Genomic DNA, 144,179 nt, shown 5'->3' on the forward strand with positions numbered 1-144,179 from the left:
GCCTAATCTTAGCATTTACGTTAACCCAATTAACCTTCCCCTCAGTCATTATCCTGAGTGTAAAAACAGGAAAGCACAATGTGTGGTAGTCAGAAACACACATATATCTGCTAAACATGTTTTCTTTCTCAGTAAATTTAAAACATTCTAATTTGTACTAAAAAGAATCATCAAAATCACAGTTGCAAGTTGAACATTTTTTTATAAAGTGTTCCACAGAACCACCCCTTTTAATGTGCAATCACAGAAACTAACAGTAAATCAGTGAACCACAGTTAATATATAGTTTTGTCTAATATCAGAATGATTAATGGAGAATGTTTTGTACCCCCAGGAGTATTTGGCCTCACATAATGTGAAGTCCCTCACATGCATTTCACTTGACCACATTGGGCAGGAATCTGGAGTGTTAAAAACCTTGATTTTATACAGTTTTGAAGAATGATCAGATCAGTTGAATTCAGCCAGAGCATATTATGGCAGCATATTACTGCAGTGAAATTATATGCACTTTACAAAATCGGACAGGATGTTGACTACTGATAAACATTAGCTGCTTCTCCTAAAAACGTTGAGCAGAACTAAAAGATGAGAGAGAAATTCAAATTATGATGTGCTAAGATATACACACTTTCTAAATTCATGATGAAGTAATAATTGCAAATCGATGAATCTTTCTAACAACATCTTTATTATTATCATTAATATCAGTACTTTTATTATTACACATACCAAGTAACCTTCTGAATTTGTGTTTTGAATATCAGGCCAATATCTCAGCATTTTCCCAAATTAGTGCAAATGTTTTTAGAATGACTTTTTTCACATGTAATGGATTAATAAAGGATTTAGGTTACCTTAACTGCTAAAAGATGATTTTAAAGATTAACAAAACAACACAGACAAAAACAACTCTTGGCCAAGCCATTTTTTAGATAAATGCAGTGACATAAACTTCCTTTATACATCGTGGTGTTGGTGTTATCTAACATGGTATTATGATTTTTGATATTCAAAGAAAAAAAAAGAGAAAGAGGATCAGAACAAAAGTAGTAGATATCCTGCAGCTTTGGTGCTTGGACTTCTAATGATCGATTACCATATACTGATATTAACAGATATTATATGCAGGTATGATAAAAAAGAGCTGTATTTATCATAATCTTGTTAATTTTCTACTGATACAGTTATAATGTACCAGAGTACGGTAATACATACACTTTCGATTTATGTAAACACATCATTATGATAGATTATTGGTAGTAATTTCGTCAGTAAGGATAGGAAAATAGTGAATAATGAAAGAATCCCTTTTTAAGCATGGGTGCATTTTTTCAGTTAGGATGGTGAACAATTCAATGTCAGGAAAGGAAGATGTGAGGACTGAGGGAGTGGTGCCAAAGAAATGATGACAAGGGAATCAGCAATCATTAAATGTGATGCACTATTTATCTTGAGGACAAAAATGTCAAGTAACTGAACTGAAATTAATAAGATTTAATTGAAAATTTCATAAATCCATAAAATGTTGCTGCATAATTTTGCAGAATCGACAATGTCACTGTTAAAAAGTTTTTGTGTAACTTTCTTTGTTGCAGCAGAGCTAAAGAAGCCTCTGACTGAACACACTTTGTTGTTTGATCACCATGTTATGTAAAGAATGGGCAGTATTAAAATATTATTGTATCATATTCAGTTGTGCAGCTTTTGAAATCTTTGTAAAATCATTTCATAAAGTTAATTATGAAGTAATGAGTGACATTTTGCATGATATCTTTCTACTTGGGCACACAAAAGCAGTCATTTCTTATTGAATAATTAGTGATGGATGAGTTTTAACTGATCATTCAGCCATTCAGTTGCTGGGTCACATAAGCAGGAACTGTTCATGACAAAAGTGATCAAGGTTGATTAAAACATATTCATGAGTCACAATGATTCATTAACATGTGACTTCTTACAACTGTTATCATTATTTACTATATAATATCTAAACATTAACAAATGATTAGCTAATGGGTAAAATTTGGTTAACTGGCTATCATATACCAAAAAAAATTCAAAATTTGTGTTTCTTATTGTAAAGTGTTACCCCTCATGTTAAAATGAATGTGGGACAAATGATAAAATCAGAATTTATTTACTATAACAGTTTAGGACTGTTTTAGTGGTACAGTAAACAAAATAAGTAAAATAACATGATATACATTTTTAAAAGTAAAAACAGTTTTAAAATTATCAAATCTTTACATCCATACAGTGATGACACAAGACAAGGTGAAGCATACTGCATGAAGAAAACATTAATGACGACATTCAGTTTTAGATGTCACATATTGGTTTAATAAAAACGGTTATTCGGCCTCTTCCACAAGTTACTGTTGTTGATGAGGTAGTAATGATCCCACGGAAAATGGATGGGTTACACTCTTAACACCTAAAAGGTTAATGCATATTGATGAAAACACGTTTAATTTCTACATAAAGGTAAAGTATGTATGTATGTAAATATAAAGACAGAAATACATTTAGTTCAAACTGACATGGAAAACCTTTTTCATAAGTCAGCATCACCACTCTTGAGCTCTTCTTCTATGACAGATGTTTATGCTCCTTGCTTGCTCCAGTAAGTAAAGTAGAGCATGTGGAAAGGGTTATTGTAGAAAGAGCAGCTCAACTTTGTTCCGAGTTTTAATCTTTTACTATGAACAAAACACATACAATTAGACATTTGATAGAAATTTAGATCTTTTATATGAATATATGAGTGATTTTGTTTTTTATTCCTTACAAGTCTTATATTACAAATTATACAGAGGGTCTGCCCAGTCCCACATCTGCGTCCCTAGTTTTGATTTACACTGACAGGTTTAAGCTAACGCTTGAATCATCATAATCAGAACTAGCACCAGTTTACATTAGTTGTAGAGATTAAATGGTTTAGATTTTGTTTTATAAAATTAACAAACCTGCATGTAACACAACAAAACACAACAACTTCACACTAAGGTTTCATAATAAAAATAATGTAAAAGCAATAGAATAACACTGTGCACTGTTCATGTTTATGTGAAATGTGTTTACGTTTGAATAAATGCCAATTTCTGATGAGATTTTTCTTTCTCTTTAAGGCTCAATGTTTTAGCTGTTTTAGGCTATCAAGCTAGCATCAATGTTACCCAGGAAGCTACCACCTCATTACTTGGATGCCCCCTCCTTTGTGGTCTTGTAAGAAGGGAGGAAGGGCAGATACTGGGAACATTTAAATCTTTTTAAGAAACCATTGCAGAAGGGGATATCATAACAGGATAGGTCACATGAGCTTTTGCTTTGCTCTTGCACCTTGTCCTGCCAGCTCTTGATGCCCCTCTCTTTGTCAGTACCTGAAAAATAAAAATAAAAAATAAATTATTATTCTTTTATTTGGCTGACAGTAATGATAGCAATGTTTTTTGCTTTTATTTGATTATTAAGTCGTTATTTGATTAACCTTTTTCATACCTGGAATGGTGTTATCCAGGATGAATCCAAAAAATCCACCGATGAACATATGAGTGGTGAAGAGCACAACAATCACTTGGTCCAGCTCTTTTATTCCTTCAACCGGAGAACAAAATAATAAAGTAATTTGTTACACTTAAACAGCTTGTGAAACTACAATAAAACTAGTAAAGAGTGAAAAGAAAAGAAACACAGTCTCACTGACAGGCAGCAGCAACTGGTTAATGACTGACTGTTAATCATATTAAACAAGATAGCAGCCATGCATGCATGACTGATCTCATAAATAGAAGTTGACTCAAAGCTCTGTTTGTCAAAAACTAATAAATACTGTATACTTTGAATTGTAACCATCAGTCTTAATGATTGGTTAGGGCGGACTGTGCACTCAAACGCACAAAAAACGCAACATTCACTGTGCCAACACGAAAGATGCTTGCTATTGAAATGCATTCATTTTAAAGTGGTGCTGAGCAGCACGAAAACCTATTATTAAATCGTAGCAGGGAGCACGAATTTGAAAGTTTAATTTTGTGACAGTTTCACTAACAGCCGTGAGACTGGGTTGGGAAATCAGGCACTCAGGAAACATTAAGAAGAGTGGCCAATATTAAAAGTAAGTGCTTTATTTCTTCCATTCTTAGTAGTGTAAGTAGCGTTTGGGCTTTCATACCTATTGAATGACTTGGCATCGCTAGCATTAGCAAACGTTAATGTAATTGGCAATTTCTTAATGAAAATATTAAAAATATTAAATTTAATTAAATTTAATTAGATTTAATTAAATTGAATTAGATTCAATTAAATTGTAAGCGGACTGCATGAAAAAATTATTTAATCGAGCAATGCCAAATCAAGTTAGCAATTAGGCTAATGCTAACAATAGCTATCATCTTCTTTGCTATTTATGCCCGGTCGGTGCTTTCACATGAGAAGTTTTATTCGAAGCAGAACTGGTATTTTCTGGTTCCACGTTTTACAGCGCATAACACACATAATGCTTTAGTACTAAAATATATTTCAATGGTGTCTCTCAGTTGTCACTGTAAGAAAAATACTGGACTCAACACAAATTAGTTGGTTTCTGCTGAGTGTGACTTGTAGGGGTGCACATGTAAAAATAGTTATTGTAAAATTACTCTTAACACTGTCATCGTCTGTGCACTGAAATAGCTTTGTTCAGCCACATAGGAAAATATAAATGGTTATGTTGTAATTGGACAAAATAATTTAAATGTACTGTGAAATTCACCTTTAGCCAAATATATGTCAACAGTAGCATCACTTTATGATATAAAACACTGTAAACACCTCCCCTTTTCTTCTGGTAGGTCAAGAGTGGTTCCTGTGCTGATTGCTGAAAACGTAAGTAAAAGATGGAAGCATGGGTTGTTTCTAACTCCACTCTGAGAAGGTGCGCACAAAGAGACTTTAAGAGAACACTACAGCAAATTAGTGATGACTACAGCATTAATTTGCTGTCAATGTTGTTTGTATAGGTGCTGTACGCAAATGTCATGTCACAAAGCAAGCAACAGACATGGACATCAATAAACATGTCATCAGATGGTTCAACTTAGCATCTGATCGTGGAAATCGTCGTCGGGACCGGGAGTGCAGGTTACACAACTGCAACTGATATTTTAATCAAAGTATCCTACTATTATCATGGCTGATGTTTGTCACTGCCTTTCTAATGCACAGAATATTGCATGACATAGTTTGAGTTTTCTGGTATTTTAGTTAAATAGCCACAAGTGAATGTTTTTTTTTTGTCTTAATCAATGAATTATTTGTAATGAGAAATATTTTTCATCCCTAGGTCAGCAGCTCAGAAGGAGAGGCTGCTGGATGACCTGTGAAACCCATTATCTCTCTCATATTGGCAGTGTACTCAAGAGTTTGCCCTGTTTGCACGTTAATGTCTATGTATTTGTTCCACAACACAGAATATGCATTCTTGCATATTGTGTATTTTTTATCATGTATTTTTTTAATTATGTATTTTTAAATTCATATTTATTTTTGTTTGGTGTATTTTTTTTATTCATATTCATTTTTTGTCTTTTATTTTTATTTTTGTTAACATTCTTGAAAAAGGTTGCAAACAAGGGTTAATAAATGGTACTTCAATGAAACCTTAACAAAAAGTATTATCATTACTGTTTTTTAATTGATTAAAACTGAATTAATCATTTAGACACATTAAAGTATGGTACATACTTTATTACAGTACAAAAATACAAAGTCCAAAAATTACTCTCAGTTTCAATACTGAAAACAGTTTTGGTAGATATCTGGACCACATCTGTGTCCAGATATGTACCATTAACGATCCATATAATGGAGTGAACGGCGCAAAGACGATGCAGCCTCTAAATAAGGCATTACCCGTCTTTATTTCACCAATACTTTAAGACGAATGAATGAAAGAACACGTACTATTGCTCTGTTAGCTCATAGCTACTGTTATGTGGCTACTTGCAGCAATAGAGGAGCTAACGGAGGGAATTCTACACACACCTCTACTGGGACGACTTCCTTTAAAACTATGTGCTCTTCACTTATTTTGAAGTAAACTGACCTTTATTATGCACATCATTAATTTTCATGACTTTGGTTTCCAGCCCAGCACCAAACTGTCAGTTACAATCAGTTGACTTTTTATGGGCTTTTAATGGCATCTTTGTGACCTCTTCAACATGACAACAAATTCTTGTGTATGACTGTACATGTGCTCACATAGAGATTTGTTTTTATGAAATTGGTATTACATAACACATCTGCAGGAGAAGCCAAAGAGCAAAAAAAAAAATCCCTAATTTACTTACTACTTTAGTTACTTTAAGTAATATAATGTGATCACTTTATTTCACTGTTTGTTGATCTTGTAATGAACTGTGTAGACATGTCTAAGAAATGTCTAAATACTTTTCAAATGAGGATGCATTTTTATAAGAATGTCATACATGTCAATTTGGTGGAGTATACAAATTCAAAGTTCTGGACCTAGCCAAGAGAAATGCAGGAAAAACAGTGTGTCTTTTATTTATTAAAATGTTATAATTGGCTCTATTCAATAAACTTTGCCATTATTACATGTAATTAGATTTAATAATTGCTTCTGGAACTTAAGAACTTGATTTTAATGAACTAGCTATCCAATGGACATAGATGTGTAAAATATCTAAGCAGTTCCACTTTAAGGATTGGATGGGATGCAGTTGACATGAGGCAAACATTAATTGTCGGTCTGGAAAGGGACAAAAGAATTTAAAGCTCTGTGACCTTTAAGGGCTTTTACTTTCTGGCAGCATTGTCAGTAGGGATGTAATTTATGAGGATATTAACCCAGTTGGTGTTTAAAGCAATTATGCCCCTTTTGGAAACTATCTCAATTACATGGAACAACTTGCAAACCTCAGAGGTGGGAGAGGTTTTTATTGGAACAGGAATTTTTAAGGTAATTTTCCAATTCTGGAAGGGCCACAAGCAAATTCATTTAATTTCACTTCCATAGTAATGGCACAGACATTAATCTCGAAGATGCATTTCTCAGGCCTTGCTAAAACAAACTAAATCCAGCTCCATGGATAAATAAAACCAGGAGGAAGTGAGGAAGAAAAGTTCTTTGTAAATTGGATGAACTGAAGTTTGAACCTTTAGTCTTCCTCACGCTACAATATAGTTGTTCACTAAGCATTTTATACAGGAAGTGCATGATCAGAAAGAGATAAGGGTAGCATACAAGAGCCAATTATGCTGGTAGTTTTAATTTAGCTATGTGGAGAGTCACATGACGGAAATGGGAAAGTTAAAATGTTGTGATAGTTGTTCTGTGTGTATCTGTAGGACTTCTGGAGGCATACATTACGTACATGAAGGTTGCTTAGTGGCAGAGCGGCACCATTTGTAATCACCAGACCACTGTGACGCCAATTTCCAAAGTCAGAGTTGGCCTTTCATGTGGCGTGTGTGACCACCAGCACATGGGTGAAGACAGAGAGCCATTGAATATGTGAATGCCTGCATGTCCGATGCCCTGCTTTCATAATGCTCCTCAGGCAATAAACTGCCTAATGAAGTTGTATCGAATTGAATCAAGAACTGCAAACAGCACTGACGTAGTTTTACTCTGAACACACTTTTGTTCAAATGACCCATCCCTACACACACACACACATGCATTTCCTCCCCAAAGAGGCAGCAGTCAAAAGTTCAAGGTACCCACTGAGCTGACAATAAGTCCAACAGCCTGTACATGTAAGAACGTCTGGATGAGCCACAGTTTGTTTACAAAGAGCGTTGATAGGCGTACACTTGTGTGGAGATATCAGCTGAGTGTTGAGGCTGGAGAAAGACTCTGGGGTAGGAGTGCTTTATCTGATCCGGGCAGATTACAGCCACTGACATGGGGGCAAGCCAAGAGGATTGGAGGTAAGCAGCCTAGACCTGAGAAAACCAGACAAGCCCTCATGCCCAGTGTTGAACTCTGGATTAGCACTTTCCTGGGAGACACTAGCATCACATGACTTATAGGATCAAGGTCTTATGTCTACAGAGAAGAGCTGTTTAATCGTGAGGATTGCTCTTTTGATGGTGCCTTCATAGGAGGCGGCCACAAAGAATCTATGCAGCTAATGTGTCATCAAAAGAAGGGAACCATCAGCTCAGGGCCTGTCATCGATCTCCAATTGATCCTACTTGATTTAGATTGTGTAATTTGACTCACTGGATTAATATTTCATGATTGGATTAGTGTAATTGGGTCCTACCTGTTGTGTATGAATGCATAAATGTATTATGCTTATTAAAAGTAACCTGGATTATAATTTTGCCCCTTTTTACTCTATGTGGCGTGCAATTGATGGTTTCACAATACTGCAGATATTCATACTACATAGCAAGCCAGTTTGTGAATACAAAACATACAAAAAGCAAACGAATGATGAGTGAAATGATCTTCTGCTCATACATTTCTTCATACAAAATGAAGAAAAACAAACATAAAAATTATAAGTTGTCTCGTGATTGAAAAAAAAGAAAGAAAAAAAAGAGACACATACTCCTTTGTGTCCCTTTTTTTATACACCTTATTCTCCAAGCATTTGAGAAATTCTCAAGACTGGAAGAGCTCCAACAGTTCCCCCTGCAGGCTGAACTGCTTCCTCCATCAACCCAGATGACTTGGCACAACCAACTGAGCTTCAAATTGAATGCCATTTTCTGTCCTTAAACTACCTTGGAAGAGGAAGGAAAACAAACAAACGAACAAACAAAAAAATCTGACTTGATCAGGTTAGACAATTAAAAAGACTGTTCTTGCCACTTAAAAATCTAGGCTAAAGACTGAAGGTAAAGTGTTTGCCATCTGGGCTTGAGGGATTTGGGAGCACCTTGTTCTTAGGAGCTTAGGCTGGCAAAACCGCTGCCAACTTCTCAGGCATAATCTGCAGGTGGAAGCACTGCAGGACCACACAGCTTCACACCTCTCTGATATAATTTACTAATTCTAGCTTTGATTAATCAAAAGCAAAGATGATGGTTCTTCGGTGCATCATACAGCAGTGATTGTTCCAAATACAAAAGAAAACAGGCACAAAAATGAGACGCAATGTCATGGAAGACATCCCAATAACTGGACCCTATAAATGTCATTCAGGCATGGCAGTCTTAACTGCTGCTAGATAACATCTGGGACCCAGAGAGCCACTTTTACCACTTTTCTACTTGTCAGTTTGCGCTCACTAATGCATGATAAAAAACTGTTCTGTATCCTGACAAGCTTATACTGTACATGTTACCATTGCGTATGTTTATAAACTATAAAAACAAACAGTAGCTCAAGGCACATACCATGTTATGTACGACATAAATTCCAGAAAAATGTGGCTTAAACATGACAGTGCTTTTGCTATCAGAGCATTAACATGTTAGAATTGAAATACTGAAAAAGGTGGATGTGGCATTCAGAAAAAAAGCGGGCTGGAACGGTGGCCAGACTTACCATTTAATGACGATATTACTTAAAAACAGACGTTAATGGGCCCATATGGATACACTATTACATAAGAACTTCCATATTTCCAAATGGGTAAAAGAATGTCAGCAGTAAAGCTTTTTTACTTTAGTCATCCAGGAGTACTATGCAGAAATGGTGGCGTCAAAATGTGATTACACAGCCCACCTATTTTCAATGGGTGATAAAAAGTGCTATTTAAAAAAAAATTGTCTTACTTACCTACATTTAAAAAAGATCCATGATTGGTAAATTTAGCTGTCATTTCAAAGAGACCTGTCACTGCATTACAATTATGTTACCTTCTGTAATGCCACAGAGGGCACTAATCAAATAGCTTAACACATCTCATAATCTTCATACCTAGTAACACAGTGCTGAACAAATTCTGATAAAATGACAACTGAATTGAATAATGTAAGGGGGTTATTTATTTAGAAACATTTGAGTTTGTTCAAATTTGAAACCTGCATAGGAGACAACTTATGGCTTAGAGTGCACTGATCCATACCTTCATATATGTACATATATATATAAAGACCGTAATGGTAAGCGTCTGTGTCAAAATCACCTGTGTCAATGATGCCGGGGTTGGAGTGAAACCACGAAGGTAATACAAGACCACTGAAAGTGGAGAAGCCGAGGATGAGGAGGTTGCGAGAAGAGTTAAGATCAACATACTGGAGAGAGAAAAGAGGACAGAGATGTGATAGAAATTGTTGAAATTGGTTTATTGACTCTCAGATGCAAGACATTAATTTGTTGATCTGTCTCAACTGCTTGCCATCTCTGTTTTGGAACTTATTTAAATGTGATTAGAAATAATCTGGAAATTAAAAAAAAGATCAACATTAATTTGATCATGACAGTTTTACAAAGGCCAGTGTGGGGTCAAGCCAGGTTATTGATGGCCTCTAAGAGGTTGATCGATATGTAAAAAAAGCAAGTTTTCTTCTGCCTCTCTACACAAAATGGCCAAGATTCTATATATAAGATGAGAATAAATACGTGCATATGCAGGTTCACACAAACCTAAAACTTTCCCCACTTTTGACTTTGTATCTGTTCCATTTGCTTTAAGCTCTTGTGTATTTTTCCATTAGATTCTATGAAAAACTGAAACATAATACTGGAATTTTCTGTCCACACACTAAGTTTGAGTACTTTGTCATTCCAACCAATTGCTTTGCACTACGTAGTATCGACTAAACTGTAACTCCCTCAAGATTTTGATCTCTGACTGAGACTCAAGGGAGTCGTGTTTGTTCAGTGCAAACATAATAGTTGTTAGAATACGATGGGAAAAACAGTATAATGTTTCAACTTCTACAAAAACTGATACAAGTTGCTCTTTAAAGGAAAAATACCTTGTAGAGATGGGAGTCCCCAGACCAATGAATCATTGAATTCAGTGTTGTGCAAGAGTTACTTTCTAGCAAATGCTCCCTGCTCTGTGTTTTTGTTACCGCACATAAAAAAAGCAACATGAGCCCTTTGCACAACAGCCAAACGGGTCCATTCCTGGGCAAATAAATCTTGCTAAAAGTTATCAGTAGTTATTATTGGATATTGGAAAACAATATTCTCCAGTTTCAATTAATTTTTTCAGATCTCATCCTAATGTGTTTTTTGTGGGGAAAGAAAGGCTGACTTCCTGGGACTTACTTTGGAAGCCTGCTGTCAAGATCAATAAATCACTTAATTTTTGTTTAGCAAAGCAAAGACAATATCAACAGTGTAACAATATATTCTAATATTGATCATTAATCAAAACATCTTGTGTGTGGATTATGTCTCACTTGATAGCCTGTTGTTTGGCTTGTTTCCCAAACCAAAATCAAAGTAAATTTCAATATTTCATGGAGCTCTGATGGTATTTTAAATCCCATCTATAGAGGGCAAATAACATACTAAATATTTGCTAAATGCTTTGTGCCTTTTGCATTAATCTTAAAATGTATTTGTAGCAACTTCCATAACAGTTAGTGCAGGTCAAAGTACTTTGCTGGTGGCTGACAAGTTGATGAGACAGTTTAAATAAAAATATGAGATACCACTTAAGACTAACCTGGTATGCAACTTTAAATTACATTCCTCTACTGCAGCAGTTATTAATTCACTAAAAACTCAACTGAGTTAATCCCAATTTTACATTTTGATGTGATTGCCAATAAAAAATCTTGCATGAACTTAAAATGGATTTGGGTATGGATGCACCTTTTTCCTTTTTCAGTGACTGAGGATCTATGCATAAGCTAATCTTGCCCCATTTACATCAACATCAGCCATGAAATGAAAGCTAGTGCAAGCTACAAGGAGAAGTTAGCCAGGGGCTAGTGGGGGCTGGTGGCTTCTTGCTTGGTCTCAGAGAATAGTGGCTTGTGCCCACTCACTTAAGCCAGGCCCTGTGCTGCTCACTTGGTTTGGGGATCAGCCGCTAGCCCCAATTAGCTCCCACCTAAATTATCATCATAGCTTGTTCAAGCTTTTTATTCCTTTGTTTTTTCTTCATGTTTTTACCTGAAGGTTAGATATCCCCACCGCTGCAATCATTCCAAACATAACAAGGAACATTCCTCCGATGACGGGGTCTGGAATGGTAATAAAAACTGCTCCAAACTTCCCAAAGATCCCCAGGATAATCATCAGAATTCCAGTCGTCTGAAGGACCAATCTACTGCCAACCTGGCATGAAAAGAGCATAGGAGATTGTTAGAAAGTGTATAAAAAATATTTCTCACCAGACAATAGTTGTTGTTTTTTTTACCAGGACAGTATAGAGTGGTAAGTGGTTGGGAATATGTACACGCTGAATCACATCAGTTCTGATTTTGAGTCAGTAATATTCATCAATCAGCCACAACATAAAAAAAAAAGTGACATACTGGACTATGAAGTACTGGATGAATTAAATTAGTTTTATTTTCCTTCATGAGAACAGCTGAATGTTTGTATTTATCTGTTGAAGAGGCAGTAGCAGGAATCAATCTTGTCACTTTTGTGCTTCCGAACCTGGAAAAACGTCTGTACTACAGCCACTGTATTGTATGTAATATAATAATAGCAGGGCTTTCAAGTCTCATGCAATGAGCGTGAGATACACACATTTCAACAACTTTCTCATGCTGAAAAAAAAATGAATATAAATTTTCGCTATCACTATGGAAACGACAGTAAACAAGCACGTCTCCCATGAGTCTGAGCCGAGCAACACTAATAATAATATAAGTAATGAAAGACCTGCTGGTTCCACCTAGATTTGCAAGTATGCAGTTCGAAGACCTCACTCACAGAACTGGACGCAACCATCAGCACTATTTATGATTTACAAGCACACACTTAATTGCCTGAGATAGTAAATAAATCTGCACATGTATGCCATGAATGGCAGTAATAACCGCTGGAGGTGGTGACCTTCTGCAGGATGATTTGATCTGCAAAAAGTGTTCAGGAGTGGTTTGAGAAATAGTTAAAATTGTTGGACCCACTTTATAGCTAACAAATCTATATATATATATATATACATATATATATTTATTTATATATATACACACATCTTTTTTTTCCAATAACATGCTAATATAGTGGAATCTAAACATCTTAAAATGTAAAGTCCCTCTTTCTTTAGTGCTGTCAGCGCTACCCAAGATGATACACAGAGACATCTTTTTAAATGGATTTTTTGTAGTTTTTCTCAATTGATAGTCCAGATGTTTGGAAAGTCTGTTTTTCAGCCCTGTCAAAATGTGAAGAAAATATGCTTAAAAACAATAAGTAGGTATAGTGGAAGCTTGCAAGTGAAGCAGTTATGTCTCTTCTTTCTGTTACGTCTAATAATAAACAGATAAAGCATATTCTAATGATAGCTGACAGTGAGGGGTGTCTTCCAGCTTTGGTATATTAATCACAGTATGGTGTACTGTGTTTACATTATTTATTTCATGGGGTAATTGAACAAAATGTGGTATTTCCTAATATAAGGTCTGACGGTGCAATACCTCCTATCTCTGTGTCTCTCATAACAGTTTATTTCCATCCACATCCTCAGTCACAAAAACGTAATGTTACATCAGGCCATGTGCCAACAAAAGCCATAAAAAGCTCCAGTGGTATTTGACGATCATCTAAACTCAGCCTAGTCAGTGGCTCAGACAGTTAGAGAACAACAAACAGAAGCTACGATCAATCAATCAATCAATCAATCAATCAGTCAATCAATCATCTGTTACTAGTGGCTTTTCCTGACACTACTGACCCTATGTACTGTCTCTGCCTGGAATGAAAATGCTATACACACACCCCTGTAGAGCATCTTCAGCTCTCTAAACCGTAGAGAGTTGAAGATGATTCAAGCCCTTAAAAACTCAGTAGGTAAATTTGGGTGAACATGTTAAATTCTTGTTGGCTCTCCTGAGAACGTTTCTTTTCTCACACAAGTCTTGGATAACCTATAGCAGCAGAGTTATATCACAGAAAAACCCTACATTCAAAGATCATGAGAAGTTTTGTAATAGTTTTACTTTGAATAATGCACTTTTTACATTTTGTTTCCTGAAATCTAAAGTGTTAATTGTTGTGGGATATGCTGCTGACCAGTTGCTGGATATACAGACCAGTGACAAATTAAAAGAAAAACCCTTGACCCCTGCTTTAAGTGAATCTGGTGGCAGTGTTAAATAGTTGATGGCATTTAGCTTGTCACCTTCGAGGAAAGGGTCACTGCAAATCGATACAAAGTTGCTTTTGGTGATATAACCTTCAATCTATGTTGAAACAATTCTATACTGATTTGAATGGTCTCTTCCAAACTAAAGATGTCCCCTTTCATATGGAGAAATGAGACACTGAAACATTTGATGAGTGTGAAAATGATTTGAGTCACATGAGGTAGTCTTCACTGTCAGGTTTCTCCTTAGATCCACCTTATCTGCTGAGGGCATGACCTGAGTTTACCTCCTTATGTAAACTTAAAAAATGACTATGACTAGAAAATCTCTATCATATGAGACTTGAAATGAAGGCAATGCATATTATTTAAGTTTTCAAGTCAATTCAAGCTGACATTTAATGTAAAAATAGTTAGCAAATAAAAACATTAACTGGCATCGTTTTCGAAGAGCTTAAAATACCTAGCATATACCACACAGAAGAACTATTGTCTGTAGATTTGATACCATCAGACCAGTGCCCTCTAATTGTAACACTCTCAGTTAGATACATTCATTCCCCTTTACCTCTGTATTCCCCACAATAACACAGAACTCTACACTAAGTATGGAAGACATGAGATGTCACATGACTTGGTCCTTGAAGTGTGTGTAAATCAGGAATAACTCAATGTAATTCATGCGGCACAAAATACTAAGGTGAAAACAATATTAGTTACTCGTTAGATCTTCCATAACATTAATGTTGTGGAACCGATGATGGAAGGGCACACTACATTCTCTGCAGGATGTGACCCTTGCATGTTTCTAACCAGGCCTTTAAAGAGCTGTAGTGCACTTGCAAGTTTATTAAATACCAGGACTACTTTAAAGACAGCAGGGTGAATTCCTTCAGGGTGAAGTGACAGGGAGCAGTTAACCTCTCCTCTGCCAGATCTGATTTTTGTCTAGCTTACTCAGGAATGTGGCAAGTGCCCAGAGAAAGCAAACAGAATGTTTGTACTGAAAAGTGGTTAGTTGCAAAACAAGTTTGGACACATCCTCAACAGTAGCAAACGATAGGCAAAGTTGGCAGAAAGTGAATGGTGAAGAAAGTAAAATGAGCCAGGTGGTGATGTTGGAGACGAAAGAAAATGAGTGAAAACTATCAGACCTCCATTAATTATGTGTTCTGAATTAATGGTCTGTGTGTGCTGAATGTGTTGAGAAAAACTCAGTTAACTTGTTAGCCATGATAAGGGGATGGTTTACCAGGGCTGTCAGAACGCTTCGGCCCCCTTGTGGCACTTTGTACCTTGGTAATTCCAAGTGCAGCAATGTTCTGGCTGTAGGAGGTGGTGCCGTTCCCCGTTCCCCAAAGTGCAGCCAGGATGCAGCCGATGCCCTCCACAGCGATACCTCTGTTGATGGCGTGAGTGGGTGGTGGAGGAGCGCCGGACAAACGAGCACAAGCATAGTAGTCACCAATGGATTCCATGGTAGATGCCAGGACACCTGCCATCATACCCAACACTGAGGACAAACTCACTGTGGGTAAACCCCATTGGCCTGTGGAGAGAGCATAGTGTAAGCATAATTTCCTTTTCATAAAACCTCTTTAAGACTTTAGACTTATAATGACTGCTCTTGGTTGGGGAGTAATAGGATGCTCCATATTTAATTTTGGCTGTTGGCTTGGCAAGCTACTACCATGTGATCAAAGAGTTAAAGAGGGCTGATTGGTGAAATATTAGAGATGCATGTATTGCCAAAACCATAGATATCTGTACACAACCTCCGCCATGCTGACTTTATTGAGTCTGTTCTACTGACATCTGAATATAGCACACATAGCAAGCTGCAATTTTATTTTCTAAACATTTCAGACATATTGTAAGACACTCACATCATGAACCCATCCCAGCAGTCACAGCAAAAGAATTTTAACTAAAAAGGTGAATGTGAGACGCTGCTCTTTAATTTAGTTGTAATCAGCAGATACTCTCTATGCTACTTTTGGCATTATCTTTCAGTGACTATGTACAATGGAGCGTCAAGATCTGACTTAGATATGCATAGATTTGCCAGTGTGAAAATGAAGGAGTGCACAGTTTTCATCCACAGTGAATTTATGCTGTTCTGCTTGTAGAAAAGTCTAAGCATCTGGGGGTGGGCGCACACAATGAATGAAAAATAAATCCTCATTTCGACTTTTTTTTTGTTTGTTCATGCAATATGTTCAACATGTGGCTCAATCTCCTGCAGTTCGTCCAGCTTAGTGTGAGTGGGCAAGGAGTCAGTGAGGAATCATGTACTATCATGTCCTAAACAGAAGTCTTTGTCATATGTTTTTTTTAACTACATACCTCACATGGGAAACATTTATCATTGTCATGTTATTTAAATCATAACTCTGGCCCTAATTTCGTCCTTGTATACATATTATTTCATACAATACAAGAGAATGATCATATTTACACTCCAGGGTGAAATAACTTGTTTTTATGCGCATTGCAGCATGGAAATTCTGCCCTTTGGAATGTTTTTCTCTAATCTTAAGTATCTGTGACAACTAAGCTGTTAACACAGAGCCAGCATGAACTTGAAAGTAGGCATAAACAGATGTAAGAATTTTCAACAGTGATAATATTAAACATGACAGCATCTCTTGATGCACATGTGGTATGTTAGCATCTCAGTTCTCTGGTCATTCCAATTCCCTGAGTTTCTGTATCTTGATGACACAAATACCGTATTTTGCGCACTATAAGGCTCATCTGATTATAAAGCGCACCCTCAATTATGGGGTCCATTTCTGTACTTAACCCATACATAAGGCGCACCTGATTATAAGGCATAGGTATTACCTAATGTTCTCTGATTGGTTTATCGCTGCCAGCACACATAGTGTATGTATTACGTCCCTGTGTCAGCGAGAAATGGTCTGACGGTCAAGGACAACATCGTTGGTCGTTTTTACACTTATAAACTTATAAACTGCACATCGGTCTGCATCACCCATTTCAGACTGAAGAACAGGCACTCACTGGGACATGGGCAAAAGCATTGATTGTATCAGTCGCTAAGTACAAGCTCCATACAATCTTCGCCCCATTCAGAGTGAATGGCTGGGATCTGCCTAACCCTGGATTCACACTGAATGCAAAGGAGCGACGGAAGTGGTCAGCTGCCAGTCATTTACAATGTATGAGAGCGAAGAGGCGCGGCAAAAGTGAACGTGGCGGTGAGCAGCGCGAAGGGAGAGCAATGAGTGATGCGGAGGGGGATTAATGCACTGGAGCTGGGCGCTCCCTGCGGTAAATTCAAAATGGCGGTATCCGTGACAGATTTTGGAATCCGGTGCACACAAAAAGCGCACCGGATTATATGGCGCACGGCCGTTTTTTGTGAAAATTTAAGGCTTTTAGGTGCGCCTTATAGTGCGGAAAATATGGTACTTGGGTACGGCATCCATGGCTTGAAATCAGCATATTTCAAAGAAGAAAGGACATGTGATAACATAACAAGTTAAAAAACAACAACAGATAGGTTGTTCCTTTTTCAAAAAATCGTTTGGAAATATCATGGGATGTATTTACCTAGTCTGAAAATGACAAACATGTTCTTCAACTTCGGGGATAGATTAGGAACATCCTTTTATGACTTTTGTAATCTAAGCTCTTGCTACATTATGTGAACTGTGTTGTGCAGTTAAATCTTAGCACATCTTAAATGAGGCTGACCATAAATATCTTATATATTTAACATTTCATCTGCACATTGACAGCGCTTAGAGAGTTAATCTCTTTTTCTTTCTAAAATTTTTTCTCTGCTTAAACCAACAGATCATTGGGGTTTACTCAGTTGTTTTAGTTATAAATGTACTTTATTTAAAACCATTCATGCACAGTAAAACGCATTGCATACAGTAATCAAGTCAGTATGGAGTGTGTTGGGCTTCCTAATATACACTTTATTGGTTTAATTGTCCTGATATTTCCAGTTATAATTTGCGAATGATATTTGGCTCAAATGTGGATTATGGGGTTAAGGTGATATGTGCAAATGATCAAAGAGTCATACTTTAGAGAATAGAAAACTGACATCAAACTGACCCGGCAAGTGAGTTTTCCAAACTCTACAAATCCAAAGATAGCTTTGACAGACATATGTTTTCAATAATTTTATATATATAAGAAAAGAAGCTTTTACTGACACACCATACCCATATCACTATTACATGATAAAAACCCTGACCCTCTAAAATGATGACCATGATTAGTTTTGAAAATGAAACGCTCCCAGAGTTATTGAATTTTCTTAAAACAGCTGTTTTAAGTATTTGTTCTTTGAACAAGTATTTGTTCTTTGAACCTATGGCACTCCTCTCCACATGCAAATACTCCCTGACTTGTTGCCAGCCAAAGTCAATTGTCTGCTCTCAGGTCTCTTGTCCCAATACAATTACAAAATCTGCAGTTTAATAAATCTATCACAGTTAGTGCGTTGTAGGCTGTCTGTCAGCAGCACATATACTTTAAGAAATGCTGGGTCATTTTCTGTACAGCAATATTTTGGCAGATTACCAAAAAGAAGTTGCACAACCCTAAGTTAAGGTACAGAATGGCCTTGGTTTGTACTCTGTTTTAATATTTGTCAAAGACCAAAATAAGGGGGGGACTGGCACACAAGTAAAATAAACTCTAAGACCAAAGTTTTTAACTTCTGTCTGCTTATAAGCCCTGTAGTCAGGTTGCACATGGTAACCACTTATATAAGAAAGTTTAATACTTCAGATAGGCTATCCCATCCATCACTGAATTCCCTCAGCCTCCTGTTCAAGCTGAACCTTTAGAAACAGGATCAAATACACATGCACATAAAGAATGATTGAATATATTAATTTCAATGATCAATGATTTATGTAAAAATATAGACACAATCATGTTAAAGTATTAAGTTCTCTAGTTTCTAGTTGATGTTTATTTGGCAAATTTCTAATGTTGCACCAACATAAAACATATGTTCTTCTGGTTTAAATGTGGCCAGGTTTTACTGCTAAAATACACAGGATAATTAACAAGTGTGAACTCTCTTAAAGCTGGTAAGGTACCATAGTGTATGTAAGAGCAAAAAGGGCTGATTAGAAGTGGTTCAGAGTGAGTGAGCCAACAGGTACCAATGTGGGAAAATTATATTTCACTTTTACAACAACAAAATGTAAGAAACAGAATGATTACATATAATTGGTTAAATAAAAGTGAATATATATGGAAAGATTATTATGACAAGTATCCATTTTAACACCCCCCTCCCTTCCTCCTTAACCTTAAATAAATCCCAGGTTTTGATTTGCAGAAATGCGGTAATCTGAAAAGTTTCAACAACTATTAAAATAATTAAGGTGCAACAGAAATAAAGTGCGCACCATGTGTGTAGCACCATATAATATATTAATTTTACAACTGTCACCCTCGTGGATGCCATTTTACATACAAACAAAACTTGTGTTACATTCTGGTTGGACTTAACCAATGATTTTACTTGGTTATGGTTAGAAATCAAAACTACAAAACATTATGATTAGGACTAAAATACAACTTTTTATTATGTACATTCATGGTGGCCATTTTTCACTGCACATGCAGCTGCTCTCACATCCACAATTACAGTTTATATTGGCCTGCGTGAACAATTTCATGCATGTATTTTGGATGACTCATAAGAACACAGGAATTTAGAGATGAATCTGGGGTAAAACATCAGTTTCTTTATAAAAGGTTGCCATCTACTTTCAATGCTCTGTTCAAGTGGAAGTCAAAATGTTCACTAATGTTGGAGTTTGAAAAAACTCTTTACTTTAAAACTTTTTCCAAGGGTCTGTCATCCAAGGCTTCAGATCTTTGGACCAGAGTGCTTCAGGAGGACACTGATTAGTACTTACTCTTGATGGCATTCCTTGACCTCCAGTGTTACCATGAGGAACCGTGCAGTTATTTTTGACCTAGACATGGCCTTTACCTCAAATATGAAACAAGTTTTGAGCATCCCCCTCTTACATCAATGTAATATTGCCAAAATTAGGATCATCCTTTCTCAGAGTGATAGAGAAAAACAAGTCCATGCATTTCTTTCTTCAAGCTTCGACTACAGTATTTGGCTGTCACAAAAATTCCCTGAGAAGCCTCTAATTTATCCAAAAGCTAAAGCAAAGGTTCTGATGAGACTTAGCAGAGAGATCACATTTCTCCTATTCTAGCTTCCATTAAGTCGCTATATGTAAAATTCAGGATAGAAATAAAAAAATCTTCTCATATATAAAGTTCTTAATAACCAAGCTTCGTGGTATCCCCGAAATACCTTATAGTTATATACAATATAACAATAATGAATTGGGCTGATTCAGATTGAATGGATTATAATGCATGGTATTTAATTACCCTTAATATCAAACTTATTTATTCTCAGTTTAAGGTGTCTGGAGATTACTTATGTCATGAATTGGTGCTGTATAGAGAATCCTGTATACAGAATTTGAAATGATGATTTAAAAGTACAGTTTCTCTGCACTCACCAGGGTAAGGCACATGAAACCATGGGGAGTTCGTCACGGCATCCAAGCTTATGTCAGTCCGAGCTGAGAAACCATACTGATCAGATTTTGAAGGAAACACGTCAAAGATGGTCAGTAAGAAGCAGACCAGCCAGCCACCACACATCCCGAACAAAGCCTAGAACATATCCACAGAAACAGGTACAGGTTAACTCCATTTTAACCACTTCTGAAATTCTTTTGAGAATTCCTTCAGGGTTTGGAGAGGTTACATTCCTTTTAGAGAACAAACATACTTGAAGATACTGAATAACATAAAACCTTCTCACATGCCCAGCCCCTTACTGCCCAGCCCCTTTGGTTTTTGTTGCTATATTAGGCTTTGCCAGTTTTCAGAGTCATTCTACCACAACGTGTGGAGTTGCCATGCATACTTGTTCGTCATTCAAAGTACTGAGACTTGAATTCCAACTAACTCAAAGGCCATTTATTTTGTAGAGGGTTTTCGGCCTCTAGTTTGATATTTTCATCTTTCTATTAAGGTTCTATCTTCTATCTTTTTTTCTAGTCCTAAGGTTAAACCCATGACATAATAGGTACATTTATATGCTTTATATAAAAGAAAGAGCATTTCTGCTTAGTGAGGAAATTCCGCTACTAGATTAATAAATCATTCGTGATGTTTCTAATAAGATACATTTCCATTTGGATGATGAAATAGAGTCTGCTTCAAGTTTTGAAAAAGTCCCAACATTATTATGATGCACTTACATAATGGTCCAGGTTTTTGCTTTTATCCCTTTTTGGAACTGCTATACAGAGCAACATATGTGAGGTCCTTTGTTGCCAATTACTTGCTCAGTGTTTTGATTTTTCTTGTTGTACCTCAAGAAAACTTTTGCTCTGAGTCCAAGCTGCTATATAACTATTTCTACTAAACTGAAATTGTTTAAAGCTGCCTGGACAAAACAATGTTGTCTACTGTGAAATGCTAAAAATCATATATCATTGAACAACCTTTTTTTTCTTGTACAAAGTGTTCAACACATGCCGACAATATGGATCAACCATGTACATTCTATACCTTGACAAATTATAATCAGTGATAAAATGTGCACAGAGTGAGAAGATCACTTATTTTGTAGTAAAGTGCTAAAAATCATATCTGAATATCAGAAATAGTTCACATCACTTAAGAAGATAAAGACTCTAGATATATATTCACAGCACAGCAAAATTATGTAGAAAAAAGCTGATGGCCACTCATGCAGGACTTTATTTGTCAAAGCAGGCCTGATAATTATCAGATAGTCATATAATTTCCCTTTGGAATGAATAAAGTGTTTTTCAATTCATTCCATCCATTTTATAAATTTTTGATCTGAGCCAAAGAGCACATTTTATCTGAACAGGCAATCAGGTTTATGCTTTTACTGTAACAAGAAAAGGCTACATCTAAGTTGTTGGTGAACTGATTATCAACAGGTCTGCTTTCTGCGCTGCTCCCAGCGGTGACTATATAGGGTATTATTGAAATCAGCTTGTTTTGCCTGCGTTTGTAGATCAATGCAGTTTTAGGATGTCACCCACCAAACTGGGCACCCCATTGTTCTGATTTGTAACTACACATAAACTTTTTCGTACCTGTAAATATGATCCATTATCTGTCAAGTGAGTGTGTCCCTTTCGATTCAGAGGAACAGTGGCTACTCTTGGCCTCTACCTAATGACTCAGCTCCTCATCATATCCCTAAGGGTTATCCCACACATTCTTCAGAGGAATCTCATTTCAGCTGCTTATATTCATTATTACCAGTCATGGTCTTCCAGTCATTACCAAGGCCTTGTGACCATAGATGAGGTTTGAAAGTAGAATGACTATAATGTAAGTTGTCAAATACAAATCGACAGCTTAATTAAACCTTCGTCTCACTTCTCCCTTCACCATTACAGACCAGTACAGCAACTGCATAGCTGCAGACATTGCCTAGGTCCCCCTGTCTGCCTCATCAACCAGATTGTGGGTCTACCACCTGTAGGAAGTGCTGTAAAGATCCAGTGCTTTGTGGGTTGTACAGCGATCTCTAGCAGAGTTTCTATCAGACGAATCTGGCTATTGGGATATTTTCAAACCAGAGCTTCTAAAAAGATGATTCTTGTTATTAATGGTTTGCATGCACAACACCTCTTAACCTCAGTGGCTCTACAAAGCATTATATAATGTTTCACATTCACTCACCTCAACATCAGTTAGGGTAACCAATGATACACCCTGATTCGGGTGATGTGTTTGCATTTAAAAACGGTTTGGAAAGAGTATGGTGAGTTTAATTTGCTGATACCTGCTGCATGACCTGTTTCTAATTTTAAAGGTATTGCTTTTAAGACAACATAAAACAACAAGTATTTGAAATTTGATCACAAATGTGTGGTTTTGTTGCAAGACAAGATCATTGATTACAAAGAAGACTTATGAAACCTTGATCCTTTTGGCAACTCACAGAAAATAGCTTGAAGAGTGGATACTGGAAAACCTTCCACTTCTTATCCTTGTAAGTAATCATTGGAACATCAACTTTGCTGAGGTATTGAGAAAAGAGGAGGATCAGGCAGACTGTGCTGTAGAAAAACAAGATAGGACAAAATATATCACACAGGTACTATTCACACCAGATAACAATACAACTAATCCACAGGTTTTAGGTTTCGAAAAGGATTCACTGAGGTTAAACACTACAATACTCATGTGGATTGTATTGAACTGAACTGGAATTAATATGATTGAATTGAAACAACATTAATTGAATAGTATCATAATGGGAATTATGGGAGCTGTTTTGCATTGGATTTGAATACAACTTGTTTTTTTCCCTGTAGAGTCCCCTTAGATGACTAGTGTGTAGATCGCTGGTATATAAATAAACATATTTTTGATTCAGTTCAATAATTAGACTAAATAAAACAGAACTGAATAACTACACAGCATTTTCTGATCACCTTTAACCGGATAAGGTCATATGCAGAGTAAGCAATAACTGTATTAAAATTAAGGTCATTAGTAATAATATTGCTCTGTATGTAAACACAGTCACTGTCCTTACTAGCTATAGTTTTTTATTATAATTTTTATATACATTATTATCATTATCATTGCTGGTATAAAGCATGGCTGGTAGGCATTGCAGAAGATTATCACTCGCACTACTGTAACTCACCATACCTGCCCCAAAAAAGTACCACACAGTTAGTCTGGCACCTACTCACTACTCACTATCACAGTAAGAGGGAAGCCAGAACTACTGAGAAAATGTCAATTTGCACAGAGTGTGTGCCTAGTGTACAATACAGGAAATGGTTGTGGGTTTGAAACGGTAAAAACATGTCAAAAAGTGACATTAGAGAACACAAACATTAGAATACAAAATAATCAGTCCCAGCTGTTGACTGGCATTTCACGCTGTCTATGATGGACTTCATGCTATGCTGGAAAATAATGGACTCTGCTGTTTAACTGCTATTAAATAAATAATAAAGAGCTCATCTTACTTCAAAGAAATCTTTTTTTTTCTCAGCTTCAGTGTTCTCCAAATATGTGCTTAAATCCAATTTAAACATTTACTCTCTAGCTTCAGAATTGATTCCTGTTAAACCCATGACCACAGGAGCAGGAACAATCTATCTAAAGATCTTGTTGGATGTTTGGATTTTTTTAAAGAAGTGCTTCAAAATGAATTATAGACCAATAGTCTAGCTAGAGAGTTTTGTTAAGGTCAAGATAGAAGAGAAATGTGATAAATATGATCTCTTCACAACTTTTACAACTATGAGAATCTTGAACGCTGTGTCTTCTCACACTTTCTCCTGCAGTGTTTTCTTCAGAAAGCCTCTGAGCTATGATGTCAAACATGCACACTGATATGCAGTATAAAATGAGTTTTTTTTTTTTTAAAGGCCTCTGTCATCACCGTTGGAAGGACTTGTTTTCTGTCCAACATGTCACTGACATTGTTAAAGGGTTTATTTTTAAAAGAATTTCATTATCTTCTCTTTTTTCCATTCTAAACCAGATCTGGAAAATTCTAAAATCAAATTTCATGCTTTTCAAAACATTTACATGGTGCTGAAAGGCAGACCACAAAACAGTAGAGTTGCTTTGCTGGTTTTGGGAAGCCGTAGACTTAGTTGATAAATAAACAAATCACAGAACTCACTTTTACCAGGGGCTTGCCTCTGTCGTACAACATGCAGAATAAAGAGCAAATGGGACATGCAGGCTGGAGTGGAGGATGGGAAGGGTTCTGGTCCAAGTTAAGTCCAAGGGACATTCAAACTTAGCCAAGCAATTAAATAACGTGTATAATTTTGTTGCAAGTTAAAAGAAAGAAATGCAAGGAATGAACATTACATAAGTGGATATATACACTTTGGTCTGATTAGTTCATCTTTTAGATTTTTGGTTCCAACTTTTGAGCATTTTTAGACGCAGGAGAGCAGAAAAGAGAGTATCATATCAGCGACCGTAGTCAAATGTATTCTAGGGGCCAGAGCGGGTGGCGTAGAGTCCTATTTGATACTGCTGGCTAAGGATGAACATAAATACACTAAAAAAGTTAATCACATCACCAGTAATGACACCCGGTTTCATCGGTGTGTAATTTTGCCAAAACAATGTCAGACTCCACAGTTTTCTCTGGACCCCAGCCAAATCTTATCAGTGATGACATGGTAGCTGCATGTCACCCTTCAACCGCTGGTTGTCTAGATGGTGTCCAGCAAACAACATGGGCTACATCTTTCTGGGGAAAGCCTGGACTGATTAGAATAGACACATAGACACATGTCACAACTCGGTCCCTCCGTTCGTCCCAGGATTGTCGTCTAGCAGTGCCTACACCACGCCTAAGACAATCCAAACTCTTTTCATGTGTCGTCCCACGATGGTGGAATGACCTACCGAGCGCTACCAGAATAGGGGCGTCCCTGTCTATCTTCAAGAAGCTCTTGAAAATCCAGCTCTTCAGAGAGCATCTCCTATCCTAGCACTTACCTTGCACTTACCTATCCCCTCTATCTCTGCACTTTATCTTTCTGCACTTCTTTCTATACCTACACCCTATCTCTACTCTGTCACCTCTGACATAGTCAGACTAGTGGGTTATTTATATGTAGTTTATTGTTAGCTTTATATAGCTTGTTAAATCTTCATTTGTAAGTCGCTTTGGATAAAAGCGTCTGCTAAATACATAAACAAACAAACAAACAAACATCCATCCCACTTTGGAAGGGGTAGCTTGCATTTCTAGATATATGGAAAATTTACTATTCAGATCAGGGTTATTAATCAATCCTAGACCCAAGATTAGTTTGAGCTCTTTTGAATCTCTGATTTTCAGTTTTTCCCACCAAAAGTGGAAATCACAAGACCTCTCCTCTACTTGTTGTTGTGTATCGTCCACCTGGCCCATATTCTGAGTTTCTGTCTGAATTCAAAGCTTTTTTTATCCCAGTTAGTGCGAAGTACTGATAAAGTCATTATAGTGGGTGAAATGACAGCCTTAAAATTAACTTTAATACTATATTAGATTCTATTGGATGTTCTTAAAGTGTTCACAGACCTACTCACTGTCTTAATCATACCCTTGACCTTATGCTGACTTATGGCATCGGGGGTGAACAGTTAACATTATTCCCTCATAACCCTGTCTTATCTGACCATTATTTGATAACCTTTGAGTTACAAGCTACTCTTGCAAGCTGCAGGATATCTTATACTGAGTCTCCAGCGAGAGTAGAGCGGGTAGGGGTGGAACACTGACATTAAGATGGATATGACTGATTGCTGTCCTAGTTTTACATCAGGAGGTTGGTGTGCTGAACCTTTTAAAAACCAGGATGACTCAAAGTATAGACATAGTTCTGCAATATCAGGGGATAGCTGCAGTAAATGAGGACAGATTTCATGGGGCTGGTCAGTGCAGTAGCTAAGATAAATAACAGATTTTGTGGAACATTGAGTTATAGTGGCAGTAGTTGTGTAAAGAAGTGGACACTACTGCTTTAATATAGAAGAAATTAGGTGGAAAATAGGCAAAATCACGGGGTTGAGTCATGCTTTGGCTGCTGATGGTTAGCTCTTAATTTGGCTTAAATTTCTGCTATTTACTATTTATTATTTACCAATAATTGTGTTCCTGATAAAGTGTTAGCTGTGCGTACACAGACAGGAGAAACATAAATACAAAATAAGTTGAAAGGCTGTGTTTGATTGACTCCTAGGTAGTGTGTTCTGAGTAACAAATTAAGGCCTGTACAGATCCCAGCTCTTCACACATTCTGCCTATAATTGTGTTCCTGATAAAGTGTTAGCTGTGCGTACACAGATAGTAGAAACATAAATACAAAATAAGTTGAAAGACTGTGTTTAATTGACTCCTAGGTAGTGTGTTCTGAGTAACAAACTAAGGCCTGTACAGATCCCAGATCTTAATCTAATTAGACATATGTAAAGGATTTTGGTACACTGCCATGGTAAAAAATCTAATTCGAAATAAATGAAAATAACAGATGAGAGAGTCTTGCAGTTGGGAACTTTTATGTAGTTTGCAGGGTTCTTCAAACTTCTACTGAATGAAGAAACTATTCTGGAGACACTCACAGAGCAGCTATTCCCCAGTGACCTCCACATTTCTTTCCAGCTTCAATGAACAGAGACAGGCCAATGAGGTTGATAGTAGGAGCAATAGCCAGGGGGCCAATGAATTTGAGAACAAGGCCCACCAGCCCAGAGAAGCCCAGGACAATCTGGACAAGAGAGGACACCAGGATGGCTCCCTGGATCTGTGAATCGGACAAAAGGGACTTAATATCAATTCAAATCCGTGGGACCCATCTTTCGGAAGCATAAAGTTAAACATGATGTACTGTTATCTAGTAAAACAAGATAAGCAACAAATCCAGAATTAAACTTTGCAAAGCAAGATAACATTCAAAATAATGAAAAGTAGGAGAACTAAAGCCTGAAATGCTAATGGAAGATCCCATGACAGAGCACGAAAAAGTTATGTTAGCCCATGACACATTACTTTGCTTTCAGATTCTAATTGGCTTCAATTGGACTGTTGTGGCTTCAATTGGATCTTAAGTGCCTCAAGATGACGTTGTCATTTGGTGATGTATAAATAAAACTGAATTGAATTGAAATAAACTTTCTTATTCTTTACTGCCACACAGTTCTTGTCGCGCTGCAGATGACATTTTCTCTCTTGCCACAACAATATGAATTTGATGCTGGAAACAGTGTTGACAGCATTATGCCGAGAGTCAACACTGTTTACTACTACAAAAATAACTTATTAGGGTGGTGTTAAACCCCCAACTTTTAAGTGAGAAACTGCAACTTCAAATTCCTTCCTGCACTATATTTCCCACAGAGCTATCATTTTTCTTATCACTTTCTACCTCTTTCACCCTCAAATTGTTAGGGTTAGGAGTTAAAAGTACATTGTTATAGTTAGAATATATGTCCATGATTAGGCTTAAAAGGTAAAAATACATGGTTAGTGTTAGGAATGTATAGATATTCATTGCCAAAATGGTTTAATACTAATTGGTCATGGTTCCTGTTATGTAGCATAATGCTGCCTTACAAAACAACTGTCATCTCACAATATTAAACTTCAATTTTTGAACTATTGCATTCTATAGAAGTGGACAACCATATGTATTACACATTTTCCAGTTAGACTGGGCTGTAACACCTATATGCTGGGTTTACAGTGGCAGAGCACATTATTTTGAGTTACATTTACAAATACTGCACATTATGATAAAATAAGTCAAATGTAAAAAGAAAGACTTAAACCTACAAAGAACTATGTTAATAATCAAATAATCTGTCCACACATGCATGTGATCCATTAGTCAGTTGGTAATGTTTCAATCTTCCAAACATATTGTTGCCTTTTGATAAGTTAGTCTAGAAAAATGCCACTCACAACTTTGCAAAGTAAGTAAGTAAAGTGAGTAAAAAAGACAGCTGTGGCTAAGAAGCAGGCATTCTGTTAAACAAATGGAAAGAATAAAGCCTAAGAAATTATCTGAACTCTTTTACTCTGCCGGTAGTTTAATAAATTCCCTGTAGCAGATGGATTTATGATTCCAAACCAGCTGTTTGAGTCTCATCTCAGTCCTCACTGTCCTTAAACACTATATAGTTTTTACTATATAGTTGTAATCTTGCCAGTACATAAAAGAGTATCATGCAAAGGTGGTAAATCACAGCCTACACAAAGGACAGCAGAGATCCATCAATATATCAGTCTCTCCCTCTAAAAGGTATGCAAAGATGTGGTAACTATTAAAGTTAATGTTACAGATCTTACTTCTGGAACATCTATAACTCACTGTATGCTGTATCTTGTGAAACATATCTCAGCAAATATATAAGGGTGGAAATGAGTAACTCATGACATACAAGGCTGTCATTTCAAAGACCTGGGTAAATCTAGCAGAAACCAGATATTTGAAAGCAATATTATAATAAAAATTGGCTATATCCTGCATTATCATGATGGAAATGAAAAATTATGATAAACTTAAGAATCTAACAATTGCTAAGTTGTTCATGTTGTAGCCTGTAGCAACTTGATCTCTTAATCACTCAAAATTTAAGGGCTTGCATAACTTTGAACCATCATTTTTTAACAATCTAACAAAAGGTTTTAACAACCCTTTTTGATTCTGTGCGAAAATTTTCCAGGTTTTGCTTTCAGACAAAATGACACAAAATAATTTTTTCATTTAATATTTTTTGCTTAATGCACCATGAGTCATCTTCTTGCTTAAGTGAATATTTTACCTCACGCATTCGTGACATCCAGACTTCATCAGAATTGTCCACTTGCAGGGGGTTGGTGCCATTCTGCAGCTGCACGGACAGCATCACAGGGGCATTTTGGCCAGGGCACTGCCACTTTGGCAAGGCAAGGATGGCCAGAGTCGGAGTGATGAAACTGAATGTCCCACCCTGGAGAATTGGTAACCTGAAAGTCAGCAAGGCCTGGATCAGACCAGATTCAATTCAAAGTAACTCTGATTCTAAATCTTTTAAAGAACATTTTGGTCTAAAAACCTGGAACCTGTTAAAAAAAACTTGTGATTTATCAAATGTATCTTAGCAAAGAGGAGCTGGTGGACATTGCTGGAGACAGCAAGATGTTTCTGGTGACAGCAAGATGTTTCTGGTCCCTCTGATGCTATAGTAACAGCAGTGATTCACACATTTATTTCCTTGTCACTACAGAATACAACCCCATGGTGGGTGACTTTTTTCTGCACCTATTCAACAGTGGAGCATTAACTTGACTCAAATTTATTTTTGGATTGGACAGTGTTGAATGATAACAGAACTGCATTCCTTCTCATAAAGAGCAACTTTGAAACTGAGGTGGTTGCAAATTTTTTGCTTAAGCTCTTTAAACTTACATGGATTCATACTCTCACTGTAGCTTTGCATTAAAAAATGTGAACTGTACATGTACATGTACACAATAATATTTTCTGTGCCTTTGTTGTATTGTAACACACATGCACATCTTCGTGTACTTTTGTCTGAACGTGATTGAGCTATTACTATTACAAACACAAATGACTGTGCCCAACTATTTGAAACTGTGCATTAAAAATAAAGATTAACATACTCATCATTCAATGTCAGCATGTTTTCTTGGATCCTGGTTTTGACCTTGAAAGCTTTTTCCAAAAAAATGTAGGTGGGGACCACAAACAAAAGCTTTCATTATTTGCACAGCCCAGACAGGTGTGCACGTTGTGTACTGTTTGCTGCACAGTTTCCCACAGAGGTATGAAATTAAAAAATAAAGATAAAGATCAATGCATCGATCAATGCCATCACTCCAACAGGAGTCCAACAGGAGTGATGGCACAGATTGAGTTATGTGACCTCTCTATAGCACAGAGCTCAAAAATTATTCTGAAAAGGAAAGTCTTCCCCAAACTGTTGACCTTTAGGCTCATTCAAAGATGACTCCTACAATGCACTGCATATGGGAGGAAAGAGATTTACAACTAAATAATCTTCAGTAAATTTAAATTTAAATGTTTCCTCTTTATGAGCAAACACTCAGTGAAAAGGGTGAAAAGGCTTATATATGCAAGCATAGAGGAGACATTGTGAAGTGGGAAATTCCCTCAGTTTGCATCTGCTGTTCATGTAAAAAAAAAGTGATAACCGTCATACCAGAAACATAAATACACAAAGTGACAAATACCATTCAACAATGAATGACAGAACCTAAGAAGTTAGAAGTGTCAACTACCTGAGAAGTTTAAACACGCACGACAATTATTGCGAGTCTGTCTTTGTGAACGTGTTTGTGGGTAAACTCTGTGTGTACAGGTCACCGGAAAGCCAGATCACTGACGCTGTGAGTCATCAAAGGTGTGTTACCTGGTTCCAACAGCTGTCTGCAGCAGTGTGCATAATCCTGACACAAAGAATATGGTGGAAATAAGCTGACTTTTGGCAACGTTGTTGTCCTTTATGCAGAGAGGCTCGGCAAGGATCAGCGGTATAGCAATGATGCCACCGAATGCAAGGATGTAATGCTGTGGACAGAAGACAAAAACAAGGAATCTGAAGGGGCGAAAAACATTACCTTTAAACTAAAACAACTGCAGTGAGTTTAATCATTCTAAGCCTTATTTTTTTTAATTTTCATATTTATTATCATTGCTTTCCAAAAACACTTTTTGTTTAAACTGGACATCGCAATGTTTCCCTATTCCTTACATAAAGCAGAAATCTTCCTTTGCAGGAAAACATACTGAATAGTAGGAAAAAGAGTTTGATGGAAATCTGGGCTTCTGTCTTTTTTTACTGACTACAGTTTCAATTCAAATTATTGAAGTTAAAATTAAATATGTCTAACACATTAATAGCTCCTGAGACTCCTGAAAGTTGAGAAACTGTAAAATGAAAATGTTGAAAATAGGATGAAATTATTTGCAAATCTCATTAACCGGCATTGTTTTAACAATAGAACATAGAAAGCAAATCAAATGTTAAAAGGGAGACAATTTAATATTTTAGAAAATGTATTAGCTCATCTTGAATTTGACGCAGCAACACATCTCAATAAAGTTGGGATGGGGCAATAAAAAGCTGGAAAAGTAAGTGCTACTAAAAAGAAACAGCTGGAGGAACATATTGCAACTAAACCAGGTTAATCTACAGCAGATCAGTTACATGACTAAAAAAGAGCACCTCAGATAAGGAGAGCCTTCCAAAAGTAAGGATGGACAAAGGTTTAACAATCTACAATAAACTAAAATTAAATTCCTGGTTTTCAGTTAGGGCTGCACGGTGGTGTGGTGGTTAGCACGGTTGCCTCACAGCGAGAGGGTCGCAGCTGGGGCCTTTCTGTGTGGAGTTTGCATGTTCTACCTGTGTATGTGTGGGTTCTCTCCAGGTACTCCCACTGTCCAAAAACATGCATGTTAGGTGAATTGGTGACTCTAACTTGTCCTTAGGAGTGCGTGTGTGTGTGGTTGTTTGTCTTGTTTGTATGGCCCTGTGATGGACTGGTGACCATTCCAGGGTGTACCCCGCCTCTTGCCCAATGACCGCTTGGATAGGCTCCAGCTCCAGCTGTTATTTTTCTAACATCTGTAATCATCTGGGAACTGAGGAGACCATATTTTGGACCTTTAGAGAGGAATCGTCATTTTCTCTGATATAGGATTTTAGCTGCTCAGCAGTCCTGGGTCATCTTTGTGTTTCACGATGCACCAAATGTTTTCAGCTGGTGAAAGATCTGGACTGCAGGCCGGCCAGTCATATTCAGAATTCATGAAGAAGGTTGACCCAAATGCAGACAGCAGGCAGGAGCAAGGTGGAATTTAATAGCATTTTAACAAAAATAAAACAAAGGTGCTTCCGAGGTATGATAAGAATGAAATAAATAAAAAAAATAAAAAATAATAAAGACTGGCTGGCTCACTGACTAATAAAAAAAATGTATATACTGTACATTTCAACATTGATGGTGCCTTTCCAGATTTGCAAGTTGCCAGTTTCATAAGCACTGATACACCCCCAACCTTGAGAGATGGGGGCTTTTTAACTGAGCGCTGAGATTTGAAAAAAGAATATCTAATTTCCATTCGTCTAACCACAGAACTGTTTTTCACTTTGCCTCAGTCCATTTTAAATGCACTTTGGTCCAGAGAAGACGCAAGCGTTCCTGACTCATATTCAAATATGACTTCTTCTTTGCATGATGGCACTTTACCTTGCTTTGGGGAATGTCACACTGAACTGTGTTCACAAGCAATGATTTCTGTAACTGATATCGAGCTAGTGAGGTGATTTCCAGCAAGAATTCTATTTTCAATGCTGTACCCACTGAGGGCCAAAAGATCACAAAGACATCCAATATTGATTTTTGACAGTTTCTACTGCACACAGATATGTGTCCTGATTCTCTAAATCTTTTGATGACGTTAAACACAGTAGATGAAATATAAAATCCTTAAAAAAGACTTTTTAATTTTATGGTGAGGAACAATATTCAGACATTGCTCCACTATTTGGCGATGCAGTTTTTCGCAGATTGCCTAACCTCTGGTCATCCTTTCTTTTGAGAGAAATCACCTGGTTAGTTCTTTGTTTTTAGTACCACTTACTTTAACAGCCTTTTATTGCCTCAGTCACACATTTCTGAGAACTGTCGTTGGTATCAAAGTCAGGAAGAGGCAATACTTTTTATGAAACAGTAAAATGTCTCACTTTAAACATTTGATATGCTTTTACTTCCTTGATTCATTTAGTCCTTGATGTAGTAAAATCCACCAATTGACAATCCTAAACAGTGCTAATGTGAGTTTCCACTTCTGCTGGTTACATCCTAAAACTCCTCGTCTGCTAACACTGGTGCAACCCGCTTATTTGAAAAATGACAAAATTGCAAATCAGCTTCGTGTAGCAAACTGACAGAACTGTTGATAATCAGGAGCCTGTATTTCACCAGAACTCACATAAAATGTGCCTTCTTTCATTAAGAAGGACTCCAAAGCTCTGATTCACTGAAACCTTTGGCTCAAAAGATTGTTTTTTTTTCAAAGATCTCCACCAGATTTGTGTTGCATTATTTCCAATGAGCCAACATTTATGCTTAATCTTTGATGTACTCTCTACTATAAATCTAGTTAGCATGTGAACATTCTGCTTTTGACTGCCACCTCACTTAACACTTGTTGTTCTAGTGTTTGTACACAGGCTTTAATAGTCAAAGGAGTCGGCTGTCATAAAATGCAAAAAACAAAACATGAAAAAATGGTGCAGCAGGTGCTGCATGACTCCTTCCTTTAAGAGATATTTGATCATATTTGACTAATTCCAAATGGCAAGGCCAGGCAGTCCATAGCATGTTCTGATATCATCTTGTTCTGGAATTTCCATTAAATTCATACTAAAGGAAAATCTCTTTCCTCACATGCACTCTCCTACAACTGATGTTGCGCAACAGCTATGATTGAGTGCAGCAACAACAGAGGTACAAAATGTAAAACGCTATTTTTCCAACAGTAATTCAGCACACAAGCACTGTGATTTATTAAAATGCCCTCTCTTCTCCAAGTATTCACTCTGGAAGGGGAACCTATAACTGCATACACAACAGGGCTAGGTGCAAATACCACGTCTACCTCTCTCTTAGCTTCCCTATCTTTATTCAAGTCCAAACATCCAGGCCACACATTTTCAGGTTAATTTTGTTTTGATTAATCTTTTCCCTGGTTAATCAAGTCAGATTTTCTGTCCCGTTCTCGGCTTATGCATTTCACCTTCCGCAGTCCCATTATTTATCTTTACCTTAGTGTATTTTTACATAATCATATTTCCTCAATCATGTTGTTGCTTTTTGGTATTCTTCCTCAAGCAACTGAAACCTGTTTCTTAGTTCCACACAGAACTTTCATAATTTTTAGCTCTCCTTTTCCATCTTTTTGGCATTCACTTCAACTTCAGCTTGATTGTACATTTGACAAACATTTTCACAAAATGGAGGCAAATATATTCTTTATCTGTTGTTGGAATTTTATTCTAAACCTCATCATCTTACAGAAACTTAGGTAAATTATTAGGAAAATTAATTTTAGATAACTATAAGGAATGGACTATTGGTCGCAGTGAAGCATGCTTTTTTGGCATTTTTCCTCAAGCACCTGAATTTCTCTGTTCCACACAGAACTTTCATAATTTTTAGCTCTCCTTTTCCATCTTTTTGGCATTCTCTTCAACTTCAGCTTGATTGTACATTTGACAAACATTTTCACAAAATGGAGGCAAATATATTCTTTATCTGTTGTTGGAATTTTATTCTAAACCTCATCATCTTACAGAAACTTAGGTAAATTATTAGGAAAATTAATTTTAGATAACTATAAGGAATGGACTATTGGTCGCAGTGAAGCATGCTTTTTTGGCATTTTTCCTCAAGCACCTGAATTTCTCTGTTCCACACAGAACTTTCATAATCTTTAGATCTCCTTTTCCATCTTTTTGGCATTCTCTTCAACTTCAGCTTGTTTGTACATTTCACAAACTTTTTTACAAACTAGAGGCAAATATATTATCATCATCATCATTTTACAGAAACTAATTTTAATTAGGTAAATCAATTTTAAATAACTATGAGGAATGGATGGTAACCCTTCCTTTTACAGTCCCCTAATTACCAGGTATTTACCAGGTAAATACCTGGTAATTCACAGTTTCTTCTTGTGTAATTACCACCAGTATAAGAAGGTAAATACATGGAAACTACAGCTGAAGTACTATGACGGAGTATTAGGGCCACATTTAAAAATACAATTTTTTTTTGATTAATTACGAGATTAAAGTCGTTATTGAATATGGCGAGAATTAATTACGAGATTAAATTTACCAGGTATTAACCCGGTAAATGTAGGGTAAAACATAGAATGTTCTTGTCTAATTTACACTAGTAAAAGAAGGTTAATTCAGGTAAACTACAGGTGAAGTGCAAAATATTTACCTGGTAAAATATATTGAAATTACAATGTATTATTAGGTAATTACTACTGGTAACAAGTAGGTAAATAATGAGAAACTACAACTGAAACACTGAGAAAAAAATCTCCACTACATCCCATCTTTTCAACTGAGTACCATGTAGTTGACAGGTTTAGGTTGGTAATTACTCAGATATAACTGTGTAAAATATAGAATTTACCTGGTAAATACCTGGCAATTAGGGGACTTTAAAAGGAAGGGTTATATATGGGTATTAATAATAATTCTTCTAATTATATCTGTTGGAGTTTGATATAAAGGGCTTAAAATTCCTTCCTCCACAGCCCATAGCAATAAAGTCCATATTTTACTGCACCTGCAGTAACAAATCACATCATGTGATGCATAACAGTATAACACTGGGGGACCTTTTTCTGCATTGATCAGCATTGAATACTTTATTTTTCTAAATCACACTGCAAGTACCTTTTCCTTATACTTACCAAACACTTTAAGTTGCGGCCTAATTTCCCAGTGTGGTCATACTTTTTTTTTTTTACTTAACAAAGGACCTTAACATTTGACTATATCCCCATCGCTACTTTTCTCTATTCTGTGGTTCAACCAAGGGCCTCCATTGTGCTGTGCTTTCCTTGTAACCAATCTTACTGCATGATTCAAATGTCATAGTTTCTTACTGTTGAAATTAACTCATGACCCTCTGGCTCTTTGATATCCTTATATAAGGTAGAGCACCACTATTTATCGTGCCATTTTCTGTGTACCATAACCCTTTCCTTCTATACCAGATGTCTCTATGAGATTTGGAAGTGTGAGTACAACTTGACCTGACATCCAACAACATCAGGTTTAATCTCATGCTCACACTAACCCTGAATATCAGATAAACAAGAACTTTGAAGCAAGTTCTGCTCTACATTATGAGATTTGGTACATGTTCAGCTGGACTTCACATCAAACCTTGCTAGATTTGATTTGATAATGAAATAGATGGGAGTTACCATAGAAAATCAAAGTGCTGTGATGTTTTGTGAGCATGAACAATAAATCTTCTGATTTAAAAATTGTAATTGATAGTTTAATGAATGATTAAATAAATAAATAATTAAACATTTTAATAGGAGTGTGTCGAATCAGTTTCATTCTTCCACAGAAGCAGTCTTGCGCTTGCAAGAGGACCACTCCAGTTTGAGGAACAACCTGAATCCAGTTCACGTGACTTAACACACATTAACCGATCTGGTCAGTACACAGACATGCTGGAGCCTTTATTCTCTCATTCTTAGAGCCAGTGGGAAGGCCTTGGAAAAATCTGTTTTCTGATTGCTTTGAGTCCACAAAACAGGAAGTAGTCTCTGGGTGAATCACACTACACCAACATGAATATATTGTATTGCTGTTTAAGAGAAAACTGCAAAGTAGTAGCATTTTTCAGTATTTTTTTAAAAAGCCTTTTCCTTAAAAGGTAATAGAATTTTGGTAAATTACACTGTACACGCATTATATTACCGTTCTAGATTTTTAAAGTAATTTGGACATTTTCTTTAACTTTTATGCACAATTAATCATGTCCTATAATTATCAAGTGACAGACACTTTGTTTTTCAAGTTTATATTTATATTTATGCATTTAGCAGACACTTATCAAAAGCGACTTACAAATGAGGATAAAACATTACAGCTAACATCAGAGCTAACAAAAAGCTACATAGAAGGAAAATCACAAGTCAGGCTCTGTCAGATGTGACAGTCTAGAAATAGAGTGCAGGCATAGAGGGAAGTACAGAATGTGAAAGTGCAGTAGAGGGGGTAGGGAAGTACAGGCTAAGTAGTAGGGTAGGAGATGCTCTCTGAAGAGCTGGGTCTTCAAGAGTTTCTTGAAGATAGATAGGGGCGCCCCTGTTCTTGTAGCGCTCGATAGGTCATTCCACCAGCGTGGAACGACACATGAAAAGAATCTGGATTGTCTTGTGCTTATTGTCTTGTGCTGGATTGTGTTTTATTTATCCCAGCCAAGATTTGTTTCTGTAAGTAATGAATAGGACACCCATGTTTGGATTGTCCCCCCGGACAATTTGTTAACTGCCAACATTGGTTATGTTTGTAATCATTGCTTCTGAATGGGCATGAGCTCCATTTGCTTCAACCACATGAGCGAATGCTGGGGTGCTCACTAAGAATCCCAGCTTCAATGGGAATTGTGTGCATAAGCTAGAAATTGGTGACACAAATTAGGCTTGTGGGGTCTTAACAGACTACAGGCCCTGCTTAAGAGTCACATGTAGGGCCTATACAAGCACCTAGCTGCTTCAAACCCACAAAGGCAATTAGCATTGGGCTAATATAGAATGTGTGGAAAATCTTAGATGGGGTTTATTTGTTACTCCTTTTATCCATATTGGCCCCACATACATAGTGTAGTATTAGTAAAGTTAATGTTTCCATGCTCATGTTATTTAGTTATTTGGTGTTTCAGTCATGTTGGGACAGCAAAACCACAACTATATAGGTAGCTGTTGTTGCTTGCTCCTGGGTATAGTTTGTAAGATGATGACTTGCTGCATATTGTATAAACATAAAAATGTGTTTTGCTATTGCATTAGAGCTCTCAACAGTTAGAAACTGCCCTCCTCAGTAAAGGCGGGTAAATATTGTATTGCTTGTCCAGAGTGATCTTTGATCCTACTCATATACAACCAAATATCTTGTGTTAGCCGAAGCTAACAACATGTAATGTTGACTGGAATGATCTTTAGACATTAGTACCAACATGTTGATTTTTTGGTTAGTTATATTGGTCCATTCAAGGGCTGCAATTGTTAGGTAAAAGTAAACTAAAGGAGAATATTTTGGGGTATTCTGGTCTAGATAAATACTGCCTGTTTTAAGAAGTCACCAAACAAGTCACAAGATTAATTTACCTGGAAGCCAAGAAGAATACAGAGGTACCACGGTGGCCTGTCATTAAGTGAGTAGACCAAATCTACACCTTTGTCCCCGGTCTCCTCCAGAGCCTCCTCATTGTGTTCCTCCACAATGTCAACTCTTAAGTGTGGCTGTTCATCACTGCCCTTTGAGAGAAGCAGAAAAGAGGTGAATAAATCAACAATCCGGAAGATCCATTTTTCGAAAACAAACAAGATCAATATTTGCTAAAAGATGCTTTTTGCTTTCCAAAACTGTTTGGACACTAACTCAAAGATCATAACTGTCTAAGAAGCAGAAACTTATGTTAAACTTGTCTCCAAGTGTAGGGAGTGTGTTTAATTTAAAAATGTGGATAGGAAAGATATCTGTCATCGTAGTGATCTTGAGTTGTACTTTGTATGTATAACATCTATGTATTTGATGGAAACTGATGGCATCTGAGGGAAAGATGCCAAATGTGCGTGTGTCTCCTCCTGTGTGTCTGGTACCCCTGTAGGTAATTATTCGGGTCTCTGATTTAGGTTTGCTTCAAATCCCACCACATTGGAACTTTCTGTTGCTATTTCTTCGGCACTCAAACTGATGTAATCATGATAAATCATGATAAATCATGATAAAGTCATGGACAAATGTTGGGATTTTCAGAAGAGTGGCCAAGATTTCAGGTTAACTGAAAAGTTAATATGCAGCACACCAACCAAAAAACCTAAGAATTTAAGACTTGCTTCAAAAAGCAGGTAGGCAAAACAGATGGAATCACCAGGAGCTGATTGGATCATATTGCAATGTTAATTACAAGAAAGAGAGACTTGTCTGCATAATATCTGTAACTTCTAGAACAGTCAAACAAGTTGGGAGTTACAATCAGTCTGGACTTTCAGAAACCTCTCTGAAAGGGGTGAGGGGAGGGGTCTTCCCACATCCCTGTTGCCTGGTTGCTGCCTGGGGCAGCAGGGGCTGGTAGGAGGAGTTGTTTTACTGGTTCAGGGTCTGTGGGGGGTTGCTGGCCCCCGGATGTGTCCGCTGCGTCACACCCAAGTGGAGTTTAGGGAAGGGAAACATAAGCGAATGCATATGTTGTGCGAGTGTGTGTATTTTTTTTTTATTATTATTATTATTATTTTTTTTTTTTTCCTTATCTGATTTATGTGGTGACTGGGCCTGGGTCTGGGACTTGCTGTCTTCTGGCCTGCTTGTGCTGTTGTTGATGGGGGGGGGGCTGGTTGCCCCTGGCTCCCGGGGGGCCTCTGCCCTATCCTTATCGGGGCTCTGTCCAGGGGCTTCCTCTGCTGGGTGAATGTGTGGTCTTACGCTAACTGCTGCCTCCGCTTGCGGTGCCCGGTGCTGCCGGGCCCCTCGATGTTTGGCTCTCAGCATACTGTTTGGGATGCTTCCTCTTCAAGTGATTGAACAGGTTCGTCGTGTTGCCACCCTACGTGCGAACTGTTTCAGTGCAAACTTTGAAAATTACATTTGCTTGCGCTTGATCAGTTGCGGAAAATCCAAACCAATTCCATATAATGGAGGTGGAATTTTTTTTAGCGACCGACTCCTCCGTTTGGCTTTCAGCCATGGCTCTCCATGCGGCTACTGCTACACACACAAACAAGGAGTAAGAACAACAACAACAAGGGATAAGAAAGCGCGTCACTGCCCGTAATTCGCTGTGATTGGTCGGTCAGGTTGACGACGTAATACGTCTGGTGAGTCGGCGCATCAGCATAGAACTGCAATGTATAGAATGTGCCCTAGACGATCCCACAATCTCTGCAGTTTGACAGATTGTTACGGATTGTCTTCACGTTACAGTCGTTCACAATTTAATATCGTCATATCGACCATCCCTAGCACAAACCTCTCATAGAAACAGGCTGATGATTTGGCCTTGTTTTGCAGCCACAGGATCTGGCACCTTGCAGTTATTGAGTCAAACAGGAACTCCTCTGTATACCAACGTATTATAAAGTCAAATGTGAAACCCTCTGTCTGACAGAAAAGTTTGGCTGAAATTAAGTTATTAAAGAGGATGATGATCCCAAACACAACAGCAAATCTACAACAGAATGGCTAAAAAAAAAAGAATCACAGTGTTGTATGGTCCATTCAAAGCCCAGACTTCAACCTGAATAAATGCTGTGGTGGGAACTTAGGAGAGCTGGAACAACTTTATAAAGAAGATTGGGCCAAAATTCCTCAATGATGTTGGAGGCTGATAAATTAAATCATGGGATGCACTTTCACACAATGCTTCTGTATTTTGGTTTAGTGTTTGTTAAATGAATAATCACAATGTTTCATATTACATATATTGATATGTAATATATGTAAATATATATATATATATATATGTTGATCAAGAAGGCCAGCTTTGTCTCAGTGCAGGTGGTGGGAGAGAGAAGGATGATCACAAAGCTATCATCAATGATGGACAATATCTCCCACCCCATCAGTGCACTGAGCAGCTCCTTCAGTGACAGACCTCTTCACCCCAAGGTCCTTCTTTCCTGTTTAACAACCAGGTCTGAACCCCCCCCCCCCAGTAGAGCACTGTATATAATAATATTAATAACAATATTAATAATAATAATAATAATAATAATAATAATAATAAAAATAATAATAATAATAATAAAAATAATAATAATAATAATAATAATAACGCTGTGCAATTTTATCTTTATGAGCCCATGTACAACTGCTGTCACTGGTGGTATTACCTGCTATGTCTCTGTTGTCTTTCCTCTTTTTGTCTCTTGCTTGCTGCTGTAACATGTGAAATCTAATCTAATCTAATCTAATCTGAGGTTGTACTTACCCAATATACAGTGGTAAAGACCAGATGCTTTTTTGTATGATTTTTTTTGTCCTGATAAGTGAAACCTGATAAGTGAAATGAAAGAGGGCCTAGTTTCTTTTCACATGACTGTATATAATTACACTTGCAACATGTTAGGGAATGGCCCGTTTGACTCACAAGCTGCCTTCAAATGCAAAGAGGTCAACTCCCTCTTTACACAGTCCATGGGGACAGATCTTCTTCCAAAGGGTTTTGACAAACTCTCTTGAGGACGTGTCTCTTTAAAGTGAACAAATAAAAAGATGACAGCAGTGTTTAAAATGTGACAGAGGTGTTGATGGAAGTTTTTAAAATGTTTCACAGAGTGGACAGTAGATACCAACATATGAGAAGTCAACACAAAGATAAAGTGCCCGAGACTGTTGTGTGTTTTTACTGAATCCATTTTTTACACTTCTTTTGTCATGGTTTATCACATATTTTTAGTGTGAGTGAGCTCATAACATTGGCTGATCTCCTAGGAACACCAGCTAGAGCAACATATTTAAACAGAATGTGTTCTTTTAAAATATTTTTTAAGATACTTTAGAACTGCATAACAGGAAGGGTAGAGAGATTGTAAAAAGCTATAATCTTTTTAAAAGCCCTAAAAGCATTGTATCGTGTAGTAACTAAAACTTTTAAGAGAGCTACACTGGGAAATCAAAATATAAGGTTAAAAAATGAATGTACTGTGCCTGATATGTACGACACAGAAGATAAAGTGAAGTGAAGCTGAGCTTAACGCGAGAGTTATGAATGTAACTACGGTGAATTCTGGATGACTGCCAGAGGGTGCTGCTTAAGCACTGGATTTCTCCATCTTACATATGTGCAGGTCGAGTTATTATATCAACAAAGTCGTCACCTGTGACCATGTGATGAGATAGGGTGCACGCCCCTCTTAATTTTTAATAAAAAATTTTTGACCTCTCAGATATTGTTTTAGGAGGCATCCGATTTAGAAATGAAAAAGTTTTCAGATTTTTTACATTTTAGTAAGTTTTTAGGGAAATGTTGTAAATTTGCAACTTTGGGCATGGTTGGGAGCACAACTGTCTTGAGGCACCTGCAGCTATTTCTTGCTGAATGAATTCAGCCATAGTATGAGTTTCCCTTCTTTTCCATCTCTGACACAGTCAAGTTGTTTATCATACTAAAAGGAACACACGCATTACCCCCTAATGCTATCTCCTAATGCTACTAACTGCTGCTTGGGCAACATTGAGAAGAATAGCTCAGGATAATTTAGAAGTTAAAAAAACAAACAAAAAAACTACAAAGATACAGGGAGTTTCAAATATCCTATACAATTTATTCATGTATTTAATTATGGTCAAAGCTAAACTAAGTCAATAATTTAACAGAAAAGCACATCTAGCGCTTAGTTACAATGAATCATCTAACACTTTAAATTTCTACAACATTTTTTCTTTCAATTTGGGATCATGTGATAAGTGAGGTGTCCTTATGTAATGTGTAAGGAGCACAGCCTATTTTGACTACCACTCTAGCCCAACGTTGTAGAATGACAACATAGACATAACAAGCTCTAAATCAAGTTTGATGAATGTTTTTCAAAATAACTAAATATGTACATGTTCTACACAATGTAATAAACACAAAAATATTTAAGGAATTTTACTTTAATCCTGAGTAATCCAATCATCCAAAAAAGGAGATGAGCTCAATGGGAAATTTGCAGGTAGAGTGAGTTCAAGGCCAGATGACCGGACCTATGAATACTTCTTCTATCCAGTAGCATTGTGAAGACAAAGAATATTAACTATATAAATGTGTTCTTGAGAAAACAAAAATTGCAGGCCTTTTTTAAAAATCTTTAAAAGTGATGTTGTAAATTTGCAACCGTGGGTCTTACAGGGATAAGACTCCCACGTCATCACGCAAACTGTTCCTACAGAATCTTCTCGTCCAGATTCCGAGTGACAGACAGCTCCAGAATTCATAGAAACCTAGTTCTATTTCATTCCTCCTGACCGCCAGAGGGCAGTGCTTTAGCACTGGATGACTCATGCCAACAAGGTCACAAGGACTGCTTATCACGTTAAGACATGGAAGCTGTTGATAGAACAGCTGTTGCCACAGCAGGTAGAGCAGCCACATTGACACGATAATAGCAAGCAAAGGTACATGAGGATTCCCAGGTCGCTACAGTACAGATTTCCTGCAGAGAGACCCCCTTCAAGTTTCCCATGATGTGGACACACTCCCAGTAGAGTGGCACCATACGTTACTAGGCGCAGGTAGACCCTGCAACATATAATCATGTAAAATCACATCAACAATCCACTTGGAAAGCCTCTGTTTCGACAGAGGTTGATCTTTCCTACAATCCCCATAGCAAACAAATAGTTTGTCAGATTTACAAAAAATGGCCCGAACAGGGCAAAGCTGCTCTGACAGCTCCATTGCTTGTTGTGACGAGCTTGGTGGACTGAATGCTGCCAACTCAACTGCTTGGTTTACATGTGAGGGAGGCCCACTCTTTGGCAGGAAGGAGGGATTGGGTAGGAGAGTAACCCCCGACCCATTCGGTTACCAATGCATTCACATCTGGCTCACTGACAGGGCGTAGAGTTCACCCATTCACTTTGCCGACACGATTGCCAGCAGAAATGCCGTCTTTGCAGACAGCCACCTTAGTTCTGCCTCTCCTATTGGTTCAAATGGGAGCCCACACACTGACCTCAAAACCAATGTCAAGTCCCATGATGGAACCACAGTGACCCTTGACAGCCTACGCCCCACTGTCTGGTTGTTCACTCTGGCATGTCCTGCCAAAATGGCCACCGCATATACCTTTAAGGTAGATGCACATCTGCCTGCATCCAATAATGACTGCAGGAAACGCAGAATGATGGCCACTGAGCAGTTCTCCGGCACCTTGCCCTGTGTCTGGCACCACTGGGAGAAAAAGCTTCCAGTGATTAGCATAGAGTGACCTAGTGGAGGGAGACCTGAAACTTAACACCGTGTAGATCACTGACTGGTCACAGGATGCCAGGAGTGGTTACCATTGTTTCCCCTGGAGTAGTTTCAGCAGCACTGGAAACCAGTTGGGGGCCACCAGTAGCAGTCTGTGGCCCTGTTTCACTCTTTCCAGCGTCACATGAATGAGCAGAATTGGAGGAAAGGCATATAGAAGGCAGGGTGCCGACAGTGAGTCGAGAGTCATGCCCAGGTAATCTACTTTCTGACTGGGTGTAAGACTGCTCTTGGAGTAATTGACTGTGAGGCCCAGCCGGTTCACTTGTCGAAGGAGCCAAGCAGTGTCTCTGACTGCCTACTCTGCAGTTGGGGAAACAATTAGCCAATCGTCAAATCCCTGGCTTGTATGGGAGCAAGGGCCGCTGGCTCCTAGAGCCTTTGGGGCCAGACGACAAAAGACCCCTCTGCCTTGGGGCCTGAACCGGGCCCTCAAGCAAGCCTGCAAACCGCTGCCTGGCTTGGTCCACTTGGGCACTGCGCTCTAGCACCTGCTGAGCAGCTGGCCCAAACATGTGACCTGGAACCCCTGGAAGAGAATGGCGACACACTTCTGACAGAGAAGGACTGCGCCAGCCAGACTTGGCAGTGTGCCAGTGTCACTGTTGACATCAACCTTCTGAGCTCCCTAGACATGAATGCAAAAGTCTGAAGGGATGTATCACTAAGGGTCTGAGCAGAGGAGTCAACATCAGATTCCTGCAGGATCTGAGAAAGGCCCAGGATAAGGTGGGAAAAGGAATTACCAATATGGCCCATGCGTGCCGCTATATTTTAAGCCCTAACAAGGAGATCATCGGTCACCCGGCACTGAGGACGGGGACAGTGGGATTAGGTCTGAGAGCCTCATCGGGTGAGACTATCAAAGAGGCTGTGGTTGTGATGAGATAATAAGTTTGGATCTGCCCAGCAGTGCTGGAGCTCTTCAATATAGGGTTTCAAAGGAGGGACCAAGAAAGCTGTAGGCTGTGGCGTCTGCCTAAAAAAAGCTCTCGAAGGAGCTACTGTGATGGGAGCGTCATCCAGCCCCAGGTGTGCTAAAGCCATCCGAATTGCTGGTTTCATTGTGGCATGGCCAGTTTCTGATCCACGCAATGAACCATCAGACCCTAGAGACAGAGGCTCGAGAAACTGAGACTTTATCCTTGTCCTGCCCGTCCCCCTCATCATCAAACAAACTGCAGGAAGCTGCAGTTGACAGAACATGAATATCCCAACAAGGTGAGCCCCTTGTGGCGTTCTCACCACTGGGAGTTGATCCCCTATCATCAGGCTGCAGATTGATCGGAAGCGCCTTAATCTGGGCAAACTCAGACGAGAGAGTGCCCACTTTGCGTGACAAAGTGTCAACCTTCCTAACTTTCTTAGGAGGTCCCTGTGAGGCCGTACTGCTTCCTCGTCCCCTAGGTGCTGCCGGATCTGCGCTCCCGTTAGTGGGTAGCAGCGCAGTATCCCCCTCCACCTCTGCTCGTCTAGCCCTTCTGACCGACAGTGGCATAAACCTATAGTTCATGCATGGGTTGTCAGACATACCTGTCCTCAGGTGTTCAACTCCGAGACAGACTGGACAATGTTAGTGGCCATCTTCAGGTTGGAGAGGGGCCATACAAGAGTTGCAGACATGTGAGCTCAACACGTCATTAAGTGGGACAGTTTCCAGAAAAAGCCCGATCATATATATAGATCATATATATAGATATATAGATCATTTTTAAGATCCACTTCTGATCGAGTAAGATCACTCAGCCTTTTCTTTTATCTTGTCTATCTTGCTGCTTGTGTGCAGGTAGTTCATCGAAAATGTCCCCCCCTTTTTATCGTTAACTCTTACACATACCATTTGCCACGTTGGCAACTAGTTGACAGACTTCAGTAATATTCATCGAACAGAGTAAGTGGATGATCATCAGGTCATCCACTTACCCCTACTGACTTAAAACTTTGTAGTGAATGACATCATGACAGTCAACAAAATCTTTTGTGAACCTGTTTGCAATGTTCTCCCCCAAAGATTGTGAAACAAGTTAATCTGTTTCACGGGCATTTACATGGAAACAGTGAAAGGAAAAGCAGATAATGACAATAATCATGTTTTATTTTTGAAGGCTTTACTCTTGTTTAAACACAAGGTTAATTTCAATGCTGCTTTTGAAGTCAAGAAACTAAATTTTAAACCGTTTATCTTTTGTTTTCTAAGTCAACAGTATCATTAATAAATTACAGGCTCCAGGCGATTGCAACAACTTTCTCTTAAAGTCTTGCATAATGCATATTTCAGGCAACATCTCTAGGGTGAGAATGGAAACCACTTTGCAGTCCACATAAAAGAAGGCATCTTATTTTGTGAATATCATCGTTCTCAAACTGAAGCCAAATGACTGAGACGGACCGCAGAACTGTGGACACATATGCTCTACATCATATTACAAGATCCCAGCAGGCACTGGCTTTGGAGATTGCATGAGTGTTTGCCTCTATCTAGTGGAAATCTGCCTTCACTGCAGCCAAGAGAGACAGCAAGAAGACAGTCCAGCATCATCTATGTGAACTGTAGGAGTTTTAAGATGTTGCCTTTTCAAATTTGGACTCAATTTATTTTTTAGCTTTTCTTAATTATAGATAGTGTGCTCCTGACATTGGATACCAAAGATAATTGTTTCCAAAAATCTCAGAGACAAACCATGAACACTTGTGTTCTGTCACATCTTTACTGTGTCAGCTTCTGACCAACCTGGCCAACACACCATTTGATAGCAAAACATGTTCAATAAAAATCCACTGAATATGGGATTTGTCACCCTATTTAAAAGAGTTGTACTATAAGTTAAAGCTGCATTGTTTACACTACGAATACAGAGGTGTTTTTAACATTTCCATCAACACAGGTAAAAGCAATAAGATAAGTATGAAAGGCGGCACTATGACTTAATTATGCTCTAAAGTGCTTTGTGTTGTGACATTGCATGGATCTTAATAGATAGTATTATTCATAATAGGTATGTTTATACATTTTTCCCCACACGCTGTCGGGGAAACAAACAACAAATAAAACTATATAAAAAAATTACCAAAGATTTATTTACATGCCTTTAAAGTAAACATCCCCTGCATTTCTTTAGATATTCAAGGGACCTGCACCTAAAAATAGATGGATGGATGGATGGATGGAAATAGATTATGTGAGGCTAATCATCACTAAAACTGGCCTACATGATTATTCTGTACACAGCATCATGTGCTGAGCTGTTTGCTTTCTGCTTTACGGCATAACCATATGAATGGATAAGTTTGGCGTAATAAGATCATCTAGTTCTATTTAATGTTTTTTTTTCGTCAGCAACTGTAAAGCACACAGAAGAGAAGTGTAGAGCCAGTTATTGGCAAGTACTGGGTTATTGTTGCAGATGATCAATGAACCACTTCACCTCCCTAGTTTTCAGAGCTTCCATGATATAAATGAATGATGAAAATACTCACATACATATTTGCAGTAGAAGTTACATGTTTTTCTTCTTGTGCTGGAGATAAGCAGGTGGCTGACTTTGAGCTTTCTAATTTGCACACAAACAAGTACAATACATTTCCATAACAATAGCTATTATAAACTTCAAGATATTTTCTTGCATCACTTCAGTTCAGCAACACACAGGCTAAACTCCAAGACTCCAAAACAGCATCATTAGGATCAGGGGTCAGAGTTTACATACCTTGACAATGTTCCTGAGACTGAAGGTATACTATTTCATTTAAATGTGAAGCCAGCCATTGTTTTGGGAGCTTAGACGCTATCCTCTCTTGATATCTGAAACCCTAAATGGACTGGCACAACCTGCCTTCCCCAGACTGGCAAACAAAAGTTTTCTTGTTTAAATTGCCAAAAAAAAAAAGTTCAGGGTCAATTTATAGCATGATGAACAAGAGAAGAGGCTTTGTGTTTCATTGCTGAACTGATATATATTCATCAACCTTTTTATCTTAAGTTAATAAAAGAGAATTTTTTTTTTTTTACCAGAATTGTTTAGTTTTTCTCACGGTTTGAATCGGTTAGAATCAGGGACTTGCAGATTTTTTTTTTTAGTTCCAATCTTGCTTAAGAAAATAAAGCTGCTTGAAATTACATTTTAAAGTGAATTTCCTGAACAGAAAAAAAAAAAAAACAATTCAAGGAAAACATTCATAGTTAATTTCTTGAATATGCAGTACAACTCTGGGTTTTAGTCTGGACGCCTCTGTCCCAACTTAGTTTAAACAGATGCAGACAGTTAAAGTTAACTTATTTTGAATGTACGTCATTCACAACATGCTTGGGAAAAAAAGACAGGGCTTGATAAAAAAAACGTTTTTGCGAAATATGATGATTAATGAATTATGAAAACTTAATCTAAATGCCAAAGTCAGCACACTTACAAAAGAAATGAATGAAATCTTTAATCACTAATTCAACATCTCTGTATTTACTACAGGAAGTTTGCTGGGCCTATCTATCAAAGTGTGACGTGCTATACAATACAAGGCTAAGAATGATAAATGAGCCCTCATGCTTTCACATGTCAATATGATGACAGACTGACCTGCTCACCCATCTGCAGTTGGTTTTATGTTCCCAGCTTTTCAAATTTTTCAAAGTTAGTTAGCTCAGGGAGAAAAACACAATCCTGGAGGCAGCTGTGAACACTTGAAAACCCCATGCAGTCCAGTATTTTTACCACTCACACGTGTGTGTGCACACACACACACAGATAGGACACTTCAAGTGACATCACACTGACTTAAATTAATTTCCTGAAGACTAGCTCTCACTTTTAACCATAACTTCTACTTGCTGAACCTCTAACCATTATCATAATATCGACCTCACCCTGACACATGACTTTCCCCCCTGAATATATTGATTGATGTTATTAGGACTGCCTTTTGTTACCATGAGGGAGACAAGTTCCTGTAATGTGACTGTGTAAAACAGCTGCAGGTCCACACACACACATACACTCCACTGGCCTGCTCTGACTTATTTATTCAGATTCTGTTTAGAAGTTGAAGTCCCTCAGTTACATTCAACAGAAATCTTCGCCATGCATTCTGAAGCCACGCAATCGATTACACCGAAATAACTCGTGTTTTGTAGAACACATGCACACTTGGGTCAGTTAACATTCCATAGTGGCTTATATTTACTTCCTACTTCTGTACTCTAAGAAGCTCAAACTGCACTGTACTCAATTATCCCACTTTCCGCTTGTAAATCATTTTTAAAAATCCAGATTATGCATTGTTACCTGTGTGCCACTTACATTTAGTTACCCTGAACCTGACTGGAAAATTCACTTAGAACGACTCACTTACTGAAAATGCAGGATTGAATCCAAGCTCTATCTTCTCCTCTGTAGTGAGATGCATTCTGGTAAACGAGGCAAGGTGGTATATAGTTGCTCCAGTGGCCCGCTCACAAATAGAGATGCACACGGTGGGAGTAAGACAGACTGACCGCAGATGTAAGAGAGACCCTGTGAACAAACTGCCTCACATCACCAGGGAAACGTAGTATCACAGCTGAAAAGAGAGTGGCTCAGTTATTTTCTAATCTCCTCTCCCACTCTGAAACGTCTCTGCTGTGCTGGTAAGAAAATGCAAGCTTTAGTTACTCTGACTTGCAGTCATGTGTCTACTGATGTGTGACGATGGATCTAACGAGGATAGAAGCACGTTTGTCACATGAATTTGTCATACTCAATCATTCTTATGATAAATTTGGAGTTAAGAGCATTCTAGAGTAATTGACATTTTGAGACAGGTTGTTTATTCTCCTGCATTCTTTTGAACAGCAGACATCAAGTTACCGCTAAACAAATTATGATACTTGATATTTGTGTAAAATGAAACTGAGATCTGTTGCACTTCTTACTATTACAAACATATAATTGTGTTTCACTGACTCACATTAACTCAAATGAACCATCTCTTCCTCCAGGACTAAAGACTTCAGTCATGCTGAATTCAGCTCCCAACCTCTGTCACCTCTCATAAAACTCAGTTCTTAACTTCAATAACTTTTTCAACTTTCTATCACCTTGGATTTTTCATTATCATTCCCCATGGCTTATATTTATTGCCGTATTTGTTATCTGTCTATTTGTTATTTGTTAAATGTCAACATATGTTTTTTTCTGGTTTAGTGCTCTTTGATAAGAATGCCAATGCCAGTTAAAGCCTGCTCCCTCCTGTGCTCCACTGCTAGATGATTACTTTTCTTGGTTGTGTAACCTATGCCTGCTGTAGCACCCAGCCTGACTTTAGCTTTCCGCTCAGCCTTCCACTGAAATCAGCCAGCAGACCACCTCCGAGCTCCTTTTCATGAGCACCTGCGTGGACAAGGTTTGCACGGAATTCCCTGGAGACGTACCCACACCAACCCGGATCATGGACCTGGACACGGAACCTCCTTCCCCGCCGACCCGGACCCTGAATTTACTCCCAGCTTCCTGGCGTCCCAACTCCCCCCTAAATAAAACCCTTTATCACATCTATTTTCCAGTCTCCTGTTTGCCTCTGGGTCCAGTCTTCTCCAGCCCCCAACACCACATTTGTTTTGATGAGAACCATAACTGCTACATGGTTAATGTTTACTTTATTCCAATGAAGGGTGTTCAAAATGTGTTACTGCGTTAACTGCAGATTGATGATTACAGTGCAGAAAGTGAAAACTCTCACACAGAATGGACAAGAATGGGCCAATATTCCTCTGCCAGAGGTTCAGTATCAGAGGTCCATTTCACAAAGCAAGTTTAGTGAAAACTCAAAAACTTGCTTAGTGAAACAGTAACTCAAACCAGAGAAAAAGGGGTAACTCTAGCCTGTTTCAGTTACCGCAGTAACAGACTCTATGAACTTAAACTGGTCGGGACCAGGTTTTTCTCACTAAACCTTGAGTTTCTCTCCGTCTCTGCCCTCTTTCAACCACACACACCATTTGGTTTCCTCATTCATTCAGTCAGCAGGCGAGTTTTAGCGTAGCCTAGTCCTTCTAGTTCTAGAAGTCCATTAGGCACAGTAAGAGACAACTTTTTTTCATGAACACGAACATGGCATGTCAACGATCCCGTGAATGAAGGTGCAGCATTACTGCGCAGAGAATTAAATATTCATTGGGAGATGGTTATCAGACCGCGCATAGATGTTTTAGCATTTCCAGACAATTATGTTTTTTGAGTGGCATCATCAGAATATGTTGGGACAAAAGAAAAAAAGACAAAAAAGAAAAATAAATATTTGTATGAATAGGCTTAAAAAAGATATCTATAGGCCAATCACAGGGCACTTGTGTCTTGAGGGGATGAACTCCCTCCAGGGATTCCCTCAGCCACTGGCCTTCCAATATTCTGGTTTAGGGCCAGCTCTTCTGCCTCCGTTAGAGGTGGCGGTGCTGGGCCACCGCCCGTTTTACAGTCATCTGCCTTCTTTCTGTTGGCTGAGTAGAAGTCTGTGTTAGTTTAAATAGGCTTAATTATTTAACAGAACATGATATAGATGAGAAAACATTTATGTGTGTGAAAACAGCATTATGTTGGGGATAAAACAACTGCACAGTCAAATAGCCACTTAATATTTACTTTATAGTGTAAAACATGATCAAAATGAGCACATTAAGATTTCCAATTCGAGGTGGGTGAAAAACGTAGCCCTCCTCTTCCCCTTTGCCATGGTGAGTCGTCGAATCGTGGCTCCATTGATGCTGGCTTTTTAAAATTGTGGCGCAGGTGCTTAACTCAAGGTGAAACTACTCAGAGTTGACTAAACTAACTCAAATCAGCGTTTCTGGAACCGAAGACTCAGAGTTTGTTGAATCTGCTTTGTGAAATGAACCTCTGGAAGTCTACCTGGACAGCAGACTGGACTGAAAATGCAACACACAGGATGTCTTTAAGAAAGTACATAACAGACTGTACTTCTTAGGAAAGCTTAAAGCCAAGATGTATATCTTCTGTCTGTTGTGGAGAGTGCAATCTGCTTTGTAGCAATCTGTTGGGGTAGCAGCATCATAGCCAGTGATGAAAATACACTTAACAAACTGATAAAGAAGGCTGGCTCTGTGAAAGTAAATAGAAGAGGCTACACAAGTTGATGAACATAAAGAACAACACTGCCTATCCTCTACATAACACTGTTGAAACAACTGTGATCAGCATGAGGCTCCTTCAGCTATGACGTCAGAGAGGTCACACGAGGTCCTTCTTTCCTGCCAACAGCATTAACCATATTTACTGAAAGTTTAGAATGATTGTTGAGAGAAAATAAAATGAATTACTGCAACAATATAATTTCTCTTTAGGATAAACAAAGTATCTATTAAATTAAATTGAATTTAATCCATGTTAGGGATCAAGGTGAAAAACTCACTGTAATATTTTGGGGATTGGTTTCTTGCAGGTAGTTGGTGATCTACAAAAATACATAATTATTAATGCATTATGTATTGTCATGCAATTTTTTTTTAGAAACTCATTTGATAGGTCCCAACTTTAATGCAAGAAGACAATGATCACCAAAACAACTTGACATTGCAAAATATATTTAGAAGAAAATATAAAGGTTGTTTTCACAACTGACCATATGCCTCTAAATTAGTAGTTCAATCTGTACTGCTCTTGAATCAGACCTTCAATGGTTTGGGAAAGAATAAGCTGGGTTTCCCGTTCATAAGTACCTCATATCATGTTCACTTTTTAAATTCCATTTTTAATTCACTATATGAATCAATGTAGCAAGGCTTTCCCAAAAAAACATACTGCCAAGTCATTATCCCTTTCTGAAAAGCTCAAACATCAAGCCCCACATCCATTCATCCATTTTCTATAATGCTTAATGCTTAATCTGTCAGTCAGCCTATGCCAGCAGTCACCGGGCAAGAGGCAGGGAACACCCTGGACAGGTCCCCAGTCCATCACAGGGCCACAACCATGCACACTTACACTCACTCCTAAGGACAACTTTTAGAGTCACCAATTAACCTAACTTTTTTGGACTGTGGGAAGAAGCTGGAGTACCTAGAGAGAACCCACGCATACACAGGGAGACCGTGTTTGTGTCTGGCCGTCTTCATCCTATTTAAAAACATTATTTGTACTGAGTGCTGTGCCTCACTGAAACTGAGCTTCATCTGGAATCACGTTCGTGGGAATAGTCGGCCTTGTGTCAGGCACTCACTGTCTAACCTCGGCCTTTGATCGCCTCACCTATTTGTTCGGCTGGCGATAGCGTTCATGCTCTTCCCTGTTGGTCGAAGCAGTGGCTCGGCAACACGTCTCTCTTTTAGTTTATGGAGTCACATCTGTGTGCATGTGAGAGAGAACTGTGTGGAAACATCCATTTGATTTTGTCCCTTTGTGTTAATTTATTTTTCTTTTGTAAATGTTTTTTTTTGTTGCAACCTATAAATACAATAATTTTGTTAATTTTGTGATTAGTTATTGTTTGATGTCATTACCGTTCCTAATTGGTTCCGTTCCTAATTGTCGCATTCTCCATTACATTGTTTGTTTCTTTCTGAAGACGGCGACAACAACAGTAATATCGTCTCCTTCGACATCGGGGTGACGATCGCGGGAAAGAAATCTCGAGCATGCGCAGAACGCTGTCGTCTTCAGGCACGTTAAGTGAGCAATCGGATCGAGCTATCCCGGGGTCTTAATTCGATCGCAAGTAACCCGATCCGATTCAATTTCTTGTCGGATTAAGCTTGTTACATGAGCTGAATAATTCAATCTTATTGTAATTGAGCCATTAATCCGAGCCGATTGCCGCATATAACCACTGTTTGCACTTGGTGTTTTTTTTTGTTTTTTTTTTCAAATTTCCCTCACGTGTGGTGTCCCTGGGATTCCCAATGCCATTTGGATACTGTCTTAGTAGGTCTCAGCACTGATTGGTCCCCTTTATCCACCCCCTTTTTAACTAGGAACTTGTATAAATAAAAAGTATTTTTGTATTAATCAAACTGTCACAGACCCCCACACCTCGTGCTGCCACAACCGCATCAAAGAAATGCCCCCTCCACAGGTGGGTCAGTGTCCTGCATTCAATACTAGTTGCCTGCATTGTAAGGAAGAATTATTAGCTTTTTCTAAAGAAAAGATGTGGGAACCCTTGGTCACTCTTTTTACCTTTGTCTTTTCAGTGCACTGTTCACAACAGTGGTGTGAGTGTTTTCCTTCCATTCAGAGGAAAGCTAGCCTTACTGTCACTGTGCTGGTGTAAAATCAAAATTCTCTGTGCATAACTGAGAAGGTAAAAATAAGGAAAATGGAACTGTAAAACATTGTAGAATAATATGTTGCTTAACACTCAGAACAATCTGACAGTTTTGGTTGGCAGAAACTAATGTAACATGTGCAAAGAATGGATCATAGCTTCATTTCCAAGCTTGGATTAACCATGAACCCTTGTGATGCACGAAACAACAGGCGTTCACACAGAAACTCATGATCCATGAGAAAACAAGTGACCAGCATGTGCTACTGTAGTTGCTTAAATTAACCTTTTAAGCAACTACAAATTAAATTAACCTACATTAATGTGAATGTAGTTTTAAGCACTGTGTAGTTATGATAGTTTGAAAAACCAAAGGAATCAGATCAGGATAGACGAGGAGCAAGAACAGTAGCCTAGATCAGACTCAATAGACTAATGTCAGCTGGAGTTCCGAACTGTGATAGTGAAATTAGGAAAAAATAAAACCTGAATTGGTCAGGATGTTCACATTTAAATAATGCATTTATTACTAAAGCTAATTGAAAAAAATAAAATAAAAAAAGTGTAATAATTTATGCCATACTTTGGCTAAGTGCACTTCAAAATGTAGAGCTAACTTAAATGAGACACATCTTGTTTCTTCTGTCTTTGTAAATGGTGCTTGACATGAAAATGAATCTCTGAGCCATCTTTGTGAATAATAACAATGTTCTTATGTTTATAGCTGTGCCTTGATTTTCCTTTTCAAGAATTCTCATTTTCAGTCTTAAAGTACCTACACCGTCAACACAAAGAGCTCTCTTGGTCATGGTCCGTGTTTGTCACTATAGTGTTTTACATCACGCCTCTGTGTTCATGTCCAAAGACCACAGAAATAAGAGCCATTACAGTCAGCGGGATAGACTGTCTTATTCTAATTGTTTAATGAGTTATAACCATTCAGCACCATTCAACTCAAGCTTTCCTTTGATGTTTGGCTCCTATTTAACTTGTAGGTGCAACTCAACTTGCAGATTTTTTTTTTAAACACAATGTTTCTGTTAAGAGTCCATACAACAGGTGTCTGAGGGGATTTGAAATGGCACTAAACGTTCTGAAAGGATTCTTTGTACCTTTGGCCTCAAAGCTCACATTACATAACAGTCTCATAGTGAGTATTTCACATGGGAAATCCAAAGCAGCAGAACTGTTTCCTTTCTGAGTGAAGTTACCCTCAGTGGCACTGTATTGCTGTTAAGGTAAAATCTACTGAACAGACCATTAGACATCAGGTCTTTAAGATATTGTACACATGTAAAATAAAACTTTAGCTCCTTTTTTGTAGGAGCTAAAGAAAAATGTACTTTGTGTTACTGTGAAACATTTCTAACAATCACAGTCCGGGTAGACGGTGACGAATGAAACATGTGAAAAGAATGGATCATGGCTTCAGTTCCAGGCTATGATGAACCATGAACTCTTGTGATGCTCCAAACAAAAGGCGTTCACACAACAACCCATGACCTTCATGCAAACAAGTGACCAGCATGTGCTTCTGTAACAGAATTTGATCTACTTCAGTATAGCTGGAAGTACCTTGGTGTTGTGGTAGCTTCTTGTAAAGTCTTGTCTTTCTCCTGCCAAAAGTTCACATGGGAATTTAGTGCTGGATCAAGTGATTCTGAACTATATTTTTGTCATGCTGTTATAGACCTCTGCTGATGGGAGACACTGAGCACCTCTCAGGTTAGTTTGTGTGCTTTCTCAAGTATTTAATTTGATATTTCTCCCTCTGCTCTCCTGCAGGTACCTCTGCTTCCAGAGTTGTGTGCTACTGGCCTGTGGACCTGTTTTTTCTAGTTTAACCAACGGATTTTAGCATGAGTGATCAAACTAAATTTTACACCTGACTTTTGCTTCCCCATGAGAACCACTCATGTTCAAGTATATAATAAGTGATACGATTTGTCCCATGAATTTAGTCGCAAGCATTTAAATGCCATGTTGAACTAAATTAGGAATATCTGATCACACAAAACACCAATTCCATCAATCCAGCCTGCCTAAAGCATGGCACCATGTACTGAAATACAGTTACTACACAAACACCTGGGTTAAGTGTCAAGACAAAGATAATCTTTTACATGTGCTTAGGCTGGGTTGCTTCTTCACCTTAGCACAAGAATATACCTTTAACATCATGCAGTTTTCACATCCTTTTATATCTTTCATTAAATGGGCAAAAGCTGAGAAAGATTTTTTTTTTTATCTATTTGACATATCTGAGCAACGGGTGAGGAGGAAACTGTATTCTGTTTTGGAGAATAATAAACATCCTCTCCACAGCATCCTGGCAGGTCAGAGGACCGGATACAGTCAGAGGCTCATCTCACTGCGCTGCAGGACTGAGAGGTTCAGGAGGGCCTTTGTCCCCACAGCCATAAGGCTTTTTAATAATGACTGCTGACATGTTCTTATCAAATTTATTTATTTATTTATTTTGTCATTGATTATTATTGTTGTTGTCTAGTATTCAATCATTGTACATATTTAGAATTTTTTGAGCTACTCAACTAATTTGAATTTCCCCCACTGGGGGATGAATAAAGTATTTTTCTATTCTATTCTATTCTATATGCCAAACATTAGTTTACATTCTGCTTTTGTTGAGAAACAAACACCTCAATCTTACTTGATAGAAGTGAGATGATGGGAGCTTTAACATTTTCAAAAAACATTTTATTCCCACATTTTTTAAAAGATAAGTGGATATGTATATCATCAATTATGAAGAATGAACAACTGGCAGATCAGAATCAGCATCGAGTTTCCAAGTAATGGATGTTTCTTACATTAGCCCTTGAATTGAACCCCTGCTAGATTCACTTAGAACCCCTGCTAGATTCACTGGAGTTGTTCATGCTGGTCCTGCCATGTATAAATCAAACCATGACCAGTGAAGAAAAGTGCAAACAAGACTGATGCATGTAAACATGTAAAAATAAATTTGAACATAGACACATGTATCATAGCTTTCGGAATCTATTTCAGTAAACTCTTTTTGCACTTTCAAGCTGAATAGCAGTAAAACGATTTTTAACATAGAACTTTACCGCCCTCCAACTTCTGTCTTTAAGTGCCTTAGGTGAAGCTGTGATACAGGCAAGACAATCCGATTTTCCCAGAACTTTGCCGGACTCTATGTAGGGAGTCAGAGTCTTTTTCACAGCATGGATTTCCTCAAGTGACCAGGTCCTCCGCTTTGTGGTTTCTAAGAGAGAATTTTTTTTTTTTACGTACATCAGAGATTAATCTGTAAAATCAAGTCACAATCTTTTACAAAGCAGCTTACAAACTGCTTTTAGTGTTTCAGACAGCTGTCCAAATGGAATAAATCCATAAATGATCATATCCACAAAAACCAAACGTTATAACACATAAATCCAAATTAAATATCCTAGTACCCTAAAAGGTTGACTGGAGACATTAGATCAAATTTGAATTTTTGACAGTCTTAATGAGATGATTCTTTTTATGTAGCCCTTATGGTATCCACTGTATTTTACTGTATACGGATCCCATTAGATATGAATGCATAAACAATTCAGTGCAAACAGAATGGGACATAATAAAGAAATGAGGACTAAAAACTAAAAGCAAAGAAAAAAACATCCCAACTAAGTAATCACAAAAAGACAAAGGATAAAAATTAGGTCAATTTGTTTCCACTGTTGGTAAAGACAGGCCAGATAAATAAGCCATGCCAAACAATTCATGCAGAGTTAAATACCTGATTTAGAGGCCTGTCACTGTTACCACTTTAAGATTAAGACTTTTATTGTCATGTAGATACAGGAAATGCATAAAATTACTCTTCCCCACTTGACCCATCCAGGTTGGCACCTGTTGAACACAGACATGCAGGTACGGTGCTTTGCTCAAGGGCACCTTGGCTGAGGCAAGGAGGTGGACTGCCACCCCTCCAGCTGTCAGTACACCAATCTTTTGAGCGGTGAGAGTGGGAATCAAACCACCTACATTCTGGTTATTAGATGACCCACTCTAACCACTGAGTCACGGCTGCCCATATTTCCACATTTTTGTGTCTCTTGCTTCTCCTTCCAGTTGTCTGGCTTACCAGCCTACATATCTCTCTCCCACTTCCCTCTTCCACTCTGTTAGATGATTTAGGAAGTGTTATAATGATAGTATTTGGCCTGCCTGTTTCAGCGTCTCTCAATTAAACATTCTTCCCTTTTAACTCAAGTTCACTATCCACCTTGATTACTTGCCTGCTTCACCTTACTAAGAACTAACCAGGAGCTCATTCAAAGTCACGCCTCTCATTTGACAACTCATCCTCCCACCAATGTCCACCCTCCTGTAAATTTACCAGTTCTGCCAGCCATCAGCCACCTCGGACCCCTTTGTATTTGTTTTTTGCCCCTTCTTAACTGTAACATTACAGGTCAAGCTGCAACCATCATCCTTCCACCAGCTCTATTTAACAGTTTAAACATGCCTATGCTTTTTGCCCATTTCTACATAGTGTCTCAAAATATTCTTAAAACACAAATTCTAATCACTGAAGAATTGTAGTCATATGTGACATTACATGTTAGTAGTTGACAATTCTCAAGTTAAGTGAAGGTGTACGAAAGCAACAGCCATTCATAAAATCTCAACCCAACCAATTCTGTGACGCACGCACATGGGGAGGACATCCACACTCTCATAGACTGCATTATGGATTATATTGACTTCTGTATGGATAATATAATCCCCACAAATCGCCACAGTTTGCTGATTCCCCAACCATGGGTGACCAAGGACATCAAAGCAGTCCTGAATAGGAAAAAGGCTGCCTTCAGGAGGGGGGACAAGGAGGAAATGAGGAGAGCGCAGACTGAGGTGAGAGACAAGATCAGGGAAGGTAAGGAGGGGGGACAGGAGAAAGCTGGAGAGAAAACTGGCCCAAAACAACACCAGGGAGGTGTGGAAGGGGATGAGAAACATCACTGGTCAGGGAACAAAGTCTGTGGCAGTGATGGGAGGAGACCAACAACAGGCCAACCAATTAAACCTGTTCTTCAACAGGTTTGATGTTGTGGACACTTCCGACCCCTCACACACACCTCCAACACCTCTCCTGGGATCATCAATCCTCCTTGACCACTCCCCCTCTCCTCCTCACCACCAAGAACCTCAGCCTCAACCCCTTCCACTTAACACCACTCCCCCTCCACCACCCTTGTCTTTTCCTAATATAACAGAGCCTCCAATCACGATAAGTAGGGATGCTGGGAGGATGGAGTTCAGCCGCCTACGTCTCCAAAAGGGACGGTTCTCTCTGGATACACTGGGGCGCATCATCAGTGATGTAACCCGTGATGTGATGTAACCTGGGGTCACTAGGTATTTCGGGTCTTACAACATCAGACGCCCTCGCCCAGGCAACCCAGCAGAGGTTGATCAGACCACAGCTTGCGTACCAATAGCAATCGCCCATGGAGCCCTCTTTATCAGCAGCCACTTTGTGGCCTTCTCTGTAGCTTTACACACAGATTGGATGGTGATAGAAAAATTCTTATCCTTTTTGTCCACATAATCATTTCTACTGATGTGTAACTGCTTATGTTGCAAATATTGTACCTATGCATGAGAATAATAGCTACACACGGAGAGATCACCACTTTCTGCTCTCAGAAGGGAATGTCCCACGGCCTTAGCGTTATCAGCACCACTGTCTGCTCCAGAACGACAGAAATGATACCCCATGACTCATATCAGCAAAAATTCCAGTCTCCGTCTACTCTACCCTATAAAGGTTTCCTGAGAACTCTGTATCTTTGAACATGTGTACCACAGCCTCTGTGTGTAAACTGTTCCCTTGTTGCAACAAGAATAAATGTCCTAAGCTTGTGAATTTCATTTAGTATTGAGTACTATATGAGTAGGGGAGTCTGGGACTCCTGAATGAAAGACCCCCAGTGCAATGTTTGCTGACAAAAAGAGGCCAGGACCTGTTGGACTGCAGAGGGGTAATGACATCCACAAACGTTGATTTACTTTCCTATACCAGGATGAAATAATATAAAATACTTTAAAAAATGGAAAAAGAAGTACAGGTTTTCAGGAAGGTTAGTAGTAAGTGAGTGTGACAAATTGGTATAAGACATAGAAGAAAAGTAAAAAATATAAACTTAAGAAAAAACAAAACAATCGTCTTTAGAAGAAAAAAACTGGTTGACAGAGGCAAAGAAAAGACATAAAGGAATAAGAAAAGGCAAAGAAGACGGACACGAAGACAGAAGTGATGACTATGACTGACAGAGAAGATGACAATGTAAGGAGTCATGGATACGGACCGAGACCTGACCCTCCACTTGGACCTATGCCAAACCCTCCACCTTACCCAGAGCCAAGTCAAACAACACCAGTCTAACCTGACTTAAGACAGTTAGCACAAACAGGTCCAACAACTACTCCCACAGTAACTCAATTAAAAATGCAGAGAATATATTAAGGAAAAAAAATTAAGGTCAGGAAGACCACCTGTGGGGTGACGTTTGACTTCCGTTTTAGAGCATTATAACCATGCTGAGTCATTTTATTTGTATTTGATGAATTATTCACTTTGGACCAATTACAAGAAATAAAGTTGAGCTCTTATCCAGAACTGGAAAGAGAGGAAATTTGTTGTGGTGTTATTTGGGGAAGCCTATTCAATGATAATATTGATAGTAGACGCTCACTCTTCTTAGTGGTCTTTCTTTGAAATTGTTTTCCAAGGTCCAAAAAACCACTTGTAGTGTTTGTGTCCTTGCCTATTGGTGATGGTACAGTTCTTGTATAATAAGGACATTCATTTGTCAGACCCAAACCAACCTGGAGTAATATGTATGAAGCTGGTGCTGCTGGGAGCAATGTGATATTCATATTATTACAATGGGCAAAAAAAGGATCATGTTAACTTTTCTCTATTTATTCACAGCCCACCAGGCGTGTTTGTAAACCAATCTGTATATATTTAGAGTGATCTTAAAATGTTTTCATATGACTATGTAGTTTGAGGACACAAAGTGTACATGAGTCAGATTGACTGTTAATGCTATTATTAATTAATTCCATCCATCTTCTATACCGTCAATCGGGTAGCGGGTGCGCTGGGCCTATCCCAGCAGTCATCGGGCGAAAGGCGGGGTACACCCTGGACAGGTCGCCAGTCCATCACAGGGCCACATAGAGACAAACAAACAAACAACCATGCACGCTCACACTCACTCCTACAGACAATTTGGAGTCACCAATTAACCTGACATGCATGTTTTTGGATGGTGGGAGGAAGCCGGAGTACCCGGAGAGAACCCACGCATACACGGGGAGAACATGCAGACTCCACACAGAAAGGCCCCAGGCAGGGATCGAACCTGGAACCCTCTTGCTGTGAGGTGACGGTGCTAACCACCACACCACCGTGAAGCCTTATTAATTAATTAATTAATTAATTAATTAATTAATTATTAATGAGTGGTTTTATGCGATTTAACGTCATTCCTGTTTAGCTGCTTTTCAGCTAATTTCTATTAACTGTGACAGGTGGAAGCTTCATAAAAATTCATGTAAAATTTGTGTAGATTCGGTGTAAGAATGATTACAGTCAATTTTTGTGAAGACCAAAGGGGGAAAATTTAAAAAAAAAATAAAAATTCTCCAGCTGAGGCCACTACGACAGATCTTCCTTTATAGTGTCAGTTGATGGCACAGATCACAACTTGAACCCAATTAATCCAACAGTACCTCAGTAGTGAATATCAGGCAAAAAGTTGAACTCAAGACCCTTCTGATTTAACCCACTTTAAGCTAGCAAATTTTCATGGATTAGCATTTACCCAGGTTTCACCTTCTCCATTAACTATGATGAAAATCACCCAGGCAAGTTGTGTAAAATCCTCCAAAAAGACAAACACAAATATAATGAAAACATCACCTCACAGGGAAAAAAAAGGCTGGCTTTGTGGGAAAAATACATGCAAAAGGCAACACCACTGTAATGAGTTAGTTGTAAACTCAATTTTACATAGTTGAAATTAATATTGTCAATTTTGAAACTGTATTATTTATGTGCATGTGCAGACTATTAAATGAAAGGTGACAATTCCTTCGTTCTCCTCGCTGTATCAATTTCGTAGACCTTTAAAGGGGAACTCCGGTATCTTTAAACCTAGACCTTATTTCTGGCATGAAATACGTTTATCTTCTCACCAAGAACAGTTTGGTGAAAGTCGGTGTCCTCCGGAAGATATTTAGATTACTAAAGGACGCCAACTTTCACCAAATTGCTCTCGGTGAGTAGATGAACTTATTTCATGCCAGATATAAGGTCTAAGTTTAAAAATACCAGAGTTCCCCTTTAATGGCAAAGACGGCAAACAATGGTTTCTCTCTACTGCAACATACTTCAGGTGAATGTAGGAAATACTGTATGGTGCTCTTCCTGATATTCTTTTTAATGGGGATAAATATTCCACCTTCAGATATAAATATTACAGATTGTTTTAAATACAGCAAAGCTTCAATCAGTTAGATCACATTAACGGTCATATGTGTAGTGTTCTACAATTAGGGTAAACAAACACAACATATAGTGATAGTGAGTCTATATGCTTTATTGTGATGGTATTTGTGAGTTTTGAACAAAACAACCATACCTCTAATTTGAAATTCTTGTACACTAAAGCGTGGAAATAAATGTATTGTTTAATTCAGGCATACAGTCACAGGAAGTAATTAGTTTTTATGGCTGCAATCTCATGCATTGCCAGAAGATGGCAGCACAGTCAAATCCAAGATTTGACAGTACTCTTGCTGTGTCAGAAAAAGTTTTTTTTATTTTAGTTTGTTTTACATGTTGGCTTACAAAAAGTTTATCTAAATCTCTGCACCTTATCAACAACATGAAGCAGTAGATGGATGTTGACATCATGTTAAAGGGGAACTCCGGTGTTTTTAAACCTAGACCTTATTTCTGGCATGAAATATGTTTGGCGAAAGTTGGCGTCCTTCGGAAGATATTTAGATAAATTGCGATCGGCGTATATACCTATAACGGAGTGAATGGGGCTTAGACGATGCAGCCTCTAAATAAGGCATTATCTGTCTTTATTTCACCAATACTTTAAGTCTAATGAATGAACGAACATGTACTATAGCTCTGTTAGCTCATAGGTGCTGTTATGTGGCTACTTGCGGCTATAGGAGAGCTAACGGAGGGATTTCTACACAGATACTATCGTGGGACACCGACTTTCGCCAAACTGTTCTCGATGAGTAGATAAATGTATTTCATGCCAGAAATAAGGTCTAGGTTTAAAAATACCGGAGTTCCCCTTTAAGTAAATCAGGTCAGTCTGCCTCCTGTTATTGGTTACTTTTTGTTTTGTTTTTATAGGTAATAGCCTATTCAAAACTTCGGTCTGCATTATTTTATAAATGCATAAAACTCAGTACTGACACAAATAAGCCCATGGACTCATGAGAACAATCAATTTAACTCAAGCATCCACTTCCTGACTCCTGCTCTGACCTCTTAACTCTCAGTATGCCAGCGAATGACTGAGCCATCGGTCAACTAAAATGGCCTCTGGCTTTTGTGTGTTCGACCAACCCAATTTTAGGCATTTAGCAAACGCTAACTTACTCTCAATGACTTCACGAATGGAGCAAATTAGGTGTTACTGGTTCCTCTGACATCAACAAATACATTTGTAAAGCAGGGTGAAAAAATGTGATAAAATTACAATTAGCAGCCCAATCTATAGTCATGAGCAACAAACTGAAGTGGCAAAACACATGTCAACACATGCATCCTGTCTATTTCATCACAGCACATGAGCTCTCCTGAACTGTCTTGTTTTCTAATCCTTTGTCTTCTTCCCCCAGTGGTGGGAAAACTTAAAGTCCTCCACATGTAAAAATTACATTTTCAACCTGCTTACTGTTACTTGTCCATAACATGGTGAGATGATCTTTTTTTTCTTTTTGTTTTTTTGTTTGTCTCACAAGACATATGAGCAAAATCAACCATTAACACTACGACTGAAGGTTTCTATGGCAGACAATTACTTTCAGTCTCAGAAAGGCGAGGTTTGACAGGCCATATATAAAAGATTGGAGGAATCAATCCTGACTACTAGAAGTGGACTAAATTTAATTTGTCCCTTTCTAACATCATTCCTGTGGCTCTTTTCACAAAGAGACTGTGCTATAACCCTTCAGAGAGGACGCCCTTGTTTTTCATTATCTGTGAATGAGCATGGCTGTTCCTTCTGATGACGACATGATTGCCCCTCCCACTCAGGCTTTCTAGTCTCATCTCTCCCTTCCCCCTCCTTCATCCAGCTGCTGCTTTTGTGAATGAGCACTGATACCATCATCATCATCATCATCATCATCATCATCCACCACTGCTGTTGCCATGATATAAGGCAAACAGAAGCATTCAGTCTTCTGCAGACTATCGTTTATGGGCTCATACATAGATGCACACATTCGGCATTCATTTCAGAATTACGACATTTAATCTGCATGCCAACAGCCCCCAGATTCTTCTACAATGTTGAGCTGATGGGTTAGGGGATGTAGACAGAAGCAAAGGGGATAAGTAGAATGAGACCAGGGGAAGGAGGAAATTGCAGGACAAAGGGAGAGAAGGGACTATACAGTTAGATATACCCTGTGACAGGGGTTGTAAAGACTAAAGTAAGGGAGAGATAAAAATGTAGAATGGCTGGCTACTTATTCATAATTTTGTCCACATTCAACTCGCCTGTCATCCCAGAGGACAGCGTGATCACCCTGTTACGTAAGCTGAGGAAAAGGGATGAAAAACATAGGGAGGATTGAAGGGGTAGGGACTAAAGGTGGCGAAGTCAGGTGAAGGAGTTTTCGGATGTAAGAAAATCTATAACATAAAAATAGTTGGACAGGCAAAGCTGCACTAAACCCATCTTTTAACTAGTGGCCTCTTAAATCACATTGCTATCAGAATGTGATTTATGTTGCATGTGTGTGTGGTTATTGAGCTGTAGGGGACAAGCTGTATCCTACTTTACCTGAATCTGAGAGTATTAGGAGACATGCTACTCAGATTTGTTGCACTACCTGTTCATTTTTATTATTATATTATTGTATTGGATATTGCCTGCAGATAAACTGAGCGGTTACTGCAGTGGAAGATTAAGTGCACACAGTCATGCAGTCAGTACAAATTTAGATAGAGGAAATCAAAACATGAGCCGCATTAATGTGCAATTAAATATGGTGACATACTGTAAAAAGGAAATTGTTGATCTGTAAAGAGAGTCAGCGTGTGTGTTGAAACAGTACAGATGAGCTGTCCACACTTTATGTTTTGTTTGGTCTTTCAAGTGTTTTTAAAGTCAATTTGCTTGAAAGGAAGGAAAGAAGACAGATGCAAGGAGAGGTTAAGGATGCAGTAGGAGTATGTCTTGGAAGTTGAACAGTGACTTAACATTCATTAAAGTAAAACATTTTTAAAAATATGACAAAAGTTATCTATTTAAAATTTGGGCAACTGGAATTGTTTGAGAGAAAATATAACTTCTCATCAAGATGAAGTGACTCGCTTACTGTACTCCACTCCAGACAGCTGGTAAAAATTCCTCTCTCAGGCACAGTAAATCTTGGGCTTCTCTGTCGGTCCATGCCTCTCTATTAATGTTAAGAACTGTTGCTTTTATGAACAAAGTTTTACCAGTGTTACAAGTTCTAATTTGTCCTGACAGGTTCTTTAACATGTTCATTAACAAGTAAGAAATTGTAATTTCTAACTTTTGACTGAGGAAAAAATCTTGAAATCTAGAAATTAGAAAAGATGAAGCTCATTCATTTATTAAATTAACTATATAACTGGTGATAAAATTTGCAAAGCAAAAAGCATAAGAAAGAGTTTAAACTTCCAAGGTCCAACAAAGAGTGTAGGATTTGACTTTGTATTTGGATAGAGATAAAGATGGTGAGTTGAGATAATTCCACTTTTACCTGGAAATGTGACATAGAAACCTCCCTGCAAATCTTAATGGCTAACTAAATAACATATTACTGGACCACAGAGTAAAGTGCATGCAGGGTTTTTGTCTTTAAGCTGGTAGTGAGTTCTGACACCAAAATATATGCATAATATATGTTAAATGCAAAAGAGTAGCTTCCTGTACACTCACTGAAAAGAGATTTGACACAGAAAGTAAATTAAAGAGTGGGGAGAGAAATAAAAGAATAAAAATACAGTGAACCAAGGGATGAATCATGTCCTGATGACTAACATCTTGCATAACCCAGTCTGAGAATCATTATTGCTCGTCAGCAAGCGCCCACAAAAATAATGTTTTGTAAGCCATCCACTATGCCATACACAAAATCCAATCCTGAAGACACACTAACACAATTTGGTGCCTCATATGTAAACATGGTGGATGTAACATGATCTATGTAAAGGTTTAGTGTGACAAAAAGAATTAAAAGAGCAGCAGCATTCATTATCTGTCTTTGGTTATGCAGGGTGCATTTACGAATAGTAGTGAGCTGTAGATTTTGGTAGCATTTGGAGCCCAAAAGTCATTAATTTGTGCATGTAATGTAATACATATCTAATAGTCTAAAGTAGAGAAAAATAAACTCTGGATTGCTTTCAAAAGAGTGTAGTATGAGTGGAGCCATTTTGTGGCCATATTGATTACAACAGAGGTTAATGTGCCGAAAGACTTTACTGACTTGACTGAAAAATTAGGCTGAACATATTCTGCATAGACTGGAATTAAAAAAGCAATGAGTGATGGATTAAACTAAATACTGAGGAGCTGCACCACTGGATGTAGTAAGAGTTCATGTTCACATGTTAAAGGTCCCAAATAAAGAAAAAGACATGCTGGTAGTGTTCTAAACAACACTACCAGTTTTACACTAACTGTGTAAAACAACAGTTATCAAAGTTAGAAGTATGTTACTATGGCCATTTCTTCAGTTCTGGCGGTGGCAACCTATCTTTCTGATAACAAGTAATTCTTCTTAATGCTATCTTTAAATCATCCAAGACCCCCCTTTAATGCAGTTGCTATATTTTCATATCACCTTTTGTGTTTCTGTAAAACACAATCATGTTTAGCCCGTTGTTAGTCGTTTACATTTATTTGCTTCACGCCCTCCCTCTAGGCTTGCATCTATTGTATTTGAACAAAATCACTTATGAATAAAGCCCTTTTTGTATGCGTTCTGTTTTAGTTATTTGAGTTTGACACGAGAAAAAGTCTTAGGTAATAATGACAAAAATCTAGCCCAGCATAATCACATTAACGTGCTAAAATATAAGCAGGATTATTTCCAGGCTTCTTTTCTTTACTGATACAGATCATAACGTAATAGTTGGGCTGTATAAAATCACATCAAATTAAGTAAAAAGAAAAAATAATATATAGGCTCCAGCCCACCCGCTACCCGATTAACGGACTGTCGGTATAGAAAATGGATGGATGGAAAAAATAATATATATATAATAAAACCAATAGATTAAGCCCCCTCCCCTCTGGTAAAGAAGCAAGAGACCCACTAATATCTAGATTTTGAGTGTGCAATGAAAGGGTTTAAATGGTAATCAGTGTCAGAATGATTTTGCTGTAATCCAATGACATCGATGGGAACAACATCATGGCATAGTGCATATGCTTGTTTTTGCTAAGTGTGCTGCACTCATGTGCGGGTATACCTTTCTTTTTCTTTCAAGACATTTACTTATCATAACATCTTACATGGAAGCTCGGAAACTAAAATAAACAACTGATGGATAAAAAGAGACTGATCATATTTGCCAGTCTGTGAAACAGCTGGTGGCTCACTTTTCTCAGTGTGGGGCTGACATCCACAATCTAGTCAAAAATGAGAAACTGGCCTTTATGTCACATAAAACTTTGCTCAGAAATTATGGTCCAACAAAGCCCGGAGGATACAGTGTGATATCATTCTTTCGAGCTGTCACAGCTTATTGACTTGTCCCCCAGGACATTGTTACTGGGTAAGTATTCTAGTTCTATAAGCACAGTGCTGCCATCAGTGTGCTGGGACCAAACAGGCTACAACTAGAAATGGGAAATTATCTAATTGCTTTGTGGGTTCACATGCTAATTTTGGTGGAAAATGGGTATCAGAAGCAACTGAATGTCTTATGCATGTCTGTTTCAGCTGCTCTTCTGAACTCTTCCTGAAAGAGTCTCTGTGAGAGCACTGAGGAAGGTGTCTGTGTGCACATTTAACTGTGTTCCTCAGCTCAGTGAGGTCAGTCTCATGAAAAGGAAGTACAGTGTAAAGATTAATTTAGAAATGAGTGCAACAGAGTAGTTAGCCAAATATAAATATGTCACTGAGTGTTGAGTGGGTTGTTTATGCATGAATTAAGAGTGTGTTAAACAGATAATCATTTATATAGAGAAATAAAGAAATAGGGAAACCTTTGTTAAATGCAAATGATCTACTAAACATTGCAGACTGAATTTGTAGATTTAGATGGTGAAGCCAAAATAAAATTCAGTTTTAATTGGCATCAGTTACAGTGAATTTAAAAAATGTACAGCTCATGTCAAGAGCTTCCAGAAGAATAAGCAGAGAGGATATTATGTTGAGTGGGCTGAAATTCTTTTGGTTCAGTATTCTATCTCTTGGCTTCCCCCTTTTCAAAACGATGGCCTACATGGGATTGTGACTCCTTTTCCGTCACCCACCCAAACACGTATATCCCTTTTACGTCACACTGCAGAGCCATCCAAACTTGGGTTGGATTCAGTTGTTCCGGCCAACCAAAATAAATAGTCGATGGAAGCGGGTGACTCAGAGCACCCCACTACCACCAGCAAACTCCCCTCCTCTCAGTATCTCTCTTCCTCTACATCACTTGTACATTGTGCTGCTTTTTTAAGACAGTCTCTTCTCATTTCTTTTGTGTTCTATTTATTTTGCCTTTATTCAGAGCTTTGGCCTTTCCACCCATTATGTACTCTGTCTCTCTGTCTTCATTCGTTGGGACTTGCTTTAATGATTTATTCACTGAATGAACAACCAGTGCACACTAACTCTTGAAAATATTGTAAGTAATTCTTTAGATTTTTGAGACTTGTTTAAAGCTTCTTTAAATTCTTGTATTCTGAGTTTTAATTTGTGGCATGATCATAGAGCATTTCAGATGTCAGCAGTCACAGGGAGTAAAATGCAGTAAGCAAGAAACACTGCAAACAAGAAACAACCAACACTTCATAAATGGAATGCTCTCAGAGCAGCAAAAAGAGACAGTTACATGGTATCTGTAGCCACATAAAGGCCGAGATACCACCACACAGGTCAGCCTTTCAGAGGATAAGCTGGAGAAACTGCCCTCTTGCATAGATGCAATCAGAGCCTATAAAAATAACTATTGGTCTATTGGCACCTTATGTTGTTTTTGTGTTTTGCTTTGCAAAGATTTGATTCACAAAGCTGTCACCATCTCACCTCCTGCAAACTAAGTAATATATTATTATTATTATAGATTGTGATGGTGGAAATTGTGTTTCAAGGTTTGGATTTCTAATAGAAACCTATAAAGACTGTAGATTCCAGACTGACATTGAACTAAACAACAAATATCGCCGTTCAATAGGCATTTCTTGCTTTTCATTATTACATTCCTATTGCACATCCACTGACAAACCAAAACAGTCTGTGATTTATGGGATACAGCTCACTACAGTATAAAACACACATGTAAGTGGAAGCACTTACACCCAAACAGCCTCTGCAATTTCATGACCTCTCACTAAAAATCACATGTATGGGTGAAGTGACAGGGAGGAGGGATGTGTCTCTGTTTCAAGAAATCCAAAACAAACAAAAAAAACAACAGGAACACTGACAGGGCACACTAAGAATAACACATCACACCTCCAGCACCATCTCACACTCTCCAAAAGCTGTGAAAGTAGAAAGGAAATGAGACAGGAGAGGAATTCACAGGAATTCGAGTGTCCCATCCCATGGAGATGAGATTCGAAGCTTCAGTTCCTTTTAAAGCTTGACCCTAATATAAAAATTATGATGATTAATTTAAGCTTGACAATGACATGAAACTGTGTTCCAAACAGCAATGGCATTGTAACCCTACTAAAAGGAGTCTGACTCCCCAAGGATGACTGAGCCTTTTTGTCACCTCTGTCCTCACTAAACATACTGTCCCATTTACGCTTTGTTCCTAGTTTTCACAGGTCCCTGGTCACAGGTCAATCCAAACAGAAAAGTTGCATCTGCACTTGGCTGCATGATATGACTTTTGTTACTGATCTGTAAAGCATGTAAAGCATTTGTTTATCAATAGTTATGATATTTTCTATAATGATTTTAAAGAGGATTAGCTTTCAAAGAGGATTAGCTTTCAATGCAACTTTAGCAACATTTTCAGAAGTAGTTATATGTCTTACTTTTCAACAATTTATATCAACTCTATGTTCTGCTGTGATATTTGCAAATCACTGCATTCTGTTTTTATTCACATATTACAAGGTAATCCATGTTGCTGTATTTTATTGGCAAATGAGGTAGCTTTCGACTTTACAGCCTTGTGAGAAATAAACCATTCAAAATAAGCATCCAAGATTACAGTCCATACACAAACACGCATACAAAAACATTTGAAATATTGATGAAAAAATGAGCACATCAGTATTTACATGGAAAGTTAGACATAACATGAACATCAAACTGAGACAGGATCATCTATAATTCTACTCTTTGTTCAGTCATTCTTAAATCTTACGTCTGTCCTGAAGTCGCAACATCATATTTAAAGCAATTACAGTCATTCATCCTGAACTCACAGCTTGAGTCGTACAGTAGACACAAAATATGAATTCTTTATAAGTATTCAGAAAAAATAAAGATTAGTTGATGCTTACCGCACATCATAACCAAGACCACTTTCCTTTAAGAGGAGCCGTTACTGTGTTTTTGAACCTTTAGTTTTCTGATCTTTTGATTTCTGTAAATGTCTAAATTTTTCCGTGTACAGAAACCTTTATTTTTCTCTCATATAAATGAATGTATTCAAGAGTTGAGTTTATTCATCATGTGAATAATCTGCCCAGTACTTTGGTTTATGGCAATAGACATTAAATAAAAGTTAGTGAGTATGAATTTTGCACCCCTCTGATTTCATAGCGTTGCACAAACTTGTAAATCTAAACATTCATCATACTAGTTTAGTTTTAGTTTAGTAGAACAGAATACATATGATAATATATTATTTCCTCTTCATCTAAAAGTGCCAAACCTGTGTGTGTGCATCTTACTTGCATTAGACTAGAGTCAAAGCACTCTCATTTTTGTTTCTGGCCTTTCTGTTTCGAGTTAGTGTGTTCTACTCGCGTACGAGTGGGTTCTCTCTGTGTACTCCGGCTTCCTCCCACCATCCAAAAACATGCATGTTAGGTTAACTGGTGACTCTAAATTGTCCCTAGGACTGGGTGTGAGTGTGCATGGTTTTTTGCCTAATTTGTATCTATGTGGCCCTGTGATGGACTGCCGACCTGTCCAGGATGTACCCTGCCTGTCACCCAATGGCATCTGAAAAAACACTGAATTAAATCAAAATTCATTGATGGATGGATGTCAATGTCCCTGTTTAACCTGATGGAAGCAGGTGGTTTAAATAATTATCCTAAATTAAAAAAAATAAAAAATAGTATCAAAAATCACACCAATCCTTTCAAATGACATCAAATAGTTATCTTTGAAGAATTCACCAACATCTAGAACAAGGATCTGATATGCACTATACAGTGACGTTACTGTGAAAGCAGAGGCGTTTGGATAATGAATGTGCTCAAATAATCTGACATAAAAGGATAGCAGGAGGTGTAAAGCCACTAATTGTATTTAAATTGAGGTTCAAAGGCCACGTGATGACAGCAGGAAACACAGAAGGCCTGACTCAAACAGAGTGATCACATTACCAAGTCTGACCTAAAATTCGTCAGACTTAACAGAAGCAAAACCCCATTAATTTCTTAATCTTACTGGTAACTTAGGTGCATCAGAGCAGCAGGAGATTTTTCAGCCTTTGTATTTGTCACACATCCGCTTTGGCATACAGAGCAGACCAGCATGTTACCTCAGCAACTATTTTTTTCCAGAGTGCCAGATCATTAAAAACCCATGAGCCATTTTTTCCTTTTTTTTTCTACAAATGGCTGTTCGAGCAGAAAGCTGATTTCACTGTCAGCAAGGAAGATAAATTATGTATGGATGTCTTTAGATGACGTCATTGAAGAGAGTCCCGATAACTCGTGTTTGCAGTCTTGCTTGGATAAGTTTCTTTGCAGGAAACTTAGCACTGCAATTATCAGTACACTTTAAGAAAAAAAGTCCATTCGTTTTTTATGTTGAAAGCTAAGCTAATTACCTCTATGTTCTACATACACAAGGTTTACAGATTAAATGTGATTAATGGTTCATGGACCCCTTGATCGATTAGATTGTGTCTGATTCTACAGTTTGGAGTCAGCTGACTAAGAGTTGGCTCAAAGGGGATTTCTGCATCAACACCAAGTTAAGGAGTGTTACTACCCACTTTTTAAGATTCAGATCTTACAGTGAGTTGCACAAGGAATGCTTGATACTAAAGACATGATACTCAGGAGGTGATGATACTAACAACAAGAGTTGTGGTGAAAGATACCAACTAAAGAAAATATTTCAGTAAAATGAATGCCACACCTGTATATCAAAGTAAAAACAAGGTCAAACAAGAACTGTCAGATTAATTTTTTCTGTTTTGAAGTATAAGAAAAATGTGATTCCCTGTTATGTTATTAATGTATGTATATATAAGTAGCTAACCAATTTTACATTTTAGAATTATTTTAGTTTTTCCTTAACATTTAACTGAACCAAATAATTTTATTTGAAAATGTTTTGTCCTTAAATTGTATGGTAGCCCATTTGTTTAAATGCATATTGACCTTAAGGGATGGATACATATAGAAATCCCATTAGTTGAACTGCTCTTCCATGTTGTTTTAACAACTGGATAAAAAAAAATTATACACCCTAATTATGATCTACATCAGAACCAGTGAGAAGTCCTAAAAACAGCAGGTTGGAGTACAAAATGCTTGAATCCACCACACATAGAGGTTTGCATCCACTGCTGTCTGTGGTTAGGTATAGATATTGAAAATGGAAAAAAATGAACAAACTATCTATAATCTATGATCTATAAAACCAACAGGATCCATCCTCTGGGAACTAAATTGTCATTTCAAATCAAATGTCCTACTTCATATCTCTAAAAGGAGTGTGATATATATACATAAATATATATATGTATATATATCACCTATATATCATCTTTCCATGAATGTGTCAGTCAGTATACATACAGTTACATACAGTTTGAAGTTTCAGTTAGAATTTGATCTGGCCATTTATTTAGACCACTGTTCAGTATACATTCAGGAGGGGAACTGAGTTGTCGACTGAAGTAATCCAAATGTGAAGGCACTGTGGACTGTGTGAGTAAAATCATCCCATATCTAATTTTCCTTGTTTGAGATCATCATATACGTAAGTACAGCAGAAGTCACTGCAGATAAGTTGTCACGTAGTTACTCGAATGGTGATGTTGCCTGATGACACTGAAACTTTCATTAGAGCAGATTGACAGACTGTAAATATTTCACGTGAGTCCAAGTTAAAGTTAAATTAAAAGGTTTTTTTTTTTCTTTCCATTGTCACCTCGTACATGCTCAAAACTGGGACTGAATTAAGAAAAAGTTTCAATTCAGTCTGTTGGCTTCCTTAGGAGGGCAGCTTTTTTATTGGCTCTGTATTAATTGGACTAATCTGGAATTGAATTAATTTGATTTGATCATGATTGTATTATAATGGATTGGATTGTAATTTGCTTTAATTTGACTGTATCTTTGAAGTACCTTGAGATTACATTTGTTGGGATTTGGCGCTATATGAATAAAACTAAATTGAATTGCATTTAAATTAATTTAATTGAAAGTTGACACATTGTCTTTATTATTGTGGATTGTGGAGAGCTTTATAGGTGAGGAGAAGGTTTTTGTAGTCGATGCAGTATTGTACAGGGAGCCAGTGAAGTTGGATGAGTACAGGGGTGATGTGGTCCGATGATTTGGTACAGGTGAGGCGGCCGAGTTCTGAATGATTTGCAGTCTGTTGATGAGTTTGATGGGGAGTCCGGTGAGGAGAGCATTGCAGTAGTCGATGCGGGATGTGACAAATGAGTGAACCAGGATTTCAGTGCTGGACTGGGTCAGTGATGGGCGGAGTCTGGAGATGTTGCGGAAGTGGAAGAATGCAGTCTGGGTGATGTTTTGAATATGGGGAGCAAATGAAAGGGTGCTGTCCAGAATGACGCCGAGGCTCTTTACTTGACATCTGTCTACGATGATGGGTGGAGCTGGGATGTGTTGGGATTTGGTAATGATAATGTTTACATGCAGGAGTGATTAGGTCCTTGACTGCATTATTTGGGCTTGCTTTTGTATGATTTCGGTTAGACTAAAAGGTTTTAATGCATTTCAAAAGTTCAGCCATGGCTGGACTAACAATATATATATTTTTTTGTTTTCTCCTAGTGTAATGTAAACTAACTAAATTAAATCTTTGCAACAGTTTGGGCAGATTGCACTGTGAGCTCACTGGCCATCATTTGTCTAGACAGTAAAACACCAACACTACCATCACTGGATTTCCTTTGGTTAATGATGTATCTCATTGTGTGCTAACTGATTAAACGGGAAATATATTTTAAAAAATGGCCGTTTTAATGTTTCTGCAACAAAATGCCATTATGGCTTTACTGGAAGCATCTGGATAACACATAACGTTTTATAAGTGTCACACCCTCAGTAATATAGAATTTCTATATTTTCACATTTTGTTCAAGCGTCAAGCGTGGTGTTGGTGAGCCAATATTTTAGTAGAAGTAAAACAACAGTGACTCACAAGAGTGTACAGTTATTGATGTTGCCAGTGTAAGTTTTTCTTTCTGACTCACCCTCATTGAGCAATGTTTCAACCTGGAGGTCAAAGTAGGTGTTTTCACAACATCTCTGCATAAATGACAGTGATTGGGAGCACATTAAAAAGAAAACCTGATATATTTATAGCTTTGTGAAGTGATTCAATCTGTAATTTATTTGAAACTATTCTTATTCAAAATCCAGAATGATTCATTGTTCCAAAAGCTCCCTAAGATAATGGTCCAGGTTGCATTCACATAGTGTATAATTAGATGCTGGAGACTGCTGGGCACAGAGAGTGCTTATGAAGCTTTTACACCCAGCCTGTTTGATTTCATGTCCTTTACAAAAAACTTCAGCTACTCTGATGGCTAATGTTCACAGCTTCTGGCTCACAATCCAGTACAGACGAAGTCGGTATGGGTACCAATTTACTATAAGGTTGATGACTATGGCCTATATTTCTGGGTTGCCTGTGTGGTCAACATATACAAATTGGGAACAAGATTTCTTGAACCGTGCACCAATGATAGTTTGAATACTGAAAAGTCTAATAAAGCAGCATAATAACAAGCAAAACATGGTCAGACATTAGCTAATGATATTGACCTATGCATTGTGTCTTTTCAACTTTTTACACAACTGTTCGTGTTCATACAACTTAGGGCCTCTCAAATATGAATAGTGAATACTATGCTGCCAGATTAATTGAAAGAAAGGCATCTCTGAAAAGGCCTATTTACTTTTTTTCTATGAAATAGGTCTTAAGCTATTATACAACTTTTTTTAAATGTATGATCGTCTAGATCTTTATCAATCTAATATATGTTTTTAGAAACAATCCAAACAAAAATCATTTTAGATAAATTATTGTTAGGAAATACTATATTTGGAGAAGTCTCCCTCCACCCTTTTGTGCCTCTACCCTGCTGGTGAAAGAGACGCTTTTAAAACATTTACATACATTAGCCTCAAGGTGTTAGAGTAAGTGGCCGCATACCAGTTTCCTAATTCGTAAATTTTGTATCTGAAGCAAAAAAATATATATAGTTTCTATATATAAAATATAGAAACTGACATGGTTTGTGGATACAGATGCAAATGAATGACAGGCAGTTAGGCAGTTCAGAGAACTGAAAGTTTTTTTGATAAAAAAATGCTGCCAAGGTAGGGAAAGCTAATCTATTCATCTTAATTCTAAAATCTAAAATCTATATGCTTTTTGCATCTTTAAAGGGGGGCTTCATCTTCCAAGGAACTTAAAAAGTAACAACAATATCCATTTCAAATAACTGCAAAGGAGAACTCAAAGTTTTTGGTCCTTTTGAGCCCCTTCAATGAAAGGCAAAAACATTACGTAGATGAACTCTTGAAAATGTATAATTTCCTTGGCTTGTAGCAGAGCACTGGCAAACCTGGGAACTCACACCTCCTTTCACAGCATACCATGTTGACTCAGATGTTTGACTTCAACAGTCTTACATAATTTTGCAAAGACTGGGGGGGGGTGGGTAAATAGGTGAGTGAAGGCAGCACACAATTAAATGTATATTAAATGTAAAAAAAAATGTCACTTTGGAGGTTGGTGTGGATGGAGGGTCTATACAGAGAAAAGATTTGGTTGCCTTTTTCAGGGAGAACTCACTCTACTTGTGAGTTATGGCAGTCCTATTTAAAGGCCACAGGAAGCCAGAGTTTAATATTACAGCCTTGAGGTACAGTTTTCCACTGTCAACTGAAGACTCATTCCCCAGGTGTTAAAAGTTTGCCTGTTTTATAACCCTGTTGGTGACCACATTCATAATAAAGAAGCCATCTTTTTCAGACTGAAGGATTTGATCAGCATGCATGCATTAATGATTAATACTCTAATTAATCAAATGACTAACTGTGCACATAAATCATTAATAACAGGGAACACATTAACTAATTTGTTGATGAATCATAATATATTATGTTGATATTATATATCAAACCATTATACATCACCTTGTTGTGTCTGTGTGTCGCTGTCCAACACGATAAGAGTTCAGAAGTTACTGAAACCCTCTCTGAGGGGTGAGCCAGCTATCAACCTCTTATCAGGTGTGCATGAAGAGGTTCTGTCACCCCCTCCAAGGTGACCTCTTGAACTTCCTGTTAAGATGAAGTCAGAATCCTCAGTGATTAGCAGGACACACAGGAATGTTTGTATCATAAAGGGGTTTCTGGGAATTGCTCAAGCTGCCAATTTAAAATAAGATCCCACCAACACGACATGGTGATGATTAATGTAGCATGATCAAGTTTAAAAATTTTTTAAATAATGTGGACAATTTTGCAAATTAGCTTGTTTGTTAAAACCAATATGTAAAATTTAGATTATTCTTTGATTTATTTTATATTTTTTTGCAGTTACCACCAGCGAAATGTTGAGGGGTCACCAAGTCCTAACTTATTTCCACCCTAAAAAAACTTAGACAAGGGAAGCAGTTTTATTCTTCCTCTTTAAGTGTAGTTAGTCGACTGATAGTTGTTGTAATACCAGCAACTTAAGAGAAAATTTCTCATTCACAAACAAGGTGAAACATCTCAGAGTCACTATTTTCAAGAGCCTAGGTAAAGTAAGTACTGAAAGTTGTTTGGTTTGGCAAATGTAGAAAACAGCTCTATCACACACATCTCCACAGAAGCAAAAATATATCTTTTTTTTTTATGATCATGATGCACACACATTTTAGATTATGCTTTGTCCCAGTGTTAGTTGTTCTTGAATAGCAGTGTTTGTTCAGTGGTCATGTGAATGGCTGTGGGTAAATTTGGCCTCCACACTGTATCCCATGACATTCTGTGAGGCTAGACGGTCTGGGCTGACGGAGAGTTGCTGTGGAGTGGCAAACCACGAGCTCAGGGAAAACATTCAGATGAATTTGATCGAAGACCAACTGACACCAACAACTCATGAGTCCTGATTAAAGACGTTCCATCCTTTAGGTTAGTGGTCATGAATCTCGGAGGTGATCGCTACCTACAAACTATGCATTGGGTCAATTTATTCCATATTTTCTTGAATGAATGTGTATATGTAGCTATATATATATATACATATGTATGAGTTTAACTACACTGTGGACAACAGACTCTAAGAATAAATGTTTAGGGTTCAGGTTTCCACCAGCTTTTCTCCTTTGCTCCTTTATTCCTCTTCATAGTTTTGTTCATTAAGTGGAGAACAACCAAGTGTCCCTGCGAAGCCCTGTAAAGCTCATTTTCTCTCCTTCCAAATCACCAATCACAGCACAGAAAATTTCAGGCAGTCCATTGTTTCCGCTGTTGGTGTCAAGTCCTATGGGGTTACGCAACCCACGTAAACCCTACCCGGTCTGTCCAGCGCAGCGGATGTGGTGGCTCCTTTTAGCAAGGTCTTGGCATTCTCTGGTTACTGAGTGTGCAGGCAGACAGGTCCTTGTGTGTATCCCTTACACTTGCTTAGGCAGGCAGGAAGTTCCTGTTGACATGAATGAACTAGCCTTTCAATAATGCAGGCGGAGCTCAGGGGAGAACGGCTGCCTCTCTCTGAGGACGATTACCTCAGCAACTGTCCTGCTTAGGCTGGCTGTGTGTGTGTGCGTATGTGTGTGTGTTCATGTGTTATTGTGTGTCAGGAAGAGACAGAAAGGGGAGGAGGAAGCAGAGTGTTTGTTTTATGTTAAGTGGCTCCATTAGTGTGTGTGCAATAGTGTGTATGTGTGTGGTCATCCTGGTATGGAGCATTTTAAGAACAATTCACTGCTTCTCCTTGCTAATAGGTTATGTTTCAAATTAGGATTTACGTAAAAAGTGTAAGGTCGGCCTTAATTAACAATAAAGGTAATTTAATCTAGTTATATATGAATATAATTTGGCAGGCACAGTTGAGGTCATTGTGGGTTACTGTAAGGTTCTCTCACGTATACTCTGCTGAAACAAATGTGTGCACTGACCATATGACAACAGTCAACTCTTGCATTGCAACCTAAACCAAAAGTAAGTATATTTTACCTGTCCTTAAATCTTCTGTCAGACCTTACATCAAGCATACCATTGTCCCAGCACAGTGATAGTAAATGTTCCCTGTTAGATGAACAGACTAAACAAGCCAGACTACACAAATATGCTTGTTTGGCCATAAAACCCCTGAGTGCAGCCTCCCCCTGCTCTCGACACAGCCTCTGCACTTCTCAGCAGCTCTTTTGAAGTTGTTCCCCACAGTGCTCCACCATTAACCATCCTCCCATCTGCTGTGCCACAGCTACTTCATTACCAGCCTACTGCTGCTGCCATAATCGGTAGATGAACAGCACCTTTATGTAGCAGAGGCAATTTGTGAATTGAATCTCTCCATTCCCTCCCCAATGTCTTCAATTAGCTGTCAGATTTTATTGACCTGAAGAATCCTTAAACATTCTGCTGCTGTAGCCCTCATAAACTCATTAGGCCTTACAAGAGGAACAATAAATGCCCCCAAAGAGAACACCACTATATGAGGATCAATAGATGGTTGACAAAGACAAAATTAAACAAAATTAGGAACAAATCGACTTCAAAAGTCTTGTGCTAGAGATGTTACTTTCTTTATCAGTCGTGTACTTCATTGATCTTGTACTAATTATTTGCACTTAAAGAGACATAATATACATTCCTGTGTTGTGTAATGTATTTCTGATATGCTGTTCTCCCTTTTTGTACTAAATTAGAAGATATAGTATGTATTACAGTACGCTTTTAATCAGATTGCACCAGAAAAACCTTTTACCTTTAATGGCCCAGCGTCACATAAGGTTACACATTCTCATCAGATGATTTAACCTTGGCCATTCTACAATTCTAAGGGCCATCTCTTAGCTGCGAAGTAGAACAAAGACTTCATGACAACTTCATCCTGGCATTACTACCATGTCTGCTTTTCTAATTGTTTCAAACAGCATTCACTGACCTGAAACCCTGGCGCAATCTTGCTTCTTTGCTTCTTAACATATAACCAGAGGAGAAAAGACCCTGTTCAATCCAATGCCATGCAGTAAAAAATAACACAATCTATTATTGCTAACACTTATTAAAACTCTGTTAGAGTTCATACAGTATGCTGAACGGCGAATCAGTGTGCCGTCTGACAGACCTGAAGCCAAAAATGTTGATCTCCTACTCTGCCAATGCAAACAGCCCTAACAGCTGAAGATTGTCTTGGTGTGTCATGGCCTTCCCTTTGAAAGACCTAATTTCATCTTTTTGGTCAGTTGGTTGTTCGAAGGTGGCAGACTTGAAGTCAGCTTATCTGTCTTTTTTGAGATGGGCCACATTATGAAAATGTGTTTCATGCTGTTGTTAGTTAAGGGAAGAAAAGCATGGAGTAGAAATTAGGCATTTTAGGCAATGAAAGAGCTAAATCACTGATGGGGAGAATAACTACTTTGTACTTTAATCTTAATTTACTGAAATTGTAAATGTACAAAAAGTAGAAGGTGAAGACCCTAAATCATAGAATTATCTCTTTTATACAAAACTCAAACCAAAACTTGACTCTCAGTCTTCTCTAATGGATATAATGCAGATGATGTTGAGGACAGTGATCAATGTGGATGTCGTATTTATGCTATATTTATGTCACATTTGTTTTGGTAAAGGTGCAAATGAGTATTTTTTAGAAGAGTTTCCATAAAATTACATTCTAAATTATAATGAAGATATAACTATTCATAGGTCATGAATACATTCTATTGCATGAATACAATATGTATATAACTATGGCAAAATAATATAAAAGATACAAGAAATCTTTATTCAAACAAATTTTTTAGTTATACTGCAATTTTGGATATTTAAATTTTTATGGTCTCCAACATAATGTCTGGTCAGTTACTACACCAAGGATTTTCTTTTCAATAAATATTTGTGTAATATTTCTCTTCAGGATTGTGTCATTATGTAACCCAAGTAGGTTCCATTTGTGTTGCCAAATTTAAACCCTTGTACCCACATCCCTTTTGTCACCCATAAGTGGCCCATATAATATAGCTCAGGCCCTAATTGATTGACACAAGTGGGCCACAAATAGGATGCCCCTTTTGAGCTAATATCCACTTGAAACCCTACTAACCGAACCAAATCACATGTGTGGACCACATATATATGTGTTGTCCGTGACCACATCATTAGTTCCTGCATCCTAAATTTTGATTAGGTTGTAGTAAAAATTTGGGAAAGTTTTTCAAATCCCACTGATCCTTAGTGGAGACAGGAGAATTAAATAAATTACTTACAAGATATTCCTAATTGTAATTAATCCATTACAAAAATAGGGTTCACTTTTACCTTACAGTTGCTGTTTCAAAATGTGTATATTTTTTCCCAGAGCATTGCTTACATCTTCAACTGTTTACCAATTGAGAAACTGCACATGGATTGCATTAAAAAGAACACTAACATGAAGGGCTCTGTGTTTCCACACCTGCACCTTTGCTGAACTGCAGCTTTTTTTGCTCCTTTGTGATTTTTTACTGCAACATCACCAGAGAGCAAAAGTCCTTGTTAAAATGCACATACCACCTGATCTAAACAGATCAGAGGGCATTAGCCTACCACTCAGCTATGTGGCATCCAATATACTGTTCCTCTCTATCGTGGTTTTATATGTGAGCTTGTAAACAGACAGATAGCCTCAGACTTTACAGCTGCCCTCGCCTCACCCTCATTTATTGACTCATTTAGTGGTTCCTCTCGAAGTGGCTGTAAAAAGAACTTTATTCCTCATTATTCCTCTTGTTTGTTGTCACTCCAGACTACAGAATCAAGGTAAGGTCAGGAAGGCTGTTGTTAGCATGCGACTGCATCTTACTATACACTGTCTCATCTGCTGTTTAAGACCTGTTTAGATTTCACATAGATTTGGGCTAATTAGTGAAACTCATGTGCTCAGATGTTGGAGATGAAAAGTATAGAACAGTTTAATTTAAAAAGCTTAAAACTATACTTAGAATAAGATTGCTAAATAAAGGAATAAATCAAAATGACAAAAAGAAATACAATCTACATATAACTGGTGTAAAAGAAATACTAAAAAGGTGAGTTTTGAACATGTACATACTTAAACAGGAGGAATTTTAATCATCTCTCACCCAAGTGTGCCACATTACACCACAGTGTTGAGCATGTGGTTCACGAATGATACCATTTTTCAGGTGGTTCTGCACCACCTCCTCGCCTGTAGGGTTACAGTGGGTTCATCACATCATTACATTTAACAGGCAAGTTGAAATTTGAGGCCACAGTCATTGGAGAGTGCACATACTACTGTTTCCTGATTTCTCTCGCTACCTCCTGAAATATCAGAATTTGTTACAATATTAGTGTTATTCAAATACTCTTGAAGCTGACGCAGGTAGAAACGCACAGAGGTATTCTCTGCTATGTTGGATCATTTAAGTGTGGAAATGTATGAGTATTCACATTACTTTAACTTCACTTATCTTTTAAATGTCTTAATATACGATGTTCGGTTACAAATTCCCTGTCCATTGGCAGGACTGCTCAAAAAGTTTTTGACTAAGATAATTATTATTGACCTGATATTTTACCTGAGGTGGTGTATTGCCCAGGTTTGAAATGACTGACTTTGGATGTTGTTCCAAATCCTTAACTGGGACAAGTATTATCTTATTCAGTCTTAGTGGAGGCATGCTCTCTGATTTTTTTTCCAACAAAAGCATACAGAGTGAAAATTGAAGTCTATAGAGATATCTTGCTTGCCATGATGTCTGAGTGAACTACAAATTCTGTAAGACAACATTCAAATCCTCCCATCTAGGCTCCGATCCAGGTACCCTCAGTCTCCCTTTTCACCATCTTTACATTTACATATACAATTAATCAAGATATGATTTAATTCCAAGTATACAAACAGTTATGAGTAATCAATTTATTGAACCAAGTGTGCCTGACTCCGCTACATAGGTGACAATATGCTGCCATTCAGCCTGTTAGTATAGGACTTCTTCCAGTTGACCTATTACTTTGCAAACTTAAAAAAAATAATAATAATTACTTTGCAGCCAATTGATACCATATTGAGAGGTAAGATGGATATCTTTATAGCTCTGTTAATTTCGTACTTGCTGGACATTTTAATCTTTTTTCTTTTTTTTACAAATGAGATGCATTATATTTTTAGTCTAGCCTAGTCTAGTCTTTGTTGTTTCATGGGCTTCTCAAATAAAGCTTTTCTTAGTTGATCAGCACTTGCAATTGACAGTAAATAGTCGACCATTTGTAGCACTTGTATAATAAATATATTAGGGAAAACTACATGAATGTTGGCTGTGTGCAGCGCTTCAATTCAGTTCCCCACCCCTTTCTCTTTCATCACATACACACACACACACACACACACACTTTTAATCTGAACCTTCAAACCAAGTTTTCACTTTCACAAATTTCTTTTTAACATATGAGGTTGTTGCTGCTAATTTAATCAAGAAGGAGCCAGATGACAATTGACAGAGACATGAATGTGAAGGACATGGTAAAATGAAGGTATTCTGTTGCTTCTGATCTAACAATAATAACTGAAAATATCAGCACAAATGCAGTTCTTGACAAAGTACACCTCACCCATCCCACAAATAACTGACCAATGAATACTTGATCAAGATTTTTACTGACAGCTAAAGCTTAGTAGACTATTGGGGGCACTCCTAATTGTTACTAGCTTTTCTATCTTCAATGTTGCGGCCTCTTTTATTACTTCTGGGTCAAAACACAGAAGTAATAAACTGGCCTAGCATGTACAGAGTCTGGGTCTAGTTGAACATATGCATGCAGAAGTGATTTAAATCTAAACAACGTTATTTCAGTGTGTTTTATTTGGTACGCTTTCAGTCAAACTAACAGCTTTACATGTATTTTAAAGGTCTAGTTTTCGCTGGCCTGACACAAAATATAATTTTTTTCTAATGCCATGCATGCATCTCAATAGAGCAGTGAGGGGGTCTTTCCATTGAAGATATCTGAGTTTTGTTTGTATTTGTTTCTCTTACTACAATAAGATATTGTAAGATTGTTAAAATATGTCATAAGTTTGTTTTTTGGAGTTGTGACAGCAGGAATCCCGTGTGTCTATATGAACTATATGTGTAAAAAAGAGATGTTTGCCTCATGCTGCAATTACAATTTTTTTTTTTTAAACTTGAGGAAATGACTGATGAAAATACAGAGAAAACAAATCACTTTTTTATATCCAGCCAGTTTTGATGTCAATATGAGGAAATCTTACATTTGTCAACACCTCTATCACTGGTGTAATAGTAACATACATTTTTCAGTTTGAGGGACTAGGTGTGACCAGATTCTGCTTGCCCCTGAGTTTGTATACTGTTCAAATTATTCAGACAATTTAGCTCAAATGAAGGAAACAGCAATTTGATTCCTTGAAATATTGATTTTCATTAGGGACAATATCTTTAATTTATCTCTTATATTTATTTATCTCTCCATGCGTGCATGTCACAAAGAGGTACTGCCTTCTGAAATGCATAAGAATGAATACTGATAATTCTGTCACATAAAATCTAAAATAAAGGGGACTCTGTTTAGTTCATCTCAGCAATGACAAAGCACCCATTACCCTTTGTCTGCCATCTCCCCCATCTTAGTCTTTCTTTCTGTTTACTCAAAGGCTGACATCTTAACCCACACTGACCCCTGCCACCCCCACCAGCAGCCACATGAATGAACTACAGGAGAAACGCCACTTCGCAGCCTGCAGGAAGCCCCAAACCTTTAACCCCACCACCTTTTTTTGTGTACAGACTGGGAGTTGATGCTTCTCCACACTATTTGACCTGGTATTCTCATCAGCACTACCATGTTAGTTAAGAGGCAACACCTGTGGCAGTAGTGCAGCCACACTTCAACTATTTTAACAAGCCAGCATTACCATATTCTCTCTAACTGGGAGCTGCATTGCTGCAAGTTAGCATCTTAAAACATGTTTACAGTGGGGGGGGCTGGAACCTGGAACCTATCCCAGCGGTCCACTGCAATGTCATCTGAGGAAAATCCCCATTCAAGCATGCATGTGCTGATGGTCTTAAAGTAGAACTCCGTTATTTTTAAACTTAGACCTTAATTCTGGCATGGAATACGTTTCTCTACAGCCTCTAAATAAGACATTCTGGCTTTATTTCACCAATGCTTTAAGACAAATGAATGAAAGAACTCGTGCTACTGCTCTGTTAGCACATAGCTATTGTTATGTGGCTGCTCGCAACTGTAGGAGAGCTAACAGAGGGAATTCTACACACACCTCTACTGGGACAACTTAATCGACAGGCATGGCTGCAGCACAGCTCATTCACTGCGGTAAGAATGTCCATCTTACTTAAAGTCGTTGTTCACATTGTTAAAAATTTATAAATATCCTGCCATGTTTCACAAAACTAGCAACAGCGAACTCCATGTGAAGTTAGACGACTGACACAGAGCAAGGAGTAAATAAAATGTGCTCCAGGGGGGCTTGTGGATGAAGTGGTCCCAGTAGAGTGCCTGTGAGTGCCTAAAAAAAAAAATAGGTGGCAGATGTCAAAGTAACATCCATGTGAATGACATTACATTACATTGTAACAAGATGAGCAGTGTTTACCTGTCAGTGGTTTTAATTATCAGAATATACACCACAACTTCGACCAACAGTGAAAAAAGAGTAGTGTTGTTGTCAATTTTGAATTTGTGCAGAGTTAATACAGTATGTTTGGTAGTGGCTAGCTATGACTTTTTGGAAGGGGGTTGCCACACCACCAATGTATCAATTAAGTTTTAAGTGGCTTTCACATCGCCAACATATTCTAAACTGACAGCGTATGTCTATGCTAGTCTTTGAATGGTAGTTTCCAGCCAAGCAATGCTTGTGACAAACATAGTCAGATATTGCCAACATTGTGGTCTTTGTTCTTTTTCATGAACAGAAAATATAATTTATTTTAAGTCAGCCTAACCTGCAACTTTCAGCTGTCATAAGTATTCAAATGCATTAATCCTTGATTGGAATGAGATAAGTATGCACCTTTTGCACTACCACCCTCCTTCTTAATGAAAAAATACATGAATTAATTTAAGAAAAAGAATAGATATATATATTCTCAGCTCCTTATTTCCTTTTCCTTTCTCTTGCAGCTCAGCTCCCTCAATGCCCTCACCTGCAGGGGCAGTTTTAACGTGCAGCTGTCACTAAACTTTCTACTGTTCGGCCAACGGGTGAGCAGGGCAGAGCACGGACGGAGAGTAGTGGAAAAAAAGAGAGGAAAGTGTGGGATGATAGTTTAGCATTTCTGGGAAGTTGTGGGTGTAGTCCTAGATTACTTAAACAGGTGTTACCCTACTTTCTTTTCTGCAACAGTCTCCTACGCTTCCTCGGGAAAAAACATGAAAATAGTTTAGTTAAGTTTCTACTGGAGTTTTAAAACTTTTTCTTGGAAAATAAAAACCTGCACATGGTTGAATATCTTGTTAATATCCACTTTTTTGTCTCTGAGCAAATAGATAGATTTTGGATGGAGTGTAAAGTCAAAGACAAAGACATCTTAAAACTTCAATCAAATCTCTTTCCAGTCTTCTAGTTCCTCCATTATAAAACAGAGGTGGTGACAGCAGGCTAATGTGACTGATATTTAGTTCTCTAACCAGCTACTTTACTTTGACCAGAAGGAAACCATCATGTAAACTGAACTCTGTTTGCCCGTCAGTCTGCTGGCTCGCCAGTCATCCTATCCAACTCACTTCTCAGAATCAATTTGGCTGAGTTGAGTGTGGGGTCAAAGCAATTTAACACTCCTCCTGCATTGTAAAACAGGAGGAGAGTGGGTCAGGGTTAGGCAGGTGGCGGTCGACTTTTTTTTTCAATTTTTTCAATTTTAATTTTTTTGCAAGGGCTGTCTGGATTCCTCTGTGTGGGTATTGTGGACTGGAGGAGTTTAAAGGAAACGGAACACTGCTGCCGCATATTATAATAATTATAAAATGGATTGTTTTGTTTTGAGGTGTGTGTGTCCATGGTTGAAATCCACGTGTGAAAAGGCAAAACTATAGTGTCTGCATATTTTAAAATGCTACATTGCCCAATACAAAAATCCATTTGAATGTTTTACGCCATCAGTCAAAACTAAATACTATGGTATGGTATAATACCATCACATTTGGCTCTTTGATGTGATTTTTCAAAGAGCCAACTGATTTTCAACTGATTTTTCAAATAAACCATTGTCCACATCACCCATCAACTGTTTTTTAAGGTAAGACAATATATACTGGGTTAGCCTTGGAAGCTAAAGAATATTTTTTGCAATATATGCACTTTGGTGTGTGCATGCAGAGTTTGAGTGTGTAGTTTAGTCAGTAGATGTTAGTCATCTGCGATGTTCTCCATTAACAAAGAAGGAAGGAAGTATTGCAGCAACCACATGTCACTGAAATTATATGTGCAAGAATGAACAAGTATGAGCTAAACACACACACACACATCAAATCAGAACTGCATTGGATTAGGGTTTAAATCTGTTGTCATGACACTGAGTTTGAAAGTTTCCTCCCACACCGTCATTTGTTAATATTTGTGGGTGTGTGTGTTTTTTTGAAGAAGGGGGTGTCATTGCATGTCTGAGGTCATGAATTTTCTTCTGCAAACAGTATTTTCTGTTTTCAATTAACCAGAAGTTGAACAGATAGACTGACATGAAATTTTTGAAGAGAATCTAACCCCCTTATCCACCTCAACATTTTGGGGGTCAGGAGCCTGACAGATGACACAGTTTTTACACCAAAAGTAGTACATTTAAATTAGTTTTTTAAAACACGAGTACATCCATTACAATAAGGCAATGAAAATGTTTCCTATTGCTATTAGTAGGATGTTAATCCTTAATTCTTTCGGCTATAATATAGAACACCAATTCCAAGAGATTGGGAAGAAAAATATGAAGAAAAACAGAATGCACTGAAATGAAATCTCACAAACAAATATATTATTCACAATAGAACATAGAAAATATGTTGAAAGTGAGATATTTTACTATTTCATGAAAAAAAGGTAGTATGTCCACTTGACATGAACTAAACCAGCCTGCCTAAATTAGTAATTGAAGATTGGGTTTAGATAAACCAAGAGTGATCTGATTAAATGTCATTAATGTCGCCATTTTCTTTGACAAAGATGATGATTAATGTTAAACTAACCATGAGCGCAAATATGTAATTCAGTACATTCATTACCCTGAACACAATTCTTTATGGTTTTAGCTGTTTTTTGTGAACTCATGCTACCTAAAACCTCTGTCCATCAGCGTATCACAGCAGTGGTTTTCTACTAATCTAATCTACTAAAATCTCTCACTGCTTTGGGGTTTAACATGTCTGGATTCCGGAGTAAGAGGAGAGCTGTTGACACAAAGAGGATATTGATTTCAGGGAGTTTCCTCTTCTTAACTTTCCCAAGTGTCAGTCCAAAAGACATAGACCCACTGGCTCTGTTTAGGGGCCCAGTGTCAGACTTCACTCCAGTTCTACAGAAAAATGATTGGTCAGAGTTTGTGCTGTTTCTTTTCTGTTGAAATACCGGAGCCAGCATGTCTGGCTGATGTAGATTCAGCACAAGAATTTCATCAGTAAATTCAGACACAAGAGAAATTAGACCTTGATTGTCCTTGATGTTCTGGCATCTTCCACATAAATTTTGTTACTATCTGACAAAAATGTTCTCTGATGAGCTGTTATTTCATCAAATTAAAATTTGGGCCTTACAAATTCTTAACTTTGTACATATCGTTTGTTCTATACATATGTTCAACCTCCTATTTTGTATTACAATTGTATTTTGATTGAATGATAAGTAAGATGTTAATTACACATCAATGTTCATACAGCTGTTCGTCATTTGAGGACTTGAAGGAATTGAAGACTTCAAAGTACTCACTTGCCTGTACATATTCAGATATTCCCAGCAAAATCACATATGCAGCAAGTAGACATTTATTCATATTTAAGTGTTACGAAATTTTTCATCTTGTTTTTTTTTTTTTTTTTTTTTTTATCATACATGTAGATCTTGTACTAGAGCTCCGGATGCATGTTCCGCCAGATAATAGCCTTCACTTGCAGATGGGTTCCAACTGTGAGCTCTTTTGAACCATAATCATCCTGAGCAGGTCTCAACTGAGATAGTTTTCTATTCAATTGCCTTCTTCATTTGTTTCGGATCCAAATCATCTTCTTTGAAAGAAAATAAATAATTCTGCACTGATGTTGCATGAAAACTTTGACAGCTAACTTCAATAGAAGACTAGGTTAGATGTTTTTTAACGAGGGCCTAATTAATCAGACTCTGTTACTAGACATTCTTTTGTCTGTGAGGGATGTCAACCTGTCCTCCCAAGACTCAGTGAGATGGATTTTGTGTTCCTTGACAGTGTGACAGCGTGAATGAGATCTTATCTATTAATCGCTTGTCCCGTACACATTTAGTAATTTGAGCCAGGCTACACAACAGACAGGATTACCATGTCTGATCAGACAGAGGTCACTGCTATCTTCACTGGAAACACAAGTTGTGTCATCTTGATGCAAAATGGAGGGCAGTTTCCTGGCTCTTGCTCTTCATGTGGGAGTCTTAACCCCCTACTTCATAAAACTGACCACTTGAAATGGTGTTGCTTTATATTTGTTGGTTTGACCCTCTGCTTGTCTTTCCATTTGATAATTTGTGTAAAGACCTTATCATGCCCCATCTGCATTGATTTTCTTCTTTTAGGACTTCAATTTGAAATATGATGGTAAGGATTGCTTCACACTGTTTGCAGGATAGCTCCTCTTTGCCCAGGATCTTTTGGTTGAAGGGAGCTGGTGAAAGATCAGCATGCAAGCAGAAGGTCTACCCCAAAGTTCTTTCCAGGACAGCGCTCACTTGAGAGCCTGCTCTCACTGCATCCCCTGATCCTGATAGTAATCATGGCATTGGTCTTGCTCCATATTTTAGTGTTGTCATTTTTCAGTCCTTGTCATCCTTGACTGTAAAAAACCCAAATACCTCTTCAGCTATGCTTCAGCTCCTGTCACTGCTAACTTCCTTTCTTTCTGACCTGTTGGTATTGCTGACTTTCCTATCCTGAGACAGTAGTAGTGTACGGACTGCTCATACTTCAGTGGCTTTAAATTCTTTCACAACAAATTAAACAAGCAAACAGCACTTCCAGCTCTTGCTATACAGGTTTACCAAACAAAGTTAATGAATGTTAGTTACTGTGTCTTCACAGTTCACTATGTACCTGAGGTGTCTGGCTCAGGAGGCAGAGCAGTCGTGGCTTGACCCCTGGCTTCTCCAGTCCACACTCTTGGGCAGTATTTATTAATGGGTCAGTGTGTGTATGATAAAGGAAAAGCACAGGTTTGGCTAGAAAAAAACATGAAAGAAAACTATACAGACTACGAAGTGCTGTATGAGTGTGTGTGTGTGTGTGTGTGTGCAGTGCAAGTGGTTTACCAGGATGTTTCTTCTTTAGCATATTGCTCAAACTCTGACAGCAGAGTTTTTTACACGTAAACACAACACTTGAGGTGCTATCTGCAACCTTTGTTGCCGTTTAAAAAAATAAATAAATAATTCGATCACTGAGCTGGAGCTTAATTACTTCTTGTGGGCATATGCAATGAATATCCAATCTAATTACAAAAGCAAGAGATCCAAAATAGAAATGTACCTACATTCTATGAGAGCTAAAATTACTAAAAAGAAAAATCTATCTCATTGCAATAAACCTTCTAAGTAAGTGGGATTTAACTTTGGCTGAAATGTCATAACGAGCTGGAATTATCATTTTAAGCTTTAGGTCCTCTGTGTTGGTTAGTATTCACCCTGCTGGCGTGGCCATACAGTGAACCACTGACCAAGTCCAGGGGTGCTGTTTTAGATCTGACCCTGACCTCTGACCTTTCTTCCATAGGATTCACTAATAAGACATTTTTAAATAAGGTGAGGGGTCAGAGATTAGTGTTGGGCATCTTCTGTGGTGTGGGAGGAGAAGTGGGGTAACAGCCAGAGAAAACATTACATTAGACCCACTTTGATATTTATGAAGCTCCTCAGTCTGCTGCCTTCATCAAGCACCAGGGCTCTGCCATCTGGTGTGACATTTGGTAATGGACTTCCTTCTCTGCTCCAGGGCAGGGGAGAGCTGCTGTGTTTGTGTGCTCAGAGCCTCTTTGCAAGAGTAAGAACAGCAGGGTGTAGGAAAAATAACACATTTAAAATTGAGTGCAGGAGCAATATATTTTTTGACCACACACACAAGCATGAATAGAATGGGAGGCAGAGCCTTCAGTTATCAGGCCCCTCTCTTGTGGAATAAGCTGCCAGTAAATGTCCGGGAAGCAGACACCCTTTCCACTTTTAAGATTAGGCTTAAAACTTTCCTTTTTGATAAAGCTTATAGTTAGGGATAGCTCAGGTAATCCTGAAACATCCCATAGTTAAGATGCTATAGGCTTAGACTGCTGGGGGACCTCATCTGTCACACCTTTGCTTTTTCCCCCCGTTTAATTTCTCAAATGATATTATGTACATGTGACATTATTGTGGTTATTAACTTGTGTTTTCCTGTTCCAACAGGTATTCTTTGAATGGTGTTGTGGTGTTTTTCCCCCTCTTTTCTGTCTTCTCAAACCCCAGCTGGTCAAGGTGGATGGCCACCCATCCTGAGTCTAGTTCTGACAGAAGTTTTTTTCCTGTTAAAAAGGAGTCCTTCCTTTCCACAGTTGCCTCAGGCATGCTCAGGATGGGAGACTGGACTGAAGACAAGTTTCGGTGCAATCTAGGATATTGTTTTTGAATTGGCTCTATATGAATGAATTGGATTATTTTGAAATTAATTAATTGGATTTCATTGGATTATGATTACAATGAATTGAATTCCAATTGGCTTGAATTGGACTATGTTATTTAAGTGCCTTGAGATGACATTTACTGTAATTTGGCACTATATAAATAAAACTGAATTGAATTTAATTGAATAGGTGTAAATCACCAAGATTGTTGTTGTGTGAAGTTTCTGATATCACGATCCTGATCGTATTTCTCGAGCTTCTCGTATTCTTTCTTCTTGATGTTGCTGTCACTTGGAATGGTACATTTATTACTCCTGTCTTCTTCTGCAGTTTGTTGACAACCACAATGCTCAGTTGGTTGGCCATCACCCGTTTTATCAGGCTGAATCAGGAAGTCCCACAGGACCTTAACTTTGTCATTCTCCACTACCTTTTGTGGTATATTCCGCTTTGACTTTGAGAGTCCCAACCCATACTCGGCACAGATGTTCCTTTACATTATTCCTGCCAATTGATTATAGCGTTTCATGTATGCTGTACCTACCTGCATCTTACACTCTGTTACTATGTGCTTGTCTCAGAGGCCTCTTTGCACAGCCTGCACCTGGGGTCCTGTCTGGTATGGTGGACTCTGGCTTCAATTACTCATGTGCTGAAAGCCAGTTCTTGAGCTGCCATGTAGTGTTGTGCGGATCAATACTTAAGTATCATATTAGCGATCCAAAACATGTCTGTTTTAGGATAGATACTTTTTTTAAAGTTTTGTCTTTTCAACCCAGTTCATAGATATTTAGCCATTTACAGGACCTATTCTCCGCCAGTTGGCAGGGACTAATTTACATCTCCTTCTGCATGTAATTATGGTTGTATCAATGCAACCCTTCTTCAGACACACAGACGCATGGTGGCTAATTTGATGGGATGAGAATGGCTGAGCAAAAGCGTAGTCCTGTGTAGAGCGTTTTTACACCTGAAAATAAAAATAACACTACTATACATGCGACGTACGGTTAGGGTACATCTTGACTTGCTTGTTCTACAGGTCAGTTGCCATAATTTAGAATTAATATACAAGTTCTCAGTATATAATTTTGTTTTAATGTCTCCTATCATCATTTCTCATATTTATTCCAGCTAAAAGTGCTCTATAAAAAAATATTTTTTTAAAGAGTTTTGTTGCCGTTGGGTGGCTAGAATTTTGAAAAAGATTCCCTTCTTTTAACACATTAAGCTTTTGTAAAAAAGTATCTCTCAGTATTGACCAAGATAAGGTTAAGCCTCTACTGTGCAGACTTCTATGATAGTTCCTCCTCCTCCTCACTTCCCCTCAGCAGCTTGAGACATTCACTTAGCACTGGATTACAGGGGGCCATCGTCCTGATGTATTCCTGGATGTTTGTTGTTTCATCCTGGATAGTAGCTCTGACACTCACAACTAGCAACTGGCCTCTCTCCTTACAATCTCAGGGTGCTGGACTTGGGATGAAACCCTCATTGTGAGGAGTTTTCTTGTCTAGATATTAGTGGCTTCTATCTCCTGCTTTGGCCAGGTTATTATACCAGCGGGATATCTGATGGCTGATATGCGTGGATGGGTCAGAGTTTGTTCCTCCCATTCAGCTGACTCTTCAGTGCCTGCCTTTCTCTTTGTAGTTCATTGGTTGTGGCTGACTTCCTTGTGGCCTCCTCATGGTTGTCATTTGCCTATGGGATTTCAAGGTATTTGCAGGTGTTCTGAATGTCTGCATGGTGCCTTCTGGTAGTTCAGTGCCTTCAGTCTTGACCATCTTGCCTCTCTTTGATATCACTCGGCCACATTTATTTAGTCTGAATGACATTCTAATGTCCTTGCTGTATATCTGAGTGAGGTGTATCAGTGAGTCGATGTCTCATTCAGTCCTGGCATACAGCTTCAAGTCGTCCATGTAGAGGATGGTTGTGCCACTTCGGAACTGGTATCCATAGCCAGTCTTTGTGATTATGTGGCTAAAGGGGTTCAGACCTATGCAGAACAGCAGTGGGGACAGAGCATCTCCTTGGGAGATACTGTACTTGTTAACCTGTGCAAATGACTTCCAGGGTTGTCTTCCACAGACCCACTGAGATCTTGATGAAGACTCTTAGAGTCCTGTTGATATTGTGAAGAACATCCTATTTATTCTCCTGGCTTCAACTTCTCTAGTGTACCTTCTCAGGCGGGTAGCCAGAGCTGCGAGTCGTTGTTTAACAGTCTCTAGTCTAGTGCCTCAGATATAAAGAGGTTTTTTTTGTATTTCCTAGGGAGTTCCCTCTTTATCACACCTTTCTGGAGTCATTATAGCTGGCTAACCTCCCTCCATGTTCCCTTGAACTTGCCCTCTAACCCTCATCTCTATGGGAGGTACTGTTCCTTGTGTTGTTCATCTGGCACTCAAGCGTCTCTAGGATCACTTGAGCTGTGGAGTACATCAGCTTATTGGTCTCAGTGATGGTCCCAGTAGGCATAGTATGTAGTGCTGCATTCACATCTTCTAGCAGACGTTCAGAAGGTACTTTGTCTCCTAGCCTTGCAGGCTCCAAGTATCCAGGCTCCATGACCTTCAATCTCAGGTCAGGTGCCCTCATATTAAGGTTATCAGGGCTTTCCAATAGGGATTGGTACCTATTCTCGGAGGGTGGGAGATGATGATGTGTCTCCCCTGACCTGCGTTCTGCTCCCCATTGCTGTATCATCTTTGTTGTACCTCACCAATCTCTTGTGATAGCGGGTTCTATTTCTTAACATTAAAACACTGAATTAGAAGTTGTTTAGTTTAGATGTTGGGTTTAAAAGTATCCATTGGTCCCCCACCCTCTGCATATATCCCTTCTCTCTAGGATTGTTGAAATAGTATCATTCCAGCAATGTTAGATTCTCCACTCTGTGAAGGTCTTGTTCCCGTAGCCCACTTGCCATCAGTATGTCTTGGTTCCCCCAACACCTAACGTAGATCTTTTTAATCTGGGTGACATCTGGCTTCAATTCTCTGTCTCTCGCTCATATTAGTGTTGAGGTTGGTGGAGGTTTGCCCTAACTGGGAATTGACCCAGTGATCTTGGCTCAGCTGGTAGAGTGGCTGTATTCCTCATATTGGCCCCAGTATGTCAATGGTTGTGTAACTGTAGAAATAAAGTGTCTATGTGTGTGTGTGCATCTATCAAAGATTCAACTGATCCTGAATATGCACAATAGAAGAGAGAAGAGCTTCCTTTTAAAAGGAAGAGATTTCCATCAGGACTAGATCAGGGAAGGTCAGCCAACTGTTTCTACCGGTTGGTGTCTGAGAGGACAGGATAGAAACAACCAGGCCAGGGATACTCACTATGAGAAAAAAAAAAAGAAAAAACACAAGTTAAAGAAAAAAAAATAGTACTGTACTGTTAATGGTCCATCATCGGTTGTCAGCAAGATGAAACAGGAATCATGAAATCCCTGCTGACTAAAAAAATATTTTTGATAATTTAAATGACGCAGATTTATTGTTGAAATGTGTTCATAACTGCATTACTATTGCCACGACTGTATTTCAATCTTAAGTGAATTGCCTTGTAATTCCATTATTCTGCTATCAATTACATTTTACTCAGGTTTACTTCGATCTACTTTATCTGCAGGTAATCTTTTGACCGCAATGCCTCATGTAGTGGCTCGGCTTTTAGAGCAGTCTTCCACCAATCAAAAACTCCCTTCCACATGTCCTAATGTTCTTGGTCAAAGCACACAAATCCACATTGCTCCCAATATAGTTAAAAGTATGAGTGTGCATAAGATAAATAAAAAGCATTGTATGAATGGGTGAATAAAAAACATTTTACAGAGCTTTGAAGAACCAGCCAAGGTTTAAAAAGTGCTATGTAAGCATGGACCATTTATCAATGCACACTGAGACTGAACATACTGACTGAACACCTGTTCCCTTCCTCTGCCACAGAAAGACTCTGAAAACTCTTTCCTAAAATAACCCGATAATAATAGCTTCTATTCACTTCTCTCTTCACATTCACAAACAGCAAGCGTGGGTTTACTAAGAGAATGCACAGGCTTTGCTCATCTGTACATCATTTTTTTTTCCATTGAAAATTTCTCATGGCTAATGGTTTATTATGATGTGGTGTGTATTTTCATCAACAACTGTTGGCTTGACAAGATGAAGAATGTTTCAAAGAGGAGTGATAGAGAAAGAGATACAAATGTGTCTTTTTTCTTTCTAATCTCTTTTTCTTTCACTGACGATAGTATTAAGTGGAAAACACTGCTGTGAGGAAAGAGGATGTAAATAGAAATAAGGTTGGTAGGAGCTCAAGAGTAGTTCAAACATGAGAAATCTGTCAGCAAGGAAAATGTTATGGATCTCGCCTCATGGACTATAGTTAAGGTCTTCTTGGGCAAAAAAAGAAAATGCTAAATTAAAAATAGTAAGACAATAGTCAAAGGTGTATTGAGAAAACAAGTGTTGGAGGCTCAATTTAAAGTCAAGGGAAAACTACTTTTTTATGCTATATTTTCCTTAACATTCCTTCCGGTACTTTAGTAAAGACTCCCCATGATTCCAGAACCCTTGCACTATTATCATTATCATCATCAGAAAATAATCCAAATCTTGCAGATTATTTGTAGAGGATGACTTTACCAAGGGATTAGATAAAACTAATAGTAAGAATAAAAGTAGCTAGGTTATTTTAAGAAGGGCTAAGTCACACTGAATTCTGCTTCAAGGTACTTGACAAACAATAATTTACAATAACAATTGCATCGGAGAACTCAGCTTCCTTCACTCAAACCAAAAAATTGAAGGAAACCATCCATTACTCCATTTTCTATACCTGCTTAATCCAATTCCAGGTCATGAGAGGGCTGAAGCCTATCACACCTGCCATCGGGCGAGAGGACACCCTGGACAGGTCGCCAGTCCAACAGACAGAAAGAAAACTTGAAGAAACCAACAACTATGTTTTCTTGGGAAAATCAATCCAAGCTTTTGATAATATCAAACGATCAAATTTAGAAGCAAATGTGACCCCAGTCAATTTCTAATTTACATACAGTAATCAACTGGTGCAGCTGAAACTTAGCATGGAAACATCCACCAGTCAGCCACATTCTGACCACCTGGCTAATATTAAGTCCCAGAGCTCTGAGGGTTACCTGCAATGTTTGCTCCTGAGATGTTAGCAATAGTTCCTTTGGACCCTGTGGGGTGGGTCTTTCTGGATTGGGTTCGCCTCCCACAGATGCCATCAGATCTCTTGTTTTTGTCGTATTCTTTGGACATTTCCAAACAGTTTTTAAAGCCCCCTGCTGTCCTGCGGCTACTGTAGGAGAGTCTTGCTAACTATTTGTTACTATATAGAATCTAATTACAACAAACTATCTAATATAGAAGAAAATGTAACAAAATAAGCAGTGTAACTCACTCCAACAATGGTGTTGTGACTGACTGGTTTAGGTCTTACATAGAATTCAGCCACTCAGATACTCTTGTCTCCATTAATGTTGCAGTAACCAACTGTCTGAATGAGTACTTATCACCTATCAACATTTTTACTAGTTCCCATCATAAACAGACCCGTGTAAAGGATTCAACACACTTGTTTTTGTTTGTTTTTTGGGAGGTCAGGAAAATAAGGGAAATATGTGCAGTGATTATGAAACATGAAAACAAGCAGAAATACAAGATACAAGACAAAAACAAAGTTTGTACAATTCTAACAAGTCTAAAAGTAAAAATTTGATATAAGCACCTTGATGCTTAGACACAGAAGGAACCTTCTTAGACAAGCTTTCTCATAATGTTTTCTTCATTATTCTTCAGGAATAGTTGTCCGTGCTTCTTAAAGGATGTTCCAAAGCTCTTCTTTGGATGTTGGCTGCATTTTGTTTTTGTTCTCTGACAGCAGCTGATTCCACACTGCTTAATGCTGAGGTCCAGGCTCTGGGAAGGATTCATCACTCCATAAGACCTGTTAATACTGATTTTCAGTCTCATATAGTCTTGTGTCACTGCCATACCTCAGCCATCTCCCGTGTTCCTGAAAAGAATGACTTCTTAACAGCCACACTTCCATTTCTGATGAGACTTCAGTGAATGGTAGATGAATCAACTGAAGGTTCAGATGTACCCTTCAGGTCTTGTGTAAGGTCTTGGCTGGATTTTTCCCCTACTTTTAAGCACATCACATCACATCACATCATGGCTCATGTGCTGTAGATAGCTGTTTAGGCCTGCCACTTCTTTATTTGTCTTCCACTTGTCCAGTTTCTTCTGATTGCATACCATGCCAAGATATGCTAACTTGTTTGTTATGTGTTGACATAACACTAGTCTATTCCTTAAGCTCAGTGCCTGCCTAATGATTTAATGATTCATGTCCTTGTTTAGTGGCTAAAGTAAATAATAGTTGTGTTCAAAATTCCTAATTCAGCCATTTATTTACTAGTATTAGTACGGTGGAACATGGAAATTGTTTTATAACTCTTGAACCACCTAAACGGCAAAAAGCTATACTAAATGTTCTTTGCCTCAATTTTGTTTCAGAGGGTAGCCAAAAAGGAAAAGTCTTTATTTGTGTGTAACTTTTATTTGACAAATCTATGAGCACAATTGAGTCTAATATAACTCTGTAGTTATTTCACAAGGCAACTGGATTCTCGCAAGATTTGTAAGACAACAATCATAGGAGATTTCATCTTGAGAAAATCCAAGCTATATATTTGTAACTACGACGAGTTGTGTTGTCAAATTAGTATCCTCTGCTGTCGGCTATGAGCAGATTTAGTGCAATAACAGTCAACTATGATGGCTCCTGAAGTTAGTGTAGAAGTTACTCATAGGTCATATCACAACTGGACAATATTTCAAGGAAGATAGTAAAAGTTTTTGTTCTGTCTCCCAACTGAGTTTGATTTAACTAGCAAGCACAAGTCTGTTGATGTGATTGGTCAGATCTAGCCTGTGAAAAATGGTGACAGACAGATGGTTCATTTTCCATGTCTTTTTTGAAAGTGTCTGCCCTTTGCCAAAAACATTCCAATTAAAACTTCCCAGATGGTCCTGTGTAGCAAACCATCTGGTGCATCAAGTTTACAGATCTGTCCAAAATGTCTGTGAGAAACTGGACCTGGGAACAGCAGCCCTCATGTAAAATACAGTACTACATATCAAAGGCAAAGCTAAAAATGGTCTGCCAGAGTTATTCATATATATAGATAAAAATATATTATATATACATATATGATTTAAAATATTCTTAGCTGGAATTTTGGTTAATGCATCTTTATTGAGACATGTCATGTAAATAACTGCTTTTATGAAAATCTGGAGTTTATTATTATTATTGGATTATGAAGAGAGCAGAGGCAAAGGTTGAACTGTAACAAACTCCAGCCAAGTTATAGAAGCACTGCAAAGAGCTCAACACGCTAGGATACACCACAGTTCAGGTTCAACTGTACTAACAGTGTCTATATACTTATGTAAATGGCATGAATCAAAGTTTTCTTTGAAAAATTGACAAAACGCTCCAAAAATCTCAGACTTTATAATTCTGAGATGAGATTGGAATATGAGTGTGGAAAACCTGAAGCAGTTTCTAAACTTTTAATCTGCAGTATGGTTTTCAGATTTTTAGCAACTCTGACTCCATTGCCAGAAAATTAATTATTTACTGCCACGACAGAGCTGGAAATTTCCACAGTTATAGCAGAATTATGAGAGAAGTACAAAGACAGGCCTACCAGTATGAGTATACTGCACCTATTTTGGTAGATGTCAACAATCCTGTGAAGTATTCTGTTTATCACCCAAGAGTTGATGAAGTGTGCTGGGATGTTGAGGTGATGAAGTGCTATTTCCTCCCACTGTCTCCCTTATTAGCTTTTTCCCCTGCTCTATCACTGAAGTGGCACTGTTGTCTCAGCAGTATTAATCATATCTGGGCTGGATACAGTGGGATGCAAGGCCTGGATCTGTCTTAATCATCCACTTTTACTTCCTGTTCCTTGAAGAGCAAGTAGCCTGCCGTGGGTGGACATTGACAATCGGAAACAACACAGCCAAAGCAGCAAGAAAGAGGAGGGAGGATCTGATTAGGATGTTATTACTGACTACCTAATGTAGGGCAGCAGTGTAAGGAGTGTAAGTGTGATACATTTCAAATTGCCACATCACTAGAACACCTATTTCACTAATATTAATAATACATTTGATGAAAGGAAGTACACTGACGATAGTTCACAATCATTGTCAGTATTTTGGTCAGACAAGGACCTGTCCATAAAATAAAACATATGTTAGGATACTTGTTAATGTAATTTTTATACTCAGCAAAAACAAAGGAAAAGAAACACAACATACCCCAAAATAAATCTACCAGGCTACCCGTACAATATGCAAGACTTGAGTGATTATTTCACTTGAGATAACACATCTCAAAGTAATCATTTGACAAAATTGTTTTAAAACTTTTTTACTTCTGTGTAAATTGGATAAAACATTTTACTCCAGTCTCTGTATGATATGAATCAGGTTATATTAGCCTGTTTGCTTATTGCAGTCAGAAGAAAGGCCATTTTCCCTGGCAGAGCCAAGCTCCTTAGCAAAGATGGTTTGATCCAACCTTCAAAAAAGATTAATTTAAACTGATCAAAATTACAAAAGAATCACAGCCTTTTGCCAAGTGTAGCAGGCATCTGGGTCCTTTAAGCAGCCAGAATAGTGTCCTGTAAGTTTTTGTTTGTGCATCTGGCTGACACTTTTATCCAAAGATTTAAAAATCCTAGAGGAAACAGTTCGGCATCTGAAATCAACAACTTGCACTCTTGACATAATACCATCCGACTTTCTAAAAACTGTTTTTACCTCAGTAGAAAGTGATCTCCTGCAAATAGTTAACAGCTCACTGGCATTTTTTCCAAGTCACTAAAGACAGCTGCCATTAAGCCACTTCTAAAGAAAAGAACTCTAGACGCCTCTGTGATGAACAACTACAGACCTGTCTCTAATCTCTCTTTTATATTTTTTTTATATATTGTTGAGAAAGTTGTATTTAACCAACTCAATGACTTTCTGAATTTAAGTAGAATTCTCTATAACTTTCAGTCAGGTCATCACAGCACTGAAACAGCTCTGGTCAAAGTGTTAAACGACATTAGCTTGAATACTGATTCTGGTTATGTTTCAGTCCTGGTTCTGTTGGATCTCTGCGCTGCATTTGATTCTGTAGATGACAGCATCCTGTTGCACAGGCTGGAAAACTGGATTGGACTTTCTGGAGCGGTCCTTAACTGGTTCAGGTCCTGTTTAGAAGGCCGGAGTTGTTTTGTTACAATTGGAAGCTATGAATCTGAGCGAGTGACCATGGCATGTGGAGTCCTCCAGGGGTCTATTCTTGGACCTCTGTTTAACTTGTATATGCTACCTTTGGGTTAGATATTACAGAACTTTAACATCAATTATCACAGTTATGCAGACGATACACAACTTTATGTGTCTCTGTCACCAGACGACTGCAGCCCTGCAGATGTAATGTGTCAGTGTCTGGAGGAAATAAACTCTCGGATGAGAGAGCATTTTCTACAATTAAATGAAGACAAAACTGAGATCATTCTGTTTGGTAGCAAAGAGAAGAGGGTCAGCACTGGTAAATACCTTGAGACTCGGGCCCTTAACAATCACTGACCAAGTTCGTAACCTTGGAGTGTTGATAGACTAGAGAGATTAAGATTAAAATCAGATTTCTGAATCAATTTCAACCCATCCAGGTTGGCACCTGTTGACACACACATGCACATGCACAGGGTCACACACTCATATAGACAGATGCTATACACTGGAGTGGTGGGCAGCCATTCACAGTGTCTGGGGAGCATGGGGTACAGTGCCTTGCTAAAAGGCACCTCAGCTGTGACAAGGAGGTGAACTGCCACCCCTCCAGCTGTCAGTTCACCAATCATTTTTGAGCAGTGAGAGTGGGAATCGAATCGCCAACATTCAGGTTATTGGACGACCCACTCTCACCACTGAGCCATGGCTGACTCAGATCTGACTTTCAGCAGCCACATCAAAGCTGTAACCAAGGCAGCTTTTTACCAACTCAGAAACATCAACAGATTTAAAGGTTTTCTCTCCCAAAAAAAAACAAGATAAACTCATCCATGCATTCATCTCCAGTAGACTCTATTACTGCAATGGTCTTTTAACTGGACTTCCTAAAAAGAGCATTAAACATCTGCAGCTCATCCAGAACGCTGCTGCTAGAGTTTTAACCAGGGCTAGGAGATCTGAACAAATCACACCAGTTTTAAAATCACTGGCTTCCAGTCAGTCACAGTATAGATTTTAAAAGCCTACTAATGGTTTACAAATCCCAGAACGGTTTAGGCCCAAAATACATCTGTGATATGTTCAGAGAATATAAACCCAGCAGAGCTCTTAGATCCAAGGACTCAGGTCAGCTGGTCCAGTCCAGACTAAACACAAAGAAGCAGCATTTAGCTGTTATGCTTCAAACAAGTGGAACAAACTGCCAGTGGAGATTAAACTGCCACCAAATGCAGACATTTTTAAATCCAGGTTAAAATGTGTTTTATTATATATATATATCTATCTATCTATCTATCTATATATATATATATATATATATATATATATATATATTCTTTTCTCATGTGTCTATGCATGAAACCTGCACGATATATTTTAACTTATCTAGACTGTTGCTTGTTTTCATTCACTTTAATTCACTTTAATTATTTTATTTCTTTCTATTTATATTCTTTTACATATTTTTTATGATTTTGTTGCTCCCTGCTGCAATGCTTTTATTTTATGTAAACCACTTTGAATTGTTTTGTACATGAAATGTGCTATACAAATAAATTTGACTTTGACAGCGTGCCTTACACTCATATAGCATATGGGGGTCTTGCCTAAGGACCCCAACAGGAGGTAGTACCGTTCATGAAGGGGAGTAGGATTCAAACCCCAGTCACCCACATGAAAGGTGACAATATCACCACTACACTATCTAGTACAAGTGAATGGTTATACATGAGCAAACGGGGATTACAGAAATAACATGAGCCCACCTAAAGACAAATGTGATGCTCTAGCAAAAGTTTGAGTGTTTTTTACTCATATTGTGCATTATTTGTTTCCATTCAAAATGGCACCATTGAGAACGCTGTGAGATTGGTAACAGATCTGAACCTTTCATCTGGATAATGCCTACTTTGGCCTACTTTGGCATTATCCAGTCCAAACAAAAATGATTAAGTCCAAACATCCGTTGTTTACTAAAACTCCTGCACGCAATGTGGAGGTCGAACCCACAATCCTGAGATTAACAGTCTCATGCTCTAACAACTGAGCTAGCCAGGCTACCAATGCCCCCCTCCCACACTTTGTGTCTCAAAATTCAAAACTCTGATCCAGAGCAATAACAGTTCTACCTCTTGTAAGTACACAAAGAACATGATTATATGCATCTCAGGATTAATTTGCTATCAGCTTTTCCTTTATATATACACTGGGGTTGTTAATTATATATGTGTCTACATAATCTTTGTCAAGAATATTGTCAGAATCTGGTAATTCCTCTGGAAATTCATTAACAAATATTGTGATAATATTGGTGCAGTCCAAGCTGACTTTGTAATCAGTACTAACCAAGATCCAAGACAAAGCAACTTGTTAGTTATGTCTCTGTACAGTAATTTTACACAATGTATTATTTCTGTTAAAGGTTATAGCCTGTAAAGCAGCCTTGTGGCAGTTTTTTGTTTGTTTGTTTTTTGAAAATTTCGAGCAGTGAAAGTAGTATTCCTTCAATGGTGCTGATTTTGTGAAATGCAGCCGAAATGCTCAGCAAATGTTGACAACCAGGTAAGATCATTCAGAAATACTGACAACTTATATTTTCCACAAATTTTTGTTGAGTTATTTAATTAAGTACAGACTGGAGAAACGGACGGTCAGGCTCAGTTCTGTCTACCGCTACCCTTAAGGCACACTAACTCCCTTCTGCTAAAGCCTAAAGAGAGATATGATAACTGGAATAACATGTCTGGACACAGTGACTTCCTGAAAAACTCTCATCGCTATGAAGCTGCTAAATAGGGCAACAATAAAAATGTTTCTAGTTTTAATCCAAAGACTAAGTCTACTGGTTTATATGTTGACATATTCCTGCATCATGGTTAGACTTACCCTAGACATGAGTTGGACACAATTGATGTGATACTAAAAGTGTAAACAGAGGCTTAAGCAGTTACAGTAAGTGGGCCTAATAGTAGGTCTGCATGTGTGGGCGGAATGTGATGTTTGCTCGCCTTGTCTCTCTCATTCTGACATTTTTAAAACGCCTTTTAAATTATAATGACTATTTATACACCCCTTAAGCTGGCTGCGTGGGCCCGATGGAGACAGCGCCAATGATTCACTGCCGTTAGAGATCACCCTTTGTCAACCATCCCTTCTTTTGGGCTCTCTTTTTTTTACCTGTTTCTCTCTCTTAATACCCTGCTTTCTCCATCTCTTTTCTCCCACAGAGCAATAACAGAAAAATCATTGAAGTCTCTTCAGGTAGTGTCTGAATAGGCAGAAGGACACAGTGACTCAAGGTCTATGAAGGAGCCAAAGATAGTTTATAAAGGAAAGGTTTCATAAGTCTCCAGTCTGACTCACAACAGGCAGAATTCACAGATTTAAAAAAAAGTCTGAAAGATAGTTTTAAATGTTTAAGTCTGGTAATGTAAGTGGCTGATAAGAGATTAAACACATTTTCATAGAAAATAAAGTATTTGCATTTTAAACCTTGTTCTCAGTGTGCATAGGTTTTCTGAGAGTTATTTTACTCAAAAACATGTTTTACCCAAATACTTTGGGGTTTAGCAAAGTGTGGCTCTAGCTGAAATCATATGGTAAAACCCATGCAAGCAGTTCAAGGAAGCTTAAGGGGTCTTCATCCTTAGTTTAGACATGAGGAAACATCTAGTTTTTTTAGTACAAATATAGGAGTTTCTGCATTCAGATAAAAACTAGCAATTTTCTAACGAAACACCTGCTCCGTCTTCGCACCAAAGCTGGCTACACCTTGATTCTTATAATAGTAAAAGTATATCACTGTATAAGCCATGAGACTCTGATGTGTCCCCCAGAGCTATGTTTGTATCTAGGACAGCACGTGTAGCAGCCAGCTGTGTCAGCATGCTGCAAATCCATCTGATTTGCACATGAGCTTTTTTTTTAATAAAATTCACATTTGCATTCTAACCTCCACATGCAGCTCAGAGAACTGTGTCAGCAACCAAACACAGATATGTTGTCTTTCACACTGCAGATAGTTACAGACGTGCAGTTTGGAAATCAAATTAATGTTCACACAGATCCTGTATCTTTCACAAGTTGAATGTTGCCAGTCTAATCTTGATTTTAGGTTTGAAGATAGATTTCCATTAAAAATATATATATTTTGCTAATCATGTCAAACTGGTATAGGGGAACAGATTCAACTGGATTGAAGTCGCTCCAGAAGAACACAACTGCCTCGCTGTGGAAATTGCGTGGGCTGAATGCCTGTGACACAGAACACATTATTATACTGTACACACAGGAAGATACTCTCGCATATGGAGATGTGGAGAGAAAAACACTCCCAGAACAACCCTCTTCATTTTGAACACCCCGCCACCCCCCCACCCAACTGCAGACATTCTTTTCCAGAATTCCAGAGCGCATGGGTGTGTTCACAGATCCTGATGACACAAGTACTAGTTTTAACAGCACTGAAGGATATCAATAAGAAAAACACAAATGGATGTATTTTATACATTGCCTAGTCTCTAATCCTAACATTAAAATAAAAACAAGCTTCGAGCCCAGTCCATCCATCTTTAGGTATCTTTTGAAGCAACTTTCTCAACTTCATTCTCAAAACAAAAAAAATTAAACGCATCAAACCAAGCACTTTGTCAAATCAAACCAAGTAATATTTCTTCCTAAAAGCCAACCAGAAAGTGACAGCTTCTGGTTGTAACATGTTGTGTTTACATGTAACCAAGAATAATTACCAACATTTCTTTTCCAACCCTATCCAAGTAATATTGTCTTAACAAACCAGGAAGTGACAAAGGTGTTTTAGTAAAGGTCTGTTGTGTTGTTGACTGAAAGTTACTAGTAAGGTTGAAATGTTCCCCACATTCACGAGTACGAGGCCTCAAACTACCCTATGAACAAGTGAAGACTTGATAAGATTAAGGTTACAGTCAACGATTTTTTTTTTTTATCATTAAACTACCAAAAAATAAAAAGTGTTACTTCTGTTAATCTTTCAACCTATAATGGGCCTACTTGATTTTGGCTAGAATTATAATTATCATTTTAGTCAATATATGGTTCATGATTACTAGTGACTTTATTAGTGACTTTCAGAACAACCTATGCTTCTTGGACATTTTAAAAAATAAATTTGTCTTTTTGACATCAAATTTTCTAGAACTTTTAAGAGGATAAAACACAACTACAAAGCAAGTTGTTGGTTAGGAGTAGTACAGACAGGACTATGGAGTGTTTATGATCATAAAGCCTGTCTTGCAAACCTGTGGGGGTCTGCAGCTGCAGATGGGAGGCCCAGGACTACTCGTGCACCTCTTGAGTCCTGCACAGAAACTATGGCGAATAACCCTCTGTGATCAGAAAAATAATGGAAAAATGGTAAATCCTAGGTACTGATACCAACTGACAATGTTGTGGTGGGGTCAAATATTCAAAGAAATTATGTGCAATCATCTTTTCCTGAGCTCTTTTTTCTGACCCTGATGAAAAACATCATGAGTGGGAAAAAGTCTTAAGGATTTAGGAGAAAAAGACAGCAATGCTGCAATGTCAATCCAGCCACACTAAGCTGTGATGTGGGTTTGCAGCACTGAAACTACAGCTGCTCAATAAATGTTCAACAAAAGGTGCTTTAGATACTTTGTCAAATGCAAAAAAAAAGCTATTTGCCTGGCAAAATTTTTTTTGCTACTCAAAGTATCGTTATTAATGCACGAAAAAGCTTCTTCAAAACATTAGATTAGTAGAATTTATTTGATAAATTGAAGGTAGGCATTATAGGTTGGTAGGCAGGCATTTTGAATAGGTTGAAGGATCAGATTCTCAGTTTCAAGATGGTTGACTTGGATATGGGCATGGTTTTTTATCCATCTACATGTGACGTTACAACTGGTTGTGAGCAGAGTTGAATGGCCCAAACACAGATCACAGAAAGACGTACTTTTTGAAAAGGAGTCTGTAAGAGCAAAATTCTTTTTCTTTTTTTCTTGAGCCAAGTCCCTATGGCCCTAAGATATTCTGTGACCTCCAACTTTCTCTGTGGGAGCTTATGGTACATTTAGGAATAGACAAAATCTCTTCATCTTTGAGTTAGCTGAATGGTGATTTTGTCAGATGACACTATAGTTATAAAATTTAATTCAAGTAGGGGGACAGATGCATAGTCTTTAATGACTCATTTTCAAACAATATCTGACATGTTTAGTCATCTGATATATTAAATAGATAAATATATGAATGAGTGTTTTTTTGTTTGTTTAAAGTTTTTTTGGCACTAGTGGACTTTATTGGAAAGTTGCTTGACATGAAAAGAGGGTAAAGAGTGGGAGGAAATGCAGCCAAGCACCCCAATCTGGGGACAGCTGTATCGAAGAGTTTCAGCCTCTGCATATGGGAGGTCTGCTCAACCAGTTGAGCTAACTGGCGTGCTGAATGAGTGCAACTTTCTTCTGCTGTAACGGTATAAACTAATGCTTTACCGTTTTCACTAAAAACATGCATGCTATCCCTGGTAGTTATCCTTTGTTACTACTTGTTGCTGCTTTTTCTTCATCTGTGTACTTGATGGGAACTGTAGAGCATACATAGAGCACATTTGTGAGTGTAAGACTACTTGCTTTTAAGGTTCGCATTCACATAGGCATTTGTTTTCATTGTAAGTATTTGTTCACATACTTGCCTTTGTATTATATTCATAACCTCCAGGATAGGTTCAACCATCAAGGTTTAAACTGAACATCGGTGAACATTGTTATGCTGATGATACTCAGCTGTATTTATCTATGAAACCAGATGAAACGTATGAAACCATAAAGACCTGGATGACTCAGAGCTGTCTGCTTCTAAATTCAGACAAAATTGAAGTTGTGATCATTTACATAGAAATAATCTGTTTGAAGAGTTTCAGTCAGGATTCAGAGTGCATCATAGCACAGAAACGGCACTGGTGAAAGTTACCAATGATCTCCTGTTAGCTTCTGATAGCGGACTTGTTTCTGTGCTTGTCCTGTTGGATCTCAGTGCTGCATTTGATACGATAGATCACAGCATTCTGTTACAGAGACTTGAACATGTTATTGGGATTAAAGGAACTGCATTAGGCTGGTTTAAGTCATATTTATCTGATAGATTCCAGTTTGTTCTTGTAAATGAAGAATCTTCCTCACACGTTGGAGTAAGTCATGGAGTTCCTCAGGGTTCTGTGCTTGGACCGATTCTTTTTACTTTGTACATGCTTCCATTAGGTAACATTATCAGACAGCATGGCATAAATTTCCATTGTTATGCTGATGATACTCAGCTGTACTTATCTATGAAACCAGATGAAACCTACAGGTTGGTCAGACTACAAGCCTGTCTTAAAGACATAAAGACCTGGATGACTCAGAACTGTCTGCTTTTAAATTCAGATACACAAAAAAAATACACAAAACTGAAGTTGTTCTCTTTGGACCTGAGCGCTTCAGGGAGATATTGTCTAGTTATATAGTTACTCTAGATGGTATTTCCTTGGCTTCTAGTTCTACAGTGAGGAACCTTGTGTCACACCGTAATGAAGTGCGGGCCCCGGTGCGGTCACAGAGTCAGGAGGACAAGAACTCTTAGTTCAAACAAAAGTTTATTAGTTAACAGAAAATCTCACACAGAGGAAAAACCTGGCCTGGTGAGCAGGGAAGTCAGCCTGCAGTACCGGAACAAAAAACCAAGGTAATCCAAGAACTGAAAATAATCCACAAAAACATCAAGGGTCAGGATCCAGGTCGTGAACCAAACAGGCATAACAAATACATTAACACACGAGCAAAGAAAGGCGGAGAAGACCAGGTATTTAAACTAACCGGGCAATCAAGGGAAGATGGAACACAGGTGAGTTACGAACCAGGTGTGACACCTTGGAGTTATTTTTGACCAGAATTTATCATTTGACGCACATATAAAACTGGTTTCTAGGACTGCCTTCTTTCACCTTCGTAATATTGCTAAAATCAGGAACATCCTGTCTCAGGGTGATGCAGAGAAACTAGTCCATGCATTTGTTACTTCAAGATTGGACTACTGTAATTCCTTATTATTGGGCTGTCCCACATATTCTCTGAAAAGCCTCCAGCTGATCCAAAATGCTGCAGCCAGAGTTCTGATGAGAACTAACAGGAGAGATCATGTTTCTCCAGTTTTAGCTTCTCTTCATTGGCTCCCTGTTAAATTCAGAATAGAATTTAAGATTCTTCTTCTCACATATAAAGTTCTTAATGACCGAGCTCCATCATATCTTAAAGATTTAATTGTAAGATATTTTCCTAACAGAGCACTTCGCTCCCAAACTGCAGGTTTACTTGTTGTTCCCAGAGTTTCTAAAAGTAGAATGGGAGGTAGAGCCTTCAGTTATCAGGCCCCTCTCTTGTGGAATAAGCTGCCAGTAAATGTCCGGGAAGCAGACACCCTTTCCACTTTTAAGATTAGGCTTAAAACTTTTCTTTTCGATAAAGCTTATAGTTAGGGATGGCTCAGGTAATCCTGAAACATCCCATAGTTAAGCTGCTATAGGCTTAGACTGCTGGGGGACCTCATCTGTCACACCTTTCCTCACTTTGCTCTCTTTTTCCCCCTGTTTAATTTCAAAATTGATTTTATGTACATGTGACATTATTGTGATTATTAACCTATGTTTCCCTGTTCCAACAGATATCCTTTGAATGGCGTTATGGTGTTTTTCCCCCCTCTTTTCCCTCTTTTCTGTCTTCTCAAACCCCAGCTGGTCGAGGCGGATGGCCACCCTTCCTGAGTCTGGTTCTGCCAGAGGTTTCTTCCTGTTAAAAGGGAGTCGTTCCTTTCCACAGTTGCCTCAGGCACGCTCAGGACAGGAGATTGGACTGAAGACACGTTTCGGTGCAATCTATTGGTTTCCTTAGCTAGGATATTAATTTTTTGAATTGGCTCTATATGAATTAATTGGATTATGATTACAATGAATTGAATTCCAATTGGCTTGAATTGGACTATATTACTTAAGTGCCTTGAGATGACAATTGTTGTAATCTGGCGCTATGTAAATAAAATTGAATTGAATTGAAGTTGTTCTCTTTGGACCTGAGCGCTTCAGGGAGAAATTGTCTAGTTATATAGCTACTCTAGATTGTATTTCCTTGGCTTCTAGTTCTACAGTGAGGAACCTTGGAGTTATTTTTGACCAGAATTTATCATTTGACGCACATATAAAACTGGTTTCTAGGACAGCTTTCTTTCACCTTTGTAATATTGCTAAAATCAGGAACATCATGTCTCAGGGTGATGCAGAGAAACTAGTTCATGCATTTGTTACTTCAAGACTGGACTACTGTAATTCTTTATTATTGGGCTGTCCCACGTAATTTTTGAAAAGCCTCCTGATCCAAAATGCTGCAGCCAGAGTTCTGATGAGAACTAACAGGAGAGATCATGTTTCTCCAGTTTTAGCTTCTCTTCATGGGCTCCCTGTTAAATTCAGAATAGAATTTAAGAGTCTTCTCATCACATATAAAGCTCTTAATGACCGAGCTCCATCATATCTTAAAGAGCTCAGTGTAAGGTAATTTCCTAACAGACCACTTCACTCCCGAACTGCAGGTTTACTTGTTGTTCCCAGAGTTTCTAAAAGTAGAATGGAAGGCAGAGCCTTCAGTTATCAGGCCCCTCTCTTCTGGAATAAGCTGCCAGTAAATATCCGGGAAGCAGACACCCTTTCCACTTTTAAGATTAGGCTTAAAACTTTCCTTTTTGATAAAGCTTATAGTTGGGGATGGCTCGGGTAATCCTGAAACATCCCATAGTTAAGCTGCTATAGGCTTAGACTGCTGGGGGACCTCATCTGTCACACCTTTGCTTTTTCCCCCCTTTAATTTCTCAAATGATATTATGTACATGTGACATTATTGTGGTTATTAACTTGTGTTTTCCTGTTCCAACAGGTATCCTTTGAATGGTGTTATAGTGTTTTTCCTCCCTCTTTTCTGTCTTCTCAAACCCCAGCTGGTCGAGGCGGATGGCCACCCTTCCTGAGTCTGGTTCTGCCAGGTGGTTTCTTCCTGTTAAAAGGGAGTCATTCCTTTCCACAGTCGCCTCAGGCACGCTCAGGACGGAAGATTGGACTGAAGATAAATTTCGGTGCAATCTGTTGGTTTCCTTAGCTAGGATATTGTTTTTTTAATTGGCTCTATATGAATGAATTGGATTATTTTGAAATTAATTAATTGGATTTCATTGGATTATGATTACAGTGAATTGAATTCCAATTGGCTTGAATTGTAATATGTTATTTAAGTGCCTTGAGAAGACAATTGTTGTAAATTGGTGATATATGAATAAAACTGAATTGAATTTAATTTAATTGAAGGGCTAGTTTATAAATGTTTGTGCATTGGCTGAGGACACACTCATGTTGTCTACTGACACAAATTTATATTTATACGCTGAGTTTACGTACATTACCTGATATCAAAACCTGGGCATCCGGTGTGCAATATAATGCAATAAACATAAACATATTGAAGCTTATCCTCCAGTCATACCAAAAAACAGCATGTAGACTTTGTCACAGTCTGCCCTGTCTCAGTTATGTTAATCATGTTATCAGTTTATGTTATGTCACAGTCTGTTCTATTAATTTGTCATGTCACAGTTTATGTTTAATCATGTTTTGTTCTAGTCATGTTTTTCCCCTGTCACGTTCAGTTCACTCAGCTCACCTATCTAATTGTTCACAGCTGCACCTCATGTCACTGATCACTCCCCTCACAGTATTTAGCTTCCTGGTTTACTTTCATTCATCGCAGAATCCTCACTATCCCTCCATGCTTTGTTGCACTAAGGATAAGTCTGGTTTCATGCCTCATAGCCATAGCCATAGCCATAGCCATAGCCATAGCCATAGCCATAGCCATAGCCATAGCCATAGCCATAGCCATAGCCACAGCCATAGTCATAGTGTTTTTCATAGCCTTGTTTGTTTAGTGTTTTTTCATAGCCTTGTTTTGTTTTAGCCTCGTTTTGTTTGTCATAGTTCTTTTTCATAGTCTAGTCATTTTGATGATCCGGCTTTGCCGCGCCCTTTGTTCATGCTCCCTGTCTTGTTTTGCGAATAAACCTTGTTTTTTTATCTAAAAGAGAACTGCATCTGGGTCCTACCTTTCCCATCGATCGTGACAGACTTAGAGTTACTCTAGTGATCTGAGAGGGAAATAGTTTAGCAGTGTCGCTGTAAGTTAGCAACAACTGCTAATAAAAATGCATTCTCATCAACAGAAATGGGCCAAACCGGGCATATACATAGCATAACTTGTAATACATGTGTACCATTAATGACTGTATTTAAATATTTTGTGTAATGTTATTAAATAATTGTACTTTGAGACCTATATCTATTTTTTTCAGAACAGCATCCAGTGGCCTCTGTCAGGGTTCCTTTTCTAATTATACTTATAAAAACTACAAATCAGAGCAATGAGGGGTTGCATGAGGTCCAGTTTTCACTAAGTACATTTTAAACACGGTTTACTGGAAGGGTTATTATGGCGTTTTGCTTATCAAAATACAAAAAGTATTTTTCTAGTCCATTTTTAGTACAATTTCACCTGCACCAAAAATCAAATAGGACAATTTTTTTAGGTAGGTAAATCTAGAAGAAAAAAAAGCCTTCTGTAATATTTAGTTGTTTAACACACACACACTTTCAAATATTAACCTCTAACAATTTTTAATCCAAAAACCTTTTTCCAAATCTGTTATTTTCAGCAGTTGTTCAATGTACTGGGAGATTTGTGTATGTTCTATTTGAGCGCAGAAAGTGCCTGTTCATATATGTGTACATATATATATGTACGTTCATATACAAAATCTGAGATGGTTAGAAATGTAACAGTGTAAGAGACAAAATTGTGAGGATTGTCAAGGCACTGGAAATGATAGCTTGACTTGCATGCAGGGGAGTGTTTGTGTTTGTATGTGTGAGTGTTCATGCCCTTTTTTGCCTTTGTGTGTTTGGAAAAAGAGCTTGTACACTGTGTGTGCATGTGTCTGCTTTTGCAATTTTGGAACTTGTAACAAGATCTGCGAGGGCAACAGGAAATTGCTGGAGAGGATGAAGGGGAAGCAATGTGACATGAGACAGGTGGGTGGGGGGTTGATGGAAGGATGGATGGGAGAGGGAGATGTGAAGGGGGTGGAGGCTGCTGTCAACATGCTGTCACTTAAGGGTAAGAGGGACAGGAACCGTTAGCAGAGGATTAACAGGAGTGCCAAGTTTAGCCCCACAACCTCAGCTTTATTTTCTCAGCCAAGAATCCAGTGGGAAGTGGAGCAGTGTCACTCTATACTTATCACACAGCTGGATGTTATGTCAAAATTCATCCATTAAATGGATGTAGCATTTTCAACACTTTTTTACCCATTACAACTTGTATTTGGAAAAAGAAAGGCACTTTCATTCTTTGTAGAGCACCAGAGTTGATAATTATGGGTCTGCAATCAGTGCCTTGATGGTGATTTCATACTTGAAAAGTGTTTTTTCAAACCTATTATTTTTTCAAATCCATGGGTTGGCAACCATAGCTGCTTCAACTGGATGGTGCCATTGTTAGCAACCACCTGGAGTCATGCTACAACAACTAAACACTCTGGGGTCAGTAGAAGTCAAAACTGAATTTATTATGCACAATGACAGTGTCATCCAAAGTGTGCAAGAAGTGATGCATAACATTTAGATTATTTCAGATATACAGGAAGCAATATATTTAATCCAATTTAAAGGTGCAAGTTTTCCCAATTGCATAAAAACATGTCATACATATTCCATTCTACATATTCTCATTTCCAAAAAAATATAAAAGAGTAAGAATGATGTTGTACTTAATTGTAAATGTGAATGGTTTGACAGTTTTTCATTGTTCAGGATTTTTACGTTAGGATTGAGATTAATGCTGAATGATGCAGCACAGTGAGTATTTAAGGTATGCAAAAGTAATTCATTCACTGTAATCTTAACACTACAATCTAACACTTTAATCTTATAAATAAAAGATTTCTATAATTCGTTCAATTTAAACCTCCAAGCTATGCCATCTGTGTGTCTGACAGCAAGATAGCTAACTGTTCTGCATTCAGTGTTGAGAGGGAGTAATTGGTAGTTTTACAAATTTTCACCAAAGACAGTTGGGATTAACAGATGCACCACTGCCACACATCATCATAACTAAATTGACTCACTCCCTTTCTTGCTAGCGTGCTTACCATGCTGACAGTTTGGCTCTGCAGAATATACCCACCATGTGAGTGTAATTAACAGAATTTAACAATAATTTGATTCACAACGAGAAGGTGACCAAATTATTAAATATATGCCATATGCATTTGTGATTTTCCACCTAAGCAGTTTGGCACAGTTAAAACAAACTGTTCTCTGCTTGCCTTGTGAGTGTGGCTAATTTTAGCTGCTCTAAGTTAGGTCAGTCGGTGTCCACAGCGGGCACGCCCCCAGTATCTCAGTGCAGAGGATACTGTTTAATTTGTTCCTATTTATAAACCAAAATTTCTCATTGATTGTTTTAATCATTCACGTTTTGCTGAGTGGTTAATAATGCAATTTTTCTCAGATATGTAAGATCTTTGCTTATTCAAAGCTCTTACAAAGATCTTACAAAGCGTATTCAAAGATCTTTGAATAAGCCTCAAAGATGTTACAAAGATGTCCACGTACCATCCAACTGAACAGCCTTCACCGTGTACCAGCCATATGTGTTTCCAAATCCGTGTATGGCCTGCCCTGTCACAGCAGCCACACTGTGGGGATAAAGGTGCTGATGGGGTCTGCCAAACCCATCCACATCCTTATCTAATATTAGATAGCCCTTGTTGTTTCCTGTGCCCTTTAATTCTTGACTTTAAAGCCACGAAAAGCCAAGCTAAAGACAGGAAGAACAGCCATGAGAGCACCCGGGATGCTTGGCATGCCGGACATACCCCTGCCCTAACTGTCAATCACACCCCTGCCATGACATCATATCAGCCCATTCTAATAATAAAAGCTTCCCAGGCTTGGCTATACTTGGGTTTAGGTTTGATTGATGATATCCAGACTATTAGAGATATATGTACCTTTACCCTCAAGTTCATAGATTTAAACCATACATCAGCCACAGTCCACATCTGTCACGATGTTCTTAAGCAATTTCAACTCGCTTTGGGGAACCCCTCCTATTGAACCCAGCTGTGTGCATTCACATGTCATGATTGTAATCTTGTGGACTTCATGAGTATCTAGATGCCTTGCAAAGAAAGTTTCGACCAGTATCAGCATTAAATGTGTATATGCAGTGAACAATTGAACCTACTGTAGTACACCATTGTGCAATGTTTGTGAAATGATTCCAGAATCTCACATCTTAATAACTGTACTGCTACTAAGTTGATATAAGAACTTTTTTGTCTTAAGATCTGAAGAAAAAATACTTCAGATTGTCTTCAACAAGTAATAAGAGAGAAAGAAATTACACAGGAAGACCAGTATACTTACTACCCAAAAGGCTGAGGGAAACACAACTGCAGCAGTTGTCAAGAAGTATGGAATAAACCATTTGGCACTAATGAGAGTCTCCCAAATTGGGGCAACAGACATTACACAACTCAAACAAACAAGCTCGAAGAAGTGCTTCAGACTTGACACAAGGGCTGTCAATGGAAATCTAGATTTCTGTGACAGCTCAGTTGGTGTAAAGAACTTGAAATAGACAGCATCCAAAAACAAATTATACCTATCAGAACAATATGGCTCATTAGTCTGCTGGAGAATATCAAGATAACCCTTATTCACATTGGGAGCACATTCTTTAGATATATTCATTTCACTCAGATGAGGTCCAGTCTGTAAGGAGTGAACCTGGCCTGTACTGCTACAGTGAATCTAAAGATTTGTGTGATGAAATGGGGGGCTGCATGGATGAAAAACATATTGCAGAAATAGTAGAATTGAAACAGTTGTCTCAAAGTTGGGCTTGAACACGTGTCCTGTACTCAGGAGTCAAGTGTCTTCACCCCTCGTACCTTCCACAGTCTGTGTTACTCATTGATAAGCCAACACAGTGGAATTAAGTTTTCCTGTTGCTGACACCTGGGAATATACAGCTTTAAAGGAGTTCCCTGTACTTTGAAGAGTAATGGTAAAGGGTGTACACGGTGTGGTGAAAGCAGACATGAAAGGGTCTTGACAGAGCATCAGTATGTGACGAGTTGGGAGTGAAAATGTGTTGTTCCTTCTACAGATATTTTCTGTACCTGCTTAATCAAATCCAGGGTCGCCCAGCTCGGACTGAAGTCTATCCCAGCTGCTAATGGGCAGAAGAGGGGCATACCCTGAACAGGTTCAGTCCATCACGACTAAGATTGACTAAGAAGACTGCCTAAAGATGTATGAAGAAGTGAGGAGTTGAAGACTTTTAAAAAAATTGAAAACTATGCTGACTTCATGCAATGGCTCCCTACTGTGAAACTGTACTTTTGATGTAGTAAATCCCAACCATTTTTAATTTGACATAAGAGCAGATTGTCACAATCATGCTTGGTTGTGGTGTTTGTTTGGTTCCTGGGTCTCAGGTGGGGTTAAGCAGGTTCTCCAGGAAGCCCGGGGCGAAGTCTGGTTTAGCTCTTGCTCCCACACCTGTTCCTCAGCTGCCCTCATTGAGACGCCTTCTTAAGGATCTGCAGGAGCAACCAGTCTTCGCCAGATTGTCTCACTCCTACAGTGGTAATTCGGCCAGCTTCTGTGCTTTTTGTTAAAGAATCTTCTTACGTGTATTTACCTTGTCCTTCTGTGTTCCCAGTGCCTGTTCCTCCATTGCTCACCTTGCTCTGGATTTCCAAGCTATGGATTTAACATTCTCCTATGGATTCCAAGACACCTACCTGCTCACCCCACCATTGACTCAATACCTTCTGCACCACAGCCAGCATCCACCCCTCCACTCTGGAACTCAGCCTGGACTCAGTAAGGATAAACCGTACCTTTACCTGGATAAATCACTCTCTCAGATCATCACTAACCATTTCCCTCTCCTCTCAGTTTTCCAGTTCTCCTGGATCCACTCTCTGGCTCATCACTTCTCCTGTCTTTTAATAAACTTCGTCTTTTACCCAAATCTCCCAGTGTCAGCGTCTGCTCTTGGGCCCTTTTGTGAGTCAGTCAGACTTTAGCCATCACACAGATATTCCACTGTCAAATTTAGAAATGATGCAAGAATTATTATATCGTACAGTTTTCGCTCATTAGACATTTGCACCTGTTGTATAATGTAGGCAAAGTTACTGCTCACTATATTTTAAATTTCTCATTTCTAAGAAAATTTTCCCCAAGTTGTAAAAATTTCCACTGTTGCAATTTTTAAGTGTTGCTTAAAACAGGATTGTACTGTTAGCCATATATTGTTCATAATATTAGTCAGGCCACAATGAATATTTTTACTTCAGGGACATTGAACTGTTTTACCTATATAGAAAGTACTCTACATGTATTTTACAATATGACATATGATACATTACAACTGTCTGAATTAGAAATATTAGCTGGCTAGTGCTTAAAACTATTTTAATTAGTTTCTATTTAATGCAATGTCTAATCAAGGCCCTCAGTGTGGGTTTTGGAGGTTTTTGTCACTGTTCCTATGGCTGTCTTTCAGCAATGCAGATAAAATGGATAGTTGGTCAGTTTCAACATACCATAAATGGGGATGTTACATTTACTGTATTAATGCATTAATCTTGAGGGGACGTTGTGACTATGGTTGCCACTGAATGTATCAAGCAGTCTTTATGAGCCTAAAAACTATTTAGCAGGTTAAAAGGTAATGAATTGATGTTGATTCATCTAATAATGTGCAATAAACCAGAGATGTTTTCCTACATTGTAATTAATGGGCACCATGTCTAAGGCTGTACACAGCACAAGGGGCAGACACATTTTTCACAAAACCCACTACTCCTGTGTCTCTGAATTCTTGCTCATAGAAACCCATTTTCAAAGGTACTGCACATTTTTTTATTAATTCTTTTTTTTTATGGATAACTTGGTAAAACCTCTAAGGTTCTTCTGAAATAGAAGGACTGACATGATATTGCAGTAGTGATCAACAAGTGTGGATGTCTGTCAGCCATCTTGGATTCAAAGGAAATTAACTTGCAGTTACAATGACCAACCACTGACGAAACCTCAATGGAGTGGTACAGTAGAGAACTTTCTAGTGGCATATATGCAGTTCCATCATAGAACTCATTAGAATATAGTCTATATACATATTCTAAACCATTGCATTTAGGAATAAATACTTTTGAATAGCTGTCAACTGAGGTGAAAAAGTTGGTTTGTATTCTAGAGGGGGAAAATGTCACCTGAAAAGGCAGAGAACAGACTCCTCTTGAAACATAACTCTTTTTAGAAACCATTTCCGTCAGGATATGACCGTGCAGGTTTAGCTCTTTGGTATCATCAATAATTTACAAATACTGTTGAGCTTCCTGCCAGATTTCCTGCTAAGATCTAAAAAAGATACAGAAAAAGAGATAATTTTTATACTTACTTCATTTGTAATCACTTATCTAATCCAGGTATTTGCCTCAGAGACAGATTTGATGCATGACCTAAGCTTCCCAGGTTTTACTCTATATTATTCTCCGCAGATGTTTTTACATACAGATATTGGCATGAGAACAGGAAATATGTGCAGCAATTTATTAAAGCCTGTGCAGACATAAATGAAAATACTGTATTCTAACAAGGTTGACTGTCTTTATTTGTATGACCATTTTTATTCTGCAATTCTTTTTATACAGCCTGAACCATCTTAATCAAGCTTCTTGTCATTTCTGACAGATCTGTCAGACTCTAGGAAGGATTCATCTCTCCATAAGACCAGTTGCCACGGATTTTGAGTCCAGTTCTTGTGTCATTTGGCATACCTCAGCCTTTTCTCCCCTTCTCCCTTCCTTAAGAATGGCTTCTTGATAGCCACCCTTCCTTGGAAACCATTTCTGATGAGGCCTCAGTGAACAGTATATGGATCAACTGAAGTCTAAACACTTCTTTATTAGCTCTCCACTTGTCCAGTTTCCACAAATTTTTTAAGAACAAACTTCCCGCCATGCTGAGATATGCCAAGTTTAAAGCTCTTTAGAAATCATCTTGTTGTGACAAAAATGCTATTTCATGTCCGTCATGTCTGTCAAGTGCCTAAAGATACAATTTAAAGTTGGTTATTTGCTAAGTTGCCTGTTTTGTATTGCCTCAAAATCCACTTAGATTAGGTGCCTTTTTATGTTTGAATGATTCATAGGTCTTTGCCAAGTGGCCTAAAAAACAAAACAAAACACATTGGGTCAGCCACATGGACTGGACTGAAAATGAGTGATAAAGTTAGCCAATGTCCAAAGAAAACCTTAAAAGGCCTTAAGAAAGCCTGGAGAACTACTTGGAAGCAAGATCAAGACTTCTGCACAGTACTGTATGTTCCATTGTCCAGGGCTGGCACAGAAGCACTGTTTTGTGAAACCTCAAGTTGTTTGTTGCCCACATACTGACTGCACTTAACATTTACCGTAACATTCTTAGCAGAAGTCCCAATAAAACTGCAGTTTGTGTTCACTCCCACGGTTTTAGGTTTTAATAACAAGAACATACATGCTGGCTATATTAAAGGCTTAGTGGACAAAAAAAGCTGTTTGTCTGAGTCAGTCTTTGTAACTTCCTTATCAAAACCAAGTATTGTTCTGTGTTATTTTAGCGCTATGTGCTTTTCTTGTTCCTTTCGAAACACTGCGCAAAGTTAACACTCCGGTCACACACACAAACACAGCCACTGGTGTTAATCAGAATGTATGGGAATGCAGAAGATGTGATGCGAGTCATTGTTTGCAGGCAAAGACAAAGGACCTCTCCCTCACCTGCACACTGAGGATCATCTTATACTCAGCCTATATCAAATAACACAACATCTAGTTACTTCTGCTTCGTTTCAGGACAGAACATACAGGCCTACCTTCAGGGGCAGCCTGTCAAATATTTGTGTGAACTCAAAGCCCTCACTTTGAACCAGCAGCACCTGGAAAAACCAGTTGGGCTGTTTACCGTGTGACTAGAATCACTTTGCACCTGTTCAGTAGCCTTTATCAGTTTGTGATTGTCACAAAGAACAGAGTGTTCCTGACGCTTTGTTACACAAGTGTCATGTGACAGGATATGCTAACTCTGAGTAGGAGAGTAAACAGGGAGATGTCTTGAGTGTTATAGTTAATGGAAAGCGAGAGCTCTGTGAACAGCCTCGTGATTCACAGCAACTGTTTCTGTTGTCGTGACTTGGCCTGCTGGTTAACACTCAAATGTGACAAAACACTTACATAAAATGTGTTACTGTGGAAGCAGACAAAACACAAACAAGTGTGTCAATGGACAAACAGGCAGAAGAAGCAGAAACTGTAGACAAAATAGCAATTTATTAATAAGTTATTTTTTCTTTACATTCGTAAGAGAGGAGTGTGAAGGGGGTGGGCAGAGGTCACCTGTGATGGCTTCCTCATGAGAGGCCTTCTCTGTGGATGGGGTAGGGGGGAGACAACCCTCCAAAGCTCTGGATTCTATCGCTTTCATCTTTACAAATAAAAACTGCATTTCTAAGAATTTTCCCTGAAGAGGCGAGGCAAGCAAAGCTCCCAGCTTTGTCCACATGTCAGAGTTTTAACCCCTGTGCACGGATCAGGATTACTCAAATTAACCCTCAGAGATCCAGACCACACATATTTGGCCTTCACAAACAGTAGCTTTTGTATGGTGCCAAATACTGCTAAACAAAACTGCTCAGGGTTTGGTTTGTTTTTTGATTGTGTGTAAAAAATTTAAATATGGGATGATGTGAAATTCTGAAAAAATTGTGACCCTCTGAAGGCTAATGTGCAACACAAACCCTGTGAGCGCAAGTAAGGCAAACAACCATGGTGACTGATTTGTTAGGGGATGGGTGCAAAAACAAGGCTAAACTCACATGTAAAGCAATTATCAAACCTGTATATATACACACACATATATATGTATGTACACATTTTTAGACAATTCTCAGAAAGCCTATTGATTTTTGGCATTATCAACTCAAACATAATGATCAGTATGTAGTTTGCTTACATAAAACTAGAATATGAAACAAAAGTACCCACTTCCATAGGGTATATACTACAGCAAGGCTTTCACTGTATTTTATATTAAGATATATACAATGTATAAATGTTTAAAAAGACTCCACAAATGTAAAATTGTGTCCAGTATATCGTGTGCCTTCGAAAGCCAGGGTGTTTCAACCCCACACAGGCAAGTCTTCACAGAAGATGAAGGAGACAACGCACCCTGAAGTCATGGGGAAAGCCATGCTTGATCCCAAAACAAACATACAAAAGATTGAATTAATCTGTCCACTTTGAGTAATCATGTCTCTTTGGCACACCAGCCTAGGAACTTTGAAGCATAACAAAAAGTTGTCCAACAAATCACCTTGAGTTTCCTCAGATACAATTACAAAGACAAAATACTTTAGAAGTCTGACTGCAAAATATGATTGTAGAGAGAATCTTCACATGTTAATTGACTCTGTTCTGTCTCTTTTACAGTCTCTCCTCATTTAGTCAACAGCAGCTGCGTATTGGCCAGGCTGCTTCGACCCTCCGGTAACCATGCTCAGCAGCTGTCTCCTCAAACCAGCTGTCAGAAACGTCCAAAGCCAGGTCGCACAGCAGACGACGAAGAATGAGAGATTTTTTTTTAACAGGAGGTCCGCTAAACCTCCAGCAGGGTGAGGAGTGCTGACAGCAGGCCTCACGTGGACTGCAGGGGGTCCAGCTGGAAGACGTTGTGGTTGGTCGGGGTGGTGAAGTAGAGCTGCTGGCTTGGCGGCGCCATGCGGTTGTCGCACGGACTCTTCAGACCCAATGTGCGCTCAAAGTCCAGGAGCTGGCCCATGAAGTTGAAGTTAGGTGAGATGTTGGATTTTTTCATCTTGACAATGTCGTAAGCGTCGTTCATGGACAGGTTGAGCTTCTGCATCAGGTAAGCCACCGTCACGGTCACTGAGCGGCTGATACCGGCCAAGCAATGGACCAGGACACCACACTTCTGGGCCCGAGCTTCATCTGGTTGAAAGAGAAAAGGACGAACATGTTATTGACCTTTCTCTGAAGCTCCAAAAAGGTTTTAGAACTTTTTGTCATCCCGGATTCAAACTTATTTCGTCTGACCAACAGCCCAAAAGCTGGAAATAGCCAATCTATATTATACCAACGCATCACTCAGATTCCTAAAGCCGTGGATGTCTGGTGTCTTTCATTCTCTAAGCAGCACATTGATCATTTACAAAAGCATTATGTACCCTTTTAGGCACACAGAACAAAACTTGTGACAAACATATGTCATTTAAGTCAAACTGTGTTGGAAGTTGGAACAGATCCAGGGAGAGAGAGCAGCAGAATTTGTTATCCTGACTATTTCCGGCCGAGTCATTCAACAAACAGGAGCTACTGCACATAAACACAATTGACATTCTTTTGTTTTTATTTATTTGGTTTTTGTTTTGGTCTAGGGTAGCCAGCTGGGAAATTGACTATTACAGTCTATTAAACCATTCTTCCGCTCACCAGGGTTGCTCTGACAATGGTGCCATTTGGGCGTGTAAATGTAGGAGTCATGAGGGCACCCTGTCAAGGCGAACAGGATGTCAACAGGCCCTGTAAATGGCCCCTTTTGTGATGTGGAGGGAGGAAGAAGGGGAGGGGGTAGCAATGCCATGTCCTAGATTACTTTCAATGCCACTTCCTTCCTATTGCGCTCGAATTACCACCCTCCCTTCCTCACTTTCCCCTATTCTCCGGTTTCAGCTTCGCCCTTTGTGCTGCAATTACACAAGCCCCGGGGAAACAGATAGGCCAGGATGTCTTCCATTGAAGTCAAATCATTTGTACACAGTGCATTTTAGTCAGTGCGCCATTAGAGGCAGACTTCTGTTACTGTGCCTCAACACAATGGCCTTAATCTGCCTGCTCTGTATGTCCCTGCCCGATTGACTGATAAAACCACTGCCAGGGACACCTCATCTAATCTCAATTGCACAATAAGAACCTAAGAACTTCCTGGCAGTGATAAGACATATCACGTTAATAAGATTATGCTCCTCACTGCGCTTTCATATATTAAAAAACAATCACAGAAGACTGTTTCCTGTCCTTCAAATGGGAGGATTGTCTCATTTTCTCCATTAAAGATTTTTTTTATCTACGATCCTAAAAGCGAAAGAGCGTGTAAACGACCAAAGAAGCCAGATGTCCGGGCTTTACAGTTTGCAGACAGTACATATGATGTGTGTTTTTAGCTCTGCGGTATTACTTACCAATAAAGCTGATGGCCTCGGGAAAGAACTGCGAGAGATTCTGGCTCCAATGATCCGAGATGGGAATCTGCTTGTACTTAAACTCCCCCGCGTTCTCGAAGAGGTTGGGCAGGTTGGGGGTCACGTTGAGGATGTATTTGATGCCGTACTCCTCCAGCACGTCCAGGTTTGTGGAGTCCTTGGCGCAGCCTAGGTAGAGATGCGGCAGGATCTCCACCGGGAAGGAGGGCTGCGGGTTGGACAGCGGGCTGCCGTCCGAGTCCGTGGCGCTGCTCGGGTCGATGTCCGACTCAATGTCCGAAGAGTCGGAGCTGATCCGCAGTCCGCCGAGGCCCAGAACCTGGGCTGTGGGGGAGCTGCTGCTGCTGGACGAGCCATCCAGGTTGGTTTCGCACTGAGCCGGATACTCTGCCTGGAATTTGCTGAAGCCACCTGGAAAGGTAAAGCACAGATATAGTGAATATGAGCTGGCTTCCACTGCAATCATCAGCTGCAAAAGAAAAGTGTGTGAATGAAACGCGGGGCCAAAAAATGTGAATGAACCTCACTCACCCTCCAGATAAAAGGCCTTGTAGCCTTCGTCCTTCATTTTCCTCAGCAGTAAACCCAACACTGATCCTCCGTCCACATTCTCGTTCCATTCCCGGCTGTACTCGTCGTACAACACTATAGTGTCTGTCTTGCACCGCCTCACGAACCTCTCCCGGTCCTCCCCGTCGGACAGCAGTGACCGCACTGGCAGGTTGCCCTTCTTCAGCCGGCGGAGCATCAGGCTCGGTATGGCCACGTTGATCGCCGTCTCGACATGCGACGACTCGTAGAGCTCCTGGGCCCGGCAGTCCATCACAAGCAGGCCGTCCCTGCGCATCTCCAGCTGCTCTCGGAGCCAGCCCACCGTCTTGCTGATCGCCATTACCGAGTCGAGCTGGACGACGGGTTTGAGCTTGTCAAGCATTTATAAGCAGGAGTACAAAATATTTGGGAAAAGCGGGGGTGGGGTAGGGGGCTTCCTGGCTGCGGCGGCAAGCACCAAAAGCTGATTTATTTTCTTTTTTCAGCTGCTTGGAGGCCCCTCAGCAGCACTAGTCTTAGATTGCAATAGTCAAAACGATGAATCGGACACATAAATTCTCACTCCAAATGTCCGTCGGTGTCCCGCGCGCTTTGGGACGAAAAACTGAAGCAAAACGCGGCTCTCCTTCACAGATTTCCTGACTACGGGTTGCCTTCACTGGCGCTCATTCATGCATCTGTGTGAAGAGACCGTTTTATTTATCAATGACTCACACCGACCCAGCGACGAGGCTGACGCTTCCTTTCTTCTTATATAACTCCACGGATCAGAGCGCATCTGCTCTTCCACTCTTTGTTTTTCTCTTTTTTGAGATCCAGATTGGAAGGACTTGATGGTGTTGAGGGTCTGTGGATGTCTCGTCTGTCTTTGCCTGCGGATGCAGCTTGTGTCCCTCCTCGCTTCTCTCTTCGGTGTGAATAGAAGCTCTGCAGGGTCTGACTCAATGCGCTGTCTGAGGCGCCAGGCTGCTGAATGGTTACAATCTGGAGGCGTTTCATTGGATACGTTATGTCGGCCGACCAATCAGAAGAGACCCAGCGGCGGTCGCCTTGGAAACGGGGGCCGCATGGAGCGGCCAGTGTTGATAAATTGTTAATGAGTTTGTCATTCACAAAAACGAAGAGGAATTTCCGCTCCGGATCAAGTGAGTGCAAACAAACACAAGAACTGAAGGGAGAAGGAAGGAAGAGTGGGAGGGGGGAGGGATAGGGGCTGCAACTCAGACTGCGAGAAGGACCAAAGAGTATCACAGTGCTGTGATGATGTACGTTACTTTATTCAGTGAGTCTGAACTTCCAGAGTTAAAGATCCTGGAGCGCTTTTGCGCGTTAGTTCTTTTGATATAAATCCATCAGATATCTGCGGCATGCCTCATACCTTTAGCAAAAAATGATCTTCCAGAATCTTTGATTCTAGGAAAAATGGGTTCCGTCAAACCTTCTCTTTCAACTAAGTGAAAGTTTCACTTGTTCCAAAACTCTATGTTCACATGGATATACATCTCAGTGCGCAGCCTTAATTGAAGCGTAAAAACTGAACAGTTTTTGAGTAAAAGGGAAAGTTATTTTTCTGATTAGATCATTAAACAACAGATTTTAATGGTACCATTTCTCACGTTTTAAGTTTTGGTTATCATGTTTTCAGGTTCTTTGTTATGTTTTCAGGTTTCCAGGTTACTTTCTTGTCATGTTTTTTCCCCCGTCACTTAGTTTCACTCAAGTCACCTGTTTTCTGTTCCACGGCTGCACCGGAAGTCTGGGAGACGGCGAGACAGATCAACTACGAGGCTATGGTGGACATTTTCGGCCGAAGCTTCGGCCGCACTCCACCAGACTCTCTCCTTACCTTGCATGTTCACTCCACATTTCGTCAGGTCAGGTTTTGCCTCATAGCCACAATCTCTTAGTACCCATAAGAACAATAATCATCTCATATCAGTCTGCCAGATCACAGGCATCTCCAAGTCCTTCACGCCTTTTTAACACCGACAGACATGGAGCCAGAGTCATTGGAGATGCTGATCACATCGTTAATGGCCTCCACAACAAAACAACATTAATTTGCTCAGCACACTAAAGATCCCCCCACCATTGCTTAGCCACTTAACACTGATCCATCAATTATTCAAACATAAACATGATGGCTAACTTAAAGGATGAACAAATGTTGTGTCTACTTATACCAGGTGGCTTAGAAAAGAACCAATTATAGTAGTTTGATATTAGAGGCCATTTGCAAAGACACATAATTTGATATTATTTCTTTAATTGGATCTATGAAAAACACCAACAATAACACAACATAACATAGTATTTCTGTACCAGCAAGATTATTTCCAAAGAGATGTAAGATGAAAACGAGGCAAACAGTAGATGGATCAGCCGAATTAAGTAGTTTCATGTCATATCAAAGTTTCTCTCTCTCTCTTTTTTTAACAAAAGACTGATGAGTCCATATTTTTTGCCAGTGGTTGTACATATGTAAGAGGAGTGGACTTCAGTCTAAAAAAGTAATCACTCTGAAGATGTCATGTGTTGCTTGACACAGTTCTCCCACTCAAAACACTAACCGGAGAGACTGAATCTCATCTTCACTCCTATTGGGTCTAAGCTTATTTTATTTTTTCAACTCAATTTCAAAAGAGTAATTTTATCAAGTAAGTGAGGAGAAACAGTTAAACTGTCAAACAACAGATGTTACTTCGCATATTGTGGATCAGGAAGGAGCTTTGCTCATTAAGCTGCCATCTGGCAGTCTAATCTAATAGCCGTAAAGCCATGTTTCACCTGAATCTCTATAGATAAGAATAAATATGTAGGTGTGCATGGATTACTTGCGACTACTCCAGTGTGTCTCGTTTTAAGACAAGCAGTTTTTTGTTGTTGTTCATTTTCACTGTTGTTTTTTAAAAAAAAGAGTTGATGCACTTAAGGGAAGACTTAATAAGTCAATGAGGTTAAATGACTGACTGTCTGCTTCTGGAGAGGAAACATCCCTCGACAAATCTCTTCATTCTTCTCTCACATGTGGCCAAGGTCACTTGTTTTTGTTTGTTAATTCATCTACAAAGTTTATTTCAAGTCACTGAACATCATTCATCAAAGACTTAAATAAAGTAACCTGCGTTACGTCTGATGACGCTACAGTTTATTCACCTCACACCAGTTTGTGGAAGTGCACCTAATTCACACTCTCTTTAAGGTGAAATTGCAGAAGTCTTGTTTAAAATTCACATGACATTTGCATGGAAACATGGCTGCTGAGGAGGACGCATAACAAAGCAAACAGCTGATTGAGAGAGTGTCGTGTAGATATTTGTTTAAGCTGAGACCATTTCAAGCAGTTGGTCTGAATGTAGGAAAGAAAAAAAGGAAACTAAAAATATTCTAAGAGGCCGGAAAAACATCAAAGTAAGGACCGTCTCTGTCATCAAAACTTGTAAAGCAAGCAATATTATGTATCTCATGTGAGAATCTGTCTAAATACACAAACTTATATGTTCAGCAGCCCCTCTTTTTTTTTACGCACTAAAAGTGTGTTTGCATGTGTGTGTGTGTTACTCCAAACTTCTGCAGTTTGTTAACATAAGAAGTATGCAGCGGCTCCAGCGATATCAATGGCCTTTGGCCCCTGAGGCGTCCCTTAACCTCTAGCAGAAGTTCCTCTGAAAGACACCAAGCGGCTTCTATTCACCTTCAAATGAATTCTGGTCTCTTTCAGCATACTCATTCCCCCTTTCTTCACTTTTTACCCCCCTTCTCACCCCTCCCTGCTGCTCACCCTATTCATCTGGATCTGCCTCTCTTGTTTTGTCCTAAGCCCCTCTTTTCCTTCCTCTTTCATCTTATGTTTTTCATTGATACCAGCCCCAAGCTTTGCCTCTTTTGTAAAATTTTGTGTCTGTGCACGTAGCGCAAATATGCCTAAAACCTCTACTTTTGACAAAAAGTGCCCCCCCCTCAGCAAAAAATCAAGGTTGTAGCATGTTTAACATGTCTACAAGGTGCTTTTTAAAGTGTTGCAAGATGTATCTTGAGCGACATCAACCATTAGTGCTATGGCCCAGTTTCTCTGTGCACTGTCAGAAACAGATGTAATGAGAAGTTGGAAATCTGAGGAGAAAGGGCTATGTGGAGAATACAACAAAAGCAAGGCTGAATGAAAAGTTGTAGAACTCGGTACCATTGGAGGTGGTGAGAAATTTGCTTCCATTTGAATGTGAGTTATGTTCATAGAATGTTTCAGCCACAGTTGAATGTTGTGATATCATCCCAAAAACAGTCATAAGAAGCCTCAGTCGCCATTCATGACGTGCTACAAACAGAACACATCTATTTCCACAACCTGATTATGTGCTGGTTCCACAGCCAGCACTTAACCCTCCACTGCAAAGGTGCATGTCAGATTAGCAACTGCAGTAAGTCTGAACCAAATGTGCTGCAAATTCTCCTGAGAATGAGTGGAAATCACACAGCAGATACTTGCTGGTATCTGTTGTCTGTTCTTTGGTCAAAATGTTGTATGTTACCCCTGAAAATCCTTCTGAGTTTCCATGAAATTCCCCACTGGCCAACACATAGACACATTCTATTTCCTGTCCAGTGTCCTATATGAGTGTTTTTCTTTGCTATATTTTATTGGTTTTCTCCAGCAATGTCCCTGCTTCTTCTCCTCTTAATTTGTCAGATTTTTTCCATTTACATTTACACATTTACTGAGTCAATGATGTTTGAACACAAGTGAGAACAATACACCACTTTTCCAGTGGTGTGAGTGTGTGACTTAACTGATCCCAATAAACGTTTCCATTTAAGCTTCTGTGTATTTTCTCTGCTCTTTTCAATTTCTCACTTTAATAGATACCTGTTCATCAAAGGTAAGCAGTGCTGCAAGGACTTGGCCTCTCTACATTAATCTTTTTCCATCTTCCTCCCACCCTTCTGAGCCCACCCTCTCCCCATATTTGGCAACTAATCTTGTCCTCCTTGCTTCTTTGCCACCGGCTGCTCATCTCAGAGGGGAAAATCCTTTGTCCTCAAACAAAGACTCTCAACATGCACTAATCAGGTCTGGAGCTAGACCTGTCTGTGTGAGTGTGTCTGTGTGAGTGATGCACATGGCACAATGCTCAGGAAGTGAATATGGCTTATTGTGGCATTTCTCACATGAGAACTAGGCAGAGGTAGACAATGACAGAGTGTTTCAAAATACTAAAGTTGGCACATGATGCACAGGAAGTCTGTGCTTGTGGTTGAAGGAGGAACTAGGTATTAAGTGTTATAACCGATGCTTACATAGACCAACTGGAGAAAAAGAAAAGCAAGCACAATATCACATCACTGATTCTGCCAATCTGGTTTTATGAAAGTTTTTCTTAAGCAAAGGAAACTGTGTAAACTCATGTAAACTGAGCCCATATAAATCAGTTTATTTTCTTGGTCTGGGATGCGGCAGATCTATTCATGACGTATGCACACAACAATGTGATCACTGAAGATAACAGTCATGTCACGTTTATGGCAACATTTACAGTTGTTACCAAGTTTGTCCACCAGAGAGTTCAGACAAGTTATTCTGTAGATTCTTCCACAAAGTTTACAATGTAATGAATTACAAAATTTAAATCTCATGAAAATTCTTCTTTTTTCCCACACACAAGCAGACATTTGATCCTTCTTGAAAGTGTGCTTCAGGACTGAAGTCATATACTCAAACACCACCATGAGTAAAATGAGGTGTTTCTGTTAATCAAAATTATCAGTAGATGTTATATTCTTCTGTCGAAAAAGCACATTTTAAGATCCACCAGTTTCTGACATAAGCTCAGTAAAAAGTTCTTCCATTCTGTTATTTACAGCATGTTTGATGGCTTTCTTAAAAGTACCTCACAAGGGTCCTTTTACATAAATAGTTAACATGAGGTCTTGATAAATCTCTTAGTGTTAGTAAGACAATTCAAATGTCGATATTTGACTATGAGCAGTATGGTGGTGCTATTATATTCACTGGGCTCAATAAATAAAAATGTTTATACTTTATAAACTGCTACATTTAACAATGATTATAGCTACTGTTAATATACTGTACAAGACAAGAATGACAGCTTAGTCCATACAGTGGTTGGCACTGATTACACTATTAGCTTTGACCACACCAATTATATCAATAAAGTCAAAGTCAAAGTCAAATTTATTTGTATAGCACATTTCATGTACAAAACAATTCAAAGTGCTTTACATAAAATAAAAGCATTGCAACAGGGAGAAGAAAAATCATTAAAAATATGTCAAATACTATAAATAGAAAGAAATAGAATAATTAAACTGAATAAAAACAAGCAACAGTCTAGATAAGTTAAAAGATACTGTGCAGATTTCATGCATAGACACATGAGAAAAGAAATGTTTTAAACCTGGATTTAAAAATGTCTACATTTGGTGACAGTTTAATTTCCACTGGCAGTTTGTTTCACTTGTTTGCAGCATAACAGCTAAATGCTGCTTCTCCATGTTTTGTCTGGACGCTGGACTGGACCAGCTGACCTGAGTCCTTGGATCTAAGTGCTCTGCTGGGTTTATATTCTCTGAACATATCACAGATGTAATTTGGGCCTAAACCATTCTGGGATTTGTAAAATCATAATTAATCAATTAGTTATCAAGAGAGCCTGTCACTATTCTTGACAACAAATGGTTGGATATTTCCAGGCTGCAATTGAACGGCCTGATATAAACATAATTTAGAAACCCCAAAGTTATACAACGATAAATCAGCGTACATACAAATCCTTAGTTGAATATAATCACGTTCTCTCTGTAGTCTCTGTAGTCAAACAATAAAGGATTATGACAATTGATACCAATTTTTACTGTTTTTGAAACTCGTAGAACTTTTACTGGTCTGGATCCACATGATATTCTTCTTGGCAAAGCGCTGTGATTCCATCCATCTTTGTGGCAGTTGGTACAGTTAACTGTCTTGTTACTCTGCTTGGGTGCTTAGCTCTACTAAACAAACCTGGATGAGTACTACTCTCTGCCCCTGGTTGCACACACACATCTGTGATGATTTTGCACAGAAACCCATCTAAAGTCAACATCATAAATGCATTTTATCATATGATCTGTTTAAGAATGTTATTAAAAGCCTTTGACTTCTTAAAAATAATGATGTCATTACAAACACTGAATTTATTTAACATACCTATTCACTGTCAAAATTTTGAAAAGCTTTTTTTTTGTTTGTTTGTTTGTTTAGGGCTAATTAATACTTCAATATCCATGTATCAGCATCATGTATGGGTAATTGTAGTATACATTCATAACAATAAATTATAATATAGAAGTTATTATATATATATTTAAGAAATTATATATAAAAGTTAGTTGTTTTTTTTAAACCTGGACCTTATTTCTGGCATAAAATACATCTACTCATTGATAACATTTTGATGAACGTCGCCGTCCTTTGGACGCTATTTAGATCACTCGAGATCTGCGTATATTCATATAGTGAACAGACAATACAGCATCTAATAAGGCATTATCTATCTTTATTTCAACAATACTTTAAGATGAATGAATGAATGAACACGTACCTATGAATGAATGCATAACAGTCTACCTATTCTATACCAATATGCCTAATTATCACAAATACACTTTACTGCATGTTGCAACAGCAACATAAATTCCAGAGGTAAAAAGTGCTGCAAAGAGTGCTGCACTACATTAATATTACTACTTACATACTTTGTTGCTCACAGGCACATTTCCTCTATCACAGGATGTTCGAACTCTGTACAAACGGAAACTTCTGTTGGGTATAAAGAGCACCAAACTATACATGGAATACAAGAAACTGAAAATATAAAAGATCAAGCTATAGATTATGAAACTGGAGAGGGATGGAAGTATAAATTCAGACAAAGGAGAAGGTCATGGTGTGAACTGTATTTTAATTCTGTTTTCTCTCCACAGCTTGAAAAACATGAATAATTAAAAAATTTAACATGACTTGACCTTTGTGAATTTGTGAATGTTGCAAGGACCTGAAGCATTTATGAAAGGTTGTACATCAAGCCAAGTAGTGAAAGGCAGGGTTTCAGGTTCAAAGTTGGAGATTATAAAACAGGAGGAGCTTCCAGACTCATGCTCACAGATAACAAGTGCATGGTTCCTTCTTTTATCACACTATCTGTACAGATTCTATCTGTACAGGGGAACCAGAGCAACACAGTCTTTCACAGGTGCTCACGCAAAGCCTTAGAAGACTCATTCCTCTGCTTCAGCTCTCAGTTTAGATGAGGGCTGCAGAGAAGGGAAAGGAACAGCCACAAACACACACATGCAGAAAAACTAGTAGGAGCATGTTTACCGTGTCTTGCAAAGGTCTTATGTTGCACATGGAATTGGCTGTATGTTATTCTGAACACACAATTACCCATAATCAGTGTTCAGAATCTGCCAAAAAGAAATGGGAAAAAAAGTCATGCACACTTTGATTTACAGGGAGATTCCCGCAAGCTGGTTCGTGACAACCTCAGACACACACGCAGGCACTCACACCCTGTTCTTAGCTCTGTGAAGACAATGCCGGCTCCAGTGTTATCACCTTCATCGCTTTGTCTCTGCTCTGCATCTCCTCACTGCTGGCCTGCCTCTCTATCTGTGTGTGTGTGTGTGTCACCAGACAGGAGGGGCTTGGTAACTTTCATTGAAGTGTCACATACACATGCAGACATACATGTGTGTGAGACCCACAGGGAGGATTTCCCCCCTCGCTGGGTGTCCACTTGCCTCTGTGTTTGGCCCATTCATGTCTGTCACTCTACATTCACTCAGATAAACACAAACAGGCCTCTCTGGTCTTGCTCTGGAGCTTTCTGGCATATTTAGCAACTCAAAATGTAATTTACAAATCAGTTTAGACTGGACATTTGTTTTCCTCTCCACTAGGAAGTAAGTGCTGACCTATCATATTCTTCACTGTGGCTGTTCTGTAAAGAATATCGTAATATCTTCATTTTACAAGATTTATATGAGCCACACCTAGACTCCATGGAGCCAGTCTCAATGGTATGTGAGTCACAATAAAGGATTTTTTCATGTGCAAATGAGATGAAGAAGAACAGAACAGAACCAAAGCAAACATTACTCTGCCAAAAAACATACCCATTTACCCCAAACCTCCCACTTAGGTGAACTTAAACACCAAACTACAATATCATTAATCCTCTACAGTTATTACAAACATTAGTTAGCACAGGTTAATGTCTGACATGCATCAGGACCTCTGCTTCTGATAAAAAGCATTTATCAGCTACATTTCTCCTTCAAATCTGCTATAATATTGTTGGCTGGTCACTTGGGGGCCATGAAATATTTTTCAAAAGCAACATTGACATGTTTACGAAGATTTACGAACTTTACGTTGATAATGCAAAGCTGCAAGCAAACAGTTGCACAGCTTGATTTTTATTGGGTTATTAAAACAAAAATTATCATAACACAGGGTACCATTTTGACCAAAAATACCAAATAGCAGCCCAGCACTGTGTCTTCTCAGTCTAACTAAGTCTCCATCAACTCTCAGGTAAAACATCTGCCTCATTAGCTTTTCCACTGTGTTACCCAGCAAGTCTGCTCTGTCTGCTGTTTGGTTAGATTTTAGTTTTAAAAATAAAAAATAAACAGTTTTATATAAATAAAAAAATAAAAAAATAAATTAGATAACAATTATCTGAAGCTTCCAACATTAAAATATCTAAATTATCATCATTACATCCAACTTTTGAATTTTAGATTATAAACCCTTGCACCCTGTCAGTCCCTGTGCTGGGATTAGGTCATGTAAAATCTCAACAAATGGCTAAAATGGAAAGGCCACATAATAATATTGTGACTAAAATGGATTCAGCGTGCTTTGTTTCTATTAAATTAAATTTTACAGATTCATTTTTACAACCTATTTTAGCTATTGCTCATTGGATCATTTAGAATCTAATTCGGCCAGAAGTTAACATTAGTGGTGGACTGATTATTGATGAAATTATGGAAAAAACATTTTTCTGATTCCACTATTTTTTTGTCAGAAAAAAAGAAAAACACAGCCTATGATTTAAGGGGTTGAGATTTTCTTTTGAGAGTTCTGTCAAATTAAACTCTTTAATCAAGTCAGAGACTAACTGTTGGGGACACATTTCTCTAAAATAGCTTTTATTTTAAAGAATACTTCCAAGACACTTTTTAACTCGATTGTTGAAAAGAAGTGTTCCGACCTAATTTCACTCTAGCTCCCGAATAATGCCATCCCACATATTGCTGGTTGACATGTTGTAAATGAACACGTCAGTTAGCGACACAATCCACCATATTTTGGCAACTGAGGTGTGTCTACTGTTGTAGTCAGTGTGTGTTATTGTAATACCAAGTAAGGATATTTAGAATGTAAACAATGATTCTTCTGAGTTATATAACGTCATTAGTATGTTTGCAGCCTTGGAGGTATGCAGTTGCTCAAACATTTTCCCTCTGTGTCAGCATAACATCAAACCTGACAGTCAACAGGTAACAGATTTCCTGTGGTTGAGAAAGTTTTTTTTAAATATTTTGCCCACTTAGTTTGTGCAACTTTGAAGAACTAATGACCAAAAGTTCATGAACTTCTCTTCAGCAAAAGGTAAGGAAGGAAGGTGGTACTGATCTCATTACTCTATATTCAAGGTGTTTTTGCTGGAGATCTATGTTGATAGAAATCCCTACTGCCCTGCGCTTTCACATTCTGTGGTCAAGTAAAACAGGAAGTGTCACGCTGAAAGGCGTCCTTCAAGAGCCAGTCCGTAAACAAACAGAGCCGCTTGGCAACACACGAGCACAAGTATGAGCAAAACAGGAAACGCTTATGGGGAGAGGAGGGACAGAGAGAGTTTCACAATGTTGAGTTTTGAAATGGTGCACCCTGTTTTGTTATTTCCATTCAATTTTCTGACTGTAATTAAAAAGGAAGGAAGACTGAAGAAAGACAGAACTGAAGAAAAATAGACAAAGATAAAAATAGAAAACATTTGTCAGAGACTGAAAGGGCACATTTAGGAGGAAAAAAAACAGTTGTACGGAAATAAAATGTCCCAAAAAGGCAGTGTCTGCTGTATGGACTGCACTTTGCTACTGTTGACATTCCGCTGGGAAGGGAGTGGGTGTGTTTCAATCCTATACAGCTGTAGAGGCACAGTATAAACATCAGTAAGAGGACTCAATGTACCGACCACCCTAAAAACAAGACTTATTAGAACCTGCACACACTTGTTGTAAATGCCTTGGAATCTCTCTGGCTGAAACAGTGTGAATGCTTTCAAATGGAATTTGAATTTAAATTGTCATTAAGCTCACGGGCTTTATTTGTAAATTCTATCTCAAAAATGAGGAAGGGAACTGTTTAGCATGTATCTCATCACAGTGTATGACATTATCATATTTATAAAACACCATGTCACAACAAAAGTTGTTTCAGGGTCTACATAAAAATAAAAATCCAACATCTGCAGGAAGTCTTCAGGCCACCAGCTGCCTTTGATTTGCCCCTGTAATTTGTACTGATATATCTGTGCCTTGATATCTTGTAAATGTAGTTAGCTGGTGCACTGGACAAAATCTAGGAGAAATACATACAGGCATGCAATAAGAGTACTATGTTCTCATGCTTTCTCATTTCAACTTGTGCATATCTGAAATGGTGCCCTTGCTTCTGTGAAAGCACCAGCAATAAAAATCTCAAGGTGATATGACTCTACCAGGTATTCTTCACTAGTATAAAAGACATTTTGACAACTGAGCCTCGCACACATAACTAATCAATATTATCCAACTGATGGCACTGACATACAACAGCAGATTCTGATGCATCAATGCAAAACAACAGGGGTGTGTCCTGTCTTCACATCCTCAGCCAACACAAAGAGGGTTTGTGCCACTGGGATCCAATCTATCACACAAACAAGGCGAGCAGAGAAACACTCAGCACCACCCGATCCATGTAATGTAATGTCATTTGTCTTACCCCATCCTGAAAAACATTCAGGAAAGCATAAACACAGGAACACTTCTGTTTTAAAGGCAAATCATCTATATCCCAAGGGCACCGAGACATCCTCCCTGTAAGTTTTGACGTACTCTGCATGATTGCATTTTAGGGTTTTTATGACTTCCTGTTTGTGTATTTGGAGGAAGCCAAACTGAAGCCAAAACAAAAGGCTTAAGTCCAATTAGACTCACTGTTGTCAAAGGTTTTGTGTGTTTTCTTATGTGTTTGAGGTACATCAACATAAAAAAAAATAGGAAAGTCTGTCAAGAGACAACATGAGCCCAAGATATTTAAAGTTTTTTTCTCACCAATGTAATTTAACTATGTAAAGTACATTCATTTTTACATTTAACACAAGCATAAAAGAAAAAACAAGAAAGAAAAACAGTTGGAATGAGGTAATTTATGGATGTTAATAATCATAAAAGAAAAAAAAAAACACTGAAGCTATTTGAAACAGATGATCAGGTGTCACCATGTGATTGCAATCGTGATTCGATTGTCTTCAATCTGACATCTTTCCCAGGTTCTTCCGTGCATTTTGCAACATATAAACACAAAATTTAATTCTGCACACATTACAAAGGCATGGCTGTGGAGGAAAATAATACCAGAACTGGACTAACCTGCCTAATATTACTAGAGAAAGTTGGGAGAATGAGACGAAACAACAGCTGAAGCACTTCACTGATTGATATCCTTAATGCTGAAACATTTTTAAGTGTTGTGAGAGCATTTGGTAAAATTGTAATGTCGCCAAAATTTAATCATGGTCAGAAATAAATAATTGTGTCTAAATCAACAAAATTTAAATTAAGCTGATTAACGAAACATGAAATATATTGGCTTTTTGCTGTCTGCACAGAAACAAAAATCCAAGTAAATGTAAGAATCATTGCTTTATCTATTAATTTATTTATTTGAATTTTTATGTCATACTCTCCCAACCTTCTGATTTGGGGTTGTGAATATTTGTAGAGCTTTGTGTGAACAGAATGCTTAAAATATTTCTGCACATTAAATCTTTAAAGCATCCAAATCATACTGTCTATTAGAAAACAGGTAGAAGATTATAACCAATATACAAACATACCTACATCACAACAGATAATGCTGTCTGAATTGAACATTTGAACTTGTTCCATTTTAGCTCCACATGGCCCCTTCTCACCCTCCTTAACATCACAATAATCTTTCCCCTGAAAAGATACCCACCGGATGTCAGGAAGTGATTCAAGACGTACAAGTTCAGGCAGGCCCCTACACTCTGCAGCAGCTGTTTCAGTCCCACACACAAACACAGACACGCAGATATCCTTGAATCGCTCTGGAGCTCCCGGCGTAAGTAACCGGCTGAAGAATGGAAGGAATGTGGTAAATGCTGGGGATGGGAAGAGGCCCTGAAGCTGCATAGGTAATAACCTCCCAGAGCCTGGGATGGCAAGCAGGATAAGGACAATTATGTGGCTGTTTGTTGGTGATTTGCTGGTTGTTGTGTGAGGCATAGAGGCCCCTGTAATTGGGCCACCATTGCAGTTATTACTGTCGGCATCTGGCTGGTAGGACAAACCACGGAGGAAACCAGCATGAGAAATGTGTACAGTTAGGAGCAATCCCATTAATGTTGAATCTGAGTGGAAGTCTGAGGTGAATATCTTATATATGCATACTTTATGATGAGTCCGAATAGGAATAGGGAAATTAATCCAAAACACTCACAACAAAGTGTAGTGAAGCAAACATGGCACCTCAAAGAATTGTGGAAAAAAAATCTGTGCTTACAAAGTTTAATAATCTAATCTTTAGCAATATATCAGTAGATGCACCTCTTAGTTATGAATAATTGGTTTGGTTCTATATCAGCAAAGAATGGACTGTTGTTTGAACAAAGGCCAAATGTACAATCCAGGTCAGTGCTGGTATGAAATGCCTTGGCTACTCCCCTGCAGCCAGATTACAAAGTCTGATAGTTTCAGGTTTGCACATAATTTTGTCTATTTGGCATACAAATGAATCTGATATAAGATTATCTTAACTGATGCTATGTTCACCTCAAACTCTCTAACTCCTTTCAAAGATGGGTTATAATTAAGAAAATCAATCCATTAGCAACAACGTTGTTTTATTTTTACAACTGTCACTGGCCCTTCAACACAAATAACACTGCATGCCTCTAAGCCACAGGTGTGTATGACATCAAAAAACACAGAGTTGCTGTGTTTGCTACAACATGCATTGCACAAGATCAATGCCATATGCTGTATCCTAGCCTTTGGATTTCAGGACTTTGGGCAGAATAGGAGAGGTGTATTATGTATATAGAATATGAAAGAGAGTCAGGTTTTTTTCCTATGAAAACACGAGGTACTTTTAGGTACAGGCCTTTGGACTAATTCCACCAAAAACAATGCCCCAGCTGCCCAGTCATGAGTCGAGTGGAGGACCCAGGCCCCGCGAGTCCGAGTGCCACCCAAGGCCCTGCCTGACACCTGAGAGGATCAGGCACCCAAGACAGCCAATCAAAGTGGGCCAGCACATGCCCGAATACCCCAGCAAAGAGCCCCAGGAGCCAAGACATGCCCACAGGTGGATGCAGCAGTGACCAATTCACTTAATTTTCATATTTAAACCATCCAGTTTAATGTTGACCTCGTACTTGGTGAGCCTAACTAAACACAAAACTAAACACATCACAGCACTACAGATTTAAACACTGAGTTTCACTTTAAAATTTTGGTAATGAAATTAATCAAACTTATGATTTGTCAAAAAATCACAAACAGATCTTATGTTTAATTTCTGTGTATGTGCAGATTTCTGGAAGGTATGTCAATTGCATAGTTGGCCTACTCTCTTGACTCTTAGGTCTACATATTTCACTGCTCATGTTCAACAATTTTGAAGGTGTACCAACCCTCCAATGTTTCCTTGACACAGCTCCGTGGAGGGATTTTAGAGGTCTGCAAATGTTAGTGAAAGGTTAAGGATTTGCTCTATACACCAAAACAAGAACTTTCTTTGCTTGATTTGACCCCAGAACTAGCCCGGTGTAGTATAGCTGTGGACCACCCAGGGTGTCACTCACTCACATAAGCACACACAGTGACTATTGTTCAGAAACCTGGAGTCGGCCCAGGAGAACAGACCTCACTCCACTCCATCTCCTTTGGAAAAGTTAGCACAAGGGATGGCCTTTGACCGACTGAGTGGTGGGGAAGGAATGAACTTCAAGGAATTCAGAAGGATACAAAGCAAGGAGCCTTACAATCCTCTGTAGATAAACAATAACCATGGTTTTGAAGAGAGTAGTTAATTAGCCGTAGCAAAGAGAATGACTGGTTTCCGTTTAACTGTTCCAAAGTTGAGATCAATCAGAATAGCTAACCTTTGGAACAACCTACTTCAGGAAATACCAATAGAAAAGAATGTCCTGTAAACACCCATTTTTATAAGTGGTCAGTTTAATCATAAACTGTTCTTTAGTGTCACATTGCTTTGGTACTATTATTCTGTTTTTTACTTTACTTAGGTTGACTGGTATTTGCAACGAAAAAAAATCATATATTATACCATTTTTAAAATGAAGATTATGTTGTGCAATAGTATTGGACTGACAAGGTATGACAAGAAATATATTGATCTTAGCTGCTTTTTGTATAAAATAAAGCATATAAATCATATAGACAATCATCCTTTTGGTATTGACCTACATAGGTAAAAGTTGTATTCAGTCTTGCAAAAAATTAATACATACAACTTTAGGTTGTCCTACACTTGCTGCTCTGACAGAGAACCGAGGACCATTAAAAATTAAGCTACAGTATTCTTTCTAGTGAAAAAATGGCTCATTCCTTGAAAAACATCCTGATTCTACTGACACTTTACAGCCAATGAAAACATGGTGCTGAAAGTGCTAAATGTGATTGGTAGGATTAATTTTGAACCAACATGTCATTATCTGTGGAATTGTGGACTTTGGATTAGATTTATCTTGGCTTTTGTGAGTTTTGTTTCTATTCCGTTTTCTTGTTTGTATTCAGGCCCTGGTTTAAATCAGGTTTTAACTTTTAGTATTAGTCAAGTCTTTATTTGTCTTATAGTTAATCTTATGGTTTGTCTTTGTTATTATTGCTTTTGTCTGTTAGTCTTGTCTTGCTTTAGTTCTGTTTAGTTTATAGAACCAGTTTTCCTGTTCTGATTATTAGCTTCACTCACTCGTCTGTGTTCTATCTTCTCAGCTGCAATCATTCACTCACCAGTTCCCCAACAGTACTTAAGCTCCTTGGTTTCTCTCAGTTGTTGCCAGATCCTTGTCTTTACCACTTCATACTTCCCCGGTCTTGTTGTGGGTTTTGTTCTTGTTTATATCCATATCCACCTCTGTATCTATGTCCATGTTTATAGTCATTGTCAGGTTTTGTTGTTCCTTGTCTTTTGTTTAATCAGTTTTTAGTTTTTTGGTGTTCTGGTGGCTTGGCCATGCTTCTTTAGTCTGCGTCTGTATTTGGGTCCTCTCATCTCCACCAACCATGATACAACAGGCCTTTTGACTACAGACACTGTCGAGCATCCTAAGGGTCAGATGGCTGTATAATGCATGGATTTCCCTCTGGGTCAGTCAGTAATAGTAGTAGTTCATCTTCCTAGCTGGCTGGACTTAAATCTGTTTTACTGTGGAGAAGAGGAAAAACCCCACAAATTTCTTTCAGTATGTTATTTTTAGGCAATTCCGTTTCTCTCTTTCTGTTTTAATACTTACAAAACTGATCAAAACTCTATTTAAATTGTATAAGAGTTCAGCAAAGTGAACTAAGTCACCAGACTAAAACATAACACTACTTGGTGTCACTTTCCTCAAATGATACATCATCAGTAAAGATATGTGGAGTTTAAATCCACTGACAGATTTACTGTCAGAGCTTCAACAGCTGTGACAATGACACACAATGATGGTAAGCAGATGGCTGCTTTACGCTAAGAGTCGACCGCCGTTAGCCAACAGCAAGAGATGCAGCGATTGCCACCATCACTGCCCTGCAACCTGGGCCACCAACTGTCACCACATGGAGGCACATCATGTAAGATGGGATGGCACGTGGGCCCACACACACAAAAAATGTGTGTGAATTAACAAACTGTCAGTGCCATTATTTAAATTTTTAGAGCACTTTTACCCTCTTTCTACCATATATAGTCCCCTTTAAGTCATTGATACATCATATTTTACAATTGAACAAAGACATATTTCCCATCATCACCATGTTTCATGAGAAACATAACATATATATATACTGTATATAGCCAATCTTCATCTGTAGTACAACTGGGATGTCCCCCACCCAAACTGGAAGTTGGTCTTGTTAGTGCTTTCCAACCACAGTGACCTCAACTTGTTCTGTCTTTCCTCATCCAATGCCTCTGTCCAACCTACAATGAGGCAAACCTTAGCCAGCACTCCCTGACTCCTTCAGGCCCATTAGCCCTTCACAGGGCCAGCTGCGCGCAGGTCTCGTGCGTGGCTGCACTGTCTTAAAGGATCTCCTTCCCACTAATTCTACTTAAGCACAAAGCGCCTCAGCTGAGGAAAGCGCAACACTGAAGATATTTTGCAGTGAACATCAAACATTATCATCCCACTACTGGTCATGCTTTATAGTGGGTTATAATATTCTACAGGCAAAATGACTGTATGGGCTATGGGAACAAAGATTTTTTTTAAGGATTTTGATGTGGGGAGATCAAAGGTCCACCTGCCTATTTGAATTTTCCTGAGTTAGGTCAATAAAGATACCATATATTCATTAATAAGTAATTCAACTATTCCTCCCAGAGAAAAACAGGAGATGATTTCCTTTTGTTTTCAAATAGAGTGAATTGTGTCTCCAAGAAATTTTTGCAGGGACAGGGACATTTAAAAAATATTGTAATTTAACATTTGTAAAGTTAAAAGAATTTTAGTATTTGAAGTCCAAAAACTTAAACCGTCCTCCTATATGCTTCACCCCGAAGCCCCTTGAACAAATTTGCACAGATTTGCAAATATGAACTTGATGACATTTAATGGCGAAAAATGTCAACTTAGAGCAACTGGAAACCAAAGACTGGGCTGATCTGCCCACTTTGTTCCAGATGGTGATTATGACAGTCCCCTGGTTCAGCCTACATAGGTGTGCCTGCTGTTCTGTGAATAATTGATAGGAAATAGTGTTAATTCAGTGCAACAAGGAGCAACTGGTTCGTGCTTAGTAACCACTATAAAAGTTACCCTCACCAACATTCACATAAACAACATTCAAGATATGTTTTTTAGGCTTGGTTGGGTACCTCGTCTATACGGGCCAACAGAAATGTTGTTAGGTAACTGCTAATGTTTGTCATTATCATATTTTATGAGTTTCATGTGAACTGACAATTCTCCAACTTGCTTCAAAAGTGCTGAGTCTTTATTATTTATGTGAAAAACCCACTTCCTGACTTCCTGGCGCCTGATCATGACTTAGCCACAACACAAGCCTCTTTCTCATCCTCTCCCTCCTCTCTATTCAGGAAGAGTGGCTGCCCGGTCATGGGGTTACAGCCTGTTTAGTTAATAAGTCCTTCACTAGATCAAACGTAAGGAGGATAAAGACACTGTACATGAGCACACAACAGTCTTACTTTAGTAAATGAGGCAAAAGTACAACACTTAGCCAGTTAGCTATTGAGAGACATTGTCCAATATTGCAACGGTTTGAGGATTCCAGTTGTTACAGATGATGATCAGGATTTCAAAAATGGTTACAAACCCCAACAAATGTCATCTCAAGGTACTTCAATGATACAGTCCAATTCAACAACTACATCAAGGACTTACAGTCTCTGTACATGGAGCACCACTCAAGCAGTTAAGCTACCTGGCGACACCTGTCACCAGAAGTCAGTCTGTAAATATTTTGAATCTCAGGAGAAAATTAATCATAACATGTTCTCACACGTGAATTTTGGA

The 144,179-nt window shown here is 38.5% G+C and overlaps 2 protein-coding genes across 2 annotated transcripts; both read right to left on the bottom strand.

Annotated features, from left to right (window-relative positions):
* Positions 1 to 2,512: 2,512 nt before the first annotated feature.
* On the bottom strand, positions 2,513 to 50,145 carry LOC140307515 (solute carrier family 23 member 2). The gene is made up of 12 exons (XM_072386438.1): positions 49,909 to 50,145; positions 38,717 to 38,866; positions 31,188 to 31,345; positions 29,577 to 29,760; positions 27,375 to 27,556; positions 23,221 to 23,338; positions 20,741 to 20,897; positions 15,482 to 15,735; positions 12,041 to 12,205; positions 10,092 to 10,200; positions 3,502 to 3,597; positions 2,513 to 3,383 (listed from the first exon to the last, which is right to left on the bottom strand). Exons 1-12 carry the CDS (start codon positions 49,960 to 49,962, stop codon positions 3,199 to 3,201), a joined length of 1,812 nt encoding a protein of 603 aa, XP_072242539.1. The 5' UTR covers positions 49,963 to 50,145; the 3' UTR covers positions 2,513 to 3,198.
* Positions 50,146 to 121,590: 71,445 nt separating this feature from the next.
* Positions 121,591 to 126,075, bottom strand: dusp6 (dual specificity phosphatase 6). Its single transcript, XM_072386427.1, has 3 exons — positions 125,092 to 126,075; positions 124,540 to 124,971; positions 121,591 to 123,289 (listed from the first exon to the last, which is right to left on the bottom strand). The coding sequence occupies exons 1-3, from the start codon at positions 125,492 to 125,494 to the stop codon at positions 122,976 to 122,978; spliced, it is 1,149 nt and encodes a 382-aa protein (XP_072242528.1). The 5' UTR covers positions 125,495 to 126,075; the 3' UTR covers positions 121,591 to 122,975.
* Between the last annotated feature and the right edge of the window lie 18,104 nt (positions 126,076 to 144,179).

The sequence above is a fragment of the Leuresthes tenuis genome, unplaced genomic scaffold (assembly GCF_036924035.1).
Source record: "Leuresthes tenuis unplaced genomic scaffold, fLeuTen1.0.hap1 SCAF_5, whole genome shotgun sequence".
NCBI classification, from domain to species: domain Eukaryota; kingdom Metazoa; phylum Chordata; class Actinopteri; order Atheriniformes; family Atherinopsidae; genus Leuresthes; species Leuresthes tenuis.

Coding starts and splice junctions, on each gene's coding strand:
- LOC140307515 (XM_072386438.1), bottom strand. CDS start 49,962: ATGCATCTCACTACAGAGGAGAAGATAGAGCTTGGATTCAATCCTGCA. Junction 38,867..49,908: donor GATTCAATCCTGCATTTTCA/GTAAGTGAGTCG, acceptor CTTCTCTCAAAG/GGCAGTGATGAACAGCCACA. Junction 20,898..23,220: donor CACTCTTCAAGCTATTTTCT/GTGAGTTGCCAA, acceptor GATATGTTCTAG/GCTTTGTTCGGGATGTGTGG.
- dusp6 (XM_072386427.1), bottom strand. CDS start 125,494: ATGCTTGACAAGCTCAAACCCGTCGTCCAGCTCGACTCGGTAATGGCG. Junction 124,972..125,091: donor CAAGGCCTTTTATCTGGAGG/GTGAGTGAGGTT, acceptor TTACCTTTCCAG/GTGGCTTCAGCAAATTCCAG. Junction 123,290..124,539: donor CGAGGCCATCAGCTTTATTG/GTAAGTAATACC, acceptor TCTTTCAACCAG/ATGAAGCTCGGGCCCAGAAG.